The sequence below is a fragment of the Phalangium opilio genome, unplaced genomic scaffold, assembly GCF_054372755.1.
Source record: "Phalangium opilio isolate 3A_F unplaced genomic scaffold, DU_Popi_V2 ptg000354l_1, whole genome shotgun sequence".
NCBI classification, from domain to species: domain Eukaryota; kingdom Metazoa; phylum Arthropoda; class Arachnida; order Opiliones; family Phalangiidae; genus Phalangium; species Phalangium opilio.
This window is the reverse complement of record NW_028324229.1, coordinates 310,631-454,809: the sequence shown is the minus strand read 5'-3', so window position 1 is coordinate 454,809 and position 144,179 is coordinate 310,631. Positions and strand designations below refer to the sequence as shown.

Sequence of the window (144,179 nt, the reverse complement as noted above, 5' to 3'; positions counted from 1 at the left end):
AACTTTGCTAATATTGACGTTTAAAGTGAAGGGTGCCCCTCCTGCCCGCTTTCTTCAAATTTTAGGGTATATATACGATTCGTTCCCATTATAATAATAGATAAAAACGCATTCGCGTGAACCGATGGTGGAAGCCCTGCCATTGGGAGGCTAGACGTTACTCGTAACCCTAGCCGATCGCCGCGTATATCTTGAAACCAATAATAGATAAAAACGCATTCGCGTGAACCGATGGTGGAAGCCCTGCCATTGGGAGGCTAGACGTTTCTCGTAACCCTAGCCGATCGCCGCGTATATCTTGAAACCAAACGATGACGAAGGAAAAGAAGCCAGAATGGACTGACTGGCGTCCATGTGGAATGGACAAAGACCTGAAGATGGTGGTGCATAGAAGCTGGTGTCAATGTGGAATTGACGAAGAATAGAAGCTGGTGTCGATGTGGAATTGACGAAGAACAGAAGATGGTGGTGCATAGAAGCTGGTGTCAAGGTGAAATTGACGAAGAACAGAAGATGGTTGTGCTTGGAAGCTTGCAAGTACAGACTAGTGTCCATGTGGGATGGACAAAGACTAGCAGATTGTGGTCCTTAGAAGCCAGTTAGTAAAGACTGGTGTTGGTAGATGAATGGCCAAATTTCCGTGAACCGCGAACGCGTTCCGGAAATCGGGTATTTGTTTGCTCTAATACGCAAACTGCGAACGCGGTCACGTGGGGTCTGACAGACAGACAGACAGACACGGCCGGTGTAATACCTCTCCGTGACATACGTCACTCGGAGAGGTAAAAAGGGGGTCGTTTCTAAAGAAAAGTTGTTAGGGTTTGGTTTTTATTTAATAAAGTTATTTAGTCAACCAAAGGTATTTTCCAAGGAATTTTTTAGAAATATTCATTTTAATTATGAAGGATTTTTGAATGATTATCACATTGTTTAAATGACTCAGTTTATTTTAAAAGAAAATAATCCCATTTTGTTTGTTTGGTTATCACTTAATCGAGGTTTAGCTAATATCACGTTTAGTTTTAAAGTAACTTAAGACCTAAAAATTTAACTATTTTGTAGCTAAATCCACAAAACAATTATAACGTCTTCTAAATTTTGCTAACTTTTCTAATTTGAGGTAGTGCGCGTGAGAGCCATGGTATGATGGTACCCGGCCGTTATAAAGTACCTTCCCCCTTCTATCTTTGACTCTCCATGAGTCCTTTGGATTTGTGCTCCCTGGTTTTACAGAAGAGGTCTAACAAATTTTTCTGTTTATCCCTGAGCCCACATTGTGGAACAATACAAAACGACATTTTGACTAGAAAATGAAACCATAAAGATAGGGTTTAATGACTAATTATTTAGGTAATAATGCTAATAGTCGACTATTTAAAAGTATAAACATTTGAAATTGAACCCTAAGCCTTGGATAGCACTTTCACTTGTCCTACTAATTTGAAATTTATTTGACTGACCATAACTTTAATAGCTACGAAAACACATTTCTAAGTTCACAAATAATTCCCTTGTAAAATTATATACATTATATCAGAAGTAAATACTTACTTCTGATTATATGCATTTGTCAATAATTAAACAACACATACAACAATCAAAAACCCCAAAAAAATCCTTTCTTAATCGGCCTCTCAGGAGCCTAAGCAGACAGCTGCTACATGCTCACGTGATCATCTTTGTGAGACATATAAGAGCCTCTAGTGGCAATTCGTGGCGAATTAAAACTGCCAGTTTTTTTACTAGTTTTGGGAGCCCGTATGGGACTTGTATATAGCGTCGGTAGTGTTCAGATATTAAAAATTCTTATACCCAAAAAACAATTTTGCCACCCCAGAAAATGCACTGATACGAAAAGTAATTAATTAAAACTTATTCTAGGAAAGATAAATTAAGTAAAAGAAGAAAATTAATGAAATATGTTTTGGGTTCAAGCTAAGAATAAGAAGAGGAAGGAAGAATGTTAAGAAGATGAGAAGAAAAAAATGACAGATATTAACCCTTTATTTGGACACGTAGATATTTCATTAAGAACGAACGCCATCTATCGGCCGTTGATTAAAAAGGAGGTGAAAGTAGAAAACAAATTCGAAGAAAAGAATTATTTGTACGAAGCTCGCTTTCATCAGTGGCAAAATATTGTAACTCAAAATATATTTACAAAAAAACTCGTTTAGTATTTAAAGTAAATTATTCTCGATTTTAATTACGTATTAATTAATTTTATTATTAATTTAGCTTATACTTACGAGGGTATTTTGTGCAATTTCTGAAAATGTTTATCAGCCTGTAAGCCGGCGGTTTTGCTGAACATTGGTGTACTGCGTGATAAACATTTCTACAGGGGCTATGGGAAAATACATGTGTTTGATTCAGCCTAAATGTTGGCTATCTCTCTTAACAGGTTTTTCACAAAATACTGTTAAAAATTTAATTATAACAGTAGAAATTATTTAATTTAAAATAAAATCTATAAATATCTGAAATAGTCTTCCTGGCTAATAATATTACAAAATAACTGTTTAACTACTGTAAAATCGTGATAAAACGGAGTTACAATATTTTATCACTTTACTACGAAGTTACTACCATCTCTTTCCTTTTGCTTCTAGATAGTCATTCTTTTCTTTTTCAATGAATTATCGCGTTGCATCCTTAAGAGCTTTTTAATAAGAAAGATGATCCGGTATATCGGCCGGCGCTCCTTCGAGATGAGAAGATGAGAAAAATGGAAAACAGACTTTTATTAATGAACTTCCCCTCATTAAACTTTATTAAAGGCAGGGAGGCAGACCATGGGGATAATTTCCCGCCAAAACCGGGACGTCAGGCGCCCTTATAAGACCCCAACTTTATGCAAATGAAAGACTTTGTGACGCCAGACGACGTAAGATGGAATTTTCCTTCCGTATTTATTAAAATGATTTAACTAAAATTGACCGATTTTTTTCTCCTGATTAACTCGCTTAATTAAAAATCCAATATGGTACCAGGAATGCGTTTATGAAATGTTATTTGAACCTTTACTTTAATCAACTTCTTCAGTTTTGAGAGCTATACAAATTTGTTTTCATTCAAAACTATCATAAAATTTCTCCAAATGGAAAAAGAAAAAGAAATCGAGGTTTACGTTTATATCCTACTAAAAAACTATATCTGTAGCATAATGTTATTACTTTTGATAAGACTAATCTCAGACTACAAAATACTAAAGTAAAATGAGAAATATTATTGCGTTGTCCTTGTCATAAAAATATTCGGGAATAAAGCCATGCCTAGCTTAGCAAAAAAAAACAAAAAAAAATAAATAAATAAAAATAAAATTTTAAGAAAACGCCAAAACACGAAAACAAAAAATAAATGAAAACTTCCTTTTCTTTTTTGGTGTCGAGAGATATTCCTTACAATCATCTCTAAGGTCTAGGGGTTTTCGTGTCACGCTATCCAGGAATGTTTATCACTTTCCCAGGAATGTTTATTTATCTGCCACACATTTCTCCTATGATTAAGAAACAAGGGGCTTCGTTACTCATTCACGAGTACAGTTATAATATTTATCAGCAGTTCAATATTACTGCGAAACTTTAATTCACGAAAGCTCAAACAGAAATAAGATAAAACGAAAAGAAGGGGTTTTGGGGGAGAGAAGACTGCCGGTGCAAAGATGGGTGAAAACTTTAGAGAGAAAGATTGGGCCTTGGTCTACCTGCGAGATCTTATTGATGATATTTTGGCCTGGGCGTCGAAGAAAAATAACGCGTACGGCTGGCCTGGCGAAATTCGGATTTTTCGCTGACACGGAATAAACCCCCACCGAAAAAGAGATGGAAAAAATTTTCGACTTAAAAATAGATTAGAGGAAAAAGAGGTGAGGGAAAGAAAAAAACGAAAAAACTATACGACTTGACCCTTAAAATTTTCCAGATCAAGCGATAACGTTAAAATAAAGTGAAGTGTGTGTTAGGAGATTGAACTATAACTCAAGCAAACACTGTTTTTTCCAAAACAATGAGATCATTCAAAATTAATTTTGATATCTTCAGAAAAACCTTGATGTATTCAACATCATCCCTTGTTTGACCTTAAAATGACCCCGAGTAACCCGTCAATATTATTTAGCACTACCAATTCTTATTAAATATTTAATGGAAACAGATAATCTCTGAGTCATCGAGTTAGCTAGTTTAACCGAGGCGACACTTTTTCTCATTTTTCTGTCCATTTTTTATCGTGACTCGTTTTTTGATATAGAAATCTGCGGAGCCTAGAAAAAAAAAAACCTTAACCAGTGACAGAAAGAGGTTTAGTTAATATGGAATGGACCGGATCGGACTGAGCAGGTTTAGATGGAAAATTGAAACCCATGCAGAGCTTTCAAAGCTTCTGCATGGGTTGAGGTGTTTTCGTTTCCAAAGATATACAACAAAATGAGTCTGAATGCGACCAAAGAAAAATAAAAGTAATCGAAAATGTGAAGAAAACGTACGCCTTGATCAAAAGAATTAGTCATTTTATAAAATAATAAATATCAAAAGCCTGTACTTCCACTTGATCCAATTCTAGACGCGTTATACCATAAGTTAATAAGATATGTTCCATAAGCTTGTCACTGGTTACAAACTGGAGCTTGTTACGAAGTGAAGTAGGTCATAGATTCTCGTAAAGCGACGCCTGGTGAGGCGCTGTCAAAGACTAAATAATAAGATGGATTGCAAAATTAAACGAGTGTATAGTCAATTCTCACGCCATTCTTGAACTAGCTCTCAGCACGAAGTATAGGTAGCGTCATACTTATGGAACCCATTTAATAAACTTATAGTTACTACCTCACCAACCACGACTTGACCACGAAGTGCGAACGCTACTTTCTAGTTGTCCGCATTATTGGTCAAGTGATTTTTGTTAACTTTAGCGCGGGCCCTTTGATGACAAAGAAGGATGAACCAGCCCGGAGTGAAAGTTGACGCGCGGTACAAACAAGATGGAATTTGTTACTTTTGGGAGGTACTCGTGAGTTAAAGAAGACTTTCTACCTCTGAAAAGGGGTGTGGTAGTTGTAGAAATAACACTTCTATATAGGCGTTGCAAAGCTCGAGAGTAGTGCTAGTCCGCGAGATATACATTTCTTCGCAACTCTTTGCGCCTTGGAAGAATCATTACCAACACGTACCATGGCTTGTCCTTTCTGAAAACCCATCCTTTCTTCTCAGTTCGCGTCCCTTTTGACAAATCTTCTTTTAAGATTTCCGACGAGTAGAACCGCTATAGCCTCATTAAATTGGTTTCCTCTCTCATTCCAGATAGCTTTAAAGGTTTTCGGCACCAGGACACCCGAGTCTCAAAAAGGTTAAAAGAGATCACTCTAGTGAGACGTAGTGCATTACAAAGTTTGTCGAAAAATATATATATATTTAAGTAACTAAATAATTTCCTATGCCTAAGATTTGACGAAAACTGTTCTAGACGCGTTTTAAAGATTAATTCAAAGTTTAACTTTCTCGAAAGATGTACTTGAATTAATTTTAAAATTTAATTTTTAATTTAATCTTCTTTATGTTTTGCGTCTTAACGTGACGTAGCATTAATTTAAAATGGCGTTAAGAAACAATTTCTCCAAAATTATCAAATACCAGGTACTTGTTGCGTACCATTATTTCGAAACCTTGATAGTTAGTTTCATATAATTTTTTTTAATCCGCTTCTGTTTGAAACTCTTCCTAACAACCCATTAGAGAAATATTAATATTTAAAAGCGCTTTTAAACTTAAGTAAACTGTACAAAAGTTCAATATATAATAAATAATTAACTAGTAATGAATCTAACCATTTCATCTGTTAGGTTTTCATCTATGCCTGTAAAAGCCCTCGCTGATTGCATGACCGACCGATTGCATGACCGACCGAAAACCAATCCAAGCCCAAACCGCTTCATTCAATAAGCAGAAAAATTTCAGGGAAATTAAACAGTATATATTCCGTGGCCATCTTTAAAAATGGCGACCAAAAATAACATCCGTACGCGAGAAATTTTCGGACCCTTATTTCCCAATCACGTTTGACCTTTAAACAAATTATTAGTAAAACTAAGTTAACTAGATTATTTAGACAAATATAATACACTACCGGACAAAAAATAGAAACTTAATTATATTCAACACAAAAAAGGAACTAAAAGAGAAAGTAAATAGCTTCAAAATTAATTTCAGTTCCGAAAAAAGATAACTAAAAAAGTAAAATGGAAAACGAAAAAGGGGATTTCTGTTCGGCCAAGCGAAAATCGCGAAGAGACAAAGGAAATAAAAAATTCAAGCTGAATTTCCTTTGATAAAATATATTTTTCAAAAGTGGACTTGCGATTTCAAAACTACGACCTCTGCTTTATTATTATTTTTTTTTCATCTAAACTTTTGAATCCTTAGCGGGCTTGAAATAAAGATATACTGTTTAGTTATTCTCTTTAATCTTTGTTACGTAATCTTTTCGACTTTTACTAAGAATATGCTGATACTTTCAAAGAATATCGTGTCTAATTTAACTAAATTGTAGGTTTGCAGAAACGCCAGGTTAATTTAACCTTAACTATTAATCATAAAAGTATTTTTATATTCATGGGAAAATTTGTTACTTCATAACCTGAGTGTTTCAATGAAAACAGATGTTTTTCTAACAACAAACAAGGAATAATTAAAGCGGAGATTTTTAGGAATGACTTAAATTTAATTAAGAAACCCAGAGAATCAAATTAGGTCCTTTTTTAATGAATAAAAATTGAAATTAAATTTAGTTTTAACTAAAATTTTTACAGTGAACTCCGTACACCTGGGAGAAGTATAGAAAACTTAAAGCAAAATGTACGCCACCAACAAAGACGTAATTTGAAATGGATTTTATAGATGTTTGCTTACGCGTGAAAAAGTAGTGCAGTTAGTTCTTTGTGATTCTAAGGTATACCAGCAAAGAAAATATAAACCAGGAATGGTATCTCTTTCCAAATGCATCATGTGGTGTTAGTTTGACTCGAGACCTTGGGTGAAAGTCACGAGGTAAAGAGGCGTGGCTACGCTTAGCCCAATTAAGCGAACCGAAGAAAATTAACAGAATCACACTTCCCGGAAGTCGGAGGACAAAACACAGAAAACTCTATAAACTCGTCCAATGTCTTCGTGCATGCAGGTGGCAAAAGAGTTTCTATTCCTTATACCTTTTACCTTATTTACTATCAGTAGCCGTAAAAGTAGAGTGTGATTCCTCGAAGGCAAAAGCACTAGTAGAGAATAAGAAATAAGGTGGTATAAAAAATAGAGTTTTAAAGTGTACATGGCGCATCGGCAACCTAGAGGATTTCCAAGCAGTTTTCCGCTCAAGCGAAGCGTTCAGTTTCTCTTTAAAGCGCTTTTCTTTTCTCGGTTAGAAAAGAGGAATGCCAAGAGATTTCAGTACAAATCTGTCGTAAGTTAAGATTTTGAAATTTCTACGCGTGAAGAAAGGCTAATTTAAATTTAAAGAAAAATATTTTTACTGTTATATACTTAAGACCTTTGGGCAGTAAAACGAGGGAGTAGTCAGTATGTGCGGGGTCTTGATACTCCGCTAGTGCACTCAGTTCTGTTGCTATCGGACCCAAGTGGAAGCCCTTGACAAATGGACCAAAACTGATATCGGGACTGCGGAAGAAATATTCAACCATCCTTTCCAATTCCGATTTCTTTTTCTTTTTTTTTTTAAACTATCTTTCTTTTCTTATTGGACAGCGAGCGGTACGCTAAAGGGGTGAAGGTGGCGCGCCGTGAGCTTAGGATGAAAGCGGGAGATACTTTAGTGAAAGCCCTTCACCTTTTGGAAAAATTTTCGCCTAAATATTTGAGGAATTTTTTCTTCTTTTTTTGGAACTCGAAAGAGCTTTCTCTCTCAGTCCCTTCTTTGAGATCTAAAAATGCTACGTATATTAAGACATTCTAAAGGGTTCCGAAAGAAATTGAGGAAACGGGATCGTTTACGCGCCATCTGTCCAGAAATATTTAGCAACAATTCGATCATATCTTTTCAAAATATAAAATATCACCAGAAATATATAATACTAAGGGTTGTAAATTTTCCGGAAAAATAAAACGCGGAAAATTTTCCGGAAAATTTTCCGCTAATCGGAAAAATATAAAACTAGCAATTATGTGAGCTTTGAGTCAATCTATCTAGCTTTTAAAGATTTAAAACATTCTCCAGTTTTTAAAGTTAAAGTACCACCAAATATTAGTGGTTGATTTTCCCATAATTTGTGACTTTAAACAGGGTTAACAAACTTAATAACATTAACAACATAACACCTCGTTTCCCTTACAATGACGCAGACGATCACTATCCTTTATGCCTGATAATTTTAGTTTCACTTGGGTCTCTTAACGGTTAGGTCTGGACTCTCTAACGCCTTATGCCGTCATAAGAGCAAACGGTAACCCTATGCATGCAAGCGATAGCAAATGAGTGAGCTTTTCCTATAGAGAATAGGGGTCACTAGACTCTGTCTTGGACAATTTTTTACTCCTCCGAATTCACCTAAAACAAAATAATGAATGTTTTGAAAAGAAAGGCAATTGAAAAATTTTAAAGTTTTAACTTTTTAATTGAAAAACCGGTAGCGGAAAAATACGGAAAATTTTCCGGAAAAATATAGCTCGGTCATTTTCCGAGCGGAACATTTTCCGACTTACAACCCTAATAATACTTCTCTTCGAGAGAAGTGTACCACAAAAGGGGCAACTGTAAGGTGATTCTTCCCAAGATCATTTTACATTTGGAGCAAGGTTACTAAACCGAATCACATACACGATAAATATTTCCCTCCTCATTACTCTATTAGTGATCAACTATTTGCCAAGGCGCATGCGCTTGTGGATTTTTGTCGCACGTCAAGACAATCAAGGTTTGTGGGTTGATTTCTGAGGATTTAGTACCGTACAGTTATAGAATTCACCCTAGCACGCTGCGATGTCCATCTGAAGTATGATGAGCAGTAGAGCAAACAAAATGGTTGAGCCTGGGAAGCATCATTTTGCATAACTAAAGCATTAAAAGGATACACAGTGTAATCCTTCTAAAATTATCCCCTTCTGCTATGGCCTTTAACCTTATTCTTATTTCCTGACGCTCGCTCATCTTGTTATTCGTTTGTAGGAAAGAATTTCCCGGTCTTCCAAAACACTGGGTTGAACTGGCTGCTGGTGAATTAAATCGAAATCTGAGAACATCATTACTCTCATTAATCAATTTTTTCTAAGAAATCAGTTTACAATGTGGCAGTCCGCAGATTGCCCAGAGTTCAAGGGGACTAAATACTTAATCTTAGATTTCCAACTTTGTATAAAAAACTCTTTACTTCCGGTCGACCTACATCATCCACTAATACCGTGACCATATTCTATTGTTAGAAGTTGCAAATTTAAAAATTTAAAAACAAAGACTTGATGAATACTTTAATGTGTTCACAAAAGCAACGTAACACCGCAATGAATTGTTAAAGCGCGGAATATATCAAAATTTAAAAAACCCGAGGCTAAACCATAATTTTATTTTATATACTCTATAGGGTCCGTTGCTTTTCTACTAGTTTCATCATAAGTTTATAAGATAAGTTGCATAAGTATAACACTATGCAAGAGACTTGCTTACACTTGGAACTGCAGTCCATCTTCGTATTAAATCTGTACTAAGCCTTTGACAGCGCCTCGACAGGAGAATCTGTGACGTTTCACCTACGCCACTTCATGACAAGCTCCAGTTTGTAACCAGCGACAAACTTATATAACATATCTCATGAACTTATGATTTCATGAATATTTTATCAAATATATCAGGCTAAACGTAAAACACATTGTTTTATCTTTCTCTTCAAATAAACAAACGATAAGAAAACTCAAAAACAATTTCCACTTCCTGAACCAATAAATTTTATATGGCGGTTGAAAAGGGGCCCGTTTTAAATTCACACCCCTTACTGCAAAATAAAGGCATCAAAATAGGGCTCTTTGGAAAAAGATAGGGGGGATTTTCTTCTGTCTATCACACGTTAGAGGCTGGAACCCTGGAAGACGTGGGCAGAGCGAGCGAGCGAGGGAGCTATAGCTAGCTAGCCGAATGTTGTAGGAGTGCAAGATTTTTGAGTAATACAAATGACCCCCTTGAGAGACTTTTGCAAGAGTTTTGCGTTGCTATTTTTTTACCCGCTTCCTTACTCTAGAGGAAGATTCAATTTCTCCTTTTACTTTTAAAGTTCCCTTAGGAAAGATACATTTTACCGACATCCGCGATACAAACTCTAATGGAACAGAATCAGAAAACATGAATATTTCTTTAGTTATCTTGGACAGTTAGGCGGCTGAAGAAAAAAAACACGACCCGTTAAAGTTTGTTTCCCTAAATTATCAAGGGAATTTCTTTAAATAATGAACCGATAGTCTGTTTTAGATTACAAGCTTTTTAGATGAAAAAAAAAAACTGTTCAAAGGCTCGTAAGTCAAGTGATAGTCGCACCTTATTGAGTATAGATTAGGCCCAGGATTAGAGATAATACGAGGTAATTTCCAAAATAATCGCATTCAATTATCGGAACAAAACTATTGGGTTAGGGTAGATCTAACCATCTCGCGCAGAACAAGATATTCTAAATTAGCGGACCTCGGAAAGTCTATATTCGCCTGTAGCATCGCATTTAAATCGAGGGGATAATCAGTCTCAGATTCTCTATAATTTGATTTAATCACTATCAAGGTTACATCTTTCAAATATTACGAAATGGCCAGCTGAGTGACTGGCCCCTCGATTTAAAATGATACTGTAGTAAGAATGTTCAAATATCAGTACGTGTTCTCTATACATAGTTTTCAGACCAGGAGGTCACGCTACTTGGTACTGCACTTTATCGGCCAAGATAGCCTGGCATCCTGGTGTAAATGGTATCAATCATCCTAGTCTGAAAACTATGCAGCAGCATAATAGGTACCTAAATATACGGGGAACTTCATAAATTAATTCCGTAACGAGTATGCTAATTTGGCTTAATTAAGGTTCATTTGCCCGATAATTAGCTGAGAAAACTCTGTAATTGTTTTTAGCAAGAAAGCAAGCCGTCTTCTACCGATGTCCGTGTTGCGAACTAAATCTAATGCATTTAGAAGTAGACAAGGGGACATGCGCAGAGAAACTGTTTTGACATCGATTTATTTCCTCCATTGATTTTCCCAATTTTCTAAGTTACAAAGCGACCTACAGTGGGAAATTTTTTTATTGTATTTCTAAGATTGTATTTAAAAAAAATTGGTATGAAAAATTAAACCAAATATTTTCAGTGAATAATTAAATTTAGTTACAATATTAATTATAGTCTGGCTCGAACTACGCGAAATACAATCGATATATTGATTGGTGTGTTTCTATATTAAATTCTTAAATGAATTTGCGTTTAAATTAAATCTCATAATATAAATTTATCATAGCAGAATTTAAGTAAACTATTTTAAATATATTTAATCCGAACCACAACGTATATTTCACGTTTGCACTTTTTATTGAAAGTCTGTCTAACAGACGGCGTTTACATCACAACATTTCAAGTTACTTCAAATAAAGAAACCGTATTGGTGTCAAACGTACTAACTACTACCTTCTAAATAAAAATAAACTAGGTTTTCTAATCAAATACCGCAAGCCTTTAATGGGTATCTAACGTTTACGTAAAAATACCATAAACGTGGCTAGTAAGGTCACTAGGTTATGCATTTTCTCTCCAATAGCGTTGCTCCTTAAAACAATGGAAGCCCAGCTATTAGGAAAGTATCACGTGATCAAGGTTTTTAACCTTAAGTACTGAATTACCCTTTTTTTTGCCGCACATTCCCACAGTGTACGACTACATATGGTCGTTGATCCTTTATACGTCGCGAAGTTTTTATTAACAAGCGTGTGTGTGTTTGAGAATAGAGACTGTAGTTTTAACTCTTAATTATTTTCATAATAAAGTTAAATGAAATTTGCCAATGCAAGACATAGAGCAGGGGAAATCCCCCAGGAAGTCAAACAAGCAGTGATCGAAGAACCCAAACATCGTTCAATTTTCTACGTCAGTTATGACAGTCCAATCAGAGATAGGAGAATTCCATCGCAATGCCAATTAAGGTATTTAAAAATCCATATTTTTATCAAAAGTATACGAATTTTGAAGTATAAATTGGAGAAACGTTCCTTTTTTGATAATTTCCCCTTTATATTTTCTATACCCATTAACGGAGGACGTTCCCCGCATTCCAAAGACAGACCACAATCTAAATCTACCATTTTCCCTTTGGCCCCAAGCAATTTTCAACACAAAAAGAGTATAAGGAGAAATATAAAAAAATTACGTCATCAGAAAGAAAGAAAAAAAAATATATATTTCCTAAACGAGTGGGGAACACAACTGTTGCTCTTCTCGCGCCAGAATTCTTCTTTCCAGCTCTATTTAGGAAACTGGAAAGCGGAGACTGGCGCGTAGGAAGGTGAGGGGATGAGAGAGTGCGGGAGACGATCCCGCTTCGCGCCATAACCATAAAGGAAGCTCGGAGAAAATGGGCGAGCACGTGACGATAACGATTGCATTTTTGCGGGAAAACTTAATTCCCGCGCGCGCCAACCCCTTGTTTTGGCGCGTTAAAGCTCGCGGGAAAATTGGTTTAGCCTTACCCCGTATTCAAGCCGGGCGAATTCGAGGGGAAAACCCCCCGAGCCCATAGCTAACTTAACGCCAGCCTAGATGCCCAACCGGGTGATCGGTGGGTGGGCAAATTTGGGAATTACTGGCGGGGGCACCTGCCACCATTCTCACAAACTCGTGGCCGAGAGAATCTTGGGAAAATTGAGACAACGCGCCTCAAGAATATAGCCATGGTCCTATACCCTATTTCCCCAAGTCCCAACCAAAATTCAAAAACACAAATTGGACAACATTTTCTTCATAACGTCGACAGACAGTCTGCAAATCTCTACCTTAAACGCTTTAGAAACTGGACGAAAATTATGCTATTTGATTAATGAAATAGAAAATGGAAATATGAAAACATTATGTTTTGTTGCTATTTATATATTAATATATCTCCATTGCCTTTTATCTTAATATTAAATGTCCTAGGCGTCGATATATGGTCGAAATTAAATTACGCATTGAAAAAAAAAAGAATGTGACACGAAACCGGACGTGCTTACCAAGAAGTCTGTAGCTCCTTTATATCGACTTTTTAAGTTCATTTAAGTTACGTGCGGTTACAGAAGCCATTACCTTTACTTAGAAAAACTATTAGGTAGGAATAAGAAATGCGTTCGCAAAATAATATCGCATAGCTGAGAGACAGAGCGTTAGGTTTAACTGCAAGGAATTATATGGAGGTGTGCGGGGTAAGTAAAGTCAATTTAGATCTAATTAAATTAACTTAATTTGAATTAAGTTAATCGTGCTATTTTTAGTAGCCTAGCTTGTCTTACAAGGTACAGTAAGTTTGGAAATTAATGATGCATCACAATATGAACACAAAAATAGAATATAGATTATTGGATAAATTGCAAGTCAGATATAGATATACAAAAAGTGGAAAAAAACATCCAATAATGTCACTATAGCTCTATTATTATTTAATATATTCGAATACGATCAAAATTGTTTCAAGCATCATTAAATAAAGTAGATTATTTGAAGTAAAACAGTCCCGAATTCTGTGAAAGTAGCTGATACACGCGGTTCGATAAGTTCTTGGGAAAGTTTTACATTAAGTAACTAACTTATCGATATTGGAATACAATCGAAGTTATTAAGTTGTTTTCACGCCAATTTGATCATTAATTATAATAGAGTATTAACCCTTGAGATAGATCATTTTTCCGTGTTATACTAAAACTTTTTTCTTGAAGAAGCTATAGCTATAGCTATAGTCAGACACTAGACAAGGCTATCATCCCTATTTTAATCAAGGTGATCGATCGAAGTGGCACCTGGGGGAGGGGGGTTCTTGGGTCAAGGGCTCTTTCTTGACAGGCAAACACGCGATATAAAAATTTATACGAGCTATATGTGTAAAAAACGATTGACTATTTATCGAAGGGGAATAAAGGAACGCCCATTTTATTGGGTGCAAGAAAGCGAGCCACATAACAAACCAAACTACATTGTGAAACGGTTTCAATCAGACGTAAAGACTTGACCATAGATTATCTAACGATAATACGAATATACTCTTTCATAATTTAGGCTTAGCAGATATGAAATAGCAGAGAGACGTAACGACAAGACGACAATTCGTATTCGTGACAATTAACTAAAGTGCATCGTGGGTGTTTTGGCAACAATGCGACCGTGTTTCAAACTTCCTCTTGATTTACAAGTATTTAATTAAAGTGAATACTACATTCAAACTGGTCTCACGCGCGATTCGAGGTATTTAATTAGAGTGTTTAGCTAGACGTATCAGGATTTTGAATTGCTTGAAGTGCATAAACTGTTTATCCATAAAAAAAGAGAAATGGACAGTTGAAGTTTGTCTCATTGCGTAATAGGAACAAGATTTCGTAATCGTATTTTAGAAAAACGTCTGATAAACGGTTAGCAGAGTTAGAGAAGGACTGTTTGAACAAATAAACTATTGTAAAAGAGCCAAGGCTTAGCGTAGAGTAAGATTAAATATAGAAATAAAACCGTTATGCGCTAACTGAGTATAAAACAGTTCACAAGTTAAGTTGGTCAAGGATTATTTGGACAGTTGACGTACGCTTTTGAATTTTGATTTGCTTGAACTCTCCGAATACATTTGCTTGAGCTCACCATTGCCCAGTGCGTAATTCGGTCAAGGCTTCATGACAAGTAAGATAAGACACAAATTAAAATAACTGATAAAAGCATAAGTTCATAAGATACGTTCCGTAAGTTTGTCCCTGGTTACTGAGAGCTTGTCATGAAGTGACGTAGGTCATAGATTCAAGGTAAGGCGACGCCTGGTGAGGGGCTGTCAAAGGCTTAGTACAGACGAAATAGGAAGATGGACTACAAAATTAAACGAGTGTAGGACTTCAATTCTCGCTTGTCGTTCTTGAACTAGCTCGAGCTGTAAGTCTCTAGCATTACGAAGTATAGGAAAGTGTCGTTATACTTTTTGAACGTATATCTTATGAACTTATGATAAAAGGCAGTGAGAAGAGCCAATGGTTAAAAACATTTACTGATCCTCACTTTCTGTTATTTATATTTGTCTTTGGTGAGATAAGATAACAGGGGTGAAATGTTATAAAAAAATCTTATGGACTAACGACTAAAAAATTGGGGTATGTCCAAAATGTTGAAGCGAAGTAACTCCAAAAACATCGATTTTCATTCACGGTAATTTGTAAAACAAGCAGAATTTAAAATTTAAAAAAATTATAGGGCTGAGCGTCAACGAGGATAAAGTGAATGTTCAAAAAAAAAAGAGAGAGAGAGAGAGAGAAAGTTGAAAAAAGTACCCTCTCTCGAGTTAAGAGATTTTTCTTAGTTTCTAAAGGTTATTTCGAAGCCCGATGATGCAGATGAGCCTATGGGGGTTACTATATACTACTTTTCCAGTCTTAATGCTTCATTTTAACGCTAGAGGAAGATTATGCAAATTTCGCTGATGGTTGCAAAGGTGTTTAAGGATGACCCGCGAATATGTCTAAAGGGGTCAGGTGGGGTGAGTGTACGGATGTAAGAAAATTTTCTTTTCCGTTTTAATAGTTTTAACGCTGAATAAGGAGAAAATGGGTCTCCGGGCCTTTCCTTTTTGAAGATGATAAAAATATAGACCACTTTTTAGGGGAGAATAAGGGCTAGATATGTCAGCTAGGTTCTCTAAATCTAAGAAGCAAACATGAAGAAGATGTAACGCGTGTATCCTCAGGGTCTCAAACATTTTACCCAAAGGGACTTAAAAATTAGGCAGCCATTTTGCCTCTGATCCAGTAGAAAATGTTGGCTCGCCCCTGTGTATCCTTAAAAGCCGAGGTGCAACATAGAAGTGGAAACCTAGCATTGAGCCCAACAATATGTGACCTTATATTTCGCGGTTCACGTTCTTTACCACATTTTAAGGGGGTTGTAGGTTAGTTGAAGCCGTACCAGGGATAGATTTAATTTTAGAAGTAGGAATGGAGTACACAGTAATCTGGGCGCGCGTCAAAGTCCCGGACCCCCTTCCCCAGGACGGGGGGGTATGAAAGAAGAGGGGGCTCATAGCGACAGAGGTAAAAAGTAATTACGTAATTTTCGTCGTGCCCGTCAGCAACGTCATCAAAACGAAGTTTAAGTGAGCCAATAAGATAATTTAAACTTTTCGTTACGTGTTGGCGGGAGGGGCTCTATACTGGGCTATGAGGCGGACTGAAGTGAATACTAACCATTCTCCATTCCTACTTCTAAAATTAAATCTATCCCTGGCCGTACAAATGCAAAGCAATCCTTAAACAAAGGAATTCAAATGTTTTTCTTTGCATCTTGCTTGACCTTTAGACAATTTCATAAAGTTCGGAAGAGATTTTATCTTTCGTGAGAGATTAATAAACATTTTCAAATATGTACAAATTTGATCAGCCCTAGAATCAAGGGAAATAGCCCAGCTGTCATTCGTAAAGGTCATTCTTCTTTTATAAGCCTCATATAGTGCGAAATACAAACCTTTAAGAACAAAATCGGAGAGCTTTTGTTACCAAGCATTATATTCGAGTATACTTTCCATATTGATTGGAAAAAGTTGAGAGTCAGTTAAGTCTATAAATAAAATATTAAAAAACTATACATTACGAAAAACTTTACTGTTTACTGTTGGTCAATATTACAAAAGTAAGGATTGATCCTGCAGGTTTTTTATCAGAAGTATGTGTGAAACATAATCCGCTTTTGATAATACTTCTCTTCGATAGAAGAGTGCCACAAAGCGGGGTAATTTTAACATGATTATTCCCAACATCAAAACATTCGGAGCAAGGTTACTAAACCGAATCACAATACGCGATAAATAGTTCGCTTATCATTACTTTATTAGCGCTTAACTATTTGCCAAGGCGCATGCGCTTGTGGTATTTTTGTACCACGTCAAGACAATCAAGGTTTGTGTGTTGATTGCTGAGGATTTAGTACCAAACAGTTATAAATTCGCCCCAGGGTGTGATGCTCATCTGAAGTTTGATGAGCAGGAGAGCAAACTAAAACGGTGAGCCTGGGAAGAATCATGTTACAGAACTAAAGGTATTATCCCCTTCTGGTTTTATGTATTTTCCCCGAAGGAAGACCAGGGGTTCTTTATAAAGAATGGTTAACAGTTCAGTGGAACTTGAAGGAAGGTTTTCGTAGAAGCGTTTATTAATAAGTTGTTTGGGAAAATTAGCATGAAATTAGGTATAAACATGCAAGCTAAACATTCTACGAAAAAGTACATTTTTGTTCTTGTTTTATGTAAGGTGGGATTTTTAGTTAAAAGAAAATGGCACTGTAAACGTAGAACTCCGCCTACTTTTGCAATAGACATTTAATGGCCGCATGTTTGCTTGGTATCAGGAAAATGATCATTTGTGTGCAAAAGTTACACCTTTTACCTTTAGATGTATAAATAAGGTGAACGAAAAAGAAAATACTTAATAGTCGGGAACGAAACAGTCAATAAATTGACCGGCCTTTTTTATTTAAGCATAAGTAACCTCGTGAGAATTAGTATGTCATACCAGATACTTTCATATAATATTTGTTCAATAGGGTTAAAATTCAAATTACCAAATACTTTTATTGAATATATTACCTATGATCTTAATATAAAAAATGAGTCCTTTGACGTACAATGACTAAAATTTTCTATGACGCCCATGTCAAAAGAACTCCATTATTTTCCCATTTTCGCCTTAAATTTTCGTACAATAAGAACGGAGAAAGGTCACAATAAAAACTAAGGTGAATACGAAATAATTACTTAGTTTTCAAACCTTCAATACAAAATGTCAATCACTTTAATTGCCTCGTTTAAATATATCATGTCATATATATATTTGACCTTCAAAGAAACTGAACGTAAAAAAAATGGTCAAGCTTCGATCGATGACCACGAAAGAGTATAGAGCAATGTAGTCTATACAACAATTATTTGTTGTTGGAAACAACACATTCAGAGCACTAAATATAAATCAATACTGGTTCATACAACCCTAGAATCCAAAATTTCAGTAAATAACTCTTTCCATTCTCTCCCCCTTGCAAAATTAGCCGTATTTTCCCTTGACTTTAATTTACCGTAGGGTACATCTGATTTAAAAGCGAGACAAAGATAACATGGAAAAATCAGAAAGGCACTGTGCACACAGAATTTAATCAATTTTATACTATTCAAGTGGTAATTAGCTTCCGCTGAATGAAGTCCCCCCCCCCTTAAGAAGATGGGTCGCCCAATGATTAGTTACTCTATCCCATTCATATTGATTCATAATCATTTGTTTACATTCGTTGTAAATGGCTAAGTAAACAAGGAAATTTGATTACTATTTATCTGAAGGCATCGATTCAAATACCGAGTTTATAATCAAACTTTTCAGGTATGTCGCAACGTTTCCATGGCAACAAGTCGGCGTGTCTTTTTCCATTTTTACCCCTTTTACTATATTTCGATCGACGCAGTATTACAGGCGTTAGCTTATCAAAAACTTCACAGTGGTCAACTTGGACGCAAAGTCTTGCTTAGTTGCGTTTCCAATTAAGTTTCTCATTACGACTGTGCTGAAATCTTGCACGCGCGATTGCCAATTCTTTCTTAGTTTACTTGTTGCGCTCGCTCTGTTGCCTAGAATAAGTCATATAGGCATAGGAAACTTATTCTTATTAACTATTAAATATTTCGAGCTTCTACTGTAGATAGGCATTATCGTGACTAGTTAAATGCGGTTTAAACTGAATTTGTTCAAGAGCTATTTTTCAACGGTTACGGATATATGAAACTAATTCTTATGTGACGGATTAACGGTTTACCGCGACTTAAGCCTGGAAAATTCGATACCACGGCTACTTATACCTTTTCTATATTGACGTGCAATGAGACCCGTAATGGACGCGTCTCATCACAAAAATGTTAACAAGTAGGATAAAACGATGACCTTTCATAATAAGTTAAGACAATAAATCTCACTGGTGCATGATCATGACGGATAGTTTTAAGGTCAGAGGGTGACGAACGCGCTGAACCTCTTCGTTGCTCCTTGCATGTTACTTATTTCCATGCAGGAAGGAATATTTCTCTTCCCATTAAAGATATGGTGACCGTAAGACCTGAGACCGTTCGAAGAGATTGGACTGGACATACGTTCCTTCAATCATTACCACCACCCAGTACAAAAGTATAAGCTCGTGGAAACCAAAAACGGTGCTCATTTTCACACGTTCTCGAGCTTTGGTCACAGATACGCGCCAAGATGAATAATTAATCGAACTGAAATTATAGCTCGTTCAACTTTCTTGAGAAACGTTTCCAGATACGCTGAAATAAATATGATAGATGCTTTTGGGGTATTCATGGGTTGTCAAGCAAAACCTAGACTATTAGGGGTACTGATTGGATTGGAATTATCATAATTAATTTAATCGTAATTTTACAGGGGCAGGATGAGACCAAACCAAGAGGAACGGAGAAAACGATCAGTTACGACGTTAAACTACACAGATCGTGGCAAAGAAATCGAAACCGTACCGGATATGCATTACGATCGACCCGCAACAATACCCACCGATAATGCGAGGACACCGGAAGTACCTTCAACTATTAGCGAAAATAATCATCATGTTAGAAGAACTGTATCGGAACACCATGTTAGGGTAAACGCGAGTGATCAAGTTCGACTAAACATGACCCAAACGGATGAAAATGGATCAAAAGCCGCTTGGTCTAACAGTAATTTGAGACAGCCGTCAACTTTTAAACAGTTTCGAGAAGCATTTCGAAATCAAATGCAAAGACAAAGGGAATTTCGACAAGGCTTACAAACGAGAATAACACACGCTGGGGAAAACCCTTACTCCAATGAAGAATACGACCCGAAATACAACCCTGTAGACTATTGCTTAAGCAGTAAAGGGAACAAAATAGTTCGCTCTGTGATTTTTATAGCTTGTACGGTCATATGTGTCTTTCAACTGATGAATTTTCTGGGATTTTATTTCGAGTTTCCAACCTCAGTGGACGTCGAAGTGGTTAGAAGAAGATTCATAGATTTCGAATCGGTCACCATCTGCTCAGCCAGATCGTGAGTTAACCTTATAAGAAATTACGATGACCATTTGGTACAGATTTCATACACTTAACCTTAATCTCCCCAATACAAGGACACGCGTATTCCGTGTACACACATTAACCACATTATTGATTTTCTTTTTTTTTTTCAGGTTTCGCAAGACTCAATTATGCCAGCTAAACAGATCTCTGTGTTTGGACAAAGAGGTAATCTACATTCATAACAAAAGCAGTTGCAAAAAAAGAGAAATCAATGTTGGGATTCAAATCTTTTGCAGTTTGATTTCAAGAATCGTGACCCCGAAATAGTCAATTTGGTTTCCAAAAACATGAGAAATTTCACTTTGGGTATTGAGGAATTTTTAAAAGAGTGCACCATGTTCACACTTTACAACAAAACCGCTTTTACACCATTGTGCCAAAAGTATGATCTTTCATAATATTATCTGCGTAATATATAAACAAATATATATACCAACATCCAAAAATTACAGCAATTCTCAATGGGTTTACGACGGTTACTCTTCCTGTTGGACAATAGCCCCTTTGATTGACAGCAAATCGAAAGATGGTACGTTATTGTTAAGCCTTAACCAAAATGAGCCAATTATTTAAGGTAAATATATTCCATAGAATACGTCTTCGAGTTGGATCTAGACTTTCAACTAGGAGAATACAATTTTTCTAGTGAAAGTACAGCGGGATGGGTCTATTTTCACAGTCGGTTTTTGGTCCCGGATGTCGAAAGGGACATAAGCGTCTCTATCCCATATTTACAAGTGTCCCGGGGTTTTGTCGAGCAAGTACGTCAAATAATCATGTCCTCTTAAAACTCAGGAACTAATAAATTTTTCATCCGTTCAGATCGTAGTCAATTACCTCGAAGAGCCTTACAAACCAACTTGTAGAAACCTCACCAAAATAACAGATGATGAAGAAAGAGCTACAGCCGAAGTAAAATACCTATAAAATAACTAAACTTTTAAAGCACAGCACGGCTCCAGTGGATCCCCTACAAGGGGACTTTCCTCCTAAACTCCGGGTTTGGCTTGGCAAAGACAAGTGGGCGGGATTTATACATGCACGTATAAATCCCGCCCACAAATGCCTCTAGCTTGGCCAAGCCAAAACTGGAGTTCGTAAAATCGTAAGGAAAGTCAACTTGTATGGGATCCACTGGAGTGGAGCCGCGCTATGCTTTAATCTTGCCATCTAACGGGTTTTTTAATATATCATAGCGTTGCTACCATCAATGCTTATGGGAGACATTTAACATGAGCTGCGGTTGTATCCCATCAACGATATCATTTATAGAACCCTACAAGGGTTGCAACATGACTGAAGAAGGTAAAAATTTAATGCGTATTTTACGCTGATGTATTTAAATTTCGATGTTACGCAGACATTTGCTCCAATGACGCGGACGTGGGTTTAATTCGAGACGAATGCGAAAGTGCTTGCCCAGTAAGCTGCAGGTACGTTAGGTTGTCTGAGGTTAAAACCTAGCCAGGACTCGTTAATGTTAGATACAGTATTGAAGTTACGAAATTCAATTGATCATATTTGCAGAATAACTCTCTACAAGCTTAGTATCTTCAGGAACGACTACGAACGCAAAGACAACACGTAATATAGATTATGACATCAGCGCTACAGACCTATTCAGATAAATTTTCAATAATTTCAGAGAAAATTTGACAGTTTTCAACTTGGACTTGCGACAAGTGTATCATTTGGAATATAACCACAAGCCACAATTCACGGTACAGTAATGAAAGGCGAAAATACCGAGAAAATATTGAATCAATTTATTTTTGATAGCCAATCGAAGTATTTTCATACGTCGGTGGATTTTTGGGGATATGGCTTGGGATCAGTATACCAGTCGCTTTTGATCGCTTCACCTTCATGGTGGCATTTTTCCATAGTATTCGCAAATGGAAGAAGCATAATTAAGTCTACAAGCCCCCCCCCCCCAAAAATGTGTGGAAATCATACAGAAATTACTTAAGAGCTATAATTTTATCATTGCAACGATATCCCATTATTCTTCCCTGGATTTTACCACAGAAATACGTTAAAGACAATACGGTGTGTTAGGAACAGTAAAAAAAAACCTTCCAAAGGAGTAAAACCATTACGGAGTGCAATAAGAATCTTGAATTCATTTTTAAAAAGTATATCTGAACGCAGGGTAAATAAAATATGATGTACATAATTTAATCGCTTAATTTTGGCTTCCCATTCTATAGTTAATGATGATTTAAACCCGCTAAATAAATTAAATTTGATACCGAAATATTAATTTTATACGTTAAAGGTTACTTTGGACAGAAAAACTACAAAGGTTTTTTCCATAAAAGAGATGAAATCATTGCTTTAAAAAATGTTCAAGGTTTGAAAGTGATGGTTAAAATATTATCTAAACTTCGGTACGGTCTTTCAAAACCATCTTAATACAAATTATGGTAACAGTCCTTCCGGAGATGGTTATTTACTCCAAGTGTAAAGCTAACCTTTCGAGCAACTGCGGCCAAAAATGCAATGAAATATTAATAGGCAGTCCATTTTCGCTAGAGCGAAGCATGAATAAAGTATTCTAAAGGCAGCTAAAATAATTGAAAATGAGTCTGGAAAGTCAGTCCGATATAATAGGGGCGATACATTACAATTAAGTTGGCCGAGAAATTTCCGCCACATTTCATCTGTGGCGCTAAATGATGGATGAAGAAAATTTTCCGAAGCATTAAGGGCTATCATCCGCTCGACGTCAGAAAGACTCCAACGTTTCCCACACAAGGAAAAAGAAATGGATCAACGCAACGTAATCAAAACCTAGTGGAAAAGAGACTAACTGACTTTATGGAAAAATACTCAGTCTTATCCTCGGGCTGGATTTATAAATCTACTTCTAATGGACGTCAGAAAGGGTGGAATTCCTATACGGTCGCACCCTCGACACGTTCCTGAGGTTCTAATTGGTCAGCTATTAAGGCGCGAAGAGGAAGATGGTCCCTCTCAAACTCATCACTCAATGTCCGCGGTCGATTGGTCATTTCAGGGTGGACTGCCGGCAATCCAAAAATCAAAACAGTATTACTGAGAACCAGAGCTGTGTCCTAATTGTGCCAACAAATTTTGAGGAATGATTTACTTAATTAACACTAACTATGTGGTATTTATTTAAATATTAATTAGCATTGGGTTTAGTTACCGTTAGTAGATTAGTACTGGGAACTTCGAAAAATTTTAACATCCATCCTGGATTGTCTTAAGTACACTAATGTATTTTTTAACATATTATATAGTCGTGCTGTGCAGGTAGATGCACGCACTTTTCTTTCAGCGATGAAGTAGGTAACTTTTGTTACGTGTTTATCGAGAATATATTGGAAACGGACGGAAGTAAATCAAGAAAATTCCCACATTGCCTTTCAAAAGTCCCCGAGTGAAACTTTTTTACGGTTAGAGCTATACGTTAAGTAAGGTAAGGTAAGGTAAGGCAATTGCCGGATCTCATTAGATACCTGCCAAGGAAAGGAGCCCAGGCAAAAAAAAAATCGCCACAGGTGGAAAAAAAGTTACCAAGCGTGGCCGAGGTCATCAAATTGAATTTGACCATTGCCCAGACGCGTTCGCATTTTCTTTTTCTCCCCTAAAAATATGGCGTTTAATAATTTTCAAAATCACGGAGATGCAATTGAAATCGTAAGATATTACGGCATCGTATAGCATACAGTTAAAGTTCAGGAAATATATGGTCTTCTGCTTCTTTTGTTAATGATTTTCCATCAATTCTGTTTCACCATTGAAGGTTACATTAGTTGTTACAAATGCGAACTGACCCACACTTTATCCCCTAAGGCCATATAGCGATGGTCATTGGCTAGTGAAAATGACCACCAAGGAGAATAATTTGACGCAACGTTGTGTGAAGGGCGAAGAAGAGGGGGTCAGCTACGGTGAATGAGTGAGGGGAGTACAGAAAAAGAAATGCGCCTCAAGGGGGAGTGACCGGCGCAACTGGCCGTCGGACTGACCATAGTTTCCTTACTGATGAGATAGTTAAACCCATACCTACTAGAAAGGCCTCTGATACATTTCTATTCAAAACGAACCGCGGGAGAGCGATATGACCCATTCCATATACGAGTCCACCTCGTCTTTTTTACCCTGAAGTATTAAGAGAAAAGGGAAAATGGTCATCTGGGAATGGCGGTAATTAAATAAACTCGCGCGCTCGGGATCGAGCTTCCCCAAAACTTTGTAACGAAACCGAGGAGACGCAATTAAAGCTAGAAAAACACTTTTTTTCCTCTGCCCGGTGATCCCCAAGGTCGGTCAGTTACTTCCTTGCCCTTCCTGGGCTCTACCATACTTGGAAAAGGCCTATACATGTATTTCACTTCACGTGCGTCGACTACTTAAACAGATAAAAGTTCAGCGCCAAGCTGAACGTTCTGTTGTGGAAAATTACATGTAAGTTTTAAAACTTATCCATCTTATCCTTTCAAACCTTACAGAGAAAACCGTGTATCCTTTCCAAAAAGGTAACTTAATTTTGTTGGGGTAAATTACCCCACGTAGAACGTGAAAAAAAAGCAACTCATACCGCTTTTGAGTTTCTGAATATTTACTTTACATAATTGTAAGGCTGAAATATGACGCGTCATATACTAGTTCTTTGTTACAATGTATCTCCAATTTAATCAATTACACGACACAAGGTCTGCCAGTAATAGGATAGGACTCCAGTCTATAGCAAAAACAAAGAGGAATGTTGCACCCCCAAAAATCTCTTAATCTGTTAAACGTTGGGGCAGATTTAGTAGATGACAAGGAGTTATCGAGAAAACAATGATGGGGTCTGAAAAGAAGCGGGGGTCTTGGGGTAAAATTCCGGAAGGGTAAGTCGCTCCCATCCCAATCCTTGAGAAGAGGAGAGCGGAAAAAAGAAAATACTTTTCTACTTTGTAATTATCCATCTCTACTTACCAGTACGGACAGCTTTAAGCCTACCATGTTTTCTCAAGTCGAGATAAAACGGGCGAAAGAGAGAAGAAGAAAAATACGAAGAAATCGGAACGAAGAAGAAGAGTCTTTGAGATGGGAGACTCGGGATGGATCAGAAGCTCTGGAGGATGGGGAGCAGAGTTTAATTAGCTGGGAGCTTGTTATCACCATCAGCGAGTCATTCTTGATGGATAGCGGAGCCATTACTGGCACCAGCATCGAGGATCTCCTCTCAAAAGGCACAGAGAGGGATCATGTTAAGTTTTTCAGAAGTAACTGAAAATTGGTTAAGAAGCGCTTCTTTAAACGTTTCCTCATTGTTGCCAGTAACGAGTTAGCCCTGTCGGTTTCATTGCCAACCAATTTTCAGCCCTCAAAATTGTCGCGCAACCAATTGTCAAACACCCAGTCGTCATCACCCAGTTGTCGTGCTTCCGATTACGGTTACATTACCAAATATTAACGATATCACATTTTAGTCCGTCGTCTTGGTCCCCTCTCGCTCCGTTTCTTTCCACGAAATCCCAACTCCCCATTCACCATATTTTTTTCCTTTACTTTTACTCCATCTTCCTTCATCCTTGATAGGCTTAAATCCCCGTTCTTTAGATAGAGGAAGAGGATAGGATGGTAGGAAAAACCCTATCTCATCCCATTCCTCCTCCTCCTGTAAGTCGACTAACTTTCGATGGAACGTAAATTGATAGGCCAGAAAAAAAACCATTTCCATTCCTCTCACTTTCATATAGAATATCTGATCATATTTTTTTCTCCTAAAAGATTTTCGCCTGAGATATGAATGGAATTTCTAAAGTATAACTAAATAGTTCATAAATCAAATCAAATAATCAAGGAATATGATTTTTCACGTGTTGATTAAATAATTTATATTGTAAAATTCATGCAAGAGGCGTTGTTTAGTCAAGATTCAATAGAAAAACAAAGGAAAAAAAATACGAAAAGAAATCAATAGGGATTTCTAATCGTTAGCTGGCAGTACCTACAGGTCATTAATTTCAACGGGTTAGATAACAGTATTATCTGGCAGACTCTTTTCTTATCACTTACACTAGTTCTTAAGAAAGCTTTAAGCTAGACGACTCTCATCCAAAGTCTACCAAACTCCCCACTCAAAGAAAAGCAACAGTTTCTTTATTTATGGTGCAGCGATTTTCAATAATGAGAAGTCAATTAATTCAAAGCATTATAGTTCCGTTCTATTGCAAATGCGTGCAGGATTCAATAAAAAATAAAGTTATTGAAAATATAATTGCAATGAAAATATTTTATAAAGAGGGATTATATAAAGGGAGTTTCGGCTTTTTTGGAAACTTATATTTCAGCTGAATATGCAAATTATATTCTGTATAATTTGCATTAGAATCGTGGTATTTTCGACAACGCAAAAGGGGGATTAGGGAAAATGGTTTACCTCGTTTTAATAAATTAGAGGCTAAGGCCTACGTATGTACACCATATTGCGCAAACGATAGTTTAGAGAATTTTCTCTATTTTTCCTTTCCCAAAATAACCAGGGTGCATGATGCAAAAATTTACATGGCAATAATTTCATCGCAGCAAGAGCCTTAGCTTGCATTGAATTTGCTAAGCCTAAATCTAACGGTCGAAAATATCACGTGACTTTTACCAATTATTCGCCTGTGGGCATCTGGAGCTCACGATGAATCTGTTCGTTTTAATTGGTTTTCGTTGCACTCATCTAAAAGCGTACGGTTGTTATTATGAGATTTGTTCATTCTAAAAACTAGCTTCTATCCTTGGACTCCGGGGATTCCGGCTATTTCCAATCTCGACTAGACCGGGGACGGTGCGAGTCCATTACAAAAGTCGAGTGTAAAAAGAGGCTAGACCAATAGCTGAGGTTCCGAAATTCGTTTGGCATTCAAATGAAATGGAGTCGGGCGCCACGCGATGTGAGGAATCATATATCAAAGTGGAAATTAAAACGTCTCCGCTCTTAATACGTTGGAAATGAATGAACTTACACTTGGAAAGACCCGAGCCGAGTCTCGTATCCTAGCGCGACACCTAACATTAGCTTCCGAGTTTTCAGAGAAATTGAAAGATGTTGAGCTAACTCAGCGCCACTTATGGTCTAGACAGTATAATCCGAAAACATAGCGCTCTATTTTTAACCGTAACATTTTTTTGTAAGGTAAAATTCTTCTAGATGGGAATGAACTGCAAAATAAATAGCAAAACAACACCAAGTTTGACGTTTAATGAAAAATGTTAAACGTGCTTTCCGCTAAAAAGAAAAACTTCATAGTTCTAAGCGACTACTGTGGTATTAGAGTTTAAAACCGTAGATACAACATGGGTGCAAAGCATCCTCAGTAAATACAGAGTGTTGAAAACAGTTGCTCGGGCGGCAAAATGTCATTGAACAGAAACACCCAATGGGAAGTGTCATACTTGTTGTTCCGGCGTTACTTATGATGGCAAGAGTAGAGAAAAATAAGATTTAGATAACTTGGATAAAGTTGGCCATTATACACTAACTTTAATTCACTATTAAGTTGAAAGTGCAATGGTAAAAGAGTGCAATAATAAGCAGCAGAAGAAGGGCCAATTCTTGGTTAGCAAACGCGGCAAAATCCAGTTGAGACGTATCAAGACTGATCTAGATTTCGTGTTTTCATCCTATATACGAAGCGGTCCTTTTTTTTTCTTTCTTAAGGTGGCGTTAGTTTTAGTTTGCTATTGGGGCCGTTAGGAGGTGCCTTTTATAGCCAAGGGGATACTCTCGTACCATTAAATCCGTCGCCCGAAATAGCCCTTTTATTGGCCATTCAATAGCAAACGTAATATTTAGCGTAAAGTGGGCACGAGATGGCTTGCCTAAGCTTCGGAACTAAAGGGGAAAAAAGTATATAGAGACTGCCAGCAAAGAAGAAAAAGGAAACGCGCGTAAAAAGGACATAAAACGCTTGTTTCGGAAACCCTTCAATAGAAAAAGAGGAAGAAGAAAAACTAAACCACTTCCGCTTTTCTTTTGTTCTAATTTATACCACTGCGTTTCAGTTACTTTCATAGCTAACATTGACTACCGAGAGTTCGTTTGGCGAGATAATTGATGTTGCACAGAGCTAGTCCAGACTGCTGTATGACAACACTTTATCTTCACTGAATTCATTAAGTTTTATAGAAAATTAACTGCCTTAATTCCGATATATTTAAAAAACAACAGAAACTGATCTAAATAACCACCCACGTAAAGGAAACAAATGTAAAAGGGTCACGGGTCAAACTTCCGGTATGTTGTCCTTGCTCTAAAGTTGAGAATTTCTTCTTCGAAATACCAATACTAAGAACACATAAACATGCTTACGACGCTGGAATAATTGTCCGCTTCACCTTAATAATTATTATTACGAACCTATAGAAACATTATTATAAACCTCTTAAATTTCAAAGTGAGACTCGAATCTCGTGCACGTATGTATATAGAAATGCTCGAGACACGCGCTTATAACTTCAGACAATAGCTCGATATTCCTAGCTCCCTTTCCCATAGAAAACACCTCGTGTTTGGAACGATCTCGAGCGTAAACTGTAAACTCGCATTAGTAACGGTCAAACTAAGTTTAAGGGGGAAATTTAGAAGCGTTTATTAAAGAGAATATTAAGAAGACAAAAGCCCAGGAATACTCATCCTCAGCGCGCACACACAGACACACTTCGATGCCACCTTTTCAAATAAAGACAGCACCCGCTAGGCAAAGAGAGAACCCTCAAGCGTCTGCACCCTCTCTCTCTTTTGTTGTTTATTGTGTCAATATTAACTGGTGAAACCCAATTTCAATACCCAAGTTGCAAAACGAAATCAAATAGTACAGTTTGCAAATGTGTATAAGTTAATTTGAAGTTATCATCAACTAATACTCCGACTTGAAGGAAATCAAAGTTAGGTTGAAATGTAAAACCTTGAAGGAGAGAAGGATTGAGTGGTAATCCCCTAACTATAACGTTGTCTCTGTACCCCCAGCATCCTCAGCATTTAGGTAGGGTCGTACAGTAGAGAATCGTAAAGGTCTCCCAGTCTGTCTTGAAAATAGAAGCTAGTTCTCATACAAATACAATGGCGCTACGCGGCAGCACTTAACAATCGCCTACCAAAGGGTAGGGGCGTGTTCGAGGTACACTGGGAGAGTTTCGGTGCCGCACGTCGCCCATCATCATCCCCACTCCATCGTAACTCTTTCCTCCATATGGTAAAACTCTAATATTGTGACTGGAGATCGGTCTTTCTCTGGCCCAGGAATGGATTCTCACTTAATTATAGAGAGCCTAATATCATCGATGATTTTCGAGAGTGGAAAGGCGTGAGTTTGTGCCCTTCTTTAATTTCCTCTTCAAAGAAATAATTTTCAATAAAGAGCTCTCGCACTAATTAAATAAAGCGTATGATTACTTCGGGTTTATTTATGAAGTAATTTCACAGAACTATATTTTAAAGTGGGCCTATGCTCCGAGAGTCCTTTTCCATCAATTTCTGGAATATAAGTTGAAGGGGATTATGGACGCGGGGGGGGGGAGATAGATGCATTCCCCTCTAGTCAATTAATTTGTGTGTCTCCGAGTGAGAGAACTACTGTATAATAGGCCCAAGGATATTTCAGTTTTAATTACAAACGGTTTTCCGAGTTCACCGCTTCAATTAATTTGTGTCAATTTCTCAGTTCACACTCGTCTTTCAGAGCCTACACCTCTCCTTGGTCGGCTTTCAGTCTCTCTCTTTCTCTCTCTCTCTGTTCCCCAATTTGGTAGAATATGCACGGAAGTTATTAGGTTGTCAAGGTGTCGTATATGGAGAAATTTTTAACCGAACACAAGTAAAAATAAATGTTATGATATTAATCTGAATAAACAATTAAAAAAATATATAATAACCTAAAATAGTTTAAATGTAAAAATCAGGAAAATATTAAATTAAACTTGCTATTATAATTGAAATATTAACTTTAGTTTAATCAATTTTCAGGAACGGACGACGCTTTGATTATTAAGGAAAGGTATCTCCAACAGAAGCTATATCTTCTTGGCCGAATTTTCTAAATCGAATTAAACATTCAATGGGGACTAATGCGATGGTTTCGCGGCTCTCAGGAACTACTTCACTGCTTCATGAAAGAGAAGGGTCTTGGCACCGTTTCGGGGTCTTACGTTTTACCAAGAACCCTTTTAAGAAACGAGAACGATCAAACAAAGAACTGGGCTGAACTGTACACCGATATTCCATATTTTATCATGGATCGCCGTCATTTTGGTAAGAATACAACGACGGTGAACGACCTAGTGTAAACATATTAGGATAAGTTCATAAAATACGTTCCATAACTTTGTCACTGATTACTGAGAGCTTTTCATGAAGTGAAGTAGGTGAAAAGTCATGGATTCTCGTAAATTGACGCTTACCGAGGGGCTGTCAAAGGCTTAGAGTACAGACTAAATAAGAAAATGTACTGAAAAACGAAGTGTAGTGAACTCTCCCTTGTCGTTCTCGAACTAGCTCTCAGTAAGTCTCTATGGAACATATCTTATAAGCTACGATGGTATTTTATACGTTCTAAGACTTTATATGGGTTCTTGGTTTTAATCGTGTCATATAAAGACCAAGGGAAGGACGTACTCCTTGAAATTTGTTTTTTAATTATTTCTCGACACGATTAAGTTCAAATTTAATGGATATTCAAAAATTTGCAGTAAACTGAGAATCTACGAACGGACCAACGTTTCAATATATTTAATTAAATTTTATAAACCCTCGGTGAAAATTAAAATTCAATGAAATTTTTAGTAGAAAACATTTAAGCCTTATTTATCGATTCAGACATAAAAGCGTGGCAATGTTAGTATACTCCCCCATTTGCATTTAAGCATTGAACCGTGAAATTGACACGATACCGTGAACCCAAAAGGCGCAAAAACACCGTTTCACGCGACACAAGTAATATTAACACTGGAACAACATCGAAAGTACAATATTATCGTTCATCGAAATTGCTCGGCCCACCCCAAAAACATTTAATACTACAGAAAAGGAGAGATTGCATGGCTAGAAGTGGGATAACGCTATGGTGAACTGAACGAAATATATCGGCAATCAGTGTAGACACGCAGCTTAATCGAGATCACGCAATCAGACAATTAAAGAAACTTTTTAGTTTTATTCCATTTTACCGTTTATAGGACTTGCTTGGGCAAAAAAGTAATCGCATCACCACTAAATTAATGGAGCGAATTATCTACGTACATTTTAATAGAAGAAGAATATTCTCCAGTATCAGAAGGGGGTAATAGAAGAAGGACGACACTCCGCATCCCCTTAATACATTAGTTCCGTACAATGATTCTTCCCAGGCTTAATACCCTTTTGTTTGCTCTCCTGCTAATCAAACTTCAGATGGGCATCGCACCGTGCTAGGGTAAATTCTTTACGTGGGACAAAAATCCACAAGCGCGCCTTGGCAGCAGGGTTCTAAAGTGAATTTCATCATAGTAACCGTTCAGGACAATTTAAATTTCAAATTCAAAATGTATTTTAATATTTTCAGGGAAATAATGGAGCGTTTAAAATGTGTGTCAAAATGGCCTACTTAACACTATTGCCCTTAGGATTAACTAACTTCGAAAGGCATGCAGTATAACAAAAATATACTAAACGAAAGATGTCATTAAACAGTCTTGTTTCATATAAAACCAAGTGTTATTCTATAACATAATCAAAGGGCATCCCCGTATCTTTATTGGAAATAGAGTTATGAGCCTCCAAAGTTGGGTGTAATGATATGTTTTTGAACATTTTGCTTAATTACTCGGCCCCTGTTTGACGCAACCCCAAATTTATAATATGGTTCGATGGAGGGAAAATAGCACTATAACATACTCAAAGGGCATTCCCGTATCTCTAGTAGAACCAGAGTTATGAGCCTCCAAAGTTCGGTGTAATGCTATTCCTATGGAGGGTATGTTTTTGAGTTAATCTACCAGAAAACTGGAAAAAGGAGCTTATGAATTTTTATCTCCTAGTAGAATTGTAATCTCAATATAGAAATTGAAGCGATCATTTTAGTGAAGCCATTTTGAAGGATATTTTGACAACTCCATCTGGTGCGAGAGTGAAATTGGGGTGGGAGAGGGTTAGGAGTAAGACTTTTGACGCGTCACGTGATTTACAAAACCAACCAGGTATGAGTAAAGTTGAGACCCCTTTTTCTTTGCCGCCAAATCCGAGGGTCGAAACAAAATGGAAACTAAATCCTAGAAGAGGCCAGCCTGAGTGTGTCCCCATTTTTTTGGGTCGGCTATGAATAATACATTGATTTCTCTCTATTGAGCTTTTCCTTCGTTTCAACTCCACCACGCGGAATAAAAAGGTTCAAAACTAAAAGGAAGTTAGAATCGGCTGGCACTCTACACACGCGCTAAAGGAGCGCCACCGACTTATCCAACATAATTCTCTAAAGCTCCTAAAATTTATTTAAAAAAATCAAAGGGTTCGATGATAAAGATTACGTCCAAGTTCATCAGAAAACTAAAGGCCTTTTCAGACGATACAAGTTTTTGACTCAATTAGATAAGTCAACTTGAGTTGGGACGTCTGAGCAGAAGTTGGACAAGTTGAATCACCAAATTAAAAATTTATCACTGACAATTCTTGCCGACTCAACTTATTGACCAATCTAGTTGAGTCAAACTTTGTATTGCCTGAAAAGGCCTTTAGTGTGTCCTTAAACAGCTACAACTTTCCTCTGCGTTACTGAAGACGCGACTAATAGCTGGGATTTAAATACTACATCATACTTGGTCTCCAAAAACATGATTTACACCGAAGAGTTTGACAATTCGCGTTGGCGGCTTTAGGAATGACCCCCTTCGGTAAACTGACCGATAGTCCATTTTTTCATTTGCTTCTCGTAGTGCCTATAGTTGGCGTAAAGAATTTTTCTACAGGCTTCATGATGGCAACGCGACGAGAGTGAAAAATCTGGTAGCCATAGCGACATCTCGACTTGACAGCTTGATGGCCAAAACCCCGGGACTTTTTCCATATAATATTCCAGAGGTCCGTGGTAAAAAATTGTGCCGTTGAGGACAGAATCACTCTCGACTATAATACACCCGCCAGGGCCAAGCCTAACCCTTGGCAAAACCTTTACCACCATTTGGCCGCAAAAATGAACCAAAAAAGAAGAAAAGTTGGATAAAAACAATAGAAACCAATGCAGGGTACGTTCTGGACGTAACCCAGCCTTTCATAAAAAATGCATTTTATATATATAGATATATATATTTGGTTTTTAGTCCTATATAGTCCCTTTGGTTTGGTATAACTACATCGTTTTATCGACGCTATATCGAAAAAGGTTTCTATTGGATAAGTTCACTGCGGTCAAAGAGTAATATCTTATATTGGATGGAAATCATGGAAGCCTATAATATACTTTGAACTAACATATTGCTTCCAAATTTTAACGTTCTTTGTGGTTTTCCTGACCTAAGAGACAAAAATGGACCCAAACTAAAACATAATTTAAATCAGATGAAAACTTAAAAAGAAAACCCAAGATCTCATTCATTTCTTGATATATAACTGTGTCCCAAAAGATATCAGAACTATAGGAGCGCCTGCTACCTTTTATTCCACACGTATTTACGTAAAAACTAAATAGATTTGGATCCCGAGTTATCTTTCTTTGACTCTATCAAACCAAATCACTGTTTCTTTTGGGAGCTTTTTTTATTTCCATCCCTATAAAATGTCGTGAATAAAATATATGTATTTTCTCTTTTCTTCAGTCTCCTCTCCCTCTCTCCATTTGAAACGGTCCTCAACTATGCATAATCGAGTTATTCCATCTCGTTTCAAATCGATGAGGCTATAATTTGAATTGCCCTGAACCTTTTTATTCTATTTTATTTTCCTTGTAAAGAGGAGTCTCTTGTATCAATTGATAAGCGTCAATTTACATTCACCCTTAAAGACGGCGACCTCGATTTTGTTTGTCACATTTCTTTCGTGTTTTTCTTTGCCAGTATATTATTGGGATTCTTTGGGTTCAAAATTTTAAGATGTCTTGAGGTTTATTGGATTGTCAAACTGGGTCATGAAATATATTTTGTTAGGTACGATCCATTAATTTGATAATTTCCACACCTATTTGTTTTCGCCATACCAAAACACGTTTATATTACTTTGTTCTCGTGAAGTCATTTGACTTTCGTCACGTGGTTTGCAGAATTATCCCTTCAATTCGCGTAAGTAACTTAGGAGCTAAACCTCGCCGCAGCCATATGAGGTCATCAATAATAAGGTCCTCAAATACCATGCAGGAACTAATACTTGGAAAAGTACTAATATTTCCTGGAATCAGAGCTCCCGTACGAATTTAAACCTATTACGGTATTATCCTATTATATTAAACCCTTTCTAAGAACTACTTAAAGGTTATTCGATAGGCCTTAAGGGTGGCTAATTAATATTCCCGTATTTTTCATTATATTACATGGCAATTCTTTAGTCTTAGAAAATCATAATACCGACCGTGCATAATTTTAAAAATAGAACTTCCTATAAAGTGAAGGATGGGGGTTAAGTCAATGTTCCATCTTGGGATCGAGGCTCGGGATCGAGGCTCGGGAGCATGCAAGCTCATCCGATCTCGCTCATCTTGGAATATTGGATGAAACTCAACGATAGCGCTGGGGCCAGGAACGAACGATAGTCGAATGGATCTCAGGAGCTATTGTGATCGCCAAACCGGACTATACTTCGACGTGTAGCCATAGTAATGGCCTATTGATTTCAGATTCACTGCTAGACAGACTTACTGCGCTATATGCCTAACGCGTACCAAAGTGGAGTAGGGTATGCAAATGAGGGTTCAAGTTACCGGCAGGAATTCGGAGAAACATAGCTACTAATAGAAGTAAATTATTGGTAGTAGGTTTATATGAAGTGTGGAATACTTCGTGAAAATAAGATATGTTCCATAAGTTTGTCACTGGTCACTAAAAGCTTGTCATGAAGTCATGTAGAAGAAACGTCATAGATTTTCATAAAGCGACGCCTGGTGAATCTGTCCACTTCGAGAATTGAACTTCATCTACCACTAATATGACCCAAGAGTTAGACTAAAACCGGGGGGAGCCCTCTTTAAAGCTGATTTACGCTATTTGAAATTATAATTTATACACGTATATATATATAGAACTGAACGCCGTTGAACGTTCACGAGAATCCACCCATCCCATGTAGTAAGGCATCACGGAACGAGGGGCAACTAGAGCAGACGAGGGAAAGGTTATGGATCCAAGGTATGCGTGCCTGGATGATAATTAAGCGGCGATCCAAACGCTCTCGTTATATTTGTAACAGCAATATCCTATCGGACCGACCGAGCTTCAAAATGATCCATCCGTTCAGAATATTCCCCTTCAGAATAGGAAACCGAAACACCCCCAATCAATTCTATATTCCCTTACGAAATTCAATTTCCGGTTTCGTTTATAATCTCGTGATTAAATTGTATAATAGTTCTTTTTTGCTTCCGTATATCTAAATAATTGTATTTATGAAAAAATAAACAAACTCTTTAAAACAATTTACTAAAATAATATGAAAATATTTCTTTTCATTTTTCTCTCTATGAATTACTTATCAATTGTTAAAACGCGAAGAAATTTCAAAAATTCAAAAACAAAGGCTTAGCAAAATTTCCTAATTTTTCTCCTAGCAGTCATTTTATTAGACGTAACGGGTTAAATAGACGCTTAAAATATAGATAATTAAGTAATTAAACGAGAACTAACCTATAAAAAATAACTTGAAAAGTTTGAAAAATACCCGCAACTCAAGCAACAAACACATTTCATGAAAACAAACTTACACGTATAATCAAAGAACAAACTGAACTGAATTCAACCGCACCACTATAAACGTATACTTAAGCCAACCAGAACAGTCCATAATTTACACGGAAAAAAAGAAACTATAAATACACCCCAGAGTAATTTAAGAAACGTATTTGCTACTGGAAACAGTACTTGAATCGCTACCCCAGGGTACCCTCGGAATATCCAAGTTGAAATAGAAACTTATCTAAGACTCTATATTCTACGACACTGCGTGATAGTTTCCAAGTCGGTTGAATGAGGTAAATTTCAAAGCAATCCGTATTCCAAAGAGACCATATAGCTAACCCTAACCCCAAAAACTATTATATCCTACCGTAGAAAATAGAATTCACCTCACCGAAACCTAACGCACACCTAAGACCTTATCAGCTCAGCGAGCAAGTATGAGATGGAGACTCGGTGAGGCAAAATTCTCAGTCAGCCCCCCCACCCCTCTATTTCAAAACCGGTACCGAGATGTGCTCGGTATCAGAGTTTTGCACATGCGCAATTGGCGCAACATAGAGAAGAAAAAAAAGTCAGAGAAGTTTGTTTACGGCCAGTATTCCTAACAGCTGATAACGTAACGTCTGGCCCTCCGCTGTGCGCCGAGGTAGGTGCATGTGAGAGAGATATCGGACTGTGCCGTTATTGTTACCTTTCCCCTTCCATCTTTGACTCTCCTTCTTATAAGTGCTCACTGATCAGCTGGACCAAAAAATTCTGTAGTGTTTCTAAAAGGACGGTTAAATCCTGGATTGGAATAAAACTGTTTACAAATGCATAAGAAACCTCGAAAGAGACGAAAAAAATATAGCTTCCTAGTACCCACTAAGGTTCTTGTCCCAGTTGCTTAAGCCTAGGTTTCCTCCACTTTTCGGAAGTTCGGCTACTGTTCCGAAACGACTCCCTACCCTAAGACAATTGGACAAGAGGAATTTCAGACCGGACACTAGGAATTTACTGGAGCTTGCGCTGCTGGGCAAATAAAGTGGGACTATCTTAATAGAAAAGAAAGAGATATAACCCCGGCTCCCGGTTCCAGCTTCCTCGAGATTTCAAATCGAATCAATGGTAATAAAAAAAGAGGGAGAAAGATACTGTTACCAAGGTAACTTTGAAATCTAACACGTATTGCTAAGTAACCTGGTTAAAGTATCAGTTTCGCTGTAATGTTAAATTGTCGCGTGGATTTATACGTAAAATATATAGTGCGGTGTTGGATGCTGCATGGATGTAATACAAAATCCCTTTTTATGACTTGTTTTTAAAAGGATAGGGTTATTCTTTTCCTCCGTCCCTGAACCCAATTATGTCCAAGGACGTTTCAATTTTGTCCGAAAAACGTATCAAGCCGTTTTCTTCCAGTCGTCGCTGTGTCTGTTGAAATAAAACCCAGTTTCTACCAATTTATTTTATAAGGAAATAGAATTGTCTTTGAATTATTTATGTTCAGGAAAAATTCATAAATGCATCATGTCAATTAGTTCGGTTTCGTTCAAAGAAATAAATACCCACACTTAAATAGCAATCGCAAGCGGAATCGTATAAATGGTGAAGGTCTAAAGTAAACCGAAACAAATAAATAAAAATCCTAAATCGACGAAGTGTAGAGATTTCCCAATGAACCAAGTCTTCCTCGGGGCAAGTCAAAACGAATCCAGACCCCTTGCCAATGGTCCAATAGCCAAAACATCAATTAAAGAAACCTTCATTGGTTCGGATCCCCTTAGCAATTGGTAATTGGTATCGAAAATCGAAGAGGGAGTATTCTTCTTTCCTTCCTAAGTTAATTTCGCCTATTCAGCAGTATCCAGGGAAAAATATAGGCTCCCATTCATTCCCGAAACAAGCCCAAGGTAGACACTAAAGTAGATAAAACACGAATAAGTACATCGTGGCACTTGGAAAGATCGAAGCGCAAATTGAAGAGACTCTTGAGCTATTGGTGGATTAACCAATAAAGTTCCTCCGTCGTCTGCTTAATCAACTCGCTAGACAGAGAAACATTTATTTAACTAGGTTTAATTCGAAGGGTCAGGTCTCGCATTTCTTGAAGTTGTTAGGCCTATTCCTCCACGCCTGTCGTTTATTATCAAGTTCTTAAACCTTCCGTTTGTTTTTGCCCGTGAGATTTCAGTCAGAGTTCGAAGAAGGCCAGCAAGAATCTTTAGGTAAGAACCCCCGAGTTCATTTCAACATTGGCTCCTGGCTGTAAGGTCCCCTCTGACCGTTCATCCTTTGATAGTATATATATACGCTTTACATTAGGCCAATGGAAAGCGAAGCGGAAAAAAGTATAGCATGAAGAGAGAAAGCGATCTAAGAGTTCTAAGTGGTCGCTCTTAAGAAATCGGGCCAGAGACGTACTACGCAACGCCCACGTATCTTATACTTAGAGAGCCTTGTTGTGGACCAAGGCCCAAGCTAGAAGACTAGATATATATATATATATATATATATATATATATATATATATATATATATATAACATACTTTTCTCTAGCCACCCACGAAAGGGATGAGGCATCGTGAGAGGAGAAAGAAAGGAAACGAGAGAACGCATCTCTGTACCTTCCCCGGAGACACGGACAGAAAGCTAGCTAGAAACAGAAGCAAATGAATCCGAAATGATCCAGGAAATTATTCCAAAACCTAAAATACCTTGTGTCATAACAGACAGTTTTCGAAGTCATTATTTGAGTATTGATCTCGTAATACCTTGCGAAACAGACGAGGAATCTTTTGTCTAGTTCAATGTCGATGCTATTACGTTAATAACGTCGGATTAATTTACTTTTTAGCAAATCTTACTGCACAGCCTAAGTAGCTAGCTCTAGACTGCAAGCAAGGCAGGCACACCAAAATAAGTCGCTCTGCAAACCAAATGCGCCGGTCTTTATAATATAAAGGGAAATAAGGAAAAATAGTAGGTCTTGTTAACCCAAACCGACCTAGGTTATCCAACAAATTCCTTCTTTTCTGGAATCGGTGTGTGGTTTGGCCTAATCAATGTATACAGTATACCTTTTTATCTCGGTGTGTGTGATTATGTAACTACAATGTAGATTTGTGGGATTTGAGTGTATTTTTGAATCAAATATAGAGGATATTTCTGATCAGTCTGGACATAAATTAAGGGGGATGTCTTTGGGCGATATTGAGTCGAAAATGTTGTATGACATTTTGAAGTCCGGGTCACCGTTTTCGAATTAAGATTGACCCCTTAAATTTAATCAAGAAACTGAAAGACAATGATTTCTAATTTAATTAAGGGGTCAAACCTGGAACACTCAAATCTTAACTCGAAAACAGTGTCCCTTAGGGCAAAATGGAGATAGAAGTTACATTTTACTCAAAATCGTGCACCCAAAGAACATCCCCCTTAATTTATGGCAGACTTATCAGTAACACCCTTTAAAAATACATGTATGGAATCTTCTTTTTGTAGAGACATCAGAAATTACCAATGAAATAAGTACATGTTACATCTAATATTAACAAAAAATATATTTACTGTAAATAAAAACTGAGACGATCAAACACAAATAGTATAACGGTTACAACTGGGTATCAGCATCAGGCGTAAGTGACTAAAAAAGAGAAATTCTAACTCTATCAAAATAAAAAGCGGGTGCTCAAAGGCCTAGGGATGGAACCATAGAGGATATACAGTAGAGGAGTCGACACTATTGTCTTTATCTCACCAAATTGTGACAAGTCATTTCCCAATCTGTACAAGACATATCATTATTGGTTGAAAAATGTAGTCCGCTTTATTGCATTTTCTTTATGGAAATGAAGATAACCACGCGTTCAGAACTGTCTACTCCTCAAAGGTATATCCTCTATAACGAAACTAGGAAAAATTTAAAAGGGGGTCAAAAATAAGGTATCCGGGTTGTAGTCCCTGCGGAGCATCTCAATGAATTGCTAACGCGTTCACAAATACTGGAGAGGGCTTGAGAAAAAGAAGAAGAAAAGACCTTTGATAGATTCTCTTTACAGACCAGCGAGAGCTTCAAGAGCAGAGAGAGAGAAAAAAAAATTTCAGGATAAAAAAAATATCCAAAAATTTTCGAACCTTCTTAAAAATATAAAAAGAATATATCTTTCTTTAATATTTCATTTTTTTCCTTACGCCTGGTTCTAGCGTTCTCGCTGGGCAATCATCTAGAACTTGGGTAAAGGAGCTAGGGAAAAAATATGTGTGGAGAATTTCGCTTTAGAAAACTTTAGGATTCAGTAACAGTTGCTTAAGAGGTTTTTGAAAAGTTCCGACTCTTAAAGAATTCGCTATACTCGTGTTCAGGCTTATTTTATCCAACACTACTTTCTTTGATACGAGAATAAACATTGGGTATATCTACGCCCTAGCTTTAAATATATTATCAATTAAATTGAACTTAATCCATTAAATATTTCACCAGATTTTAGTATTTTTGCTATGGCCAAAAGGTTCAAGTATGAATACTCTTTAATCAAGATACCATGGAAAATCTACGGGGAGTCTTGAAGTTAGTAGAAAAAAAAGTGGTTCTGGGTAGTTCTCGGTTATCTTCGTTAACACTACTCTCCCCCAACAATGATCAGGTGGACACCTTTTTGACCGCAAACTGGAGGTAACATATTAAAGAAGGAAGACTCTTGTTTCGATGTGTTGATGACCCTTGTGACCCCGAGGTCAGAAAACCAATAGGTTAAGTGCCACCCCGAGATTGAAAACGTTCGACACCTCATTTATCCAAATCGGAGGTACCGGTTATAAGTAGTTTCCGTTGAAGCATGTACAAACTGAGGTAAGGTATATAGATAATTCAGTTCTTCAAAGATAGATAAATTCATTTTTCTCCTATCATAATCAAATCACTTTCGATTATATCTCCTTTTGGAAAAATTCTAATCAAGAAATGAGTAAGGAAAAGTGCTTAAATGTGAAATTAATGCCCTTCATCAATTGAACAAAAAGGGCAGGGAAAATACTTTGTTTCTTGCCCAGTAGCTAGGAGCTTAGTTCAGAGAGTCCATGGGGGAACCGAGTACGATAAAAAAACCGGAAGTTATCAATGATTGATGGCATGTTTCCATCGTTCAGTCGGTTCTAAACTATATACCATATTTTACACACAGAAGGGGCCACTCTTCGTTGATTTTCAGGAGTGAAATTTTGATTGCAAACGTGGAAACAAGGAAGGATTTGATCCCTTTTGTTTCCTTCACTTCGTCCTTAATCCCTCCGATTGGCGATTGAGCGGAATGATCGACTATCAACCCAGTTTCCTTCCTACTTTTTTTTCTGCAAAATCATCTCTTTTTCTTGAGGAGGGGGTGCGGGCATCGCTTCGCAATTATTCTTTATTAATAGACAACCAACCGTTTTAGAGATGCCATATCTTTCTCCATGATTTTTGTGGATTAAGCTGACCGAGGGTAACCTTCTTTGACCAAGGGTTAGCTATCTTTAATAGATTTTTCCCTTTTCTTCCTTACAGAACCGAGATATGAGATTTCAAACGGGGACACGGGACTATATAATCGCGGTAAACTTCACCTAAGACTAGAAGAAAAGAAGTAAAAAGGTCGCGTAACCTTTCGCGGTGCTCTAAGTCGAGGAAGATTGTTGAAAAAGCTTGGTATGGTTGTATGGAATATAGGCCTACGCGAGAGAAAAGTTGACAAAGTGACAGGTTGTCTTTTTGACGACCATGGACAGAGATGGATCTTCGCGGCATCCCCGTATTTCCAGCTACTTTTTTTAATGCATTTTCTTTTTCAATACAACAGACTAACGTCCAATTTACAAGGGGGTGTAAATAACTACGCTAAAAACTTTAACAATATTGTTGGGAAATCTAATAACGTATTTATAGGGGTGCATGAAAATACTAAATTCAACCATGAATGTCTTTAAATGGTTAGGTACTTATTTAATCTGAAAAATAACTGAAAAGTATAATTCACGGCACTAATGAGAACACTCGGTTCCAATTTTTGAATAAAGAATTCTTACAAAAATCAAAATAGGCCAAATTTAGCATTTGATGCGATGTACCTAATAAAGACCGTTTACGCAATGATGAAAAATCCAATAAAATATTCTCGGGTTTAGAATGGAATGAGAAAAAGGGGCTAGCTAAACAAAGTAAAATGGATTGAAGAGAAGTTGTCCTATTTCTTCTCTTTACCCACCACAAATGGATATTTTTACCAATTTTTTCCAAAGAAAAAATATCCCAAATATCCGTTAGATGGGGTAGTTGAGATACCCACAAACCATGATTGTCTTGAAGTGGGACAAAAATCTACAAGCGCGTCTTGGAAAATAGTTCAGTGCTAATAGAGTAAGGATGAGGGAACTATTTAATACGTATCTGATTCATTTTATAAACCTTTCTCCAAATGTTCTGATGTTGGGAAGAATAGTGTTACAATTTTTTTTTTGCTCCGTTTATTTATTGTCGAGCTAGGACTTGAAAGGCCATTCAGCTCCAAAAAACCAAAAATAAATAAATGTACAAGTGGTTGAAATAAAAAAATTTACATTATGAACATTAAATTATTATTATTAACATTATGAATAAATGACTAGGGGAGATAATTTTGTGTTCCTTAAGGGATTAAAGGCGAAGATGGGATTTTAATTTAAGTTTAAATTGACTAACTGAGGGGGCTGATACTATCTGGTCAGGAAGAGAATTCCACAGAGGGACAGTGCGTCGGAAAAAGGAGTCGCGCAATAAGTTAGTGCGAGAAGGACGGGGGAAAAGCATTCGACTGTGGCCCCTTGTGCCCTTACTATGAGTGCGAAAAGCAAAATAGGGTTGGGTGGGTAGGCTTAAAATTTTGAAAAGGCTAATTAGATCTAAATAAGAGCGACGAAGGGAGAGGGGGGGACCAACCTAATGTTGTAAGTCTTAGTTCCCGTGATTTATGTCGTAAAGAATGGGGAATACGGGAAGCTCTTCCCAGGATATTATCGAGCGCAGAGACATCCCGAATAGCATGAGGGTTCCAAATGTGGCTACCAAATTCAAGGACAGGACGGACATAACACTGAAATAGTCGTGTTAAAGTGGCTGGAGAAATACCAGGGAAGTTTGCCTTTATAACGGATAAAAGACCATTTGCGCGCCCACAGGTTCTAAAAATATGAGAGCGAAAGGAAAGATTATGGGCAATGATTAGACCCAGATCGCGACATTCATTAACTCTTGTAATATCGTTACCGTTAAGGTAATAATTACCCCGCTCTGTGGTACACTTCTCTCGAAGACATATTTCTGATGGGTGAAGTGGCATAATTTTAAAATCATCTACGATTGCTATTATGCACAGAGTTCTCTTCCTTTCGAAAGCTCTCTACCAAAGTGAATGTTCAACGCTATATTCGAGGAGTCCAACTATTGTTCATCGTGTATTGTTCGCATTAGATTAATCCTAAACCATTTCATCTAGAAAGCATCCATAACCAAGGATGGTACGTACACAACTGTAAGGGAAGAGGTTTGGTTGGTTGATGCGAGCTTTTGAAAATATTCCTTACGATTTTGAAGCTTGTGGGCGATTTCAGTATAAAACGCGGGTAAGGAGCGAGTACGGGAAGTATACAATTCCAATTGTCGTCTATATTTTTTTTTTTTTTTCCATCTCAAAATCTATCATCATCCATTTCGTTTCTCGCCTCTATTTTCCCGAAATTGAGAGAGACGAGGACGATCTAGGTTTTCGTTGTAGCTAAGCCTTAGTTCTGGATTCTTATTACACGGGATTTAGTATAGACCAGTATTGGTTGGTTGGATAGGATATGGGACGTACTAAGGAATAGGATTTCCCGCGCAGTAAGGCAGTACGAGGTTAGGAGCTTTTCTCCCTTCGCATCCCCTACAGATATCTTTCGAAGAAAGAAAAAAAAACCACTGAAAGAATGAAAAAGAAGAAAAATAAAGGGAGTACTACGCCCGCGGGGTTAGATAGCGCGTGGTAACGTCCAGCAAACAAGATGAACAAGATATAAAATTAGACCCCGATAAATAGTTCAGGGAACCGGGCACAGTGACCTTAGGAGAGCACATCGTCTAATTTAGGTCCCATCTCAGCTAGCTATGAAATATGGCTTGAAATTTTGAGAGAAGACCTTGATATACCAATTATACTCATTAACGTCCAGCTTTCGCGAACAGTTCAGTGAAATTTCAAGCAAATAGCAATCTCCCATTAAACAGATGCATGAGCTGTTTTAGTATCGAGAACGGGCCCTGTTTTTATACCCATTGCAGTGTTTATGAGATTCCTGGTCAAGGCAATTTTACCCGAGGGGCAGACACTCTGGATCTCAGTGTAAACCCAAGTCCTAGTGTCTGATCCCTCGATTTTACCCAAAATAAGGCATAAATATACCAACAAATGAAACCAAAACACTGCTCGGAACCGACATACTAAATATTTTATTCAAAACAAGAATCCAAAAAACCTAAAACGTATTGGTTGAGAAAGATGTTTGAGGAAACAAGCTGAAGAATTGGGGTTCGGCCTCTTTGGCCACGAATCTCATAACTCACGTGCGCGCATCTGTTTAGACCAAATATAAGGGGGGGCACCTGAATGAGGCGAGATGGAGAAAGATCTATACATCTCTTTGAGAAGCCTCGAAATTCTTTACAATAGCTCTTTATTCCAGTTCAATTTGATAATAAATGTCAATGCAAAGAAAAACGAAACAGGGCCAACCGCCTGCATCTTTTTCTTGGGTCCCTAGGCAATCGCTTCAGGGGTAGGGTTAAGGTTATATGCAGAAAGGAATAAGGAAAGAAAAAAAAAACCCAAAAAATATAAGAAAATTGGGCACTTGAGTTGGTTTTATTTTTATACTTTCTATGCCTTGTTTATTATTATATACTCGAAAAATATGATGCGATGTTTACGGTTTTTGGGCAATTTGAAACTTTGAAAAGCAAACTATTGTTATGATAAGGGGATGATGTAATATTGGGGAATAAACTAAAAGATGGAATGGTGAGTATTGATTAAGATAAAAATAATTCAAATATATATTTATTAAATTTACATTTTTTCTTTCTTTCACTGGCGTTGAAAGTATCTCTCATATTTCGGGCACTTCCTTGCCTTTTTAATCAATATTCCCACTCTTAATTTGCACTAAAACCAAAGCTACTCGGATGAATACTCCATTCCAGTTTTCATATCGAAAAAGTAGTCCACGACTAAAGTATCTTTTAGTAGAATATTTTTTTCTTTTTTTGGTCCAGTACTCATACCCAGGGGTCGCTTCACGCCCTTGCCTTCCACTTGGTTAGACTTTAGCCCGGGCCAAATTTTTCTACAGAGGAGCGAGGTTATATTTACTATTTCAAAATATGAAAACTGATACGAGGAAAAAACTACAGTGTGTCTTAGCTAAAGACCTCTAAACAATCATAGTAAATAATTTGGTTTATATAATGAAGCAATAATGATCATCTGATGTCAGAATGTAAACAAACTTCAGAAACGTAGGAACTTGGAAGGTTTTAAATATACCAGGGAAAGTTTTAGTGTCGAATCCCTCGAAAAAAGTCTTTTTAATATCGATTAGGCTTAGCAATCGATAAAGAAGGGAGAGGGATAAAGTGGAAAGAAAACTCACTCTTGGCAGCTGAACTGGGCTAGAGACTCGAGATAGCCAAATTAGGGATCTGCCTCCAAAACCCCCATAAAGCGACAGAAAACTAGGGGGCCCAACAAGTTTACACAAGCAAATCTCAACGAGAACAAGTTGTTTTAGAAAAGTGCTTGATAGCCGCTACTAGAAACCTTCCCCTAATACCCTATATACCGCCTTTCAGATGACAAACAACAGCCGAAAGCGATTTAAAATAGTTTTAAGGCTACTGGTTTGTATTTTACAAGATACGATGATCAGAAGTACGCGTGTTCAAGTACGTGAAGTCAAGCAAAGGCTTAGTTCATTCGTTAAAAATATTTTTTCTTGGCTATACATTTACAAGATTCAGAATCATCTCCTAAAGAATGGAAGAATTCTTCAGAAACGCCAGTAATTTCTGGAATGCAAGGCTTAGTTTTATCCTCCGCTTCAAGGTCGAAAGGAAGAAAAATAATGTCCAAGTCTTGTTCGTGAACGGAAATAAAAAGAGTTAATCTAACATTCTCAGGTGAAACAAGAAGAATTATTTCAGATATCTCTTGTGAACCATAAGTTCATGTGATCCATAAGTTTGTCAATGTTTATTGAGAGCTTGTTGTGAAGTGACGTAGATTCAAAGGCTGAGAATTTTTTCTTTCCCCGAAATTTGAAGCGTAAAAAATCAAAAATAGGCATTGAAATTATATTTTAGTTTGTTGAAAAACCAAATGTGTTTCAGAAGAACCTATTGGCAACTTCAACGCAAAATTCCTTAATTCCTCGGCTTGACGTTTATCAAGGCAAGTATACCTGACACTGAACTTATCCTCAGGAAATCAAATACCTTCGAAACCATTAATTTATATAGGAAATCACGATCACTTTTGTTAGCTTAAAAAAATCACTGGTTTTGGTCACGCGATGGCGCGCCTTGAAATCAGAACAGAACCGTGTTGAAAAAAAGGTGGCATGGCTAAAAGAGGCGGAGTTGACTTATTCTTCAAACGTCAAATGGAGATAAAGAACTGAGTTATGAATCGGATATTTTAACTGACACCTCGAGCGAAAGTACGCTATATTTATATATGCATTTAAATCCAGGACCTCTTTCACTATTTTGGTCCTTTTTGAGGATTTCCCTTCACCCTACGTCCGGTTGAAATGTATGATTGATCATAGATTCGAGTTTTTTTTCTTTTTCGACTCCATTCATAATGCGATTCATTTCCCCATAAGGGATTGTAAGTAATTTTGTCTGGACCATTTTAATATATCGTATATTATATTACTTCACTTAATCCGTGAAAGATTAATTTGATGGGTAAAATGAAACCCATGGCCGTATCAACAAGGCACTGAAGCCACCCACCAGGCTGAATCTTTAACGTTATTTCCTCATTGAACGCCTGTAAAACGTTTCACCCGCAGAACACACCTACTTCAATTTACCTATTATATAATTAAATTGAATTTAATAATAAATAAAAGTACTGCATTGATTCAAGCGTAAAATCAAGAATGAAATATAATCGTTGTTGCGCTTAAAAACGTTTGTAATAACATCTGCATTTGACAGCGTATGATACGACCGCGTTAAGCCTAATCTTTATTCCTCAAATGAACATCCATAAATATAAGTACGAACAAAACCATTTTCTTGGAAACAGGGGGAAGGGAGATTGGGAGAAGGGTTGGTAGGTACTGGGAGGTAGAGAAATTCTTCCAGAGGGGCGCGTTACAAGCAGTTGGTCTCATCACCTTCCTCTTACCGTCTCCCTACAGTATATCCACGCATGCACCTATCCTCCACAAATTTTTACCGGTAAAGTGGACATCAGCGCTCATCTCGTGCGTAAGAGAGCGTCTTTCCCGTCATAACTTCCCCCATTCCTCTGGACGTATACCGCACATGAAGACACAGATAAGAGACGAGGATAGGATAGGATAGGAAAGTATATGTTAGGCCTAACCTCATTCCGTCTACGCGTACATATAGAGTAAGCAAGCTAGACCGAAAAGGATATCAGGGAATGGTATACCGTGATGTATAAAGCCTAAAATTTTAAGACGAAATGTAAGCATTGCGGAGTATAATCCATTCCAAACCAGGGTTTGCTAAATAATATGGTTGAGAAACACCAAAAATGTACGCTTGGAGAATTATAGTTAGAGACCTTTTATATAAACTATTTCTCGCAGTATAACGTGACCTTAACGCACTTAAGGCCTTTTCAAACGATACAACTTTTCAACTCATTTAGTCAAAAGTTGTAACGTCTGAAAAGGCCTTAAAGATACCTCTGCATAGTGTGAACTGGAGACACTTAAAGGCCGACTTCCAGCGAAAAGGGTTCAACCGAGACTAACAATGGAGTGCCCGTGTTCCCATGCAGCTAGATCCCTTTTTGCTGGAAGTCGGCCTTTAAGATACCTCTGCCTAGTTGGATCTGGGAACACTTTTTAGACCTCCCTTCATTAACATATATGCTCTCAACCATTTCATCTACGATATTAGGCCTAGGCTAGAAGGTAAAGAAAGTGCTGGCCTTTTTAGTAAAGACAGAATATTCAATTCAAAGGCGAATTTAACTGAAGCCACGTTTAAAATAATGTGACGCTTGAGTTAATTTACGAATACGTCGTGCCATGTGCTATAAAAGAGGATTGCAGTGAAAGTTAGATAAGGAAACGTTTGAGCTAGTGTCGTTTTTAGAAAAAGAAACTTTCTTTCAAAGATATACCTACCAAAATTTAATAATAAAAAGAAAATTAAAAAAAGGGGGGTGGGAGTCTCAAGATTTCGTATGGGAATTAAAATGCGACCCACATTATGGTACTTCTAGAACCCTGGGAAATTTATGGTAATAATTTTTAAGAGATAAAAATGACAATTTTTCTCTTCTATTGGTGAGAGGTACTTTATAATATACCTTTAAAGTCCCGTATGGTGCGAGTCCATTGTAATTAACAGCACGATTTTCTCTAGTAAAAATAAAGTTATCGCTGGATTTAAGTAAAGAATCGTGACGTCACGTAAGTCCTATTACCCGTGTTATCGAAAGATACGTGATTGTTTTAAATTAAGGGTTGATTTTTTTATATATATTTCGGAATAAAGCTCTTTGGTTCTATACGCTTACAGGAAAGCTTAGACCTAAGGGTGTTAATTTACCCGGTTACCATGGTGATTCTCTCCTATAATTAGTGATAAATATGCAGTTAACGCTCTTGGCAATTAACTATAGGTTTATACCCGGTATTCCACGTATTAAAGGAAATTATTATAGATGGTACGAAGTTACAAGTGTTTAGTTTGTTCATTTAAGAATATCATAGCATATCCCCGTAAGTTCATAAGGTATGTTCCATAAGTTTGTCACTGGTTACAAACTGGAGCTTGTCATGAAGTGACGTAGGTCATAGATTCGAGGTAAAGCGACGACTGGTGAGGCGCTGTCAAAAGTTTAGTACAGACTAATTAGGAAGATGGACTGAAAACCCGTGTGTAGTCAATTCTCGCGTCGTTCTCCAACTAACTCTTAGTAAGTCTCTAGCATTACGAAGTATAGGTAGTTTCATACTTATCTTGTAACATATCTTATAAACTTATGATATCCAAACATTTAACATTAAATTATGGGATAGAAACTTACAAAATTAGCCCACGTATTCAGATATTTATTAACAAATTTCTTTTTATATAGAAGGAGTTTAAAAATATTAAAAACCACATCAGGTTGCGAGGTAAATTAACACAAGTTCAGAAAAACGCATTGGACCGAAATGTACAAGCAAATTTTCTGTATAATAGACAAACTTAAGCAATTTATAGCAAAAGCGAGCTCGCAGTTTTTCTTTTTCTTTTTCCTTCACTAGCTCCTAAAACGAATTACGTCTATGCATTTGTTGCTAGCGATTTTACGTGCGGACAGGCCTGAGTGGCCCTCATAGTCGTTAGGCTTACCTAAAGATTTAGCGTTGAAAGTTTATACAGAAGGGGTTACCAAGGCTCGGGAAAGATAATTCAGAACTCCTTATTTTGACAAACGATACATTTTTAACGGGTTTATACGTTAAGGAAAGAAAAAAGAAAACATTCCTGCCTTAGAACAAAAAGAGGTCCGAGGAAATGCGAGAACACACTCCACTACGCTTAATAGAATTTTATGTCAGCTCCTTTATATCATAAACTGAGAAATGCCCGGTTTTTATTTATTTTTTCTCCTTAAAACTCCCCACGTTTCTTCTTTAAGGAAGAAATGAAAAATTTAAACTTCCGTTTTTGTTTCCTGACTAAAATTTTCAACTCAGAAGAAGTGAGTTAACGCAAAGTTGCGACAAGAAGTGATATCTAGTTTATTAGGGAGAAGGTATAAGTTGCCTTAGTATTCGCGCGCCACAGTCCCAGTCCCCCTTTCAAAATACAAAGGGGGGACTTAAAAGGAGGCCGGGCTATCTCGCCTCTCCTCGGTAGGAAAATACTTAATTTTCGTCATTCGCGTCGCGCTGACGTGAGTTTTCAAGAACCAATGAGATGGTGGTTGTAATTTAGAGGCGGGGATTAGCTCCGGACCTACGTTTGGACTGGAGATAAAGCTGGAAATGTGGCTAATTTATACCTTCTCCCTAATAAACTAGATATCACTTCTTGGTTGCGATAAAATTCCTAAACTCAAAATTCCCCGAGATAAACAGACTGAACCTATAGACCATACTAATAATTCGAGAAGGGTGTATTGCTTTCTACGCAAGTCATTAATGAAATGGTCTATTTTGTATAACGCTCAATTTTGAATCTCACAACATCGAAATTAATACACTTTTGTCTTACAAGTTTATACCTTTCTTGATAAATAAGAAAGAAAAACTTAACCCAGTGATGCATAACGTAACCGTATAGCTTGCCCAGTTTGCACCATTTTGTATAGTAGTAGGTCAGAATCGTTCGCTAAAGTTTTACCCGGCGAATATCGCATCATTGAATGAACCTCGTGAAAATTCAAACCTATTTGATATTTGCATAAACTGGATTGTTGGTTCACGTAGAACATGCATGCAAAACGGGAAGAAACATTTTGCCTCTACAAGCATAAATAGATGATAGCTAGGGTAATCTAGTATCCGTATCTAAATGACGTAAAAATGTTACAATAAATTACAGTCACGGGGGATGAAAATAGGGGGAGGGGAAAGTGCACTGTAGTAGAGGGCAGCGAGTTACGCCAAAGAACTTGATGGAATAACATCGATTTTCTAGGGTTTTAGAAGCGCTAAAAGTAAAGGCGGGAAAAAAGAAAAAAAACAACACCAAGAAAAATATTCGAGAGTATAGTATATGCGTGGAGAGAAACAGTGATCAATCTTACGTGAATGAAGAAAAAAAATACACAGCCTCCCACTATGCTATTCTTGCCATGAATTTGTCATATTATTCTTTGAATATTTAATTATAAACAGGGACAGATTTAATTTTAGAAGTAGGAATGGAGAACAGAGTAATGTGGGCGCGCGTCAAAGTCCCGGACCCCCTTCCACGGGACGGAGGGGTATGAAAGAAGAGGCGGGTCATAACGACAGAGGTAAAAAGGAATTACGTAATTTGCGCCGTCCCCTTCAGCAACGTCATCAAAACGTAGTGAGCCAATAAGAAAATTTAAACTTTTCGTTACGTGTTGGAGGGAGGGGCTCTATACTGGGCTATGAGTCGGACTGGTGTAAATACTAACCCTTCTCCATTCCTACTTCTAAAATTAAATCTATCCTTGTTATAAAATAGTGTTTCTGATAAATCCGTTAAATTACACTAAAGGGTGTGTTCTTTGAGCAAACAGTGCCAAAGAACATGGGGTCTACTACACTAAGTTACTTAGAAATGGAATCCCAAACATAACATTGTTTGGTTTCTAGGTTTCTTTACTGCCTTATATATTCAAAAAATACACACTTTAATATCAGGGCGGCTCCCTCGCATGTGGGGAGAAAAACATTTACATAAAATAGAAATAAAACACATTTTCCCAGTAATCACCAGGAATCTCATTGCACAATACAGAATAGTTATCTAATAATAAAAGTAACATTGAATATAAATTTGAAAAATCCAGGTAATGAGCCACAATAATTTATAGAGAGTGTGCACTTAAATGTTTGCCTAATTTCCTAGCTCGTCTTGCAAAGAGAACGACTTTAACACTCGCATCAGAACTAAATTAATTCATTCTTCTAATTTTTGCTTCCATGAGAACCAGAGTAAAAATTAGAAGCGTGTAAAAAGCGCGGAAAAACAACGTAAGAAGGAGGAAAAAGCGCGGGAAATTCGATAATACGCGGGCTTTGATTTGGCAGTTCCCGCCCAGCACGTGCTTCCTATTAGTATATATTTAACAAGCTAGGTACCACCCACACAAATTTTAATTAGAAAAGCTACTTTACGATATGTAGGTTTAAAATATACAATGGAACGCGCTAAAAGGTCTCGTTCACTTTGGACTTTAGCCTTCAAAGTTGGTTATATAAGGCTTAGGTTTTCGCTTCAAACAAAGGCTAATTAATACCAGTACTGTCGAGATCACCCGCAGTTTTACGAGGACCCTCGAAAAAGAAACAAAAGTCTCCCACATTCTGTACAAACTTAATGCAACCCTTAATGTTGTTAAGCCCACTGAATTTTAAACAACAGTATAAAAATACAGAATTTTAATGAATATAAGTCATCTTGCTTCATTATGAGGGCACCAAATAAATCTTAGTAATAAGAGCTTCAAAGTTTATACATTAAGATTTCCGCAATATATATTTAAAATATCTACTTAAATTTAAGCCTTTTTAAGAACAAAAGAAAAATGAACGAAAAGTTCCGATGACTTGATGGGTTATAATTTTAATTAAAAAGCATCAGCAAATTCAATCAAATAAGTTGACATTTATGCCTAGGTTTGTTTGGAAGTTAAAACAAATACCACAAAGAAATTTAGCAAAATAACTCATTCTATTTCGAAATTTAAATGGGAAAAATAATAAAATAGAGTTTGGCTGTCAGCTGAGACGTCCTTTAGGAATTCTTCTTGTTCAGCAAACTTTGGTAATCATCCGTTTACGAACTAGGCCTAACTCGTTTATGTCCAATGCCAAAGGAAAACTCCCCAATAGCAACACATCAGACGTTAAATAGATAAGTCAGAAAAGGAAAGGGGGAATTCACATCTATTAGACAAGACACCCTAGCTCTCTTTCCACGATTCACTAAAAGGTTCAATAAATCCGAAGTAGTCAACTATTTTTACAGGCAGTCTACCATAAGTTAAAAGGCGTGTTGCTATAGTGAAACCTTAACCATAATATTGTAGATTAACTTTGCGTTGATTGATTTCTATTATACTTGTCTAGACTTTACTAACTCTTTGGATGCTATTGCTAAGGAAAGCCAAAAGGGTTTCGTCTATCATTTTGTTGTAAGAGAGGACGGGGTATACGAAATACTTCAAGGGGAAGTAAATTTCGAAAGTGTAAAATGCGGGGATACTATGGTATTAGCTCGAAGGGGGAAATATAATCCTTTTGTTTGATTAACAATATCTTTAAACAATTAAATTATCTCTGGAAGAACGCGGATATTCTGTATGAATTGGTAACCATGCAACCAAGGAACAAAGGACATTGTTCTCTGACGCGAATCCTTCCATTTCAATTATCACTTTCGTACATCTTTATAATCGAGCTTAAAATGAATAAATATAAAGTTGGCCATGGGTATCACCCTCCCAATTGCTCATTTTCTCATGAATGCGCGCCTTTTAATCAAAACGACTGAAGCGATTCTGCTCCAAAGAGTAAGTAACTTAGAGTGTTCACGAGTCGACTAGTTAGGTTTGGTTAAATTGAATTAATTTCCTCTGATGCAGTACAAAAATGTTACAGTCCATATTCTTGGGTTTGACTATAAACTGACTCTACTTCTTCTCATTCTACACTTCATGGTAAATATACGCCTGGCAAAGACCTAATACTTCATTAATAACGAGAAAGCAACACGTTAATTTTCGGACTGGTTAGGTCAAACCACAAAAAAACGTTTCTCCACCATATATTTGTTCCCCTCTACAAGAAAAATGGCGAGAAAATGGCAAGGTAATTTTGGGTGTAGCCCAAACGACGTTATAGTTTTAATTACCCGTGATTGAAGGCCGCCATAAACGGTGGCGTGACCAATAATACTTAATAAGAATTTCTTTCCCCAACTCCCTACGTTGAACTAACAAAAAAACTAACACACACACACACCAGCGAATGACGTATAGTGTACATAGGACGAAGGCCTAGGAAACTGCCAATTTGGTTGGCCCTACCCTTCGTGGAAGATGCTATGGCTAGTGTTGGGGATAAACCCTTATGTAACAGCACGTGTGCTGGATTATAGTTCGGGCTATAATGGAAGGCCATACCTCAATAGCCTTCTACATTTAAAATTGCCAAGGCTTAGTGAAAATTTATATCTCTCAGCCAACGCGAAGGAATTTTAAAGTTCACTCAATTAAGGCGCCTCTTAAGTGAATACGGACTAATTAAAAGAGAATTGCTATGGGACAAGTTAAAATCTAGCCTAAACTATTTGTAACTTTTCACCATGCAGAGAGACAGACGTTCCTATTGGTTTAAAAAGTATTCCGTGTTCTATTTATATTCTATCAAGCATGCGCTGATCAGCTATGGAACAAGGGAGCGTGCTACTTTAATTTATTGGTGGCCGTGGCAATTTATTACCCGAAATTGAATCAAACGTTTGTTCCCGTTGTATTTCTCGTTCTGGTTGTTCCCTCCGCCATCAGCCTGACTACTGCATTATTCCTTATTCGTTTCATTCTGGATGGAAGGGTAGGAAGGAAGGCCCCAATATCGGATAAAGGGTCAAGCCAGCGCGCACCTTTTTCTTTCGTTTCCTGAATCCTGTACAGGGATAAACGAGATCGGGGGTGTATGGCGTGGTCATACAGGGTATGTCCGAGAATCCAAATTAATTTCCCGGCCCGTTCTCCTCGGTTCTCTTGTCCCGTGACATGGCCAACGGGAAAGGCTGCTCGCCTTTGCCAATTTCCATTCAATACAAGAAGTAGATTAATTGAAAACCATAACAAGTTTTTCTTCCGCGTGGGATCGATTGCCGTACACATTTTTATAAACGAATTGATCCAGCCACTATTGATAACTTAGTGTTAATACAATTGTCCTTCCTTGATGTTACATCCACAACCTCAGTCCCTTCAGTTATGGACTACATATTGACTGACCTTATAGCGGCGTGGAACGCTCTTATAAAAATAAGTATTGGTGGTGCTAAGTTTCAAGGTTCTTCCGTTAGGTTCCACGCCATCCGCCAAAGCGGAAGTGCTAACCATTTTAAACGGAATCGGCCAACACCGGAAACAGCTCCTTTAAACGCTCCCTCTTTTATTGGGTGTAGCTTCCGCTATTTATAACCTAAACCTAAATGGCCGTTACTGGAATTTATATCGCGCTTTGGCTTTTGAATGCTGAGGTTAAGATTGAGGTTTGAGTAGTGACAAATTAGTCGCAAAAGTTAAAATAAAGAGTGATGACCAAGAAAATGTACAACATCTGAACGTGACCTGGGTAGTAAAGTCAAAATCAAAGTGCGAACAAAACCATAAAGGTTGAAAATTGAGAATCTAAATGGGGTCAAAGTTGAAAGGGGCCTATCGTTTCTACCCCCCCCTACACCCAAATTCAATCTCTTTCCCTATACTAGGCCTTTCCCGGAATGGGCGTGTTACTTTAGGCTCACGGTGTTGTTGGACATGACAATCGTCATCTAAAAATCGTTAATCGAGCTGATAGAGGTTCTTGGACACTTTGGTCAAATTGTCCCCTCTGTTTAATTGTACACTTCTAGGTCGATCATGATTTTCCGAGCGTTAAGATTGCAGCTTTTCCCCCGTTTCTCCCAAACAACCAAGTCTGCTCCAACAAAGTTTACAAAAGAGAGCAGTATAGGGGGGCGTACAAACGAACGCGCGAATTGAAATTGGTCAGGGAAAAGTGAATCAAGTTTATCAGGGTATAGATAGGCAGATCTTTGTAAATAGGGCTATCGGAATCTGAGAGAAAATACGCCCTCTTTGCAAAGCTATATGCATACTTTCAGATATGTATAATTTAAAGTAATTGAACTCTGAACGATAATATCAATATGTGAACCTTGAAGGAGAGAGAGATGAAGTGCACCCTCAAACCTATGTTGCCCCAACTACGGAACGGCTCCGAAGTTCTCCCAACATCCTCAGCGTTTAGGTATGGTCGTATAGTACAGAATCGTAAAGGACGCCCCCTATGTCTTAAAAATAGAAACTAATTCTCATACAAACACAATGCCGCTACGTGGCAACACTAAACAATCGCCTACCGAAGGGTAGGGGCGTGCGCAAGGTACACTGGGAGAGTTTCAGTACCGCAGGTCGCCCATCATCATTTACACTCCATCTTACCTCATTTCTCCCTGCCATTTTAATTCGAGAATACTTTAAAAATGACGCTTCCTTCATTGACAAGGAATTCATTCGAAAAGAGGTAATATTTTTACTTTAGATTATGAGCTTCGCGCTCGACTATTCAATAGAATTTATCCAAACATCCCTGATTTTCCATTCATTCACAACTGCTCAAAACTTTGGACGAGTTTAAAGTTTAATGGTACCCTTCGCACTGTAAAGGGGATGAACTTCATAATAGCGTCGGTTCGATTTGTAATTTCTATTCTAGCGAGCTAGCAAAAGCTCGGGCGATTCTGACTCCGTAATTATCTCGGGCCGCGCCTAAATAACGGTTTCGCGGGACCCTTTAGCTTTATTACAAAGTTCGCGAGTAAAAGGGAAAGAGTTTTCGGAATAGAGAATCCGGGGGTTCGCATTAAGAGCGGACGAAAGTTGGGCCCCCGCTAATCCCTTAGAACACGTACTTAATTCGAAAATGCAAAACAGATGTCCCTTTTCCTTAGATTAGTCTTTTAGTTTAAGAAAGAGGGTATATTAATTTTATTGATAATTCTAAATCAGACAGAAGAATAACTCTCGACCAATAAGAAAAGATGATTCAACCCGAATAAATAAATTTATTTAATAAACTTAAGTCGTGTTCAAATATTACATCAAAATACACCAACCCATAGCAACCAAAGGACTGCTCCTGATCAATATTATTATTTACAAAGATTTTAGTAGTGAATGACTAGATAGAAGAATATTTATTGATTTTCTAATTAAAATTTATTATCGAGTTGACTCATCTATATTGTTTTTGATGAGTTGAGGGGTTGTTCTTTGGTCATCCCCTTATTTTATGCCAGAGTTATCAGAAACACCCTGTACAATAGCATTCTTTCACACCATCGACCTCCAGTAATCCTGTCCCAGGTAACCGCGACTCTATCCAAGTACGAACCCCGGTCACGGATAATGCGCGAAGCAATGGTATATCGCGTCCCTCAACTTTGGAAACAACCCAATTCCCTTCTCATCACAGGCCCTAATGACATTCGATTCCGTTGGTACTCTCTTTAAGGAAGTCTCAGGCTCTACAAAAATTGGTCTCGTTCGTTTAGATTTCGTATTGAGGAATAGTAGCTAAAGGGATCTTAAAAACCTGCCTCTTTGGAATCGAGACACGCCAGTGTAGTAGATTCCTTTTTTCCTAACCTTTTTCAGCGGAACATAACTAAGGCCGATCGCGTATATACGTAGAACGCCCTTGAAAGAAAGAAAAAAAGCTGCCACTAAGACTTGGTTTCATCAAAAGCAAATAGAAATTGTTAAAAAAACGAGGCAGATACAGCAAGCAGTGTAGCGCATCACGTGAACGTTGTTGGAAACCAGGGATATTTAAAGTTATAAACAAGCTCATGAAGCTAGAGCAAGGAGGCTTGAACGCATGTGCGAGAACATAAGCTCTCTTTCCGTGAGGGGGTAGCGGTAATCATGGTAAACGGGTAACGTGCATTTTGTCTGACTCCGAACATCCTCTCTTATTAATCCTCCATGGTAATATTAAAGTAAAGAGCTTATTGGTGGACCAATGAAGTTACCGCCAACCCCAGTGCTTCACTTTCCTTCATTTCTATATACTTTTGGTTCCGTGTTCCACTGCTGTATATTCATTCACGTCACGCGCGTCAATTTCGCAGTTTCTCGCTGCTTAAAACCGTATGAGATGCGCATATACTAGTAAACAGTGCCGGTTGACTCCACAGTCAAAGGCTTGATTCTAAAAGCTTCTATTTCGGTTTAGTCACCAGTTAAAACAGTTCGAGAGTGTACATGAAGTTGCGTATATATATATATTCCATCAAAGCTTCCTAACCCCTCTGGTTCTTATTGACTCCATCAAACCAGGCGTTGAAAAGGTGCCTTTTACACGCTGGGCACACAAGGCTATCGGATTGTACGCGTGAAATTTTCTGTTCCCTTTTTTGGTATTCATCGCTGTTTTGCATTACAAAGTTGGGGGGAGAATCCAACTTTCATATATTTTTGAGTAATGTTTTATTTGGTTCGGCTTTTCTTTGAAATACGGCGTTGGGAGTGTAGCGATTCAATTCAACTAAACATAAATATAGTACCAAGAGTAAATGGAAAAGAGTCCAGGGTATGTTCTTAAAACTTGCCTCGGGACTAAAAGCGACTCAAACACTACAAAACTGACAATAACACACGAGAATGTTATGTCCATGATAAAATTATTCTGTTAGGGATAGATTTAATTTTAGAAGTAGGAATGGGGAACAGAGTAATCTGGCCGCGCGTCAAAGTCCGGAAAGAAGAGGCGGGTCATAGCGACAGAGGTAAAAAGGAATTGCGTATTTTTCGCCGTCAACGTCACCAACGTCATCAAAACGTATAGTTTAAGTGAGCCAATAAGATAATTTAAACTTTTCGTTACGTGTTGGAGAGAGGGGCTCTATACTGAAGTAAATACTAACCGTTCTCCATTCCTACTTCTAAAATTAAATCTATACACGATTCTATAGTGTCCTGATCTCTATTTCTAACTACCCAAAGCTGCAGCACCTAAAACTTTACTTTGAATAATTACTGGAATAGATAAATTCCAAAATAGATCAAAGGATATTAACTTCAAATTATCTCGATACACCCTCGGCGTTGATTCCTTATTTTCTGATTGGAAAAGACTTTCCAGAGAGAGTGGGAGAGAGAGAGAGAGAGAGAGAGAGAGAGAGAGAGAGAGAGAGAGAGAGAGAGAGAGAGAGAGAGAGAGAGAGAGAGAGAGAGAGAGAGAGAGAGAGAGAGAGAGAGAGAGAGAGAGAGAGAGAGAGAGAGAGAGAGAGAGAGAGATGGAGAGAAAGGTGGTATCAGCCTGGAGCGACCCATCACGTGGAATAAATTTTTTACCACCTTTCTGTTTCTGTTGGGAAAAATCGAAAAGGGAAAAAAGGGGGGCGGAAGGATTTGGAATTTAAGTAAATTAATGGAACTGGATTCATTCGACAGATGGTAGCCCTTACTTCCCTAGTATACTCCCATCCTCATCCCTTGATTTTTGTTTAGCTAGTTTTGCAGTGAATAAAAAAAAAATTTCCACAGTTTCTCCAAAGTTAGAGGATAAAATTTTTCCTCTTTATCTTTCTCTCTTCGAGGTAATTTAAGTTCCTAGTCCCCACGTGCGCTCGAAATTGGAAAAATTGGAAGTCTTCCCTCTGCCTAACTCCAAAATTGAAATAACTTTCCCCAGATATTTTGGATTTTGGGGTGAGATTAAAATTTAATTTAATTTTTTTAGATAATTAGGTATTCTTTAAAATCGGTTATTAAGAATTAAGATTTTCCCAGCGAGAATTTAATGAAGTTTAGTGAACTAACCGAGCCGCTAGCTACACTTCCACGTAATTAATTACCCAAGATGGTATTCAAGTTGTTTAACAACGAAATTAATGCTTGGATTATTCAAATTAAGACGGACGCAAGCGGCTACCCAACGTAACTCTCTTAAAGGGGTTGTAACACTTTAGGCCTATTTTCTACTTTGTTCCAACAAATTAGGCCATAATTTCGCTTGTAATACACCCTTTACAAATATTTTAGTCAACGAAGAAAGGTTTCGAGTATAATGCTTAGTTTAGCCAGCCTCTCTATGGAGGACTGGGTAGGACCAGCGCAAAGGCTTAGAATTAAAGCCAAGGCCTACTTAGCCAAACATTATCCTGATTTATAACTAAACCGCCTTAGGACATTTCAATTGTTTGAAGAATCTTCATCTCTCTCTCTCTCAGCTCTTAATCAAACGATAAATCAGGTTTGCTGCGTGCGTTTCGGATCTATGCTAGAAGTGATTGTATACTCCATATTTCCGCCTTGGGTCAGCCTCCATTGATAATATTCAATCATTTCGAAACCTAACATTTGATAAAACTTTAAAAAATCCGGTGAATTATGTGCCAAGTCCATTCAAGATACGAACGGCTCTTTGATTAAAAGTAAATTAACAATAGGTTTAAAAAACTATGAATGTTCTGCATTTCGGATAAGTCTGAGATAAATTAAAGGGGAAAAGTGTTGTTAGGGTCAAACTGAGTGGATATAGGTCATAAATACCCTTAAAATAAGAAAATCTGCAGGGCTTTATCAGGAATTGAATCCTGCAGGAGGATGAAATGTTAAATTATAATGTTTTTATAAAACTTATACAGGTTTAATATACTTTCGCTGCGTTATAGTAAGATATGGGTTTCTATAACAAATCAGCGTTTATATAATTTAAAATATGCAGCTATTTTAAGAATTTACAAGGTTGACCTATGTAAAAGAACAATTTCGAATTCAGTAAGAGACATTCGTCATTTCATCTTGTACCCTGGGGGGCAATGGTTTTATATTATTGAAGTATTTACGAGGAAGACCTAAAATAGTAAAACTTCCTTACACATGTTTAAAATATTAAAATTAAGCTTAGGCTATAATGTTCCTTAGGATAACGCCTCAATATAAAAATATATTGTTAAATAATTAAAAATATGGTTAACGCAAAATTTTTCCTAAAAATTAAATTTAAACACTCGAATATGACGTAAATTTAAAAATACCCCTTGAAAGTCATCAATTTTCAGGCGTAGTCAACTTTGCTCTGTTAATACAATTAAAAGCGGTTAATGCTGGTCGCGCGACAACCCTCCAGAAGTAAATTATCATCAGAAGTTATCATTCAGTTTGACTCTCCGGTCCCAGGTACTGTCTCGTGAGGTTTTTTACTACATTACCTAGACCATTATTGATTGTTTCTTGTTAATTTAGTGACAAGTAAAAACGTAGAAGGCTAAGCTGTAACACGGAACAGAATGTAACAGGGGAGATTGTATAATATTTCTAACAGTCTCGCGTGTTCCGAGAGAGTCCTAAGGGCGCTTCACTATTCGCTTTTGCGCGTGTCGTGTTGGAGAGCCAAGTTCTAACTCCCGAGCGTCCCATTAAAAATTCAAAGATTCTGCCGTAGCTGTTAACGAAATAACAAGTGTACCCAATTGTCGACACATACTTGACGTCCGCCCCCTCTAGATTAACGTTCCTCCAAAAATAAATTCTTTCAACCCTACCACGTAATAATATAAACTATATTCTATTTTACTTAACATATACGAAATTAGAACCAAAGGGTTTATTAAATTTTCTATTATTTCTAACGTTCATTAGATGAAGTAAAATACTATGTCAACACACTTCTATCCCAATTGGACGTTTTGGCAAGTTATTTTAGCATAAGTTCATAAGATAAGTCCATAAGTTTGTCACTGGTTACAAACTGGAGCTCGTCATGAAGTGACGCGGGTGAAGCGTCAAAGGTTCTCGTATGACTGAGGTTATAGGAAAAGCGACGCCTGGTGAGGCGCTGTCAAAGGCTTAGTACAGACTAAATAGAAAGATGAAGCGGAAAAATGAGTGTAGCCAATTCTCGCGTCGTTCTTGAACTAGCTTTCAGTAAGTCTCTAGAATTACTAAGTATGGGTAGTCATACTTATGGAAGATATCTTATAAACTTAGATTTTAGGGTGAAATTAGGCTTAACTTCAAGCAAAGAAAACTTAAAAAAGTGTCAAAGGTTTTTTGAAGAAAAAAAAAATCGGACATTATTAAAATTTTGCGGTGAACGAGACTTTAAAATATAAAAGAAGATATCCTAAAATAACACTCCGTTTTAAAAATGACCTCTTAAACTTAGGACCCATCGACTAAGCCATTTAATTAAAAATCTGTCTTGTCTATTTCAGAAAAAAACATTATACCTAAAATTCGCTAAGCCTTGGGGAGTAATAAGACTTCAGTAGACATGACTTTCTTTTTGAAAATTCTATAACCACAGAGCTGATATTTTTAGGCAAGTTTTTAAGCAAAAATGGATAAAAAATCATTCAATGCATGGACTCTGTATTCCTAAAAAGACGAGAAAAGCTGCATGTTTTTTGCGGCTCCTCTCCACCTCGTGCCGCGGTTTAGGCATCGCCAAAGCCCCCCAGTTTTCCTTCCCCCGTTGAAGGTTTTAAGAGATCCATGAAAGGAACTTTAGTAGGTCAAATAATTAGACTAAATATATTGGCATTATATCAGTACGTTGGTCTTTACGCGGAATTAAATTTTAGGCCTAATATCTTTCCTACAATAAATATTAATTAACTAGTTGGCCACAATGACCTAGGCTTAGTAACTTGTCACCCAAAAGTGTCCCTTCCAAAAATGGGCTGTATATTAAATACATAGTTTTCAGGCTAGGAGGATTCATACCACTTACACAAGGAGGTCAGGCTACTCGTGGACAAAAAGTGCAGACTACCTAGCCTCGGCTCCTTGTGTAAATGGAATGAATCCTTCGAGTTTTAAGACTATGTATATTTTAATGGGTATACTCTCATAAAACTTTATTAGGTTAGGAGAATTCAAAGTCATTATATATACACCTAATTTTAATTACAGTACTTAAAAGTATAATAACGAAGCCCCTCCCAACACAAAATTAGTCATATTTTCGCGAGAATTTTATCAAATGTCAGTAAAACAGCCAGCGCGATTTATCAACAATTATACAAAGCGTTAGCAAAAAATACGTATATGAGGGGTTAGTGCGATTCGCAGCGTTTTTAGTGTGTTCATGTGCTTATTAAACTATGTTAGTTTTAAAATAAAAAATGTTAGTATCTTATAGTGGTTCTTTAAAACACAATACACGTATATTGTAAGGTTTTAAAAGCCACTTTAATAGGCCTAAGGTACTAGAGGATCTCAAAATACGATGTGCTTATTAAAAATGTTAAATTCAATATTGGGACTTACTCGATGTTAACTGTTGAAACTCTGAAGTTCTTGGTTAGGCAAAGTTCATGTCCAGTCCACAGACGTTCAGTTTTTAGCAATGTTCAGTAATTCCTTCCGAGTAATAGAGTCGTTAAATAGGATTTATACCATGAGCTAAACCACAATCCAAGACTTCATGCGTACTCAAGTATGTGGGTAAAAATTTATAGTACTTGTAGCGAACCACAACACGTTTCCCAACAAATTATAGGCCAAAATTCATCACTAACAAACCAAGCAAGTAGTCTTTCATATTTATGAAACAAAAACCTTTGATATAATATTTAAAAGAAAAAAATCAGTTCACGACTCCACGAGACAACTGCCGCTCCGGTCGAGAATCGACGGCTGATAATGACTCATTTAGTAATTTTAAAGATTGGCAAGGGGTGGCGCAGGGTAATGGGGGAAAGTAATAATACCCGACCCCGGTATCGAAGATGAAGTCCGGGTTAGATTTTGGTACTATAGGAAATTATTTTTGGACTTGTTCCAAAAAAAATCGTTTCAAATAAGTTCCCCTTTATAAAAAGCAGAGAGGGTCACAATTAAACAGACTACAGTATAACAGAGACCAAAGTTCACCATCCTACTTGTAGCATACAAGCGTCCCTCCCCCATCTTTTATAATGGCAATGGTCCTTCGTGTAAATCTGCATAATACGGAATTTAGTGGGGTTTTTTACAGCAGAGGTATATAATAGTCCTCTTTATTAATTAATAAGCTAATTTCCAAATACAAAGAAATTTTACGATTTTTGTTAATTTTTCTACATTTGTCACATATTAAGCTAAATTTTAAAAGAAAATTAATATGAAGCAAGTGAGACTTAATCCTCATGCTGCATACTAAAAAATAAAAGTGTTAATTCGGAAGGGAGCTTGGGAATTAATCTTGGAAACTAGAGAGAGTGAAAGCTAGAGGTTTTGGGACGGAGCGAGTGTCTTTTAGTCTCTTTCACGGGTACTGCCTTGGTCGTTAGTGTCTGGAATTAAATTATCCATTCCCTATGCCTACCAGAAGGTGTTACCCTATCACAAAATGCACTCGTCCTTGCCTTGGCTCCCGTTTTTCGGTCTCTCAAGACAGGCAACCTAACTTATGCAAATTACGGTTTACGCCTCACTTATTTACTTACCTTTAGATGGGCCGAATGAATAGAAGCGAGGATTTTCTATTTGAAGTTAAATTTCTTAACAAATGGGAAGCGCGCAAACTAATTGGCCTGTAATGCTTACATTAAAGTATATATATATTTAAAATATTTAAGTAGGATAATTAGACTTTGAATAAACTACTAAAGTCTTCATTCATTATCAGCAAATCAAAAGCGTAATAGCAGACGACACCTGGTAATAGATCCGTGGGTAAAATTGATGGGTATGGGACAACAAAGTCGTGATATTCTATACACAAATTTTACCTTGACAAAGGCAGGAACCAATCAGAACTCGTCCATGTGAGCGAAGCTAAAACTAGCCTTTGCTATGCTTAGAGGGTTAGTCAGCTCCACCCCTCGATTATGGGAGCATCTAGTGGCATTTATTTAAACTAAACCACACCGAGACTTGCTTTAAGAGAACCATAACTGAGATTAAGCAAAAGAAAATTGCGAATTAATTCCTTCCTTTTATTTTAAGATATGCTTCCCTGATAGCGTAGAAAAAGATGCATCTTTTTAGAGTCCTTACTTCCAGCCCCTTTGGGCTCGGGCTCACTCCATTCGCGCCATTCTTGGGCCTATTTTCTTTTAATGGTTTCCCCCGCAGTACCTCTTATCGCCAACTAATCTACCTTTCCTAGAAGAATCCTGTGTTTTAAGAATAAAGAAATCCGGTACGGAAAATCATTTTCTTATTCTAAATCTTTAATTGTCTTTTTTTTTAAGCAAAGGAAAGTGAAAGAAAAAGAATAAGACGAAGGAAGCGCGCTTTAAAAGCTTCTACCATTCAAAGTTACCCATGAGAGAATTAGCAAATGGTTCAATTAAAACCACTAGAAAGACAATTTAAATTCCAAAGAAAAGGTATTTTTTTTTCTTCCCTGGATTGTACAGGGTGTTAATTCATTGAAGAAATATCACGTTTTTATGTGTAAAATTCACACAACTCCAATTATTAACTGCATCGTACCCATTTCTTTCGCATTGAAAAACAAAATAGGTAAAGTGAAAGAAACGATATGAAGTAGGCCTAAAAAGAATGTGTGCTGAATAAATTAATCAAACTGTAATTAAATTAAATGAAATAGAATAATTTCATTTTTCTTTGTTAAATAGAGAGGATAATTTTGTGTTTTTTAATTGTTGGAAATATTGGCAACCTTTTTTTTTTGAAACGTATACAAACAAAGTTTGTCGGAAACATTATTATTGATGTTAATTTTTGTTAGTAATTATTAGCATTTTCTCGTCACGGTTTGAATATTAGTTCAATTTGTTCGATCAGTTAATTTTCTGTTAATTTTTTGTGATAAGAGATTCACTTTTTATACAATTTATTAAAAAAAAATTCTGCCCGCACAGCGCTTTTCAAGTTATTACCGTATACCGTATTAATTAATTTTGATATGGAGATTGTCATATATTGCTGGGGAAGTTTAGTTTTTAATGAAAATGTTAATTATTGATTTGTTTTAATAACGCGTAATTTAAACGATAAACACGTGTCTACAAAAATTACCGCTTATTTAGAAACTAAACATGGCCTAATTCCTAATATTCAATTTGAGCACTGTTGTTCCTTTTTTTTAATTTTTTTAAATTTATGAATTTATAGCTAATTTTTCTAATAAAAATAAATCGGAAAACTATATTTAATACTGGTACGAACAAGACCATACGCACGGTTTATTGGGTCACGTGTATAAACCACAAAAGCACCGACAGCGTCACGTGATTATATTAACCAATAACCACAACGCGAGTCGCGTTCACACAGACGTACGCGCACCAAATATTTACTGTTAGTGTATATATTTTTACGCACCAAGCATGCAATCACGCACCACAATCTTTTACGAAAATTTAAAATAAATTTTCATATATAGATTTATATATATATATATATATATTTTTTTTCCTTTTTTCGTTTGTCCATTATAGAGTTCTGATGGACACTATTGGATTCAACACTACAAAGGGTTAAAACTATCGGGTCACTGTTACTTTGTTTTGGCAGATATGTTATTGTTTTTATGGTAAAGTTTTGGAAGAGAAAGTTTCGTATTTTTGTTGTAGATTATTCCAACTTAAAATATTTCGTATTACAGAAAAGGCACCTCTGTAAGAGATTTCATTTTCTATTTTTGAAGCTCAATTACAAAAATGAATAAACAATTTTAATTTTTCCAAAGACTTACCTGTTTGACAGGAATATTGCCCTGTAGATATGGAAATAAATTCATCGCTATTTCGTCGTTAATCAATTAACTTAAATACTTAAGAAACTCTCACTTTGTTTCGGGATTGATTGGGTTAATTAAGAGTTATTAACTTTTTAGCAAGAAACCATCTGTTTAACCATTTTTTTGTTTGCACCTACTGAATGGGCTAAGGTAGTTTTCCCCACGTGTTGACTGAAAAGCGATATCATTATTTAGCTATCGTTTTAATAATTAGATTAGTTAATGCGTTAGTTAATCAGTTAGTTACCTTGGTAACTAGGGTTATTTTCCATTGTAGGGCATCCCTTACCCTTAAAATAAATTTATGTAGTCACTTAATTAAATTGGTTAAAAATTATTTTAACCAACCTCTTGTCTGGTGAAATCGATATTAGTTCGAATAACTCGATTGTTGATTGGCTGAGTTGGACGGAAGTTGTTCTCTATTGGTGCCTTCTGATTGGTCGAATCACCTTGCATCAGTTTACGTAAGACGAAAAGCTAGAAATTACGTATTTTAGAAGATTTAATTCTTAATTTAATTTATTCCAAAATGAAAGGGAGTAAAATAATTTGCCAATTCTACCTGTTGCTTGGTAATATAAATTGGTCGATTCATGACCATCCACGTGACTGTTTCGTAACAGCCGGGATAAGTAACCGAACCATCATAGGTCATGTAAAATGGAGTGTTGGGTAACAACTCCGTCACTGATACGTGCTTCAAACGGGCCGATTGACCTGTACCAAATAAAAGAAAAACGAAATAAAAAAATTCTATGAAATCAAAAACAATTTATCATTCCAAAAACGTAGATATAAACTCGTATCGAGAAAGAGGCTTTCAAAGACTCGAAATGAAAATTCTTTCGTAACAATGACCAAAAAACGACCTGGGAAAGACCAATAAAACAAAAACTAAAACCCTTTTCTCTCATTCTATAGACCCAGCTTTGAAAAACCCAAAAAATAAAATGAACTACTCATAAAAAAACCGAAATTCTGTAAGAGTGGTCAGTCGAACGTAAGAAACATGTTGGTGAAGATGACAGTAATACACCACGCAAATGGCACGCCGCAATCCCTAAACTAAACTAAAGTTAAAGACCGAATTAAAAATCATTTTATATTCCAAAGAGAGTTAAAATTAACTTTACGTTAATCGTCCTAATAAAAATTAGTAAAGTTAACATGTTTAATAACAACAACTTTATTATACGATATGCAAGATACGAGACACATGGTTCTTCTGGACCTGAAAAGTTTAGGCCAGTGAAAAGTTTCCTTTCTTTGAGATTTCTATGGATGTTCTTGGAATATATGGTTACTGAACTTTATATTATAAAGCATGGAATGCCTATGGGGTCATGGTAAAATTCAATACACTCGCTTTCGGTCGTGGAGTTCTCAAACCATCGCTTCGAGAACCCTGCTACCTAGAAGCTACGAAATAAAATTCGAAACAAACAAAGGAGAAAAAAAATTCGATATATATATAAAACAAAATAAAATTCCTGGGTCTTTCTCATGGATGAAATAAGAAGACATTGGGGCCAAGACTCCCGCGGACCAGGAGATGTTTATTTCTTGTACTTCTTTTTTTGTTCTTCATTGCGGTTTGGTTCGGTAAGGATTTTACTGGAATAGTATTGGGTCCTTACATTACTCCCACATTCCATTCTAGTGCGATGTACTGTTCTCTCATAGACCCGACCCGGGAAGATTCTAGCCAATGAAGACACGGGTATGGGGGTGGCGTGGTTATTGGGGTTCAAGTAGGATAAGCTCCTTCTGGGGGAGCTATAGTCCACCTTCCTTAATCCTCTTGTAAAGCCAACGGAAAGAACAAAAGGATGACCTGGGAATTTCGGGACTTTGGTTTTGTGGCTCTTTTAATGGCTAAATTTGCGCTGACTAAAACTGCCAAACAAATGCGAAAAGTACAAAAGAGTGTATACCGTAAACAGAAGTTATACACAGAGTGGATTTTCAAAGCTCAAAACAGTCAGATTTGTTACCAAAACACTATCTCGAAGATGTTCTGTGATATTATGCCGTCCGAGTTACTGTTTTCAAGTTATGATTCGAGTACTTTACGGATGACCCCTTAAATTTAATTAAGAAACTGAAATACAACGATTTCTAATTTAATTAAGGGGTCATCCCTAAAAAACTTATATCATAACTCGAAAATAGTGGCCCAAATGGCAAAATGTCATACAAGTTACATTTTTGACTCAAAAGTTGTCCAAAACACCCCTTAATCTATGACAGACTTATCAGAAACGCCTTGTATACGTATCTTGCCTGTTATTCAAATCCCCAACGGCAAAGGGTTAGGTTTGAGATTCTACTATACTTTTAATCATGCTCAATATAATATAATATAAGAAAGATTTTTGAACTCCCTGAGGTTTTATCTTTTATTAGATTTCATTTCAAATATCACATTCTTTTAAGAGCTCAAAACCCCAGGGTGGTTTAATGGTTTACTGACTTTGGAGATTCAATATTGTCTTTTTGCATATTTTAAAGAATAAACTGAAATTTCAAAGGAATTCTGAATTATTTAAACTTGAAGACTTATGAAAACTAATAAAATTTAAAAATAGCTGAAGGATTTGATAGCGGAAACGACACGGAGTCGAGTAAATCAATAAACTTACTTTGAAAGACATTTAATGGTATTAAAACTTATGGAAACTCTAACCTAATTTCGATTACTCAGACCATCGGTCTAGTCGAAAACATAAATAGCCCATTAGCTCTATAACCACGCAATTACCCATAAACCCTTTCGACGAGCAAAATACAATAGTTAATTCCCAAAACCCTAGATGACGTGACGCGAGTGGCGCGAAACAAAGCTTGCTTCAGAGGGAGTCTGGAAATCCCTCATAATTGGTTGGCTACCTAGAGCCGCTAGACTCCTGGAGTCAGCAGGGACAGAGGTTGCCGGCACTCTCTCCTTTTCCCTATGTCCCTGAGGTTATAGTTACGTCCCTGCCTTAATACAATTATGTATTGTAGCCCTCCTTCTTCTAGCGTTAAATTCTTCAATTATGCCACAGCAAGGAAGAAATCCCACAGACAGAGCCCAAGGCCCATGCAGTTACTCGTTCCTCTAGATCCTAATTCCATCAGTGGCCCTAAATATTATAGGATAACAACGTCGTGATATAAAAGAAGTTCCAAGGTTAGTTGGTAAAGTAGTGCCATTCGTCTCTAACGGAAGTTATGACGTTGCGCCCATTTGGTACTGCACTCAAAGCTCGGAGTATGACTAGGATCTAAAAGTCAAGAAACTTTAGAATTTCAGAAGAGAAGGAAATACGCGTAGGTACAAGCAGTTCCTCAAGTCCAAACAATAAAGGTCACATACTACACAAACAAGACGTTACCATACATTCGTTGCCAAGTCTAAAACTCGAACTTCGGCGTTAACTAAAAGTACTGGCGTCTTTGGCTTTTTGCTTTGTACGTTACGCTAAAAAAACCGAAATCCACAAGAGTACAGTTCTTTTGAACTTAAAATCCAGTTCGTTTTTTACCGAGAATAGCCTGTTTTGTATTCCGCGTCAGCTACCATTTATGTTTCCCAAAAACTACTTTACTCCAAAACCAAACTAGACCTATATGGAAAAGACTTTTACACAACAAGGCATAGACCTAACGTATGCCATAAGCTCATAAGATATGTTCCATAAGTTTGTCACGGGTTACTGGGAGCTTGTCATGAAGTGACGTATAGGTCATAGATTCTCGTAAAGCGACGCCTGGTAAGATGCTGTGAAAGGCTTAGTACAGACCAAATAGGAAGACCGAGTGTAGTCAATTATTGCTTGTCGTTCTCAAACTAGCTCTCAGTAAGTCTCTAGCATTACGAATACTTATAGAACCTTTCTTATAAACTTATGGTATACGTAAACATTGCGGAAAACTGAGTTGACTCTATATCAAATGAACCTTTGACCGTTCTCTAAGCCTTGGCCATAGTGTCAAGAGACTTAAGACTTGGTTTAAAGATTATTTTTTTTTCTGCAGCTTAAATTAATTTAAAACTTGACTAACTGCAATGAAGCGTGGATAAAAGTCAAGTCCTAACTGGTGAGACGAGTTTAGAATATTAAGTTATTTAAATTTTTAACTTATAAGAAAGAGAGCTTTTAGTGGAAGTCTAACCCAAATTGTTTTATCTTTCAGCTGCACAACAAAACAAAAGTTTGTTTGCAGTAATACGGGGATACACTGTGAAATGTAAATAATATTAACGACTCATTTACAAATGTTGTTTCTAATTTGTGTTCGTTCGGTGTTGTGGATCCATTTTTAAACCAAACTCAATTCAAACTCTGGAAAAATCGTTAAGTATTGGAAATTTGAAGAAAGTGAGTAATTTAATATTTTTCATAGGAGAGCCGCACGTGTATATCTAAGCTTTATATTCTCTCTTTGTTCTTCAAACTAAATCATCCAACTGGCTTATTCTTTCGATTTGTCGATCGATATGTTTTCCTCCTTTCCACGAAACTTCCCACGCGCAACCAATTATTGAGTACCCCTTATTTTCTTAAGCAATACAATACTAGAATCAAGTTTTCAATCAGTTCAACTAACAAAATCAAGGCAGCCAAATATTATTAATATATTAATAATGTCCTTAGTTTACCTTTTTAAAATATTGCGTCATTTTGTTTCGGACGTTCATACGTGTCATTGGTAACTTTCGAACCATAGACCTCTTGTTAAAAAACAAAGCCATTCTACCAACATAGTTATTTTTTTCTTCTTAAATTTCCAATGTGAAAATTAGATCTACTTTATTATTGACACTCATTTTAGACAGTAGGAGTCAAACAATGATAACTTCATCACTCGTATACTTCTACATTCGTGAATCTATTTCCTGGTATTCGCCTGCCTAACAAATTTGTACCCTGTCTTAGCTAAATCCGAGACTAAACCCTAACTAAAAATACCCTCAATGTCCCCAAGTAACCTAAAAAAGAATTCCGTTCGTGATCCCTAAGGTAAGATAGGAAAACTCGGATCTTGGTCGGCCAAAAAGCTTGGCTTCAATCGGACCCGCATGCACAGACTATAGTCGACACCTTAAGATCAATCCCGTCAAAAGGATTCGATCCCTAATTATACTCTAGTGACAAGAGACATCGTCTTAACCCATCGCCGGAAGCAATCGTTAAAGGAAGCTAGTTGACACTACAGAGTAAACGTGCCAGGATAATAGCGATGATGGTTCGTTTTCCGAATGAAGCTTCTTCCATAGTTTGTTCATTTCATGTCGAAGAATTAAGGAATAACGGGGAAGATATCGTAAGGAGACAAAATTCACCGACGTTTAACTGCATTAAACCTTACAGAATGGACAAACTTGGGTTTGGTCGTGCCAGGACAGGAAAAAAATCGATTTTGAGCGAAAGAATTTAGAAGAGTTTGATGGTATAAACGACAATCACTGGAGAAATTCCCTTCACTAATGTTTCGGATGGAAGAGTTTTTTTCCTAGTTTTTTTCCTTTCTTTTCCTTAAGAAAGTAGTTCTTAAAAGCTTTGAAAGGAGGCGCCCCTTCTTCCTTTCCCTTTACTCGATCAAGCTATATACCTTTTGGCGAATACTATACTTGTTTACCAAAACCCTTCGCCAAAATGTTAAAGAGTTTGATGGAAGTATTTCTCAGAAAACAAAGAACCCATAGAAAACCTGAAAACGTAATAATAGGGTGTACCATAAGTTTATTAGATATGTTCCATAAGTAATATGTCACTACATATGCTTCGTTATGCTGAGAGCTAGTTCGAGAACGACAAGCGAGAATTGACTTCCCTCGGTTTTTCAGTCCAACTTACACTTTAATCTGTACTAAGCCTTTGACAGCGTCTCACCAGGCGTCGCTTTACTAGAATCTATGACCTACGTCACTTCATAACAAGCTCTCGGTATCCAGTGACAAACTTACGAACATATCTCATGAACTTGGTTCTTAATTTTGCATTTAGTCGTATATTGTTGCTAAACCAAGAGTAATGGTGGGAGAACCAGACATAATGTCACTACCGCATCATTTTATCTTCAAACGTTCTCCAATTTTCTATGGGTTCTAGAGAAAACCTAACGGAAAGAGATTCCAGGAAAATACGATAACCTTTGACAGTTGGGGAACGAGAGGAAGAAAGGCGATAAACATAATTTCAATTTACAGAGACAGTGCATAATTTTTCATTTATTAATCCTTGCTACTGAGTTATGTCGTCTAGCAATGCTCGACCATAAGTCCCCGATATTGGACAAACGTATCAAAATTAACAATCCAACTGTCAGTTTCTAGCCTGGCATTTCGTCTACAATATTTTGATTCCCTAGGTGATATTTCACTGTAAATGCGACCCATCTCCAAAGAACAGGCTGTCTTGAACATATTAAAACGACATACTTAATACCGAAATAGCTAATCACAGGTGATTCAAGGCCTATATTAAACGCCGGATAGTTTAAGAGGTTAATGTCGAGGTGCTGAAATGTTAAACGTATTCCGAAACATATCAACATGAAGTTACGCTTAACAACACTTCCACATCATCAGCGTTGGGCGAAGACCACGTAGTTCAGTTCTGCTAATAGCATTTGATACCTTCGGAATTAAGGTTATAATCTATTTTCAGTGGTGTATATGTAGCTCCTGCATTATCTGATGGAATCTCGCCTAGCGATTCCTAACTCGTAACCCGGGATTTCGCGAGACTGATAAATGAGTCTCGGGTCGCTGTCGGAAATATTTTCTATTTCAGTTCAAATGATAAGCGAAATTGTATCCAAGCCAAGCCCATAGCTTTAATAGCCCTAGAGTCTCCTTATAAACGAGTTTATCAAGAGGAGTATTAATAAAGCTTGAGAAAGATAGAGCGCGGCCTCGAATCCCTTCATATATTGTTCGTTTCCTGGGCGACAGACAAGTTCCGGATATACTACGGTACTTAAAGGGACTGTAAAGAAGGCATCGGCGGGTGGGTAAAAATTATTTGAAATACGTCACAGACATCACGTGATGCCAAGATACAAAGACTCCTCATGGAGTGGAACTGGACATCTAGTCCTTGTTTTTCGCGAGATTGCAGCGCCAATTCCAGGAAGTGGTGGTTTTCGAAATTAAACGAACTAAGCTTCTTTGAACCACGCCTCTCCTTGGTCACGTGCCTCTGACGTATTTCAAATAATTTTTACCCACCCGCCGATGCCTTCTTTGCAGTCCCTTTAAAAACGCGTCGACAATAAAAGCTGGATGGAGTGCAAAGTAAACTTAGCCGTACCCTACGGTTGCGTTTGACATCGTTATAGGCGTGATGGTTGCGATATTACAAACCCCAAGACACTCCCTCCATGGTCATATTCTTGTCGAATATATACTTAACCATGCCATCTACTTCAACCCTGATAAGTTTGATAAGCGTAGAGGTTTTTCTCAACACTTCTTCCATCTAGTCCTTATCATCGGACGTATCTCTCCCTTTTGAGTGCGTGAGGGCGACCGTTAGGCCTTGTTTAATCGGTAGGTTGAAGGATTTGGGATTATACAACTCGGATTTAGGATGTCCCGATGGGAAACTCGCGAAGAGAAAAGACAGGAAGAGAAGTTATAGAGAAGATGATCGGCTTACCGCGATAGTTAATCCGGTGCAATTGGCTCGTGAGGATCCTCAGATCCGAATTTGATAAGTCACCCATCTGAAAGTAACACGACAGAGAAGGTTAGATCGGAGATTTTACGGTGCGTGGAAAATAACTACAAATATTGGTTAAGACTCTAATCTCAACTATATGGGGTGTGTCGTACCCATAGATACAAAAATAAATATATAAATGTAATTTGACAATCGAACATCTTACCTGCATCATCACAGAAATGCCTGTTAAGCCGTGGTTCTTTCTCATGGCTTCGCTCATATTATTGTAGAGGTCGCTATTGTACCCTAATATTTGAAGCTGAAAAAGAACAAATAAAAAAGAGAGAAAAATTAGTTATGATAGTTAAAAGGGTGGATGGTAACGTGGTTTCTCTATAGTATGTAGCCAGTTGCCGGGAGAAACGCGATATGGGGTCATTGGAAGGCCAGATGAAACTATTAATATCAAAGTCGTTGCTAAGCCAAATGATGAGGCAAAGAATGGAGCCCCGGTCACCTATTAATCATTTTAGTCTCCCAGTTACCCTTCGGAGGAGGAAAAGAAAAATTAGGCTTAGCACGTGAAGGAACTGCTCCGTTACCATGGTAACCTACCAAAGAAAATAAAGAATTTTCAATCTAGAAGCGATTAAACGAAGCCCAGTCTGCTCCAAGCGACACGAAGAAAGAAAATAAAGTGCTTATCCAGCTTGCCGGCCATATCACGTCGGTAACGAGTGGGCTTAAAGACGAAATTATTATTTTTCTTTTTTCACTTTCATATTAGACCAGTTCCATGGTTTCTAAATCTTTCCTTCATCAATATAGAGTCCATAATTCGAAATAAAATGATAGTTATTAATTTTACTATACTGAACAGTTAAGACATAATTAGAAGTAATGTTCTTTAAGTTATACACTTCGGCGATCGTCGACACTTGTGCAATTCTGATCTGGCACCTTAAGCCTATGGTCAAATCTCATAATGAGAAAAAAGCAGAAGCCATTTCTGAATTTTATTTTTATTTGGGAACCAGAATTGACGATAAATATTCACTGAGCAGGCATGGACTAAGTTCTATGGTAGATGAAAGGGGCGATATCCTAAACTACAACCCTTTTTCTACCTTATTCAGCCAAGCCTATTGTACACTACAGCACCTAGAAAACAAAGATGCCGGCTGGAACCCATGGCATTTCTCGTCAATTTTTAAAAGTGGCTTGACTACCTCTTCCTCCCATCCAACCCTTTCAAAAGAAAAGAGGAAAGAAAGTTCCTGATCGGATGGATGGGAAATCATCGATGCTTGAAGTACTAAAAATTTGGAACTTTATACCGCGAGGAAGATGGCGTGGCTTGGACTTAAGTACTTCAAGAGCTTGATATTGAGCTAGGCCTAAAAGGGAAAGAAGGAAATTAAAATTAGGCTTGGCGGATGAAGGAAATCCCCCGGCTTACTGAATCCAAGAAGAACGGCTTCCAAAAATACTACCCTTAAGAAAAGAGGTAGGCAGAAGGAAGGATATACAACAAGTGTTGCACCGTCGGTTGGTGGGGAGCCAGCGACGTGAGCAGGCGGAACTGGTGAATTAAAAGACATAGCTTACCCCCGTCTCAAACCTACTTTCACCGGTGGCGCGCCACACTTTCCCGAAGCCCGTCTTCCCTTATTCTTTTTGGCGGGATGGTTTTTTCACTTTCCTAACTTCCCACTTCCCCTTTCTCGGACCAAGTCCGGAATTCGGTTGTATATGAGAAAGCCACTTGATCACCGACACCCTACCAGCTTCTAGAAACCCATTGCCGCTACCGTTCTTCATCGATCTAAACCGACCTGTTCGCATAGACCTTGAAGAATTTGATAAATTCCAAGTTAATCAGTCATAAGAATAATCTGATCTAAACCTAAGTTTTAGATGTTTTGTATTCAAATAATCAGCTACACAACTTAATTTACGCGACACAAAGCCCAAAAATATGGGTACGAACCTCGGTGCTAAATTCTACTATCCGTGCGACCACGACCGGATATACTGGAAAAAACGTCAGTACAACCTAGCCATGGCGGCCGGAAAATTTCATAGCATAGACGAAAGAGATCTTAGACGTCGAACCTAGATGGTAAAGACCGTTACGTTGAGGGAAGCGTTGCAGTATATGTATGAAAGTGTAAAAAGTAAAAGTCAGAGAGAGAGGCGAGGCGAGAGATGGACCAAGAAAGGCCAGAGAAAACTTGCCAGAAAAGAAAAGGAAGGTGGAAAGAAAAAGTATTGAACATGAAGGGTTGGTAATTGGGTAGGACCGGCTAAATCTATTTCGTCGGGGGAAGCCAAGGTGACGTAGAAAAGAGGGGAATATTTATCCCCCAAAAATCGAAGTCTGCATGGTCATTCAGTGACCGGAACAAGCAACGTTTTCAATACCGAGATCGCCATGAAAGGAAAATAGTGAAGTTTTTAGGTAAAAGAAATAATAACTTCAAAGAATAGTAGGCTAAAACTATTATGATACGTATAGGCTTTGACAAAAAATAGTTTTCAAACGGATAAAAGAGAATAACTTCAAAAGAACTCGCGAGTTTCTCGTTTCAAAAGTAAATCGCTGAAGAGCAAAGTTGTCAGTATATTTGTCGCGTTGACGGACTTTGGAAAGATATAGGCCTACCTACTAATGTCAACGGCGTGAATTGATTCGAACTGTACGCTGACTTGCCTAATCAGATGTAGAAATTAATCCAAGGGCGCGCAACGCAAATATATTTACTTCATTCCCACTTTATCAGCGAACTGTATACGTGAAATTTTAGGTATCTACGAAGTCGTAAGGTATAAATACGTAGAAATCCCAATTCTCCCTTGATTTTCCCACCAAAGTAAAGGAATCGGAGATTTCGAAAGAGGTAAAAATCACGTACCCCTTCATGACGACATTGGGATTTTATTACTTTTCTTTTTTCCCCTTCCTCCGACCATCTCTCTCTTTGTACCAAACGTCTTTTCCCCAAAAATAAAAGAAGAATAAAAAGAAATATGTTAGCTGTAAAAATCATAATACACGTCCCAGAAAGAATTCCAATTACGGTACGGTATGGAACCCAGTACCTACCTCGAGAACACCTTTTGCTTTTTTAGGAAAGCTTGGTCTACGGTCCATCGTATCATACGCGTCTCTCGGACCACTTTTCTCTATTAAGTCAACACGAAGGGCTTCGGGATTCGAGGTTCGGACTACTGTAGGTGAGAGGATAGGAAGCGTGGGTCCCTGGGATTCTTTTACGCTATCGTAATTACAAGCCAAGCACTAGGATAGCTTTTTCTTTCTTGGAATTCTTCTCCATAAGACTATAGCTACCGCAAAAATTTATACTGTCATGAAACGGAAGGGGAAAAAATGCCATTCGGAGTCCCATCGTACGCATTCACTCTCGAAAGATTGGACTTAATTACATTTTTACGATCTTTCTGCGAAAGCTTTTTTAAAATGTCTTGTAAAAATTTATATATTCCCCCTAAAGAGTAATATTATCTTTAAGGAGAAATGAAAGGTGAGTAGTTCTTCCTAGATCTCGTCACGATTTCCAACGCGCTTATAAGTAAAGAAGGTAGGCTATATTTTATACCTGGTCTAGTCTGATTAGTTTTAGAACGAGAATTTTGGATTTCACCTCGTAAAATTCAGCGCGTTGTAAAAAAGCTTCGTGGTTTTATCACCAGGCTTAGTAATTAGACAGACATCCCATGAAAACATCACTAAAACTACATCACGAATCTACATGGAAGTAAAAAGAAATTATCAGTTGTGCAGAACGCAAGAGGAAACCAATACAAGTTCTAGGGTATACGTAGAGAGAGGGAGACAGTGCCACCACTAAGCCTAAAAGAGTGGAGATAGAGCAAAAGAATACACTAATAGTGGCTCTATAAGAAAAAAGGGTAAAATAGAATGGACAGTGGTCAGCGAGAAACAGAAGGTCTAGAAAGGTTTGACCAGAGGCGACACTCCGTGGTCGAGGCGATGTCGTCAGCAGAACGGTGGCCATGTTTATCTTTGGGATAGGGTCGAGGAACGGTAGAAAGTACCGAGAGGATGAAGAGAAAGAGAAAGAGAGAGCAAAAGGTTGGGAATCGAAAGAGGGATTCCTGAGAGAGGGAGAAAGGAGACAGAGTTACGCTCGTGGCACGAGAGGGCTTTCTCAGAGATTGATTTTTATTCGGTCTTAGTACTAACGTATCCCCATAAAAGGGAAAAAGGCAAAGAGCTTTTTGCTCGAATTGAGACGTTGTTTGCTTATTCCCCAAACGGCATCCGAGAATGAAGTCGAGGCTTAGCAACCCATGCACCCAATCTTCCAATGAAATAAAAATTAACTAAACAAGCTATTTCATCCCCTCTTTCCAATCATGGATGGTGCACGCCCCCTCCGTTATCAATTCCCGAATAGTATTTGCTCAAATAGATAAGGAAATACAAGGCCTAACTGAGTCGAATACCATCGTCAAATATTCCATACAACGGAACTTATGTGTACATCAAATCTAACCGGCCAATCTAACTTATCAGCGACGGTTTCCTTCCCCACAACACCCCTCCCTCGCATAATACAAACGACAAGCTCGCTGATAAAGCCACGCCATCTGCTTTCATCTTGCTGTCTAGATAATCGGACAGCTTCCAATTCTGCCTCTGGATTGAGTGGCGCGAGAGTGAGGGTGAATATCCGCGTACCCCGAATGAATAAAATCACCTAAGAACTTAACCGTTACCTTCACGATTGAAAAATACGCAAACCTGCCTTCCAGCCTATTAATCTACACCTAGCAAACATTTGAGTTCATTCAACGCACTCTAGATTTGCTTGCCTAGCCATCGTCGCGCGCTGAAAGCAACGAAGAAGAATAAAAAACATCCCTAATCCAACAGCTTAAGATGATAGTCGTGGACTTAGTTTCCGGGTATTGTTACACGGTACTCAATAATGCTTTCATGTTAAGTTGTCGGTAAGAAAATACGCGTATACTTAATATTAACCCGTTATTGAAAGGGCTATATGTGCGTAACAGCTGCCCGTATACAAGACTGCGACTCTGGGGAACGCAAACTCCCAAACCCCCCTCTGATTGGTCCGATATCCTTATATAAATAACAAAAACTAAATTAATTCTTGCTTGCATCAAAAGTAAATTAACAAAATGTTTTGTTTCCAAACATGACTAGTATAAGTTCAGTAATATCTGGTCCGGGATTCAAACCCAAAGCTCAATCCAACGGGCCATACCAACTTCTAACTAATACACTTTCAGATCGATTGATATGGATTCTTTCTTGCGTTAGGTAATTGCAGGTTTGAGTAAAAATGCCATTCTTATATTTACACAACTTCTTGTTCGTTGTTTTCTATTAACTAGAACCGATATTGTACTTGCATCGCTAGATGAGTGGGGACAGTATATATAAGGCTCCATTGATTCATAAACAGAAACGGTGCGGTTCTTAGCTATCACGCGAGCTGATAGGACAGGATAGGCTATAGGAGATGGAGTACGCGGGAAAATGCCGGAACTCCAGGAAGAGGATGTGATACCTAAGCGTATATCTTGTGTCTGTACAGTCTAAATCAGAAGTCGATTACTTAAAGCGGTCAAAAGCAGAACCAAAATTAACTACAGGAAATGTCTAGCACTAGCTTTTATCCAAAGATACACGGTCTTGCGTGGCACCGTCCACTAACCCCGACTATAAGTTCATAAGATATGTTCCATAAGCTTGTCACTGGTTACTGAGAGATTGTAGGTGAAACGTCATAGATTCTCGTAAAGCGACGCCTGTTGAGACGCTCTCAAAGGCTTAGTACAGAAGATGGACTGCAAAATCAAGTGGAGTCAATTGTCGCGTCGTTCTCGAACTATAGCTCTCAGTAAGTCTCATATAAAGCATACTCATGGAACATATCTTATAAACTTATGCCCCGACTTAGTTAACAAGGTTAAAATGATATAATGGGCACTTCAAATGATGGCTTTCGAATCAATAGAATACGCTTGACTGTATCTGTAACGTTGTACGTACCTCGGCTGGAAATCCGTAGCCCCCGACTGTGTGTTCCGATCCTCGATCGTCGCCACTGCCGTAATGTATGTGAATTTCACTGAAGCGATAGCGGTAAGACAAAGGTCCTCCCGTTATGTTGATTGTTTCGGGAGCCGGTAGCTTGTCAGCTCGGAATATGATACTGTGTCCCGTATTTGTGATTGTACCAGCAACCTACGTAAACAAGAGAGAGAGAGAAAAAAAATTAATATTAGTAAGTGCATGCTCGTTCCAGTTCAGGATTAAAAAGAGAAACTTGGGGACTTAAAAGAGGACACGTCATTTTTCTGCTATACCAAGGTCACTCGATATTTCAAAGGAATCATTCTTTAAAGGAGTAAATGCGATGTATTCCCCAAAACTCACTGCATATGCTATATTTTCAGCGGTTATCAATAAATGAACCACCCCTTAACCTTGAGAAAAGGTGTTAGCAACAACTATCTAACCGAGAAACAACTTAATTATTGGCCCAGCCCTTTTCAGCTTAGAATGACACTGGCCGCACCCGGTTGTAACAACATCACGCGTCACCCAATAGCAAATGACACTTTATAAAGGGATTAAATTATAGACCCGGATTAAAGCGTTGATCCATCCATAACTGAATCTTCTTCTCTAAGAGGAGTTTAGTTTATCCTTGAAGTTAGCGAGACTAAGGTATTTACTACAACACGTTTCCACCTTGTCTTAAAGAGGATCAAGTCCTTTTAGCGCGCCTCGAGACAAATGGCTTTCTTAGCTTCCCATAGTCACGTGACAAATACTAAATAATCTAGACGGTGTTAATATTACACTTTTTCGAAGTGGCGGATAAATTTGAGGAGACGAATGTAAATTTACCTTCAATTAACTTCTATCTTCGGTGACGTTGTATTTATTTATTTATTATATGACGTCATATAACAAATACAACGTCATAATTTCTGAGGAATGAATCTAGTAAACATATCTTGGATAATATAGTCGGAACGCGACTTCGACTCTCCAAAATTGTAGGTGGTAAGGAAGGATAGACGTTAAGAAAAAAAACATTAACGAGGGGTGTGAAAGGATTGTTAGAGTACAGTGAAGAAGAGGGTGTTGAAAAGCCATAAAGTAACTGGTACCCGCCCGATTAGAATTAATTACAAGAGCCTTGATGACATTATTTTTACTAGCTCAGTGATGAAACATCAAATCCTATAGGAGGTGTGGTTGGTTGGGGTAATTTTCGACGCGGCGGCCGGAGACACGGAGAAATTCGCAAAAGCGCGTCGTCGAGGCTTTGCGAAGTGTCATGTCTCCTATGAATAATTCCTGACGCCGACGCGCGAGGTCGCTGTTAAATATTCATAAGGCAGGAAACGCCTAGTCATTGAGAATACCTCCCACACTCCCCTCTTACTCGAGCTTCATCTGGTAAAGACCACCAACCCACCCCGAGCGCCGGACCTCGAGTATGAAGAAAGACAAAAATTTTCCAGCTTAAGGACAAGAAATTTGTGACGGAAAGCCTCGAGGTCCCTATCACGAGATACATACGTCACGAATCCCCTTGTTCTTAGTTTTTTTATCAAAGCCCCGATGGGACCTTAAATCAGGGGGTTCACGCATCAGGCCTTCAAGAACTTGGGGCATCAGGCCAAGTGCGTCGTTGTACATACAACCAGGGAACAGGGGAGTTGTCTCGAACACAAGCGCAAGAACTTTATGTTGAGGGAAGCGATAAAAGAAATGGTTTAATAACCATAAATCTTCATACAAGTTCTTATAGTTGAACAAAAAATATATTGTCTGGTGACATAGTACTTAGACTAGTGTCGAAAATAAGTTCCTTAAAAAAATAACTTCTTAACGCGCGAAAATTCTCAAATATTTGAACTCATCTTCTATAAAGAATGCTCCAAGTTACACGTACAAATTGCTAAAGAAACCTTAAATCGAAAAACAATTTTATCCATGCCAGCGTTTTAAAGGTGTTCAAATTCTAGATCAACAAACTTCCTTCCCCTTGTCCCAATCCCGTTCTTGAGATGTAACTGATTTTTTATCGTATATTTTTTTTTCTTTTCAGGATGATGAAAATAAAAGCCAGAGAAATAGAGACGTAGAAAAGGAAGATAAAAATACAGGGTGTGAAACTCGCCTTCCATCGAGAAATCTTTAGGAAAATGTTAACTTTTTGGAGGAATACCGCTGCCAAAACTTGGATTTCCGTCCTAATTAAATCATTTGTGTGTCTTGAGAATATGTAGAGCCTGAAATTCTAAAAAGTATCCCAGCATATTTCGTGAAAACAGTCGTGAGATATTTTATTTCCGAATAAATTAATCTTTCCACGAATAAAAATTAAATTAATTTTGCTAGAGTGCTATCTTTGCATTTTATTTGTGCTACGACAAACATTAGCAGACGATTTTTCGCGAGAATGGTACCATCAACATCAATGCATTCTTGGATCTATTACTTACACCAACAGGGCAATTCTGTACCCTGTATTTTGATTCCCTACCCAAAGTTGTGGAGGACATGAAGCAAGCGTATGACGCAAAAAAAAAAGAACTATCAAAGATAGGCCCGGGGTTCATAGCTTTTAGAGTGTTGGAACCTAGAACGATGGCCTTCCAAAGAGCTGAACAAACAGTAGCTTGAGATTTCGTTAAGGGAATTCTTTCCCCTAGTTCGAAATGACTAGTCACTAGACAGTGAAAACATATCGAAAGGCCATCCGATAACTCCCTAATCCTTAGGGACAGGTAAAACGTGTCAAGATGTATATCAAAATTTTCTGTTGCTCTTATAAGCGTAGGGGAAACGGCGTCCCTGGAAAAACTTACGGGTTGTGAAAAAAAAAATCAATCGATACGGTTATACGTATCGCTTTAGTTGGCGTTTTTGGGACACCTCCGGATCGGATCGGATATCGACAGTATTGAGAGTTCAAATGTGTATTATAAACCCTTTAAGTTTCAGGTAAATTATACACCGCACCGTTAAGCAAGATCTAAAATTACTAAAATGTTGGGTTCATTTGTTGTTTAGATTATATTGTTTCGATTTTCTTCTTTTTCCCATTTGACATTGCACTATTTTTATTATTATTATTTTAGCAAACGCCCATCTAATGTTTATCTGTTGTTTTTTTATTTAATAAAATAAAATATTTATATCAAATGGAAACTCCCATTATGACTTTGTTATATATAAATGTTTTCCGAAATGTAATAAAGAAAATGGATTGGTTATTATTATTTAGTTTCTGTTATTAGTAGTAACAGAAGTGAGATGAGACCAGAAGTACTGAGCTAACCAAATTCTTCACTCGGCGAAAGTGAATATTCTTGATAAGACACCAACGGTTGGCCCTCTGGTAGCGGTTTCTGAATTTTCCTTCCAAAACGTGAGACGCTCGTGGCGGTAGACGGCCGAACTAGATTCAAGCACCCGCGTCCGTGTTCCGCCGCTTTAAGTTGAGGGGAAGGGGGTAAGAAATTTTTTTGGAACTCGACCAATTTTTTCCTCCCAAGCGTAGGCGCGATGGAAGCGGCATAAAATCCTCAAATTTGTTCACTAGTGCCAGGATCTACTATCAATGCTAGAGCCCTTCACTTCTAGTCTCATCTCACTTCTGGTAGTAACAAAATGTATGTTCTAGAGCCATATATTTCCATAGCTGAAAACTGCTGAAATGCATTGAGCTAGAACACACATTTTGTTACTACTGTTGTCATCCGGAACTGAAAGTAGAACTCGAAGTTAAATATATATTTTCTGCTATATTTAGAATGAAGCTTTTATGATTAAAATATGTATCCTTCCTTGATCGCTAAAACTTTTATTACTTTGAGTGCAACGAAATGGCTTTTACTTAACTATGTGTGGTTTTAATGATAGTGTAAGAATTTTAAGGACACTGAAAATTTAATATTTTTGGTTTTGTTATAATGACCATTTCGTACATGCATATACTATATCTATCTTTTCAGAGCCTTCAGAATAGAAGTTATAATTTAACCCTAGTCTCCTCATTCAATAATAGTCGAAAAACGTTTCACGAGATATTTACGACGAAGAAATTACGATTGAAATCTTCCAGAGTTAATCTACTTCTGGCAAAACTCCTTTAGAGAAATGGAATGTTTTCCAAGATAAAACTCGCACATTTAAAACTTAATTTTTAGTTTCTTTCTAACCAACAATGGATATTTGTTACCATATCTCTAAAACCATCATAAAAATATTTTAAAAGGGCAAAAATTGAAAACATTAACTTAAAGTGTGTTTCTTTCGCAGACATTGTATTGTAAGGGTGGGGGAGGGGGTTATGAAGGATTAATGGAAGTAGGGTTTGTCTAGCTAGTAAAAAGCTGGATTCCCAGTAAAAGGCTTAAAAGCTCAATCCGATTTGGAACTCGCTTCTTTTAAAGGGGTCCCTTCGGATCGGTTCAAACGAAACGAAATGTTTGTTTGCTACGTTAGTTAATGATTTTTAAAAGGTTTCCCTTCCCACACATCCCTTTTTCTCCGTTTGTTATCTGGTTTGGGAGTATTGTTAAAGAAGGGGTTTCATTGGTGGGGGTATAAGGAGAGAGAGGATCGAGTGAAAAGAGACCATTCTCCGAACCATTTCATCGTTTCCCCCTTTACTAACTTAAGATATACTCTCATCCTGTATTTCTGGACACTGCGAACCAAACAATAAAGGTAGCTAAAGTGATAAGCCTTGGACGGGTCTTTCCTTCACTGTCAAAAGAGAACGTTGTGGATATTATCTACATTCAATTCTTTCTCCCCAATCCTTTCTCCCTCTCTCTTCAGTCTCTTTTCTTTGCCAAACATTTTTTTCTCTTTTTTCCCAATTTCAAAGTCGACTCGAAGATATTGCGATCTTGGGCCTTGGTTCGCACCCTAGAACCGCTCTCTAGCTTTTCCGTTTTCATTCATTAATAAAGATTGGTGTTCTTTTTCGGTTGTAGCAATGCAATTCCCTTAAAAGGTTTTCTCAAAAATGCTTCTCTTTCCACTGTAACAACGCGAGTAAGTAAGGCTGGCTTCAAAAAGGGGAAAGGAGATACCAAAAGGACTAAAACGCCAAATTATAATTAAAGCGACCGCTTTACTGATAAACTCCTTTGGGGAGGGATTTAATACAAAACCCAAAAGAGGAGGGAGGTGGGGGGAGGGTTTCGCAGTACTTTATAATGAATTGGTGGCTTTTAATATACTCTAAAGCATCTTGAAATTAGAGTTTAAGCTATAATTATTGAGACATATGTTTCACAATAGCTGGAAAGTTATAAATTTACAATCAAAGCTTCTTCGTGGCTCAATAGATTCATTTATACTAGACCAGAGTAATATCTTACATTACCGTCGATTGCTTCGTTAATTTCGTTCCGGTGCTACGTTAATTTCAATGTTTAGACGTGATAGCAGACGAGTTTTCAACCAAACCTTTGAATGCTAAAATAGCCCAATCTAAAATGACAAATAGCGCCTCAAGAGCGGGCCAAAAACCCTAAAACATTTCATATGGCATCTGCTAACTCATGGCGTACTCGATTACGCGTAATTAAGGCATGAAAAGGCGCCATCTCGACACTACCCGACGAAACTGAAACTTTTCAAACTAAATCCGCGAATATTTTTATTTTACGTAATCGTTGACACGTGTCAAAACGAGCAAAACAACTTCACCAACGTGAACTTTTGAATGGTCCTCATAAGAGCGTTAAATGTTTTTAAGAACCATCTGGAGTTAGTTAAATCGTAGCTCTAAGCGTCACATTTTGCGGAATCACCGAAATCTGGACTATCACACGTTTTTTCAAAGTATTGGTTGGTCAATTACGGTAATTCCATTTGAACTTATTTCAACAATACAAAAACATTATTTCAATTGGAGTAGAAACCTATGTCACGATACGAATTGAACTGCGTGGAAAAATAATGAACTGCACCTTCCGAAGCAGCTGCATATAGGAGCAATAGTATTTTTCAAAGAAGCTGAAAAATTGCCAAACCACGCGAAACACCTGGTTCCTTTCTATTCACTTCCCATTCGGAGTAACCCGTCACCTTCCCATTCTCATACGCAAATCTATCACGCGTTGGAACCCCATCTTCCCAAAACCCAAAATAAATCGGAGGGAGGGAGAGAGAGAGATAGAGGGACGGGATGGAAGACAGTCCCTAAAGTACGTGTGTCTGCATCGAATTGAAAAATCCAAAGTACAATAAATGACCGCGTAAATAAAACGGACGAAGATTGGATGAAATAGACTGGAGTTGAGTTTGAGAGAAAGAGATATAAAACGATTAACTACCAAAACCATTTACCATATTGTCACTTGACTTTTTTACTCGATACATTATCTTTGACGTCTTAACTGCTTAGCTATAGAGTGATGCGGGATCCAAAATGGTTCGTGGAAAGAATTCACTCTATAAGTCAAGACACGAGATTTTCCATTCCTTCCCGAGAAGAAAGTAAACATAAAGAAGGCCGAGGCTTAGATGCACGCTGCACGTTTACAATACAAATACGTCTCAACATAAGTTTATAATACATGTTCCATAAGTAATGCTAGAGACTTACAGCTCGAGCTAGTTCGAGAACGACAAGCGAGAGTTGACTACACTCGCTTAATTTTGCAGGACTTCCATCTTCCTATTTAGTCTGTACTAACAGCGCCACACCAGACGTCGCTTTACGAGAATCTATGACGTTACGCCTACGTCAATTCATGGCAAGCCCTTGGAACATATCTTATGAACTTATGGTCTCAAGAAACGGGAGCCTAAGAATTGTTTTCGACTCTTTTCCCACCACCAAGTCTCGCTCCCGTAGATTAGGTTATTTCGCACGTAGACTAATGTTTTCTTTAGCAAAACGTAGCAGAAGTCAACTGTTTTTCCATTTTTCTCTTTTTCCTTCTGCAAGGATGTGAAATGGTCGGGATTTGTAGGAAAATAAGGAAACGGCGAATGACATCTTCCTTCAATAATAGTTTGCAAAGTTAAGTAACGGAAGTTACGGCGCATTAATACACGACGTTATATTGAATTGAAATAAAAGCAGTCTTTAGAAATACTTCAATGGGATTATTTTATAGACAATTCCTTGAAATGTTTTGACTATAAACCAGTTTTATATTCGACATAGTTTCTTATCAAAACTAAACCTATTTTGGCTAGGAACATATTCCAAGAATGCATACTTCTCGGAGACTTCTCAATAAATTTTGTTTAAAGTTTTAGATTCCCTATAATTCATAATTAACTAAAAAGGACTGACCAAGCTTGCACCCTCGTAAACCTACCCCTTAAACATATAAATAGAATGAAAGTACACAAAATAAAATTGATGGAGACACCTAAAAGATCGGACAGACATCTAAATAAAAATTCCCCTGCCTCCTCCGTCTTTACGTGTTATTACTGATGTTAAGCCTTTTTTATAGAATGTTTTTTTCTTTCCTTAGTCTTCTTTTTCGTTTCTTGGCATTTTATTTACGCGTCTTTGTAGTAAGTAAAGTAAAAAGTGAAAAACTTCAAACCCAATTTGTTGCGAAAGTTCTGGGGCTAATCTTTTTCTAACTTATCGGAAGATGTTAAATCAAAAGTTATCAAAACACGTCAAGCAATTACAATTCCATTCTCATCTAATCTTCCTGCAATTACTTCGGTTTAATATATTTTGCGTTCAGGAAAAGGAATTTTATTTATAAGAACGAACCCTACTCTAGTATTTATTAGGGCCAGTGAAACCCTACGCCTTGGATCATTTCTCTTAAGAGTCAAAAGAAAAGCTAAGCCTTTGCATAACTTAAGAGCAACCACTTCATCTTTTAAAAACGATTTAGAAAAGGCTAGGATACCGCCTAAAATCTTAGCAAATAAATCTTCGGTAAAACAAAAGCCTTATCTCTTTAATTTTCCCCTCATTTATCCGCGATGAGAACTCGAGAAATTAAGAATGATATTATTAACTAATCCTTAAAGACTTTTTGAAACTTTTAATTTAACGAAAGTGATGATGAGCTAGGATGAGATGACGTATGTACCCGGGAGTGGACACATTAAGTGATAAAATTGCCAATAACTAAAATCCAGGGTACGTATAGTTTATATCATCTACGTTTAACCTCATAAAAGGATCGTGCTGATTTGGAAATTGCAAGTTTCTATTCAAAGGAATTTTTAAAAAACCCCAAAATTACATTTCGACATCTGCAACGAATTACTTTTCGATTCACATCGACAATACTGAATTCAATATCTCTTTTGAAATATTTATATAAACGATGAAATAGCGTGATCATTTCTAATCGAAATAGATAACTATATACTCACGATATACGTTAAAACAAATTAGAGATTAAATGAATAAATTACTTGCCTGTATAATCAACTAGGCTTAAAACAGTAAAACCAGAAGTGAGATGAGACCAGAAGTACTGAGCTAACCAAATTCTTCACTGGGCGAAAGTAAATATTCTTGATAACACAAGAACGGTTGGCCCTCTAGTAGCGGTTTCTGAATTTTCCCTCCAAAACGTGAGACGCCCGCGGTGGTAGACGGCCGAACTAGATTCAAGGAGCCGAATCCGTGTTCGGCCGCTTTAGGTTGAGGGGAAGGGGGTAGGAAATGTTTTTGGAACTCGACCAATTTTTTTCTCAGTAGTGTAGGCGCGTGGGAAGCGGCAATAAAATCCTCAAATTTGTTCACTAGAGCCAGGATCTACTACCAATGTTAGAACCCTTCACTTCTAGTCTCATCTCACTTCTGGTAAAACGTGAAGCGCCTATTATCCACCAATGTCACAAAGCATACCTTAATTGAACAAGCATGGTATTTACCTTTTGGTACAATCATAACTCTCCATCGACCGACCACATTTTTAAAAGCCAATTTAAAACTTTCATAAAAACTGCAACGCAGGAAGGGGGGGGGGTAAGAGGTCGTAATTAAAAGTTAAAAAGGGGGTTCAAAATATTCGCGAGCCCCCCCCCCCCTCTTTTAGAGATAAGAGAGAGGGGTAATATTACTATCCCATTTTCTCTATTGGAAGTCAGTGATCCTTCTATAGGAGCGCTAATCGTTGTAAAGGGTCCTAAGCAAACTTAAGACAATGCAAAATAAACCCAGCGCGATAAAATGGAGAAAGACATACACGTATAGATGCTTTTATTCCGGAGCTGCTGCAGTCGACTCTATTCGCGATGACGGCCGATTTGCGTAAATAATACAAGCAAGAAAGATGAAATAACTACAGAGGTTTCATTCGTATGTGACCACGAGCATGGAGGACGTAGAGAAAGAAGGAGAGTCCTCTCTTCAGATAAAAGGGAAGATAACTTGAACTGTGCCGTTAGTTATAAATATCATAAGTTTATAAGATATGTTCCATAAGTATTACACTACCTGTACTCCGTAATGCTAGAGACTTAATTTTGCAGGACTTCCATCCTCCTATTTAGTCTGCATTACTAAGCCTTTGACAGCGCCTACTCACCAGGCGTCGCTTTACCTCGAATCTATGACCATACCCCGCTTGATCACGCTGGCTGCACGCGCTATAGAAGCCCGCTCAATCGACCCTAAAAATGAGAATAACATAGGTTCGGTCTAAAATTCAAACCCGTCTGGTTTTAACATGGGCGTCTATGGAGGGGACCAGTTTTTTCAGCGTTTTTGACAATATTAGTGCATCTACTGGTTCAAATCTCTTGAATTTTTAATGAGACGTGTATTGAAAGGTTTGATATTATCCTGTAAAATTTAAAGTCTTCAGCTATAATAGTTTTTTTATAAAAAATAAAAACTATTATAGCTGAAGACTTTAAATTTTACAGGATAATATCAAACCTTTCAATACACGTCTCATTAAAAATTCAAGAGATTTGAACCAGTGGGTGCACTATTTGGGCCAAAAACGTTGAAAAAACTGGTCCCCTCCCATAGACGCCCATGTTAAAACCAGACGGGTTTGAAAGTTTAGACCGAACCTATGTGATGCGCCGCATTCGCGAGTTAACATGTAAAAAAATCGTTTGGACGGGCTTCTAGAGCGCGTGCAGCCAGCGTGCGTGATCAAGTGGGCTATGCTATGACATACGTCACTTCATGACAAGCTCCAGTTTGTAACCAGTGAAAAACTTATGGTGAACATATCTTATGAACTTATGTAAATATTTTTAACAATATCTCACGCGCAGCTATGCAGTGGAGGAGCTAGACGTCACGTGATAAGTTAGGAAGGAAATTCAGAAGGGTAAATAAGAAAATACGCGGTTAGAGCAGTGAGCACTTCCTCTGCGGTTGTAAACAAATATCTCTCTAATCAAATTTTTTTCTTCACTCTTCTGATTTCAGGCGCATTCCTTCTTTTACTTCCTCCAAGTTACTATGGAAGCGCGAGAATAACGCTTCTACTCCCCACCTAATATCTCCCGCGAAAATCCCCTTTTCATAATTAATGGCGCGAAAACAAGTTCGAAGCGCGAGCTTGCGCCTCTCATTTTCGCTCCACTTTCTCTCGCGCCTCTGTACATGGGCATTAGATAAGCTCGGGAATTCGCCCGTGAGATTTTTTTATATCCTTAGATCCAGTCAACGTAATGTCTTTCGGATTATTTTATTTCCTTTTATCATGGTTATTTACTTTCTAGTTGGCTGAAATTCTTGAGGTTTTAAACAAGTAGAAATTTAATAACGTTGAAGAAATATAATTATTTTTTTATCAGTTCTCAAGCCTAACTGCTTCAAAATATAAGATAAGGTGAAGTAAAGTAAGAAAAAATTTAGGAGTTTCCTGTAAAAACATTCCAACCGTTGTTGTTAAAGGAAAAGTTCAGGTAACATAACAAGAGGTTCGCGCTAGCAGACGCCACTATAGCCCTCATTTTTAAGACTAATTAAATGCTAATTATTCTGTAATAAGAGATCACTTATTTATTTTTAATCTTTAATTCCTTTTATATTTAGAAAAAGGCTGTTCTTTCAAGGCGCAATGTTATGTTATCTGAACCTTTTCTTTAAAAAATGCATAGAGCTTCGTAAATTTACAAATAAAATGAAGGATCATTAAAATGTATCTAAAATTGAATAAAATAAAATTAATATCACCTAGATTAGACCTAAAGGCATTTGAAATGAAATCCTTTACTGTCTCTTGCCATATTCAAAAAGAATAAAAAAGAAGAAAATTTCTTTTTTTTTCTTGATCAAAAATTGGCTCTTCATCGCCTCGGGTATAACGAAATTAATAAGGAAAGTTGCTGAATAACGGTATTTCTTGGAACACAATTAGCTGATAGCCCATGCACCGAGGCTCCAAAGTAAAAAGACTCCGCGATAAAAAAGTCCCTTACTTAAAAAAAATTGCTTGTAATGACGAAAATGTCAAATCGATCGACTTATACAACAGAAATGAGAGTAGTCAGTGTATCGTGGAGGAAATAACGAAAGAAGGTGTGGATTGAAAGATCTATTCCAATATTAAATCAAGAAGTCATATCTAGTTTATTAGGGAGAGGATAAAAGTTCGCCAACATTTCTGGCTTTATCTCCAGTCCAAACGTATAGTAGGTCCGGAGTTAATCCCCGCCTCTAAATTAAACCAGCATCTCATTGGTTCTTGAAAACTCAGGTCAGCGCGACGCGAATGACGAAAATTACAATCATATTTTCCGACTGAGGAGAGGCGAAATAGCCCGGCCTCCTTTTACGCCCCCCCCTGGTATTTTGAAAGGGGGCTAGGACTATACTTAGGCATCTTAAACCTTCTCCCTAATTAACTAGATATCACTTCTTGATTAAATATACAATTCATTGGTATCGCGCAGGGACTTGACTTATCTAACTTCCTTATTTAATTCCTCTAAGAGAGATTGTCGAATGAAAAGGGGGGTGACAAAGGGGCCACGTCCCAAATGGACGCAAAAATCAAAGATGATGAAAAAATATTCCCTGACTCCCTGGTGCTCTTGAGGGGATGGGGGGGGGGTGCGGTGTAGAAAGAAGTGATATAACTTGATTAGCGTAATGAGTAGCAGAGCGAAAAAAGAGCCGCGAGTTTCTTATTTTCACACTTTTTCATCACCCTTTCTCCCATTTCTGATGTAGAATTTTTCATCCGGAATGTCCACTATAAACTAAGGTTGGGATCAAGCATTTTGTAATGTAACACCCTTTTCTTGGGTAATTAGCTTTGAGATGAAAGCGGGTTTCGTGGTGAGATATTGGCGGTAAAAAATGCGTAGCAGGGAGAAAAGATTAACGATTCCGAATCTCATGGTCTCTTGAATACTTATTCACTACCGTCCCCCCCCCCTTCTTTTAAAGTATCCCATGTGATAATCTCGTCTCTTTGCAAAGTGTAGGGCCTAACTTAGAATTGTATTAGCAGAAGCAAATTAATAGATGAATGGAATAATATTATAGACGGACATTTGCTCAAATCTCGTAAAGCTAACATAGTAACTCGTTAGGTAATTGAAATTGGTCAAAATTTGTGTTTGCTTGCAGTCTGTGTCTATAGACATCGAGAGTTAAACATTTACTTCAGGGATGTGGGTGGTAAGAGCAGGGAGCCATATCTTAAAAATAGAAAGAAGGAATAAATTCGCAAGGTCCAGTTCTACGTCACCCATGGAAAAAGAGGCTGGGACTGATTGGTCTCGTGTTCAATTTTGCGTCTTTCGCATGGCAATGACGCAGTTTTAGAGTGAAGTAATGAGATGCCGATGGGACGAACTTCCGAATTACCGACGGGGTACATTAGACATAGAGATAAAATGGGTGTATGGGAGGATTCCTTCTATTTTAAGATGTAAAGTTCCCTGGTAATCGAACAGAGAAACGGAACTTACCCTGAGTTTATCGACTTGAATATGTTTGAGGTTTGGATCGTAGAGGAGGTGATCTGGAGTCAAATTGACCGGAGATTGACGACGACCTTTTGTACATAACCGCCATTCTGGGTTTAAAAGGCCCCAAAAAGCCGGACCTGAAAGATAAGAATACAATATTTACAATTTTAATCAATGTAAGATTCGTTCTGGCTGTTATTAAACTTAGTTCAGTTCAATTCGTGACGGACAACAAATTTAGCTAGAACCAAATGTCAATTTATACTCGTCAGAAAAGTTCTACAAAATAAATTATAAATTCGTTCTCTGAACAAACCATAGTTGAGATTTTTAATTTTTGTATCAATTTATACTAATGATGTTATGTATTGTTTTTAAACATTACTCTCCAAATATTAAACTTTTACCATTAATTTATTATCTAATTGCTTCAAAAAAGTTTGTTACACGCCAAAACGTTAATATTTTGCATTAAAACTTTGGAATTTATATGAAAACAAGTTTGAAATAAATGATATTAATATATCTAATGACTCTTAAATTATTGTTTTGTCGTGTTATTTTCAAACATTAAATATTTAATATTTTGGATTATTTTATTTCTTTTTAATATTCGTTTTTCGAAAACGGGGAAATTAATAGACAGAAAGAGTATATATATCTTTGGGTGCTGTATTTCAAAAACAATCTTTTCAAAAATGGAACAAAAGCGGACGGACGTCGACGAAATACAGCGAAGATAGTACTTCAAATTTAAATCGGGAATTTTACAAATCACTGGCATATCGAGTTTTTAATTATACCGTTAATTTAGTGACATTTAAGTATTATCTAATGGAGGAAATTATCTACAATTTCACAGTTACTTCACCATCGGTAAAACTCAATACACACTTTGACTAAAATGATTTGAAATTTTTAAAATGCATAATTATTTATGTAAATGTAGCCTGAACCTTGGAAAGAAAAATACTATTCAATGGAAAGATTGTATTATTACGTATTTGAAAACAACAAACGTCTCAGGTATAATTACCAATACGAAAACATCGATTACGACATCGGCGAGGTAAATAAAACGTGTAATTTTATGAATTCGAATCTTAGAATGTCGATGAAGGTGAAGCAGTTACCTTTGTTATAATTTGTAATATATTTCTACCTAGTATATCGTATTAGTTCCGGGGCCCTTTGTCAGTAAAGCTCATCAAAAATCGTTGCAACTTCAAGAGTATATTACAACTGTCCCAATCATGTACACTTATTTTACCCTCATATCAGAAGCAAACGCTACTGTTGTTAATAATTCAATTGGAGCATGGGAAGAAATGAAAAATTTACCTTATCAAGTTAGCACTTTTTTGGCAAAGAAAATTGGAAATAGCCGAAAGACACTTGAAACAAGCGTCATAAACATTGTACTTTCTGTCATTTCCCATGCAATTCTATCTTTGATTTTAGTCATAACAGGGATAGATTTAATTTTAGAAGTAGGAATGGAGAACGGAGTAATCTGGGCGCGCGTCAAAGTCCCGGACCCCCTTACATGAGACGGAGGGGTATGAAAGAAGAGGCGGGTCATAGCGACAGAGGTAAAAAGGAATTACGTATTTTTCGCCGTCCCCGTCAGCAACGTCATCAAAACGTAGTTTAATTGATAAGATAATGTAAACTTTTCGTTACGTGTTGGAGGGAGGGGCCCTATACTGGGCTGAAGTAAATACTAACCGTTCTCCATTCCTGCTTATAAATTTAAATCTGTCCCTGGTCATAACTATAGAATTCTGTCTAATAATCATTCAGATATGGCTGGGAATTTTTTTGGTCTACTGTACCTTAACAACTATCGAAATTATCGAGAAACGGAGCAACGGAATAAGAACCAAAATTTCGCAATGTATTTTGGATAATACATTAAATCACTTCGGAGCGATAATGGGCAAAGGTACGAGAAAATACCGCCACAATCGGTTGAGCAATAAGCGCTTATTTTATTTACATTAGCATATGACATTCCCTCTATGTCAGCTGTAAGAGTGGCCACGGGATTCTGGATTTTAATCACAGTGATACTGGTCAATCTATTCAATGGACTCCTGAAAGCCAATTACTCTAGTCCCCAAAATATAAACATCGAAACCATAGACGATGTTTGGCGTACGCCACATCTTAATTTGTTTATCCAGTTGAACTTGGGTGTAAAAGCAGTTTGTCAAGACGTGCGTAATTATATCAAAAACAATAGGTCTGCCATAAATTAAGGGGGATGTTCTTTGCCTATGACATTTTGCCGTCCGGGCCACTGTTTTCGAGTTAAGATTGGAGTATTTTACGGATGACCCCTTAATTAAGAAACTGATTTAGACAATGATTTCTAATTTAATTAAGGGGGTCATCCCTAAAAAACTCAAATCATAACTCGAAAACTGTGTCCCGGACGGCAAAATGGAGATAGAAGTTAAATTATTGACTCAAAATCACCAAAAAAACATCCCCTTATTTTATGGCAGACTTAGATTATACTCTTAAATTTCTGAAACATGATTTAGAACTATTTACATTTCAGAAATCATACGAAATGAAACAACTATGTGAAATAGTTGAACGCCAGAAAACTCACGATGTAACTCATTACAACATTTTTTTCGCCGAATTGAAAAACTTTTTTTCCGACATGATGGAAAACAAAGGGAACCATCCAACTTTCATCAACGCTCACATTAGTTCCAAGAAGTATCAAAGCCAGCCACTAGCTTTTATCTTTAAAAATACCATCAACCCAAAAGCTTTGAGACTTGTCAACGAAAGGTAAAAATTGTAGCGTTTTTCTTATTCGTTCTTAACGTTGGGTTGGGTGACTAAAACCAATGCGGTTTAGCATAACTTTAAACCAAGGAAAACTAGCTACAAAATTGGAATTAAATAATAGGTTGGTCCGGTTCGGTTGCCCATAGGCATAGCGTATAAATTAATCACGTGGTCAGTTGTGTCTAGGGGATTTTATAGTGAATAAAAACTACTGGTTTGAGAGTTACCAAGATTAATCATTTAATTATTGTTAACCATAAAATAATAAACCTAAGCTAATAATAATTCTACTGGTCATGACCTTAACTTTTAACCTAACAATAACTTAAAACTAACCTAACAATAACTTAAAACTAAATTAACAAGATTATGTTCTCCGACATTTAAATAATGAAATAATAATTAACATAATGGTATAGTAAAAATAATGAAATAGTAAATTAAAATAAATCATAACGATACGTGAGACGTAGAGTCCAGAGTACGAAAAACGGTGGCACGAGGCTCATAGCCTTTTAGAAGTCCATCTTACGATGAGTGCTCTTTTTGGCGGGAGCGGCACACGGGACGCGTGGTTCGGGTTAGCGCGAGGCACGTAGCCTTTTAGAAGTCCATCTTACGATGCGCGCTTCCTTAACAAGGAACGAAACGTCTTTTTGGCGGGAACGGTACGCGGGACGCGTGGTTCGGGTTAGCGCGAATGGTTTACGACTAACGGTTTTTAGAGGGCCCTCTTGGGGAACACTCTGGCGTCCGAGCTCCGAGGTTTTTGGTCGGCATACGGCAGCGGAATTGTAATGCGGTGTACGGTATCGGCATTAGAAATTAGCGTCCAGCATCGGCATTAGCGAGTAGCGTCCGGCAGAGTCTGTCCAGCATCGGCATTAGCGAGTAGCGTCCGGCAGAGTCTGTCCAGCATCGACATTAGCGAGTAGCGTCCGGCAGAGTCTGTCCAGCATCGAGGGCAACTTCTGTGTATCCTTCGGCTGGAGGGTATTGGGCATAACCTCTGGCTTTAACGACCGAAATTAAAAGACTACGATCTATAGAAAATCTTGGGCTTATATCGTTGGCCAAATCTTTTGTGGCTTGCTAGGGTATTTGTGACGTAGGTCGCCTGAGAGTATTGTCCTCTTTTCACCTCTTCGTCAGGTGTTCGTGGTTTCGCGAGCTTCTTCTTTGCTTTTCGTATTGATGGTTAAAAACCCATCTTCGCGCTTGTTACTATTTCTATATACATTGCTTTCGATATTTTAACTTTATACAATAGAATACACTTTACAAAAATACACTTGGCAACTCTCAATGTGGTGTTTAAGAATAATATTCTTTTCGGGGGATGCTATGAACCCAGTAGATAAACATGGGGGGGGGGGTAACTTCACGGTTTTAATAATTTGAATGTAGCATCGCTTTTCTCCTGGCCTAAAGAAAGCTAGCTAAGGGAAGATGACCTTTTCGTTGTCAGCCAACGACCAGCGTTAAGGCCTTTACAAAAGGGTCAAAGGGGAATTTATTTTTGAGGCTCTGTGAATAATCAGGGAAATAAATATTTTAAAGGGATAATGAACATATTTTAAAGGGATAGGGAAATGTTGGTTAATTAATATAAAAAGTCGTTACAAAATATATCTTAAACTGCTTTAATTATTACAATTGATTATTCTTTAATTCAACGCAGAGTGCGTTCTTTTTTCGAAACCAGTCAAATTACTCCTTGGTATCGCTTTGTCGAAAAAGAGTTAAAGTCCTTTAGGGATCGACGAGAGCCTAGAGAAGTAATAGTTAAACAACTCACGTTCAACGACGTTAATATGGCATTCAAAATATGGGCTATTTCGCTTATAAACTCATCTCTAGCGTGTCTCATGGAGATAATTTTAAAACGTTGCATAGGAAGTATATAATACTTCTCTTAGCATCAGAACATTTGAAGCAAGGTTACTAAACCGAATCACATACGCGATAAATAGTTCCCTCATAATTACTCTATTAGCGCTTAACTATTTGCCAGGCGCTTGTGGATTTTTTTTTGTCCCACGTCAAAATGAGGTATGTGGGTTGATTGCTGTGGTTATAGAATTCACCTTAGCACGATGCGATGCCCACCTGAACTTTGATGAGCAGGAGAGGAAACGAAAAGGGTGAGCATGGGAAGAATCATGTTACGTAACTAAAGTATTAAGAGGATACATGCAGAGTGTCATCGTTCTTCTATAATCTCCATCTAGTTACATATATTAATAAACATTCGAGGTATAAATACACCAGCGCTTCTCAGAGACTGCTATTTTATATTTCAATGAGACCACAACTTTGAGAAGCTCTGAACCTTGAGCAATTTATTCTATGGACAGGACCCCTTTCCGAATACATTTGCAAAATTCTCAACCTTATACTGGTCACTAGTTGACCAGTAACCCACGGTCACGGAAAAACACCAATCATTGACACCGCACTAACACTCGATAAAAAAATATATAGCTAGTCTCGTTAGGGATCTTGAACAACCCTTGCAACTTGAGGGTCGAACCGAGCCTGAAAGCGGAGAAGCCACGCTGTAAAGAGAGAGGGCGACATAGTTGGGATACGGAAAGTAAGGAGTAGTGATGGGGGTATATAGATGGAAGTGTGGCCGGGTCAGGCTGGAAAAAAGTCTTTGATTACTTCCCGGCCTGAACGTCCCCATTATACAATTAGGAGTGTGCCCAAGCACTCGATCCCCACCCTACTAAAAAGGAGGGCTATTTGAAAACGAACCCCAAGGGATCCAAGCTCTTATACAGAGCTAAAAGACTAGAAGAAGGCTTCTTCTATAAGACTAGAAGAATCTATCGAACCTCTTTAAGAATACTGACGTATCTCTTTGAGTTTCTGCTAGCCCATGCACTATCTACGTAAACCTATGACTATAGTTCATACGAATGGGAGAATCAAACTCAATTCATGGAGGAGGGAGAAAGTAAAAGAGGAACGGAAAGAAGTGAGAAGGAAATTTCTTTTTCCTTTTCTGGCTGCCGCCCATCTCCATCAAGGTTCCAAAGATAACCCAGCGGGTTCTCTCTATGACTACCTAGGGACTGACCGCTATACGTGGGACATTTTCAGCTCGCGAAAAAAAACGACCCAATTTGGTGTGACGACCATAATAGGGAATTATTTAAAAAATGATGAATGTATAGGCGAATAACTAAGGATAATTAGATCAATCTAATCAAGGGATATCCTTAAAAGGAAAGTTCAACGATTGAACTTTCGGGTTTTTAAATCGAAATAAAATAAAAAACTCAAACTTAAACTTTGTATCGTTTCTATTTGAAAGTTCACTTGAATTTCAAAAATGTATATTGTAACTTGATTCCAATAAATGTTTTCACTACACAATCTCCAATCAAAGATGTAATTACGTTGTATGCATACATACAGAAAGAAAACACGGGGCGGATAATGGTAAGTTATGCGTGACAAAATTGATTCTCGCTTTCTGTGTCGTTCGTTCCTTCATAAAGAGGCCTGCATGGGAATCGATCGGCATCGACTAGTAATATCTCATAGTTCGAAAGGTCGATATCAGAAATGGATATAGTAAGCGTACCCGGCCCAGATGCACCGAACCGAACGCTCCGATATTACACGGAGCTCTTCCGATGATTGTAAAGGAAACATTTTTAAATAATAGATGTAGAGCCAAGCGTCCAACAACACCTTGCATTTTCCCCTTGGGAATGTCTTTTCCAGCGAAATCGCGTGACGTCATATAGAGACTGTAATACTAAGCCTATTAACGCACGCGTCTTAGCCGATCTGAAGGTATAATAATGAAACGGGTTAGTCTTGAATTAGGCTTAACAACTAATACACATTTTTAAAAATAAACATGATCCCATTACCGTAATTAAGTCGCTATGGTAAGATTTAAATTATGCATTTCACAACTTTTCTTTAGACTCAACGGGGATTGCGAATTTTCATGGCCATCTTAATTAATCCCCCATTAATTAGCATGATAAATCAGACGTTAAGCCTTGGCGGCGTTGAATTTTTATCTCCATTTCAGGTGCGATCATAGATATCTACAAAAATTCTTGAAACGAGGTTGAAAGTTAGGCGGAGAGAAGCTAGAACTAGAGGCAGCGATGATTGTAAGGATCTATAGGGTTCGTTTGCTCCCTAGCACAAGAAGGCGGAATAGAAATCCCTTTTCTATACACAATGGGGGCCGAGTACCTCCAGGGGCTTTACGTAGTACGGTGATCCTTTCACATTTGACTTTAAAATTAACAAACTCTAGGCCTTGCTTAAAAAAAAGATTCAAAGTGAGTCAAGTCACTGTCTAAAAACACTTTTCGAATGTCCTCGAGAAGGGCAATGAGCGAATCATTGAACTCAAGACGAGGAATTCCAATGAAATACAAGTTAAACACTTGACTCTATTTATCTGTTAAATTTTCGCACATAGCACTCAAGCTCTTTGGCCTACCGTTACATATCTCTGAAACTTAATTACAATTAAAAACGGAGATAAAGTAAATCCTGGAACCCTCAATCCAAGCCTTATTAGTCCGACATCAACTTCAAGGGCCCTAAAAAACCACTCGGACACGCGCCGTGTTTTCAAATATAGTCGCTATATTTTTGTGGCTAGTAAAGTAGGTCATATATTTTTGTTTGAAAGGTCCCTAACCCCCAAACCCATTATTACAATAAGTTCAAAACTCTAAATATCCTTTCCCATCTCAAAAGACAAAAAAAAATTCAGATTTAACTTTGAAACATCCTCTTTCATCTCGTGAGAAAACTCGACTCGAAGGCAAAACCCCATCCTCCCTAAAAAACAAAGATACCATTGGAAGAAAATAGCATTTCTGAATAGGCTACTAGAGCCAGTCAGAAGTATACAGGGTGTTTGTGAAATGTCCATCAATAATGAAAGGGCGTATTTATTGGGCCACTTTGAGTCGAAAATGTTCTATGACATTTTTCCGTCCGAGCCACTGTTTTCAAGTTATGATTGGAGTAATTTACGGATGACCCCTTAAATTTAATTAAGAAATTGAAAGACAGCGCTAATTTAATGAAGGGGTCATCCCTAAAATATTCAAATCATAACTCGAAAACCGTGGCTCGGACGGCAAAATGTCATAGAACATTTTCGACTCAAAATGGCCCAATAAATACGCCCTTTCATTATTGATGGACTTTTCACAAACACCCTGTATAAACCACGAAATAATCGAATGTAAATCAGTCCAGAAAATGGATATTTTTTCTTTTAAATTTCCAAACGTATCCTACAAAGTACAAGGCCAAGATCCAACGAAAAGGGTTCTAAGGAACTGAAAAGTGGGCATAGAGACTATCAATGGAGAGACTGTACGGAAAAAGCTATCACCTACAAACATTAGTTTTTAGGCAATCTGTATAAATAGTCTAAACTGTAATCTCTATCCACTCACTATCTCTCTGGCGTTCAATGCTTTAACTTGTATTAAATCAAACGATACTGTCTTTCAGTAATAAAGTTTAACTTTGGATTTTAAATGCTCGTCGTATATTCGTTAATTGCTTAAGGATACAATAGAGACCATGCCGAGTTTTGAGGAGTTCTTGTAAAATACTAGTCGGGCAAACTGAAGATGAACAGTAGAGGATTTTGGTCTGAGGGATACAAAAATTCGAGATGGAAAACTCTCTTGTTTATTTTCTGTTCATTAGCACCGCATTCCAAGGCTTTCAGTTAGCTAACTACCCCTTAAAGTATGATAGAAAAGTCGCTCGACTTGAAGGTCGCTTTTCAGTTCGTTAGCACCCATTTCATTAGAACTCGGAATTTGAAAAATTATTCGTACTTCCGGCGAATTTACTTCCTACGGTCTGCGAAAAATAGTTCCAAAAGAAAGGGGGTTACCAAAAAAGGGGCACGAAAATTTTCGGATTCCGTGGATGAAGAACGGGATGAGAAGAAGATGGAGAAAACGAGAAATGACTTTTAGTTTTCAGGGATTTGTGGAAGAAAAAAAAAAGAAATAAAAAAAAAAGCTAGAAGGGGAAAGTTGATCCCGCGAAACCAGAAATCTCAAATATTCCGCAAATTTTCAGCTCGGATACTTTTTGACGATAAAAGGAGCCGCTGGTTTCGTCCCGCCATTTCTTCTACGACAAAAAAAAATATATCCAAGATTGGAAAGAAGACGAAAGCGGATCAGAACTCTTTGCTCCCTCCCCGTGCGGAGGATCAGATGGAACCCGAGGAATCAAGAAGGACACTGTAGAAACAATGTGTCCCATTTCTAGCTTAGGGGATTGAAACTTGAAACCCACCAAGGGTGGTCCGTGCATGCTTCATATTTCTCTAGTTCAAAATGAACTACGGTTAATTCAGATCATCAAAATCTGCCTCGTGTTGATCGTACTCCTTTGTCAAAGGCTTACCACGAATTAAAGGCATTTACTAACCCGACAAAGACTTCTACCCATTAGACAACCTAACCTAAATCTAAAATCAAAACTACAAAGGCGTGCACCCAAAAATATTCTTCAATTCGATGTTAGGCACAGGATATCTTTGGAACTACTGTCTGTTCTCGGATTTTTTCTTATTTTTTTTGGGTGGGGATATCATTCTGCAGTTGCCTTTATCATCCCCGTGAGCCCCCAAGTTAACTTCTGGAAATATTTCGTAACATTCGTTTTTAATAAAAAGAATGTGGAATTTTTCGGCAACGCTGTTCGAATCTCAATTTTGTCTTTACGAAGATTTTATCTCGGGTTATTCGAAGCGTATGTATAGGAATTGTTCTCAAAATTGCATTTCCCAGAGGAGAGAGAGAGAGAGAGAGAGAGAGAGAGAGAGAGAGAGAGAGAGAGAGAGAGAGAGAGAGAGAGAGAGAGAGAGAGAGAGAGAGAGAGAGAGAGAGAGAGAGAGAGAGAGAGAGAGAGAGAGAGAGAGAGAGAGAGAGAGAGAGAGAGAGAGAGAGAGAGAGAGAGAGAGAGAGAGAGAGAGAGAGAGAGAGAGAGAGAGAGAGAGAGAGAGAGAGAGAGAGAGATGGGCGGAAAACTGTTCCGAAGTTCTCCTTTATTTCCCAAAGCAAGTGGTTTATAAGAGTGTTTTAATCATAGAAGTTTCGAGAAAAGTTATTATCTGAAGAAAAAATAAAATTCAGAGGGCGTAAAATTAACAAATCATATATGCCTATTTTTATTGGCAGGAATAAATATAGATTTCTTCCACTTGGAATCTTTAAGAGGCCATGAACCCCCATACTAATATCTAATTGAAGGTAAAGGGAAGGGCTTAAAACTTTGTTAAACATCCCGCTCCAACTCATCTCTCTGGAGTCTCATTGGCTATTCACGTATTTAGGACAACCGTTGACCCTAAGTTTACTCGCTCAGATAACTTGTTTACGTTCGGTGTTTGGCTCTCATAGGACGTGGGAGTCAAGGTGCAGGTCGTTAGCTACGTCAATATCACGTGGTGGTTAATTTCAAATACATTACGAATGACGTCAGGGATGACGGTTTCTACACCTCCTCCTATTTAATTCAATTGGAAAGGCTCAGAAAATGGCCCTGTTAAAGATTCCAAGTTGAAGAAATCTATGTGTATGGTTGACCAATCAGCGTCACAGACTTTTCTAATCTAGTTTTCCAAGCTATAAATGCTGTCAGAGCGGTCTTACAATAATGACGTTATGGAAAAAAACTTCGTAAAACGGTTACGAGAAGACTTTAAAAATAAATCGAAATTTAACACCTCAAAAAAGTCCGTAAATCTACATACAGCGATTAACCCCTGTCCTGAAAAAAAATCCCTCAAATACAAAAAAAAAAAAAATAAAAAATGTCAACTTATTTTTCACAACGAAAAAGCTGAACTTGACAACGCAAACTGAAATGGTGAGAAAAAAAACGTATTTTTTTCCTAATCGCTCCCGTTGAAAAGTATCAAGCGAGTTAGAGATAAAAAATTATGCAGAAAAATAAAAAAAATCCTTAAATTCCAAAGAAAAAGAAAAAACCCCAGAAAAGTCAAAAGCATCTAGAGCCAACTTTTTTGAAAAGCATTAGCCGACAATCCAATAGAAAAAAATATACCCATCAGAAAAATATCTTGCGGGTTTTCAAAGTAGAATATGACAGGACAGGTCGTGCCACCTTAATGTCAAGTCTTTATCTAGATGAATTTACATCTAAACTACAATTTAGTTGAATATCACTATTGTCATAAGTTTATAAGATATCTTCCATAAGTATGATGACACTTCCTATACTTCGTAATGCTAGAGACTTACTGATAGTTAGTTCGAGAACGACGCGAGAATAGACTGCACTCCGTTTTGCAGTCAATGTTCTTATTTAGTCTGTACTAAGCCTTTGACAACGCTTCACCAGGCGTCGCTTCACGAGAATGGATGACGTTTCAGCTACGTCACTTCATGACAAGCTCTCACTAAGGTGAAACGTCACAGATTCTCGTAAAGCGACGCCTGGTGAGGCGCTGTCAAAGGTTTAGTAGAGTCTGAATAGGAAGATGAACTGCAAAACCATGTGTAGTGAATTCTAGCGTCGTTCTCGAACTAGCTATCAGTAAGTCTCTGGCATTACGAATTATAGTTAGTGTCGTCATACTTATAACATATCTCATAAACCTATGTTAAAACTTAATGTTGTAGACCCGATGTTCCGTGACGTTTTCACCAAAGAACACACCCATTAATTTATAGCAGACGTATAAAAACACACTATATATATATTTATCAACGCTTCCATTATATAATATTAATATTTGAACGACCCCTCAAAGCTCATCGACCTTTTTTCTATCCCATACAAAAAACCCTTATTATTAAACCAAGGCCCGTTTTTTTTCACCCAGGATGTTAAAAATCTTCCATCCTCATCTTGAACCTCGGCATTCAGCTAGTCTCTCTAATCAGGCTCATTTTAAAGATGCGTGCGGGAGCCAAAAAATGAAAGAAGAGATGAACTCGAGAGTGGAAAGAAGACCAAGTAAAAAAAAAGGATTTTTTTTTTTAAAAACGGCTCTTTAATGTTTTGTAACGATTCAAACTTTCCGAGAAAGAGAAAGCGAGAATAAAAAATTAAAGTAAAAAAAAAAAGAAATAAGCGAATGCGACCCTTTCATCTTTAAATTAAGCAACCCGCATAATCTGAGAGGACCAAAATGAAACGAAGAAAAAAAGGGTAGAAAGTAAAATAAGATTCTTACAAACGAAGGATGTTAGGAAGACATTATCAAATTAATTTCCCAATTTTAAACCATTATTTAAAAAACTGAGCTTGTATTGTACCAAACTATTTAAGCTTTATTTTATTATTCGAAATTAAGTTAAAGTTTATATAATTATTTGGCGGAAAGAATGTTCAAAATGTAACAACTTTAAAAGGCTTAAAACTTTTTCTTATAACTAAAAAAAGAAATAAAAACATCGATTTACAGTTTCGAGAAACATTTAAAATGCAAAAGAAAAGTAACCCGCACGCAGACACGCCAAGAAATGTAAATTATCTAAATTATGCTACGGAGAAAATTCTTTCCAAAAAAATAAAAAATAAAAAAAACCAAGACGACTTTTTTGCTTCAAAGTGCCTACCTAAGTTGAGTTGGGTTTCATTACAAAAAAGTAACTTCACTCGACGTTATTTATATAGCCCTTGCATTTTAAACGCGGGTGACCTATTTGCAAAATATCAAGATATATTTTGTCATCCCTGATAATTTCGGAATTTATTTACTTCAGTCATTACGTAATGAGTCTAGCGTTCTTAACTTACAGTAGGGAACCATGGGGTATGAGTATATTTGTATCAATACATTCCTTTTAAATGATACTAAATATTTGGGGTTTATAACAAACAATCAGGGCTCGAGTAAATAAGACAATCACGGTTCGAAACCGAATCCAGTGAACCTCAATTTTGGAATTAAAACTCCGGTTCTACACTCTACAGGATAATTTCCCGAGTTTGTGATAGCCTAACATATACCTTTCCGGACAAGCTAAATTCTTTGGTTACAACGGACCAAAAAAAAAAATTAAAAACACCAATATCCAAGTTGACCATTAAGAAGATGACTTAAAAACGAGTCCCATTCGCATTTGGTCTACGCTATGGGACGGACAGTGGACCCTAAAAATTCTATTAATCGGAGTACACGAGGGTTTCAGGAGGAAGGATGGGAAAGGCCATTTCTCGTCTCATTACCTCGCTACCGAGGCCCGCATTAGGCCTTAAATAGTAATCGAAAGAGGTAGATAGTTGGGGCGTCTTCAACTCCTAAATAGGAAGGAGGCACGGAAATGAGGTCAAAGGTATAAGGTCACTTTTCCTCGTAACAGAAAAGACGTAGTACCAAATGGCTCTATTACGGATACAGTCTAGTGTATAGTGACCATCCACTCGAGTTACTTATAACCTTAGGCAACGTAAGGAAACAGGCATATGGTTTCCTGTATCTTCCTAAGAAACCACGTTTAGGCCATAAAGAATAATACAGTTGAAGAGTAATTGTCAATATGTTTTGAAATCCTGCCATTATCAATGGTAAATAACAAAGCTATGAACTGCTTCTATTCCTCGATATTTTAATCTCTCCGAGAATTCGAAATTGCATCTTTAAGGATCTTTGCTTAAATTTATTTATGCAAACACTGATATCTTATAATATAGAACGTGTTTTTCTTAGTGAAACTTCAGTTCAAACTCACTGAGTCAACATTATATCCTTTTCCACGAAATTTAACATTGTGTATGTTTACGAGTTAGCCTTAACAACTATAGTTAAAACCAACTTTTAAAATTGAATTTCCAAAAGATCTTTAAAGCAACTGGTTTTATTATCAAAGCGAATTTTTCGGCTTAATTTAAACTAAATTAAAATTCCTGGAATTGAAAATTACTCCAAAATCTTTTCTAGGAACTGATTAAAATTTGTTTTAAATGTCTAAAATAAAAAAAAAGTTAAGTAGCTACATTTTAGTGCCTAAAATATTTCAGAGAAAGTTTCGCCTTTTCTCAGAAAAAATAATTTGTTTAACAAGCCGTTAATTTTCCACGAAAATGAAACTGCAAATAACAGTGAGTTGTTGTTCGATATTTTGAACAAAACAATGTTTGAGAGAATGTTAAATATTCTATTTTATTCTACAGTCATTATCTCTCTGAAAATTTAATTTCAAACTTAAATTAAAGGAATAGCGACGTGATTTGAAAATTATCTCAAATCTAAAGAAAACCTTACTTTTTTGAGAGTTTAAACTCTTCTGATTCCAAAAATATGCTTGATTAATATTTAAATATGAAGGAAAACACAGATAAAACACTTTGAAAACTTGAAATTTGGGGGGCAAAAGCAAATTTGCGGAGAAGATTTTTGGCGGGTTTTCTAATTGCTACGTCACTCACGGCATCTCGCGGAAAATCCAAGCGCGCGCGCCCGAGACTCCCGAGTCTACTAATGCCCAAAGAACTTGGAACATAAAAGCCCCCTAGAATTGGCCATATGTCTAATCAGCGCCACTAGCGGATGGTCTGAGAACTACTCCCATAGAGACTAGGTATATTTAAGAGGGTTTGCAGAATCATAGCCAGGTGGCTCGAACGCCGCGCCATCTGACGGAAATTCTGCAAACCTGCTTAAATATACCTAGACTCTATGGGAGTAGTTTTCAGACCATCCGCTAGTGGCGCTGATTAGACATATGGCCAATTACACATCAAATCTACGCTTCGCGCGCCCGGTTTTTTCAACAAGTATACTTTATCATTCGTCGGTAACGCCATCTATGTGTGTGGCGCATAACTAGAATTTCTATATTTTATTTTTTGCGCGAAAATGAAACATTTTCAAACTTTTTGGCGGGAAATAGCGCGATTTCAAAGTGCTTTTAGTTTAATACACTACATGTTTAAATATAGTTTTTAAACGTTTAATAACATAATAAAAACGATTTATTATTGAGAAAAACACTTTCTTGCGCTAATTTCAAAGTGTGCGAGTATAAAATGGGCAAAAAATGTTCAATTGAGGAATGTAAAAATACACGGAGAAATAAAAATGTTTATTTTTTTGCTCCATTCAATTGACGAGCTAGGGCTGTGAAGCCTTACAGCTCCAACTTGAACTTATACACTGATAATATAGTAAAAAGGTGGTTAAAGAGATAGGGATTGGTGGATTTCTTTCCCTCCATCCGAGTTAAAGTTTTAGGAACTTACGTATTTTGAGTTTAAATAGAGAGTGGGCTGGCCACCTACTTCGGTAGGAATGGAGTTCCAGATGGGAACAGTCCTCCTATCATAAGTAAGCAAAGCGCGATAATTGTTCCACAATTTTACATTATTTTTATTACTAACTGCAACTCAAATAAAGATATCCGGTGATCAGTCCAGTTTGTTAGTAAAATGGCTCAATGCCATTGGAAAATCAAATTGGTCTCCTGGGAAAAATACCGCGATTTGTACAGGGTTGCCACAGAATTTTCAATTTCAGAACCAAATTCCCTGACTTTTCCAGGTTTTCCCTGACATTTTTCTTAGATTTTCCCTGACCTTTTTAGGCCGAAAACGTAAATTTTTGCAGCACGTTTTCAGTGCTTTTAATTAAATAAACCCTCTACATAAAGTTTTCCCATGTATTTGTTACCTTAAAATCATTAAGAAACATTTTAACTATCTAACAGTCTAAGAGGTTTTTTTACATAAAAGCAATTCTAGACAGCATTTTTAAGGATTGCTCAAGAGTTCACTTGTGTTAAGAAGAGAGGATGAGGAGAAAACTTTCATTACTCTTTCAATATAGACTTATCCCCAGAAATTTTACTAACTTAAATCAATTTCCCTGACTTTTCAACCCTATTTTAAATTCCCTGACTTTTCCAGGTTTTCCAGGTACTGTGGCAACCCTGTTAGCAATCATTTTCAAATATCTGACTATCGGAAAGTCACCAAAATAAAGTTTTTTGTCACTTGGGAAAAACCGCTATTCTACATTACTTTTGCGTGTACCCACAAACCCACGCCTAAGAAATGGAATTATATTTTATTAAAGAAATTTTTGAGAAACTCCAACTGTGTTTTCAAACTTTTAATCATTAATTATAGGAAACATAGTCGGGCTAGCAAAAAAAAAGCGATAGTTTAGGGTCATCAAAATCTGTTGATATCTACTAATATATTGTTTTAATCAAAACAACAATTACCTTCCAACGTACAAACTGTCTCAAAACCATATTTTTTCGGAGTAGTAAGACAAAAAGGTGGATGAAACAACAATCCCACGATTTTAAAATTTAAAGCAGCTTATAAGAACGCCTTTCTGGTTGAGGGTTCTGGTTGTGCAAATGTCTTGGCTCATGATAATACTGTGTCACCAAATCTTCTCAAAGCTAACAGAGGACATTTATATTTTGATGGGTCAAACCTATTGAGAGACACTATTTTGGCTGGATTTGTGTACGGAAACTGCACAAAGTCCTCAAATGCAATCAATGAAAGAGCTTTCACGACTACTGCATTACGACCAAGTCGACCAGAGGATTAATTGTTAGAGATCATGGTAGTTTAATATATCCTTCGGAGAGCGTAGTGAAAATTCTTGATCTCACCAAAAAAAGCCTGCGGATGCAAAACCTTGAAAATGATGGTGGTACTGCTTCTAAAACAATTGCTCTCAAAATTTAATCCCTCGTAAAAAGGTGTCTGATGCGTGAAAACATTTTTCCCAAGAAATTGGATGAAAACATTATCTGAACTTTCTAGTTCCCAAAGTTATTCGTATTTTTAATGAAAAAATGAAAATGGAAGCTGTTAGAAAAAAGCTTACCAAATTGATATTATTTTAAGGACAACAGCTAAGTATAGGCCTACAATTGCATCAAACATATTTAATATTATAGGCCTACTTTTCACAATAAATAATATCAAAACAATATTTAAAAACATTTTCATTACCGCGTCTATGCGCCCAAATTCATAAGCAATTAAAGCAAATGAGAAAAATTCAGCTTCAGCAAAGCAGACGACAGATAATTATTTCGTCTCAAGCATTATAGATGGCGTTACCAACGAATGATAAAGTTATCGTTAAAAAAAAAGTGGGCTTGGAAATTGAAAAATTCGAGCGTGGATGTGTAATTCTAGGGGGCTATATGTTCCAAGTTCTTTGCTAATGCCGCGCGAATCTGAATAAAATAGGCTTAACGCGGCGCTGAGACACTTATAGGCGTCACGTGAGCGACATCTAGAGTGAAAGTTTCTCCTTACTACGTCATCAAGCGAAACAAAATTTTAACTAGGCCTTTTCCAAACACAAAACTTTGATTGCAATTTTACAAATTTCTACGAAACCAAATACAAAAGTAAACATATCATAATAAACTAGATTTTTCAAGGATTTTTTTTGCATTTTAAGTTTGTGGGTGACGAAAATTATGTCACTAACACTTTAAGTGAAGATATTCTTTAGCAAAGTCTTTTGTTTAACTCGGAAGAAGTTGGAGCAAAGTTCGTAGTCTTAAATGAGGGGAGGGGCATATACATTAAGGTTTATTCTGATTGGCTACTGGAGCGTTAAAATCAACGGTACGAACTTTCTGCAGTCAGTCAGAACGAAAACCTAGCTAGCTCGAGTGTAGAAACGTGACTTAAAGATTCTTGGCTCGTTCCTTTCAAATTATCTACGAATTGCAGCGAGTATTTCACGAGAACGGTCGGAGGAAAATCAGCCTCGAATTGACAACACCCTTCTTTGGAAAGTACGTCGTAATTAAAAGTCTTCTTAAACCGCTAGACCCCGACAGCTCATTAATTAAAGAATTAAGTATAGACTGCAATTATATTAGTAAAACCAGCTTTAGAAACAGGGCCTCGAAAAAATCTCAGATAGGGAATTGTTTCTCTTCGAGAGTAGAAATAAGGGCAATAGAAATTATCAAAAATATTAAAATTCTGATCGTTTTTTTAAATTATTGTTCTAAATTTAAGATTGGCACTGGTACTTCAAGGAGTTTTATTTTATTTAAATTAAAATTTTAATACGGGAGCTTTCGGAACGTGGCCACTCTTCGGCCGTTATTCCGTTAGGCTTTCACACGAAGCAATGGGGACTAATCTTATTGGACAAATATGTCATGTGGTACTAGTCGTCCAATAGGATTAGTCCCCAGTGCTTCGTAAAGAAGTCTAACGCGTCGAACACTAAATTGCTTGTAACTTCTTTAATATTGTAGATAGAAACATGGTTTCAATTGATATATTAATTATTTTACACGCTCTTTTGATTAAAATAATAAAAAAATCTAGCCCATATTATTCCTTTAAAAGAAATCTTTTTCAATTTTCTTTAAAAAACTAAAACTTGAACGTCTAAGTATCACAAAACGCTAATAAATAGTTTTTGACCTAAATGATACCTACTAGGATTTAAAACCTTAAAAAGCCTTTCATCAGGAGGCGTGAATGAGGCAAGGCTAAAAAAAAAGCCTCCTTACTGTAGGCCTAGAGGTCGAAGCGGGCCTTAAAAGACGGAGATATGAACGTTGGTGAATAAAACCGGGGTAAAACTAAAACACTAACAAGGGAAAAAGAGAATGAACAGAGAGTAATCGCGGGGAAGTATGGTATAAAGCCTACAGCCAAGGCTTAACAATGAAAACTGGGCAAAAAAGTTAATTAGAAAGTTTGGAATCGATTCCCGGGGATGACACTAGAAATTAACAACTCCCAGCATTCTTCGTCTCTTTTACAGCCCAAGGGGGAAAGAGAGGGAAGAGGAAGAACCAACCCGGTTTTCCTAGATCCATCCAACATAGTCTAGAGTGTATAGAACGAAACAGCTAGCTTGTAAAAGAGCAGAACTCTAGAAGAGTGTAAAATGCCTATCGGGAAAGCTTCGCAAAACCACACTTTTTTTTCATCCTATTTTAACGAGGTAATCCGGAGAGGAACTAACATCCTACCTCATACCAAAATGAACGAGACAGTCTAAAGCCACTTCCTATAGCTATATACCCATCTATCAATCCCAAACCCCTGGATAATTAATATTTGACTGGGGTGCATTGTGCTCCTAGCTGCAGATGAGAAGGTTAAAGTATTCCCCAAATCTTCACTTAAACTTGGAATATTTAGGCTTTGAGTTACAGCCAACCCGCTTATCTACTAGGTTTTGTTTCATACTTTGAGCAGAAAAACGAAGCGAGCCGCATATCCGAACCCCTGCCCTTTTCTTTTTTGCTCCAAAAAATTGATGAAGTTATCGTAATCATGTTGCCATTAAATTTGATTAATTAAAGCTGGTTATGAGAAAGAGAACGGGCCCCCGTATCCTCCAGTAACTTTATTTAAATTAGTTTGACAGGGGCGTTAATTTATTAGCAATCCAAGGCGTGCTTCAGGGTTTTTAATTATTTATAGACCTAGTTTTTTAAGCTTAGGTAAGGATTTAGGCGCGAAACTTGATTTATGGATTGTCAGAAATATTTTATATCGATATTTGAGAGCCTTGGCGTTAACGAACGATTAGGGTTAGTAACCAAATACCATTCATTGGTTGGTGTATGAAATTTGAACCTAAGAGCTTAAAGAAAAGCGTTTTATTACAAACGTTTGAAGGTTTAACTAAGCCTTGGTTACTTATTATTTTAATCGTATAAATAATTAATTGGAAATTAAGACGATTATAATAATCTTAATAACTGTAACAAATTATTTAAGCCTAATCTTAATAACTGTTGATGGAAGAACAAATTATTTAAGCCTAATCTTAATAACTGTTGATGGAAGAACAAATTATTTAAGCCTATTATTTTAATAAGTGCACAATACACCTTCTTTACTGCTTTTTGTTTTAAAATGCGTGAGATGGAACTGATGAGGTTAATAAATTTTATAACATATTTAATGATTTAAAGATACCAAGAGCATCTTTGGCAAGCCAGCCACCAGGCTGAAGCTTTAGCATTGGTTTCCCATAGAACGCCTGTAGAAATGTTTTACCCGCAATACACCAATGTTCATGGAGAAGTGCCATACCAGGCTCATCGTTATAAATTGTTAATTTTTGAAAGTATTTATAAAAATAAATACAAATCCTTATCAGTTTTGCCTAAACTTCAAAAATTCCAAAACATAACTCAGATGCAGTATGTTAGCACTTATCACTGTTAATAAATTAACTGAGATGTAATGGCAAGGAAATTATTTAAATCAGAATAATCAAATATAACATATTTCGTAATAATTTCACCCACCCTTTTAAATCAAAAAGAGCAATATTTGGGATGTGCCCAAAATGTCTAGACGTTCTATACCTACACGGGCGCCAATTTAATGAATATCAAAAGCAAAGCTAGGTTCCATTTTTTACGTATGTATGTCCGTAAAGCACGTTTAATAGAAGATGATTTATTTAACAAACTTACTGCTTGACTTATTACATTTTAATTGAACTTTTCCGTCAGTCGTTTTATGATCTACTGTCGTCGCCAATACGCCCGAATTCATTACATTCTACCATGAAATTTAATATCTAATTGTCAATTAAGGGTTATGAAGTTTAAAAAGAGAAATATCAAAACAATCTAAGTTGAATTAACAACATCATTATGAATAAATAATTAAATATCATTGGTGTTTCCCACTGAATGTGGGCAGCAACCTTCTTAAAACCCATTTGAAACTTTGAATTCTCAAGTGTTAGGCAATTGGTTTGGTGTTTCATGACTTTTGACATTTTGTTGTGGTTGTTATACAATGGTATCTCAAACTTTACTAATTTCAGTAGTGGTAGGTATTCAGTTACCCAAAACTTAAAAATGGCACCCAAATCGCAACCAGACGAATCCAAACAATAGATCGCCTTTAACATCCTGAAACATGGTTCCCAGTTCCAACTAAATTAATTCAACATTCTTGAAAGTATTTAAAACACTCTCCCATTTAGGAACATAGCCAACGCGACTCCATTTGGATGAAAGGTTAATGATGTCACGTCAAACCCTTTTCTAGTCAAGGGATTCAATTGAGTGAAACACACCGGGGGAAAAAAATAAAAAAAAAAAAAACAGGAAAGGTACTTTTTACTAGATTTATATGATTAGCCTAATTTTTTGTAATGCGAATGAGACCCATGGAGGAAGAAGGCAATAATTGTATAACTTAAAAAATAATAAAAGACATTAATTTTCTTTTATGCCATGTCGCTCCCATCATTATTAGTATTATAAACCTTAGTAATTATACCCTACGCGATTAATTACGGCTTTTCGCTTATTAAAGTTAATGAGATTAGATTTAAATAAGGGGTTTGTGACGCTTACCGGATATGCCATCGTACGTCCACCATTCTTCCCAGCTTGCCCATACACCTGTAATGAAAAGAACAAAAACAAAGTAGGTAATTAGTCAAGTGCAATTCGAAATAAAATTTCTCTGCAGGTAAAAGCATAGAAAAGGTTGGAATTAAATGCGATGGTTAACTTAATGTTAATTTACTCCAAGTGAAGAAGAAGAAACTCCCATCGGACCAATTGAAGCCCGACAAAAATTAAAAAATTTATTTAATTGCAAATTTCACAGAATATTTTGGGATACCAATAATCTAAAAAAAGTGCTTGTAAATCTAAAAAAAAGTGCTTGTAAATCTAAAAAAAAGTGCTTGTAAATCTAAAAAAAGTGCTTGTAAATCTAAAAAATAGTGCTTGTAAATCTAAAAAATAGTGCTTGTAAATCTAAAAAATAGTGCTTGTAAATCTAAAAAAAGTGCTTGTAAATCTAAAAAAAGTGCTTGTAAATCTAAAAAAAGTGCTTGTAAATCTAAAAAAAGTGCTTGTAAATCTAAAAAAAAGTGCTTGTAAATCTAAAAAAAGTGCTTGTAAATCTAAAAAAAAGTGCTTGTAAATTTTGTAAATCTAAAAAAAGTGCTTGTAAATCTAAAAAAAGTGCTTGTAAATCATACCATCATACAATAAAGGTGTCTGCTAGCCAGAACCAGCACGGTTTGGTTTAGCCAAGATATCATTCACGTGAATGAGATCATGGTTCAGCCAATACCGTAGGGGTCAGGGGTTCTGGCTAGCAGACGTCACTTTAGCCTAAACCAATGATGGGACAGTAGTCAGTGTTTTTAAGACTATTATATGATAATTATATTTTCTTTTTCACTTTATCTTTAGGAAAAGGCCGTTTATTAAGGTATAATGTGGGATATTTTCCTTCAAATAAATGTATTGTAACCTAGGTATGTATCCGAATTTTTAAAATATCGCTTGTTAGAGGTCAAACCAATAAAATCGTAATCTTAAAAAAGTTCTAACTTAAAAAAAAAAATAAATAGGGAATGTAGCGGGAGGGGGGCTTTAAAAGTCAATAACTTAACCCTTTCCTTCCTACAGCCTGAAGCCTTAAAAAGTAAACGTTGCGGTCTTGCAATACACATTGCCTGTATACGAGAGCAATATCCGAGAAGTTAAAATGGATCGTACAATGCCTACCTTTAAAAAACAAAAGGTCTCGAACGATAATTAATTTTCAATAATGGCAGCGGGATAGGCGGCTAGTGGTACTAAAAACCTAAGAAAAGGGCCTAGCAGCCAAGGCTTATAAGCTACGAAAGAGGTAGTAGCTTCAGCCGATGTACCGGGTAGGAAACGACTGTAGAAGGGGTCAGGAGGAAGACTGGTGTAAAAATCTATGTCGGTCAAAAAACAAAAGGGCAGCTCGACCGCGGTGGAAACTTATATAGGATGAATCAGAAGTCTCTAAACGCAACGTTATCAAAATCTTAATTCTTTCCATTTCAAAAATGTAGTAGAAAAGCACGTTTAAATTAAAATACCCATTAAGACTAGTCGTTTTAAAATTTGAAATTTTGCGCTCTTTAAAAACCTGGTAATGTCGCGCTCATTTGAGAATAAATTATAATATTCTTTAAGCCTTTGTTTCTCAACTTTGAACTTCACAGCGTGTTTTAAATATTGATGTTACGTCATTGGTACAAATTAAGATATCCATTGAGCCCAGTCGTTTTAAAATTTGAAATTTCGTGGTCTTTAACCAACTGGTAAAGTCGCGTTTGTTTCAGAATAAATTATAGTATTCGTTAAGCCTTTGTTTCTCAATTTTGAAATTCCACTGCTTTAAGTATTGATGTGACGTGATTGGTGAATGCGGTTGGTTGTTGGCGAGGCGAAACGGCCTTTTAAATATATAAATATATGTTTACGTAGAGACTATAGCTCAGTTGAAGGGCTTATAATTCTACAGGTAAATGACAACATCTGTTTTATTTACTTTGGAAAGAGAAGGTATAGCCGACTAGCTTCTCATTGTCGCCCCGTAACAAGAGCCCGATCGTGTTCGGGGTGACTGTATGGTGGTTCCGACCCATATCGAGGAATGACAAAGGCACGCGGTACCCACTAGCGGTGATTAATGGAGCCATTTTCCCATTTTACTCCCGGCGTTAACAAGAACCAGCGAGGCTAGGCGGCTAGCTCTTCCCAAAACTACCCTGGGGAACGATTGCCAAAATACTAACTACAAGGCTTTGGCCTTCTCTCTCTTTCTCTATACCAACCAACCCTCATAGTTTCATCAAGGATCGTTAATAAGTGAGGTGGTTAAAGAATTCAATAAAACGCAGTTTAAGAATAGACCTTAAAGAAACGTAAAGTCGTACACTGAACCAAATTACTTATGGAACACGTGGATCCATTTAAAGTAAAGGGTCATGGTTGACCCATAAGTTTGTCACTAGGTTACCGAGAGCTTGTCATGAAGTGACGTAGGTCATAGATTCGAGGTAAAGCGACGCCTGGTGAGGCGCTGTCAAAGGCTTAATACAGACTAAGAAAGATGGAAGTCCTTCAACGAGTGTAGGACTTCAATTCTCGCTTGTCGTTCTCGAACTATAGCTCGAGCTGTAAGTCTCAAGCATTGCGAAGTATAGGTAGTGTCATACTTATGGAAAACATAATCTTATAAACCTATGGTTGACCGTATCCTTAAAAATTCCAGCTGATTATGAACCCATTTCTTCAAACTATCTCATCTAAAAACCCTGTTTTCATTGAAGCCTTTTTCTGTTTAGAGTGTCCTAGGAGCCCAGGGCATCAGGCGCCCACCAAATTTTTTGATTACCAGGTTCATTATTTATGTAAACCGATTATGAGCCACCCCTCTCTGTAGCCTTTCCCGCCTTTTATTTTAGCGCCATTTTTTGAGGTCCCCGAGCTTATGGGGGTTCCAATTTGGAAAAGCCCCCGGGTAAACGAATTTTTTAGTTTCATAGGCTCGTGCTCGCAAACACGGTTACGCTTTCTTTCTGCGCCTTAAAAATTAACGCGTTACGCATTGTGGTCAAAAAAGAAAGAGGTATGTATTAAGGTCCTTCTTTGTTTGGAATCAATTGCCCGAAACGCGTGGTTTTGGGTTAGTAAACATGATGTAGGGCTCTTTATACTAGCCAAGACTTAAAGTTTGGTTGGAGTTTAGAGAAATTATTGCGTTAGTTTTACCAACTTTTCTCATAGAAGATTATTAAAATCTACCATTAGTTTATGTGTCTGAATATGAGTACCAGTTCGTCCCCCTGCAGCTTATAATCCGTCTCACCCCAACATGCCTTAAAGTACAAAAGGAAAAATATTAAAAAATAAATGATATCTTATTTCAAAGTAATTAGAGTTTAATTAGTCTTAAAAACGAGGATTAATGTCCAGCCATTGGTTTATTGGCGTCTGCTAAATTGAACCCCTACCATACCCTTACCTCTCTCAGCTTGTGAGAATTCAACCAATCTCATATGAGTGAGGGGTTCTGGCTAGCAGATGCCACTAAACCGATAGCAGCACAGTAGTCCACGTTTTTTAAGACTAATTAAATGCTAATTATTTTGTAAAAAGAGATCACTTATTTTTTAAAATTCTTCCTTTTATATATAGAAAAAAAGCAGTTCTTTTAAGGTATAATGTTATGTCACCTAAAATTTTCCTTTAAAAAAGCCAATAGCTTCCGTATTTATCTACTTCTGCCATGCAGTTTCAATATTCCTAAAACTTAAAAATACAAATATATTTGTTTAATATTTTCGTCGAAATTTGTATTGAAATCGGTGCGTAGTCGTATTCTGGAATCGTAATTAAAAGGGAACGCGACTCCTCCGTTCAATAAATATGAATTTTAAATCTGGACTTAAAACAAACAAAGGTCGTCAACAGAGAAGCGAAGATGGAAAGAGAGGGATGGCAGACAGACTGGTCATATTTTACAAGTACCGGCAACTTGTAATGACCAACTCGTTCCTTATAATTAATCGAAAATATAAAGTCTACCAAAATTTGTGGTGTCGTCATATTTCATTTCCTGGTTTAAAATAAACAAGATATCTGATTTATTTATGCCCTGAATTTGAATAATTGAATAGGTAATTTTGAAGGGAAAAGTATTCAGGGTGTTTCGGAGAAGTCTGTCATATATTAAGGGGGATGTTCTTTGGGCGATTTTGAGTCGATAATGTAATTTCTATAACATTTTCCCGTCCGGTTACGTCACTGTTTTGGAGTTATTGTTTGAGTGTTTTGGAATGACTCCTTATCTGTAAAATTCTCCAATCTTAACTCGAATACAGTGGCCCGAACGGCAAAATGGAGATAGATCCTATTCGACTTAAAATCACCCAAAGAAAATCACCTTAATGTATGCCAGACTTATCAGAAACACCCTGTATACTTTCCATTCAAATATTCATTATATGTATTATAACCACAATTCATTGGCCTTTGGATCTATTTACTTTGAACACCATGATCTAATTTTATTTCGATATAAAATTTATGGAATATTTCCAAAATTGATTCAACGTTTGCAATTACAGTGAAAAACCATTTCAAATGCTATTACAGATTTTGTAGAAATATTTCATATTTCAAAAGGAACTTTTTCCAATTTATCTTCAGTATTAATAATTGAAGTACGTGCATGTCTATCAAATGGCCAAGATAGGTTGAAGGCAACTAACTAACCTAGTATCCTTTTGCCTGGATGGCATTTAATTGACAATAATAAAGCACCTGTTTTATCTTGAAAAGGTACCTTACATACAGTGATAGAATAAATAATAGAACAAGTACAAAGAAAATTCCGTCGTTGGCAGTAGATCATGGATAAATAATTGGCCAGATTCGATAACACAACATACCGTACCCTACCGCGAGAAGGAAGATCCCAGCTTAGAAGAAAAATGGCCGCTTTTTTTCCATCGAAACTTAGACAATTAAACATGCCATCAAAACTGTTCTTGGTTAATAAATTACAAACGTAACGTCATTTACAATTTTACTTCACTTCCGGTTTATAGGTGAAAACAAACACAATAATCCTAAACGATTAATCCCCAACTCTAAATTAAGATGTCCCAATGAAATATATCATTTGTCTGTGGTTTATTCCACTCCCTAAGCCTTGGTTTGAAAACGATGGCTTCTTCTTTTCCAGCATCCATATAGCATAAGTTCATAAGATATGTGAAGCATAAGTTTGTCACTGGTTACAAACTGGAGCTTGTCATGAAGTGAATGAGGTAGGTCATAGATTCGAGGTAAAGCCTGGTCAGGCGCTGTCAAAGGCTTAGTACAGACTAAATAAGAAGATTGAAGTCCTGCAAAATAAACAACCGAATGTAGTCAATTCTCGCTTGTCGTTCTAGCATTTCGAAGTATAAGTAGGGTCATACTTATGGAACATATCTTATGATATAGTATATACTTCTCATCCTCTATAGCTAGATACTAGACAACTATAAATAGGAGTTGAGTGATTTGCGAGTTAGATGTGTCAAGAGTGTATATGGGATGAGAGGAGAGGATGGAGAAGCTTTTTCGGATGTTGACTCTTAGTAAGCGATTGCTCGCCTCGCGAGGAGATAACGCGCGTAGGAAGAAGTACGGCTAATTCCCAAGAAGGATGAGAAGAAAGTTTATTACAGACTCTCCGTGCTTACGAAGGATGTTAAAAGAGATGATTTGAAAACAAGAAGATGCTAAAGGCAAAGAAGAGATAATCCCAAATTTATACTCTTGACTTTAAGGCAAAATTGCGTATTATTTCTCTTTGAAGTTTAGACAGAAAAATTAAACTCTTCCGGTATAAAATTGTTCAATTTTTTAATTTACTGCAAGATGGTAATTTAATTGATTCTATTGGACACGAGCTTTTTGTTTACCTACTTTGACCCTTTATATATTTTGAGAGAGAGAGAGAGAGAGAGAGAGAGAGAGAGAGAGAGAGAGAGAGAGAGAGAGAGAGAGAGAGAGAGAGAGAGAGAGAGAGAGAGAGAGACTGTTTTCTATGTTTGGTCTCGTAGTCTCGTTGCTAAAATAAATTTAGGTGGACTGACCCATAGTCTTCCAAAAAAGCGGCATGGTACAAGCAACGATGGAAAACAATTTTCCTATTGATTCCCAGTTTTATCTACGTATTTATTGTTATACAAACGTAGATTTTAAAATGGATGCTATAAAGGTGAGGTGGAAAACTTGAGAATCATATAGATACTTCAGTCACGAATGGGCTAGTGAAGTTTAAAGTTACGGATTTGGGCTTTGGAAGTACAATAGAGCAAGCATGGCAAGAGCAATATGCAATATTTCTTAAATATGAGGTTTAGTATTTAATAGTTGCACGTACACACGTAGATGTTAACATTAGTTATAGTAATTTTTCTTGTTCACTCCATAGCATTCGACTTTTTCCGTTTCTCCCAAAGCACGCAGTGGGGTCTAACATTCTAGAAATATTTCGGATGAATTCAGTATAACTTTCCTATAGGGATACTAGGCAATTTTCCTACACCTCAGCGTATTTCGCTCCCTCTCTCTCTCCCGACAAGTCCCAGTTCTCTATTTGAAGTTGAATTCCCCGACGTAAAATCCCAAAGCGACCCTGGGCAGAAAATTGCTATGAAATATGACGGAAAAGGTTTGAAAAACAAGAAAAAGAAAGAAAAAAACACAACAAAAATTGAAAAATTACGATGTGTATTACGCTAGGTTGCGTATCTAAAAGAAGGAATGAAAAAAAAAACAGACTTCAAAACCATATTATACGATTTCGTTTTTTGGTTTTAAAGCTAGTTTTTCGTTTAAAATGAAGTGTTTTCGGTGTTATTCTATTATGCCCCGTTTTATTTATATAAACTTTTAATTCCGTCTAGGTTTATGTCGACATAGTTTAAAAACGATAACGTTAAAGCGTATATTTAATTTAAAACCACTCACGTAGATAGAATATATAATATGAAAAAAGGTTACCTTAAAATGGGTTCGTATCCAATATTTTAAAAAACACCAATATCATGGCAAATTATTGAAAAATGCCAAGGGAAAAAATCAATATATTATTTTGAAGGAAGTCAACTACTCAGCTTCCAAAACAGACCCTTGGGCATATTTCTACCAAGTTTTAAATCTGTCCACTCTAATTGAAGTACTATGAAAGTCCGCATTCGTTAGGCCTTTGCTTATGAATTTTGAAATTTTCAAGCGCTTCTAATAATTTACAGAAAACGCCACATGTTCAGTGACGTATCTAGCCAGTAAGATTATTTAAATTACTTTGACAGGGGCGTTGATATATTAGTAAGCAATCCAATTAAGGCGTGCTTGAGAGTTTTTAATTATTTATATACCTATTTTTTAGCTTAGGTAAGGATTTAGGTGCGAAACTTGATTAATGGATTGTCAAAAATATTTTATATTGATATTTGAGAACCTTATGCGTTAACTAACGATTAGGGTTAGTAACTAAATATGATTGGTTGGTTGGTGTATGAAATTCAACCAATAAGAGCTTAAAGAAAACGCTTTTGTAACGATAAAATCTGAATAATTTATATTTCCCCACTATCCCTTTATTTCGTTCATTATCCCTTTAAGAAAATCTCCTACACTTCGCATATTTAATCCGTCAATAATAAATTTCCCGGGGAAACTTCTGAAAAGGTCAATCCCAATGCTGGCGTTGGTTACCAATTCAGAGGCTTTCCCCAAAACCCGGCTTCTTCGTGGCCACAAGAAGCCCCGGCCATCTAGTTCTCCGAACTTCTCTATCTGGGAAAAAATAGCGTTCCCCTCGTATCATCCCTTTCAGGTTATTTACCCCTCGCTTATTGAGAGTTGCCAGGTATTTTTATTTTTCGATGTCTTTATTATTTTTTTAAAAAATTTTGTATATAATGTATATAGTTGTAGTATGGTATGTGTAAATAGATTTTAAGTACGCGCGCGAACTGGGGTTCACCCCACGGTAATTTACCGAAAACGCGAACGGCCCGAGAGCGGGGATGCCCCGCCAACGCGACGCTGTCGAGCCGTCGCCACCACGTCACCAGGCGCGAGGGTGAAAACCCCGAAAACCCCGAACTCTATCTGAGAGCGCCACACCACGTCATTTTCTTCATGGCACTGAAAAGCCTACCGCCTGCCGTCTATAAAAGCTCGACCATGGCTTCTAAAAAGCATGACTCGTATCCCGACCTTCCGGAGGAAGCGCTGCCCGATCAGAACGACCAGCCGATGCTCCAGCCACTGGAGACTCTGCCCCCTGGAGCTCCCGAGAAACCATGACGCCTTAAACGGCCACATTAAGTTCTAAGTTCGGGCGCATTAATTCATGTTTATACTTTGATAAACCGTCGTCGGACATTTTCAATGCTCGCGCTTACGAGTCGCGCCTTCCGTCTTTCCTGCGGACGTATGATGGACAATTGAGAACTCTTCGTTCGTGTTTGTCAACTTCGGTGCACCCCACCTCGAACAATGGCCGAAACCGTAACGTTACAAAAACTGAATGCATTTCTTTATTTATTATCATTACGAATTCGTATAGAGTATCTCGCCTAACGAGATACAATACTTAATATATCTCGCTTAACGAGAAGAGAATGGGTCATGACCATTTTGTTTTTATAAGTTTACTATTTCATTGTGCATGAATATTTTTATTATTTCCTTTATCGCGTGCATGTTTATTATTTTAGTTTATTGATTATTAGTTTGTTAGTGATGTTATTAAAATTAAACATAGACCTTGGTAACTCTCAATGTCGTTTAATTATTCCCCCTATAAAAATCCCCTAGACAAATACTGACCATTATTACTTAATCTTTATACGCTACCCCGCTAGAGAAAGTAAGGGTAATGAGCCCGGACCACGCATTTATATTTATTCCTCTTTGTAGTGAGGTTTTCCCTAACCCTTTTAATCGCGATCTTAGCAATATGCTAAGCGAATATTTTATCGTCGCACAACTTCGCTACACTTTATTATAATGTTTGAAGTTTTATCTAAGCCTTTGTAAATTTTTTTCCTTATATAATTAATCAATCGGAAAATAATACGATTATAATCTTCTTAATACTGTAGGTAGAAGAACAAATTTCTTAAGCTTATAATTTTAACAAGTGCACAAGACCGAATAAATAAAAATATACGAAGGTTTCCTACAAAAGACGAGTCTATATCGTATAGCTAAGACCCGGACCTACCTTAGGCTTAGCGGTCGGTAAAAATGAGTCAATTCTAATTAGGTTATCAAGTGGGCTGGAAAATTCGACCCAAAATGCCCTCCAGGGGGTACACTAACCTAGCACCGAGTTCGAGCCAGTGATCGCGCCAATTAAGTCTCGCTTTTCATTCAAATAGAGCCAGTTTAAGTTGGCAGTGAGCTTATAGGATTTAATACTATACGTGGTACATTTCTATTGACAAAGGAGATTAATCTGAAATAATTAATTATCCATTCTCCAATTTTTTTAATATTTCAGGAAAATAGCTGACGATGGAAATAAAATTATATTTGGATTTATACCATAATGCCTTGCGATATGAATAGAAACAGTTACTCCACCCAAAACTCTTAATTCCAAAATTCAATAATTTAATAACTCTTGTTAGCGTCGAGCTAATTTACTTCTGATTATACGCGTCGCACTTTTAACGCAGTGTGAAGTTATTCTGACTTAATTGAATGGAAAGAAAAGTTTTGTTTATTTAAAGTTTATAACCGCAAAACTGACTATATATATCCCTATACCGCGAGATAATGTTTACATTTTTGCCTTCGTCCGATTCATGCCTCGATTCTTTATCGTAACTAATGAATATTTATTTTCTTTTTAACGCTTGAATACTCCTTCTTAATTGTCTATTGTTTTATTTGTTTTAGAGGGATTTTTGGCAAGGTCTTTTTATACAAACGCGTTGGGCGGAATTGATCAGATTATTAATGTATAGGCAAAGATTAAAACCAACCATTTTTGGGTCCTAAAAGTTTCAGTAGCAAAATAAAAAATATTTTCTAAATTAAAGCCAACCACCAGGAGCGAGACTTTAGCGTTAGTTTCCCATAGAACGCCTGTAAAACTGTTTACCCGCAATGCAATTGTGTTTGCGGGGGAAAGTATTGCGTGGAAGCATCCCACCAGGCGTCAAACTTTAACATTAGTTTCCCATAGAACGCCTGTAGAAATGTTTTACCCGCAACACACTAATTTTCAAGGCGAAGCCTCCCACCAGGATCAGTGTTACTGATTTTTGATAATTTTAACAAGAAAAGCCCTTTGTGTGTAATCAGGGATAGATTTAATTTTAGAAGTAGGAATGGGGAATGGTTCGTATTTACTTCAGTCCGACTCATAGCCCAATAAAGAGCCCCTCCCTTCAACACGTAACGAAAAGTTTAAATTATCTTATTGGCTCACTTAAACTACGTTTTGATGACGTTGTTGACGGTGACGGCGAAAAATACGTAGTTCCTTTTTACCTCTGTCATTATGACCCACCTCTTCTTTCATACTCCTCCGTCCCGTTTGACGCGCGCCCAGATTACTCTGTTCTCCATTCCTGCTTCTAAAATTAAATCTATCCCTGGTGTAATACAACCAGTTAGTTGAAAGCCTTTTTTTTTCAATTTTTAAATTTCACGAGCTTTAAAAATTTCATAGAGTTAATATCACGTGATTAGTCAAAACAGTTGTTCGTGAGAGATATCCGGCTCTTTTGTAATCAACTTTCAGGATAAAACTTTAAATATAACTCTTACGTAACACAAAGATGTTGAAGAAAAAGGCCACCCACCAGTAAAATACGAAATAAAAAAACACCCCATGTCTCTAATACAAATCCCTATTGAAGTTAAGCTTAATCAAATTTGAATAGAAATAGGAACAGAAAAAACAACGAGATAACAGCTATAACAAGGCTAAGCTTCTTATAATATTTAGGGACTGAAAAAAGCCCTCCCTAGGAAGGAAAAAAATACGATGTAGGCCTATATCTTGTTGAAAAGAAGAGACAGAGAGAGAGGGAGGGAGCCATTATCCTTAAATAAAGGTTATTCCTTATAAGAAGTTTTATAGAATAATACATATATACCTTATAAAAAAATAAAAACTTAATTCCTGAATTTTCCTTTTTATCTTACGGATAAGTAAGTTTGGATCAAATTATTAATACAAAAAATTGATTTTCCACTAGTTCAAATAAAATATACATATGACACGAGTTTGATTACGTTTCAACTCGTTCAGTTTCGTCTGTACATCTGTAAGTAACGCTCTATTAATCTTCCAAATCTTCACGTTTCAATAACTTTTAAAATTAATTTCTTATATGTATATTTACATAAAGAAAACACCATACCAAAATGATCACCTCGAGTTGGGCTTCAGTTTATTGAGAAAAATAAAGTCAATGTATAGTAACTTATCTTGAATGGGGAATCTCAAATCACAAGAGTGGGAGAGAGAGAGAAGTATACGCGATATATATCGAAGCTTTGAAAAAGCGGAAGGTAATAAAACCTGAATCAACGACTAGTAAGAGTTCAATGGGAATCAGGTATAAAAAGGGTTTTCTATTTCAAGAACATCGAATCAATGGTAGATAGACTCTAGTCTAGTGGGTCCTGGAGCGAAGTAAGGAAGGGAGGGAGGGTGGAGGCGCATTAGCTTCAATAAAGTTCGCATCAAGCTTTATCAAAGACACTAAAACTGATTCCTCGAGCCAAAAAGTACGTAGGAGCCTGAGTGAGAGAGAGAACCAAAAGAAACGAATAAAAGAAACGCAAAAAAATGCCCCGAGTGTGCGTTGCTTTTTTAACACCTTCAATTGTTATCCAAGGTCTTCGGGTTTATTACTCTAAGCATTTCAGGTTATATCTGTTAGTTTTCACAGAGATACATAGATTTCTCCTCTTCAGATTGGAATCTTTAAGCAGGCTCATAAACATTCGAGTAACCAATGAAATGCGGGGAAGAAGAAGCTAGCGGTTTAACGAAGTTTTATACCCCTCCCCTTACCTTCAATCAGATGTTAGTATGTGGTTTAAATATTCCAAGTGGAAGAAATTTATGTATTATACTGGCTTTCAACATAATGGTTGGGTTTAAGAAATGTTTTGTCAAATCTGAACTGATTGATGTAGGGTTATGTTGGACAGAGATAAATAATCACACCATAAAGTGTTTGTTTTAAGCTTTTAAAATGTAAAACTTTAGCGACCTAAAATCTAACTGTACCGTGACACTCCCTGAGTCTCAAAGAAAAATCATCCGAATTAGGTCTATATTCAAACACTGCAAGAACCACTATTAAATCAATTAAATCCTTCAGCGAATTGTTAAACGTGGCAAACGCACTCAAACGTCAGAGGAGATAAGATCATTTTCTTCATCAACCATTCTTCTCGCAAACTAACATATATAGTTCTTAAAAGTATACTGAAAATAGGTTTTGAAACTGTCTTTACCACCTTGTTTATTGTTTTTTATTTTCCTTCTCGGTATCCGCAGTTAAAAATGCGTCCGCTGAAAAGGGCCTGGAATGGATGCAGCTAGGCCTTGGTTTATAAGAGAGGTCTTATACGTATAGCTATAAGAGAACTAGTTCAAATAAAGATCGAGAGCAATTTTTATTAGGATTTATAGTTGCTTCTTCCCAGTCCAGTCTGGATGCTTAAATCCTCGATCCTCGGCCAAAAGCACTCTACTTTTTAAGGTCTATATAGCGAAGAACGATGATCATACCCATACCCATCCCCATAATACTGACCCCTCCCTCCCTCCCTCCCTACCTCCCGCCCTACCTCTTATTGTTTTGAATAAACGACTCCGTATACTGTATAGTTTGACTCGGAGTAAACCATTCGGATATCGGCTCATAAATAACACCCTTATATTGTTACTACTTGCGGTGCTACTTTTTATATCGATAAATTTAACATTTAATAAATGCCTCTTTTCTAAGATAGATGGGGAAGTATAGTTTCCTTTGTTTTGAAAAGTGAAATGTTTATTTTTCTCTAATCCCTTAAAGGGAGGGTGAAGTAGAAAATCAAGTGATTTTTTATCGATTCTTCTACTAATTACAAGACCAGTCTGCGTAGTTAAACATTCAGGAAATACTTCCGAATGATTTTAAAATTAAAATTAAGTTCAGATTTTAAGGATAATTTTAAATAAGGACCTCCGACCAATCACATAACGCCCTGCCTTTTTATTAACAAAATTCTCGTTGCAGGTTCCGTGTCGAATGAAATTTATCACGAGATTTGATAAAATTTGCACGCGACGTGACAATCGTGGCACGAGACATGGAGCGTACCACGAGAATTTTGTTAATAAAAAGGCAGGGCGTTACGCGATTGGTCGGAGGTCCTTCTTTAAAATTATCCATAAAATCTGAACCTAATTTGAATTCTAAAATCATTCAGAGATATTTCCTGAATGTTTCACTATGTAGAATGGTCTTATAATTTGTAGAAGAATCGATAAAAAACCACTTGATTTTCCTCTTCACCCTCCCTTTAAAGCGCGCGTGAAACTGTTTATAAAATGGCGGGAAAAGGTCGCGTGCATACGTAGATAATGAGGGAGAAAAACCACGTGCAAATTAGATTCTGACAAACATGGAGTAATAAAAAATAAATACATCTAAACAGCTTGCTTTGTAGTTTTAAAAAGGCAGAATTAGAATGAGGTTACATTATTGAGTTAAAATATAATTATAATCGGGTATTTAAATATGAAACAAACACAAAATAGCTTCATTATAATTTTAGAATTATATAAAAGGCATTTCCACTCCAAGATAACATACAGCTAGCTCCCCTCGTGGGAAAATCAATTAAGATCATTTAAAATACAAAAAAAAATTCTTCAAAAGCTTCCAAAAATAGACGTTAAGTATATGGCTTCATTATCTATAGTACTTTCCCTAAATTTTTGAGTACCGTCTAAGAAAATAAGAAATTCATTATTAGAAGAATAAATAGTAAGTTAAACTAACCCCCATGACAAAAATAATTCGGCGTATTTACATTATTTAACTTGGAAACTGAAAACGAGTACTATACATACATAGGGAAGAGCGTATTATTACAAAAAGCCTAAGAAGGAAGGATGAATATTTTAAAGTTTGCATTTCCAAGTTGATTTTGTTCTGGAAAAGAAGATAATGGAAAAGAAAAATAAAGTGGCTTAAGCCTAAATTTATATAAGGTCTTGTTCGTACCAAACTTTTAATGATTTTTCCAGGCAAGGCTTATAAGCAGGTTTTACATGGTCGGAATTGTAAGTGTATAATAATTTTCGTAATTTATCTATTATCGAATTTATAGTATATTTACTATTTCCAGAAGTAAGATGAGACTAGAAGTGAAGGGCTCTAGTATTGGTAATAGATCCTGGCACTAGTGAACAAATTTGAGGATTTTATGCCGCTTCCATCGCGCCTACACTACAGAGAAAAAAATTGGTCGAGTTCCAAAAACATTTCCTACCCCCTTCCCCTCAACCTAAAGCCGCGGAACACGGACGCCTGTGCTTGAATCTAGTTCGACTGTCTACCGCCACGAGCGTCTCACGTTTTGGAGGGAAAATTCAGAAACCGGTACTAGAGGGCCAACCGTTGGCGTGTTATCAAGAATATTCACTTTCGCCGAGTGAAGAATTTGGTTACCTCGATACTTCTAGTCTCATCTCACTTCTACTATTTCCAATAAGAAAGATCATTTTCGACTCAAAATCGCCCAAAGAACACGCCCCTTAATTTATAAAAGACTAATCAGAAACTCCCTGCATAATATTAACTATTGTAGGTATATTTAGATCATTTTAAATTATTACTAGAAGTTAAATACCTTTAAGAGCTTCTATAATTGATATTAGCGTACGTTCTTGTTTTGGAAATTTTCCATCGAAACTAAATTATTCAACTATCCGTATACCTTGGTTATAAACATAATTTAGAGCATTGAACAGAAGCTATCTCTCTAAGCGAATAATACGTATGCCTTGGGGAGATTTCCAAAACTCAGTGCCCATATAAGAGAGAAACGAGAGAGTTTTGGAATGGAAAGGAAGTCCCAAAGTTTACTAATAGATAAGATGGAAATTCGAATATATTTCTTCGAAATCGAATAATTCAAAACGCGAATCCATTATGAGTTAAATCAATGCGAGAAAGCAATATTCCTATTTCAGCTAGTTATAGAAATGAATATTAAACATCGCCGTAATTTGTAGATGAGGTGGGTTTCGGGTTACAACAATCGGCAAAATAGCTAATTACATTGTTAGATTCTTTTTTCATCACTAAACTTTAGAGTAAGCTTCTATTCGAGATATAGGGAAATTCTTCGAGTCCCTAACCAATAATATTTAATTCTTGTGTTTACAAAAATCTGACCATGACTTATAAATCATTAGCAAACGATTGTGTCAATACGCTTCACTACAATCATTACTCCACTCACATTTTTGAGAATTTAAACTATGTGCACAAGTAAAATACTTTGAGCATATTATACACTTAATTCTTTCAATTCAAAATCGATACATAATAGTTATGTTTAGAAATACAATAATCAAAACTGGCAAAATATCAAAAGATACAAAATTCATAATATTCTTAATTTAATATCAAATATGATTGAAGTTCAAGTTTCTCAGCTTCTTCATCTATTTAATAATTTCCCCTGTATTTGCGGTCTGGTAATTTTAAGGTAATACCATCAAAGAGAGGCTGCGGTACTTATAAGCCATACAACTAACTTCCTAATTGAACCTCGCGGTATAGAGACAAAAAACCTTTTAAGTACCCCGCCATTATCCGTTATCTGAGATAGATTTTTTTCCTTCATTAAAATAAGAGGATTTAAGCTCCTGAGTAGTCCAGACCAATAGGATTAAAATTGAGGAAGTTAATCTCGATTCTCTTGAATTAAAATTTCTTTTACGTTGACGACGAAAATAGTGGAAGTTGATCAAAACCTTAAAAGAGCTAGTGTAATTTTTCTAAATATCTTCTCAAATGATAAAGTCTACTGATTAATAGTTAAGTCTTGTAAAAAAGCTGATTTCCCTGCGAATTTCCTGAACTGGGGATACTTTTTTAGTGTTTAATACAATTCACTGGAATTCGTGTGATAGGAATTAGAATTAGTTTATTCAGAAGTTTATCGTCGTAAGTTAGAAACGACAATGCCTAAAAAATATCCTTGTAAATCAAACGAGATACGAATACTATAAGAATAGTTCTGAGCGGTAAAATTGTACATACATTTTAAATTCTTTAGTACCAAAGTATATTTTGGTTTTTCAAAACGAAGCAGCAGCACATTTTCATTTTCAACATTAGCGTCTATGGGATAAAAATTTCACCACTAGATGGCGACAAAAGCCTTTCATGACGAAAAATTCTTACCCCCAGGAAAGCGGGGGGAAAAGTACATTTCTAAAAAGCTTCCCATTAGATCAGTACATTTTCTCCACTACTGAATGTCTTTAATTTTACCAAGAAGTGATGTCTAGTTTATTAGGAGGAAGGTACAAATTCGCCATATTTCCAGCTTTATCTCCAGTCCAAACGCAGGTCTGGAGTTAAGCCCCGCCTCCAAATTACAACCAGCATCTCATTGATTCTTGAAAACTCACGTCAGAGCGATGCGAATGACGAAAATTACGTATTTTCCGACTGAGGAGGGGCGAAATAGCCCGGCCTCCTTTTACGTCCCCCCTTGTATTTTGAAAGGGGAACTGAGACCATGGCGCGCGAATACTTAGGCATCTTATACTTTCTCCCTAATAAACTAGATATCACTTACTTAGAGGATCGTACGTAATAGGCTTATGGTTTACGCTTAAATTCGCCGTTTAACAAGTAAGATTTAAGCGATACGAGGCAGACATTTCGTAGAGATAGATGATAGGAGCTTGTTCGATTCAAAAGCCGGGGGAATCTGGTTTCTGTAAAATTTGAGAAAGAGGCTGATCGTAGGCAGATGGGTATAACACGAGCTATTTTGGTAAATCCATCTTAATGCACGCTTTTCACGATAAATGGTTCAGACAGTATTGAACTTTAACCCAAGTACCAACCAGTCTAGCCTTTTCTAGCTGGAAAGCCGCCGCCATATCCTTTCAATATAAGGTCTTCGAGTAAATTAAAGTTCAAAATTATTAAGAGATACCGGGGTCAGTCTTCTAAATGTATTTTTAATGGTCGTGTATTTGAAAGAAATAACCTTAGTTTTTTCTTTCTTCATCGTTCTAAAACTAATTCACCTTGTGTCTAAGGGGGGATCCAATCATATCGTGGACACGCCCTATATTAAAAGAAAAAAGAAATGGCTGACATACTTGTCTCACAAAAATTATTTTCTCTTTAACAGGGGATTAAACTTTCCTTAAGAAATGTAACGTAACTTTTGTTATTATTTGGATTATGCCAAGAGACGTCAAAAAATTCAGAAGTTGGAGAACCAAGATGAAAGATATATAAAATCTCCTATTTATAATAAAAATCACGAGAGAAAAAAATTGACGTATTCCTATAAAAGGGTATTATCATATTTCCATTAAAATTATGTATAAATTTTTTATTTATTTTATTTAAATATTTTTTTTCCTGCCTTCTCATTTTCGTTTCAAGGGTTTAACATATAAGGATTGATTCTAATGCACGTCATATTTCGGATATAGAACGTGGTGAGGGGATGGATAATTTAATTTTTAAAATATATAAGAAAATAATACCAAATATTGAAAAAAATCTTGAGTAATAAGCAAAGTATCCAATCCCTCGATGAAGGTATTCTTGTCCCCCAATAAGAGTTTCCCAATGCTAAGCCCCTAAGCGGAATTTCGGATCCGAGACAGAAGAGAATAAGCGCGCGGATAGAAACAGCGCTCACGATATAAAGTTTAATTCGGGGAAACTTATATTGGTTTGGTAAAATTTACATATCGGTTTAGCTTACACCGTATTCATTGTATTATAGTGAACGGACTCGTAAGAGCTTAGGAAAAGGATGAAAACTTATATTTGTTTTTTACTTAAAGGAGAACGAATAAGCATTAGCGATAATGGCTTTCACCGCCAACGCTATTAAACGTAAGGCTAGCTATAGCTGCCTGCCGTTTCGGTATTAGGCTCATTGGAAAATTTGGAAAATATATATCGGGAAAAAAAAGAAAACGTTATATGAGCAACCCCTTCGTGATATCCATTACTAAAATATGCGTATATATATATTTTTTTCTTATCATTTTTAAAGGAAATGAATAAATTTAGAGATTGGAAATTGATATAATAACTTTTTTTCCTTTTCTCTCTTTGAAAAGTGGCATTTTTTGGGGTGGAAATGGACGCGATGAGACTAGGAATATTAGGCCTAGTTTCTTTTATATAAAAGAAACGATTTTTAGGCCTTATTCAGATGATTAGTTAGATCCTTCACGAATTAGTATAATAGGTGCTGAGAGGATTATGGTATGACTTTTAATGAATAGAGATTATGAAGTTTTATGGGTTACTAAGATTAGGGATTACGAGTAATTATAGATTCGGTTTAATATAAATAATCTCCCTTGGTCATTTTAAATTAAGGAATAAAAAATCATTAAACATCCAATTTAAGGTTTGAATAACGATACTCTAGATTTCTAGACTATTTTAGTCATATCGATTAATTTGACCTCGGGGTTAAGATATATTGGACATACACGATGATATAAAAAACATAATTAAACTTTAAATTAAAATAAATATAAATTTTTACAAACTTTTAAAATTACCTTCCAAATAAAGTAGAACTTGACAGATAATATTCACCATGGGTCGTTTCAGTCTCATTGCACGTTTGTGAAAGGGTCGTGAACCTGAATTTGGTCAGACCCTATAGACGTTTCTATTCAAAAACGTCCGTAACTGATAGTTTTATTTAAAACTCAAACGTTAATCTAAATCAAATGAATTTAAGTCCAAAAAACCGCGTTTTAAAACTAAATTAAGTTTAAACAAAACAAATTAATCCAAATAGATTTCTCGGTGATAACAAAGAACTTGGCGTGATGGTAAACCAATAAATTTTAAACACTTCATTATTGTGAAAGATTGCTGTCATCACGTTTTGTCGCAAAGTTACGCTTGTACCGAGTTTTGGGGTCTAAGAAGAGAGAGAGAGAGCACCCTGTCACTTGGAGAAACTAGAATCATCTGCGGAGGAGTTTTGGGTACTGAGGAGAAGACGGCTTTAAGGAGGAGCGAGGTAGGGAGAAAGAGAGAAACAGAGAGAGAGAGAGAGGGAGAGAGAGTCCCAGCGCGCGCAAAACTTTTCGCCTCCACTTTTCTCTAGCTTCGAACTCAAGTTTCGGATCGGATGAACTAAACGCCATCCTATGGCATTGAATGAAACTAAAATATGATTTGATCCATAATGCGAACACGACTCGTAACGAGAGACTTAAACTCTATACGCCATAGTTTATCTCCATTAGGTACTGTTCTTTAATGGCAAAGTATAGTTCTACTGCCAATCACCAATAATTCCGATTGTTGATTTAAATTTAATTAATGTGAATTAATTAAAGTCTCACTCGCTTTACTAAATTGTCACGGAGATATATCGTAGGTATTATTTTCCCCAATTCATCGCAGCAAAATGCCTCACAAATAATTGAAATTTTGGGAACATTTTGCTTAAATTTTATCATCCTTAAGGCCTTTTCAGGCGATATACCACTTTTGACTCAACTAGATGGATCAAACTGCAAGGCAATGCTGATTAAATTGATGTAAAACACTTCAATCACAACATGAAAACGGTGTGCCTTAGAAACACCTTTATATACTAACGGATTTTTCATGTTGCCCTGAAACCTTTTCCGAACTAAATATAAATGCCATTCAGGAATTCCATTTCGGAAAACGCGATAGAAATTCAGTTGACCACGAATCTAATCTCTTCCGTCGGCTCGTAAAATTATATATAGAATGATCCCGAGATAGCGACCAATGTTTTTAAAAAACTTGACCCCTCGATCAATTGAGCATGCATGCACGTTCTCCAGCGTAGATTAATTTTAATTATCCCAGTTCACTGGTGCTTTAATCTATAAAGGATCGAACTTAACGATTTAATATTATACCTGTAATGAATATTACAGTCTCCCCGTTTGTCCCGGGGCTCGAGTGTAATTCTCCGGAGACTGTTAAAGGTATTACGTCCTGGAATTCAACCAATGGGATAGAGGGCGAAGGACATACCGTAGCCCAACTTGCCGAGTAATTGCTAATGATGGCTTAACGTTAGACGTGCTGTTATTTAGACTGCCTTCACCTTATTACCACGTATTTATAGTTGTGAAAACGAAATGGGGGTCATCATGCCCTTGAAGTTTGTGTCGAAGGTCACCAAGACGGAAAATATGACGACAGTGTCAGAGATTCATATAGAAACTTCATTTATCTATATCATTACCACTTGTTGACCATTTTGGTCTATAGGTCACTGACTATGTGGGTAATATGGGTCCGGTGCACAGAGGGTCATAAAATTTTAAAAGCTACTATAACTTGGACGGCAGGAGTCTCGGATAGTCTTCGTTTTCGAAATATTTTCTTAATGGTAAGTCGTTAGAAAATTAGTGTCCCAACAAATTTATACGAACCGCAAACCACTTTCCTTTTGCTCCTAATTTTTATTTTTTAATTTTGAAGATTTTCCTGTTTTAGGTTACCTTTAGCCTGTATAAGGCCTAATGAAAAAACATGGGTAAACTTATTAAATTAAGCGTGCTTATCTAGTTATAAGTTAATCAGAATCTTGTCTAGAATAAAGCAAAACACAATGAAAAGACCTCGTTTCCCTTCTAATGAACTCGCAATGTTTTTAAGAAGGAAATAGCTTCTAAGTGTTAAGGACACAGGATGTCGTCTACTTCAATTAGCGACAGAGACGGTGATTTTAATGCAATTAAATAAGGAGAGATATCTTCCGTTGTTGACCCACCACTTCAAGAACCAATCACGAAACTCTTCCGGTTTCCCAGAGAACAAAAACACAAAAGGTCCCCGCAAGTTCAAGATTCAATTACTACCACCCATCATCAAAAACACTTCATAAAGTCTCTAAATACACTGATAATTTATGGTTGAAGAAATTAATTAATAACCAGAATTAAGATTGGTGTATTCTACAGTCCATCGTCCTATTTAGTCTGTAATAAGCCTTTGACAGCGCTTCACCAGGCTTCATACGTCACTTCATGGCAATCTTATGGAACATATCTTATAAAATCACGATGATAATAAACGTATATTGCATAATATTCTAACCTTCCAAAACTCAAGTCAAACAACATGTCATAATATACTAAATACGCGTCTATTTTTAAACATGTCATCTTTATAACAATGTATATTCACAAAGCCTCAAAACAAACGCTGCGCGGTATATTTATAAACCTAATTAAATCATCACGAAGCTGAAATACATTTTTCCACTACACAGTTAAACGAATACCAATCATTGAAATAACCTTAAAATTCCATATTAAACATATATTGAACGTTGAAGGTACTAACTCCGCTTTCTCATTCGCAAATCTAGTCGAGAAAATTCTCCTTGGGGCAATACGAATGAAAAGGCGGTTAGGAAAACATAGCTCGTGATATGGGGAAATGCTAATTTGTCAAAAATGAGAGAAATATGAATACGGTTTGGTATGGAAGTTCATAATTAAAAGTGTGTTTAATTTTCGAATTGAGTTGCTATGCGATAACATCCATTGCAATGCATACGTTCTTTACGAAAGTCTATGAACTTTGGATTACATATGGATAAAATCCACTTTGTTCGCCCATTTTTCGCAATATGAGTTATAAACAACCTCCAACCAAATCGAGTTAAAAATATCTCCCTCCTTCCATTCTAAGAAAGACTATAACTTCCCGTTAAAGAATCGCGTTATTTTGGCTTATACCATACCGTTTCTAAGTATGAATTAACTTCTATAAATGTCAGTCGCTCGATACTTTTGTCCCCCTTTACATCTCTCTTTACCATAAGTTCATAAGATATGTGAAGCATAAATTTCTCACTGGTTACAAACTGGAGCTTGTCATGAAGTGATTGAAGTAGGTCATAGATTCGAGGTAAAGCGACGCCTGGTGAGGCGCTGTCCAAGGCTTAGCACAGACTAAATAGGAAGATGGACTGAAAAATTAACCGAGTGTAGTGAATTCCCGCACTAATTCTCTGTAAGTCTCAAGCATTACGAAATATAGGCATTGTCATACTTATGGAACGTATCTAACAAACTTATGCTTTACCCACTTTCTCTCAAAGTCTAAGCAGTCGACGCTTAGCTTATTTCCCTAAATCAATTAACGAACTCCGTATATCCGGTGCGTAGCGTCACCCGAAGGTTCGTTTTCAAATCTCGAGCTAGAGTGATGAGGTTTATTGCCTTTATTAAGGGAGTTTAATTTAATAATAAGAGTACGAAGCAACCAAGGCTTAACGGGATCCCCTGTTTTAATATATATTTGGTAGCGAGTGTTTCTTGTCACTTGTACAGAACTTAACCACTCTCTGCTAACGAATCGTCTGTTGGACTAGTTAAAAGAGTTTGAGAGAAACCAATTATCATCAAGCAGTGTTGAGACATGAATTTTACAGTTAAAACTTTAAATAAAAGATTATTATTTATAGAGGTTCTAGATTTCAAATCGGGGATTACGACATATTTCAAGTTTTTTATATAAATTCTCTGACATTTCTCTACGTTTAGTATAATGTAATTTTTCCTGACCAATTTAAATTTCCTTATTTATTTGTAGAAAAGTTGGAATTTTGAGAGTAAAAATTCTAGTCTCATATAGGAAAATTATGGAACCACGAAATTTCTTGACTCAAGTTCTAAACCCTGATCACGTCACTAAAGTATTAAGAGGATACTGATTGTCATCCTTCTTCTATTATCCCCTTCTGATAATGAATTATATTGGTTATAAGATAATGCGTTACCACATTACTACGGACATTTTAAGCACGGAAAGTGACCAGACCCTCGTTTCAAAAAGACAGAGATTCGGCTAGTGTGATGTAGGGAGAAATAGCTCGTAAACATCCCATCCTATTCCCTTACGGATATACTCGTTATATCGGAATTTGGGTTCGTAGCTTGGGGGAAGCGACAAAAACCTTCTAAAAAGTTAATTAAAAACCACAATCAATAAACATCTCTCTCTCTTTCCTTGCTTTTCCTCATCCAAAGCGCACGGCAGCAAGCGCATCTCGGCAATCAATTCTCGCAACAACGGCATGCAGAACGCGGAGACAAGTGAGAGTCCATGGAAAACGATGGGACTTGGGACTGCCTAAAACGCCGGCGCAAAATTCTTTTATACACATAAATTATAAAAACGTGCCAGTTCCAAGTTATCTCACAAGGCGTCGCTTGATTAATAATGGTAAAAAGGAAAACGACCGAGCGGGAGAACATTATTGGACCCCCCCCCACTCCCATACGACGCCAATGGCAACTCGAACAAGATAGTCAATTTAGTATTAAACCCTGATACTGATTAACTTCGAAATTAAGGTCTTATATCCACCTCCTCCTGCAATATTGCAAATCAAAGAGTTCATCTTTTAAGCATCTTAATTTCTAAGTAATGTCTAAAACCATAAAACCATTAATTTCGGAAGGTTTCGCTATTTTCTAACTTTTAAATTCTTTTGAAATCACAAATTATTTCCCCAAAATTGCACACGTGCTCATTGCATAGTTTTCTAAAAAAGTCAAAGTTTAATTTGTAAGATTGTACTCTATTATCTTAATTTTATTTAAAAACGAGGCCACATCGCATTATTGGTCTATTTAATTCATATCAATTACCCTTGATTCACAATCTAGTTCAGTTTATAATTAGTTTATCTTAGCAAAAAGAAAAACAATTAAACCTTTGTTAATTTAATCAAACCCACAACCTTTTTTCGCCCAAAAATTAACCATTACTCCCATTAACCACGTTAATAACCTTAAAAATCTGAAACTTTTGCGGGATTAAAAAAAAAGGGTAAAATTCCTATAATTGGTTTCGTGTATGTAGTATAGAAGCGAAAAACTGAGGAAAAATACAGAGGGTTCTTGTAAAATCGTTTTTAAGAGCAAACAGCGCTGGGAGTGGAAAAACAAAGAGATTCGGGAGGAAACCCGTGGATTGAGGGCATTATCCGATTTTTGAAAGAGCGAAAGAGAGAGAGAGTGAGAGAGAAAAAACAACACTTGCCTAGATCCTTTCTAATCTAACCCCCTTAGGAACGTTCTCAAATGATTTCCTATAAAGCCACTAAACGGAGTTTTACAAATTTCACTTCATTCTCCTCATCTTTCTTATATAAGGAAAAATAATAAGTTTTTGCCCCCTTTGGATTTTTCTCATTCTGAAGCCTTCGAGGAAAGAATTTACCTTCAATTTAGGACTTCTTTTTTTCTCCGGAAGGTAAATTGTTTCTCTCTTTTTTAACTGGCGCACATCATCTATTCACCCATCAAGCTTTATCGTTTTCTAAAAGATGATTAAAATGACGCCTTTTTATTCTTTTTAACAGACAAAAAGAAGGAATTTCCAAGGGATTTGTTCGCATTTACTAAAAATTAGAAAAGACATTCATCCTTCCCGTCAAAAAATTATATTTGAGGGATTTCATAGACTTCATTTAGTCTTGTCCAGAAGAATCAGATTTTTTGACATCAGTTGAAGACTAAAATAATTTTGAGGTCCCAAATTGATCAAATTTATGAAAACCTTGGGTATAGGACACGTGTTCCTAAAAAATAAACATAATTCCCCTTCAATATCCCATTTTAATTGAATTGAAAAAGGGGGTTTAAACATCTCCACCAATTACAGCGCCCCATTTAATCGAGTCATCAATTTCCGTTCGTCAATTATCAAGAGGTGGGTTGAACTATAGTAAAATAATGATCATTTGCTGAAACGTACAGTGAGTTTCGATGTTATTATATATATAAATGCGAACAGGCTTTGAAATTAGGCGGGAAATCACAATAGAATGCCTGTGAATCCAGCAGCGTCATTGGGCGAATTTGCTCCATTGTGACGCTGTCAGATACTTCTGTCCAGAACGACTCGCCTCCTTCAAGAGGATATAGAGAGTAGGACGGGCAAATCAACCTTACCCCTATCCAAGTAGAAAACGGGTTGAGAACTTGAGAGATAGACGCGACACCATACCAGAATCGCAGACGGAACTTAAAGAAAGCATTGTTGATTTTGAATTTCTACAGCTGAAATCTAACCTCCCACGCCACGCATCCCTGTCTAGTTCCCTGAATTGAAATTGAAACACGTTGAAATCGGCACATTACTCGGGCTCTTTGTTTTGAAGACCTCGATTCTAAATAGTTTTATATAAAAATAGAGGTCTTTCAACCTCCAGAATAATTTTAACTCAAGGAATCTTTAATTCTAAAGAGGACACGGAAAGAAGTAACGTTTTACGAGCTTTTATCTTTAAGCACCTCTGTGAAATCTCCAGTGACCTTGATATACCAGAGAAAAACGTGTAATAGTATAAAACACGCCTAACACTAAACATAATTTAGAATAACCGTAATATAATAGAATGTTAATCTCTTTTGCTCGTGCCACGGTTTTCTGTATGTCCATATTTCAATATTTGCTTGATAGACTATCTTTTATAGATCCGTGGTTAAATTAAATACAAAAAAATGTAATTCTTATTAAATACATTCCTCAGTTTATGTCTGAAAAAAGCGGTAAAAATACCAAAAATGAGAGTAATTGCGAGAATTCTTTGAGATTTCCATTAAAGCGATTCAAGTATTCAGGTCATAGCCTGAGTTAACCTCTTAATATTTTACTAATATTAATAAATTAACGCCTAAAAAATATCTGACTGAAATTCCAGGAGAAAGGTTTCCCGGTATTTGCATAAAATAGTCAAGTATACGAAAAAGCTTGCCTCATCAGGAAACAAAGAAAATTCTAACCCTGGCCCGGAATAAATTTACAGAAAAAGGATGACTTTCTAAGACCATGAATTCATTCAAATCCCCTGGAATATTTTAAAACGGTAAAGGATTTGGGATTGGGTTAAATTGTGAAAACGTCAGCTGTGCCTTGACCGGCTTCGATAATAGGTGTTTCTATAGAAATTGTGACGTTTAGTATCACGTGACGTCCCTCTTCGCCAGTCACGACGGCACGACACTACCACGTGACGTATACAGTGACGTTTTGAACAAGCTGATCAAGCCACAACTTTGCTTATTATACATTCACCTATTTTCTTCATGAAGAAATATTTCATGAGGAGCACTCTCCCGCAGATAACTTTTCAATATTCCCAGAAAGATTAAAACAAATTCATGAGAAGACTTTGGCACCCCAGAAATATTTTTGCAATGACCGAGCAACTGCAGTGGTGCATCAAGATGAAAATATTCTAAGCCCCATAATTCATTTCGACCCTTTTGATAAATTCCATAGCTAGAGTGACTAAATTCGCGGCCTGCGAAAGACAAGTCAGGGCGCCAGGGTTTTAGACGCCCTACGGAATGAAGTACTTGGTAAAAAAAGCCACACAGAATTTCTGGAGATTTTATAAGAAAGATATATGCTGTGAGGTTATCCATATTTGATACAAAATAATTTTTTCTTACGAAAATATCTTGATTTTAAAACGATTCATTTTTCTGTAAAACACTTGGGTCGATAGTTAAAATTTTTAGGGTATATTTGAAAGAAACTAATTTCCGTAAAACTTTCGTGGAAAAACTTTGTTCGGCGCCACCTGTTACAATAACTTTTAATTAAATCTGATTAAAAAATTTCCTTTTCAATTATAAGTCTGGCAGAAAGTTTCGTGTGTTTTCCAAAGAAATAATTAAAATAAAACTTGACAAGACTCTTTGTGCGTACGGTTCTTGCTTCCGTTCTTCTGTTAGTCTATTATTTTGGCGAAATCATATGAAAAATACCAACGAAGTAAAACAGAATTAACTTATTCCGAGTTGCAGCCTGTAGATGTCTTTAGCTCCAGATTGATCGGCAAGATTTATTCAATCTCTACATGAAACATTAACTATGAGCGTTTTATTACTTCTGTAATAATCAAATGAAGTTCTAGTTGTCAATATTCATATTATATTTGAATATATTCATATCGGTAAGTCGTATTTAGTAAAAACAAAAACGGTAAAACATAAAGTCGACTGGTCTCGTATATAAATAAACATTCCAAGGAAAAACACAACATTAAGGACATCTGAAAAGTTAAGTAACCGGACGTTACTGAACATCCAAAAGCTCCCACTAATGTTCTACGTAATTCAGTAAGACTTCTTTATTTATAACTTCAGTTTAATCAACTATTGAAGATGATAAAAAAGGAAAAGCAAGAATATCCAACTGACCATTAGTTCTACCACTATACCAGATGAAGCTTGTAACAGACGGCGGTCAGTGACTTCACCATTATAAGACCGCCAAGAAATCTTACTGGGCAAACGAGTAGTCCAAACAATGAAGAAAAAGAATATGAAATGAAAACGAAACCAGAGGAACACGCCTAATGTACAATATAAGCAAAAAGTAAAAGAGATTGCAGAAAAATTTGTCGGAGTCTATAAGGGAAAACGGAAGTAATTGAAAATGAGCCAGTATAAGGAGAACGTACGCGATGTTTTAAACATCATACTGCATGCGTTCATTCACAATCAAGTTCGTTTATCTCTGTTTGCCTTTGGTTCTAGTTACGAACTTCTGAATCATTTCCAATATTCTCATATATGTAAAAGAAGAAACATCGCGTCAAAATTGTAGGAATGACGATAGCTTGGCATTGGAAAGACGTGTTTAACCTTTGACCTCCAGCTTAAGATATCAAGGCGCTGACGTGTCATTCTCAGAACCCCGTCAAAAATATTTTTTCAGACATAAAGACGAGCAAATAGTTTTCTAGCCCGGCGACAAAGCGACATTATTTAAGAAAGAGTAAAAGAAAAGAATGTTTTCAGATTGGGTAGGGTTCCAAAAATGAATTCCTCGTCCTGCAAGATGGCAGGCGGGCTAAATCGGGCGCCGTGTCGCTTTTTCCCCGGACTTGACTCTCATGGTCTTTAGCATAAATCAGCATAAGCATCCGAGATAATGCCCGAACCACCCTTCACACCCCAACTTGAATATACACTCATCTTTTTTGTCCCTCTTTCTTTCTACCCCTATGTCTTTGTGATCTTTCACATCGTCCGAGAAAAACGAACCAAGAAGCTACGAAGATGATCAAATTTAGAGCTTCAATGTCGTATCTATAATAACTTAAATCGAAAATATTTTTTTTTTTTTGCTAATTAGGGCGAAATTTTGTTGGTACAATTTAGAAAGGGTAAAATTATTTAAGCAAGGATAATAAAGAATACCGTGGGAATCAGACACACGGATAATGTAATGTTAAAAAGATCAGTTATAATAAACCTATGTTTGTTTTATTTCACCCTGGGTTGAAACTTCTCCCTGAACACTGGTGTATTGCGGGTTAAACATTTCTACAGGCGTTCTATGGGCGTTCTTCCCCATGAGCTTGATACAGTTCTCAACGCTCTCCCCACGGGAAAGGCGGCGGGGCCTGACTCTATTTCGTATGACCTCATAAAATCCCTGAACGGGTGCTCGCGTCGGGTATTGTGCGACCTATTTAATGGAGTCCTACAAAATTCGACTGTCCCAGAGACGTGGGGCCTCACGGAAATAAAATTGTTGTACAAAGGTGGAGGGAAGGACATTGAAAATCTGAGTTCGTTCCGGCCAATTGCCTTATCACAGTGCGTCTCTAAGGTATTTGTGGCAATTCTAAAAACACGCTTGGAACATTTTGTTGAGACCAATAATATCTTAGGGGAGCTACAGAACGGGTTCAGGCGGGATAGGCGAGGGGCTGATAGTCTCTTTATAGTATACCAGTTGTTGGACATTGCTCGAATTGAACAACGTTCAGCGTTATTCGCTTTTCTGGACCTACGAAAGGCTTACGATAGCGTCTGTAGGACTCGGTTGTGGGCGTTACTGGTGACCCTAGGCATTCCAGGTCATTTTGTTACTCTCTTGGCTAGGCTTTATGAGGATGTAAAGTACCGGTATTGGTTTGGGGATGTGGTAACAGATTTCGTGTCCAGTGGGGTGGGTTTAAAACAGGGGTGTCCCCTGTCTCCTCTCCTCTTTGCACTATATTTGGAACCTCTCGACAGGGCCCTAAGGGCTTCCAACCTCGGTTTTACGCTTAGGTACCCTGGCGGCGCGACGCGGGAATCTCGGGTAGTGGGTGGATTTTTTGCGGATGATATTTTTGTTGTTGCTGAATCGCGGGTAGGGCTGCAAGCCATTTTGGATATTTGTGGGTCCTACGCAGCGGAATATGGGTTGGCTTTTAGCCCAGATAAATGTGTAGTCCTCGAAAATAGTTTGCCTTTTGAGAGGGGGTCCGATCCTGTTTTCCTGCAAGGTTGCGTATTAGCAGAAGTGACTGAGGTAACCTACCTAGGTGTAAAGGTATCGAATAGGGGGAAGTTTTTGGAACCGCAGGAAAGTATTGTGATGGCTAAGGCCAACCGTCTGGCTGGTGCCATAAAGCACAAGGGGTACCACTCGTACAATAAGTACAATGTTATGAGGACACTATGGAAGGCTGTCGCGGTTCCGGCGTTAACCTACGCGAATGAGGTTATGTGTT

The 144,179-nt window shown here is 37.0% G+C and overlaps 1 protein-coding gene and 2 long non-coding RNA genes across 7 annotated transcripts; all 3 read right to left on the bottom strand.

Annotated features, from left to right (window-relative positions):
* Positions 1-65,456: 65,456 nt before the first annotated feature.
* LOC149602621 (carbonic anhydrase-related protein 10-like) lies at positions 65,457-133,684 on the bottom strand. Of its 3 annotated transcripts, none has more exons than XM_089860885.1 (12): positions 133,180-133,684; positions 114,375-114,422; positions 93,223-93,359; positions 80,344-80,538; positions 74,500-74,595; positions 74,271-74,337; positions 67,184-67,338; positions 66,967-67,098; positions 66,866-66,908; positions 66,756-66,789; positions 66,574-66,666; positions 65,457-66,494 (listed from the first exon to the last, which is right to left on the bottom strand). In XM_089860885.1, the coding sequence occupies exons 1-10, from the start codon at positions 133,247-133,249 to the stop codon at positions 66,764-66,766; spliced, it is 969 nt and encodes a 322-aa protein (XP_089717011.1). In that variant the 5' UTR covers positions 133,250-133,684; the 3' UTR covers positions 65,457-66,494; positions 66,574-66,666; positions 66,756-66,763. The 3 variants fall into 3 exon arrangements, with proteins under 3 accessions (XP_089717011.1, XP_089717010.1, XP_089717012.1); XM_089860884.1 differs by having other exon boundaries at positions 66,574-66,594; positions 66,668-66,789; positions 133,180-133,682; XM_089860886.1 differs by having other exon boundaries at positions 65,458-66,494; positions 66,574-66,789; positions 133,192-133,682.
* On the bottom strand, positions 75,469-76,465 carry LOC149602623 (uncharacterized). Its single transcript, XR_016377868.1, has 3 exons — positions 76,267-76,465; positions 75,736-76,125; positions 75,469-75,673 (listed from the first exon to the last, which is right to left on the bottom strand). It is a non-coding gene; the product is annotated as an uncharacterized LOC149602623 (long non-coding RNA).
* On the bottom strand, positions 107,969-109,873 carry LOC149602622 (uncharacterized). 3 transcript variants are annotated; one of them, XR_016377803.1, is made up of 3 exons: positions 109,257-109,873; positions 108,274-108,349; positions 107,969-108,187 (listed from the first exon to the last, which is right to left on the bottom strand). It is a non-coding gene; the product is annotated as an uncharacterized LOC149602622 (long non-coding RNA). The 3 variants fall into 3 exon arrangements; XR_016377801.1 differs by having other exon boundaries at positions 108,274-109,873; XR_016377802.1 differs by lacking the exons at positions 107,969-108,187; positions 108,274-108,349 and adding an exon at positions 109,127-109,172.
* Positions 133,685-144,179: the final 10,495 nt, after the last annotated feature.

Bases quoted from the DNA above. Each gene is read 5' to 3' on its own strand.
- LOC149602621 (XM_089860885.1), bottom strand. From the start codon at position 133,249: ATGAGACTGAAACGACCCATGGTGAATATTATCTGTCAAGTTCTACTT. The intron at 114,423-133,179 runs GTTTGTAAAAAT...TTTTCATTACAG, and splicing joins TTTGGAAGGTAATTTTAAAA to GTGTATGGGCAAGCTGGGAA. The intron at 80,539-93,222 runs GTAAGTTCCGTT...TTGTTTACGTAG, and splicing joins TTCAAGTCGATAAACTCAGG to GTTGCTGGTACAATCACAAA.